At 46.8% G+C, this 144,179-nt stretch overlaps 2 protein-coding genes across 3 annotated transcripts; one reads left to right on the top strand and one right to left on the bottom strand.

The window, feature by feature from the left end:
- Nucleotides 1-31,159: 31,159 nt before the first annotated feature.
- Nucleotides 31,160-118,804, bottom strand: LOC144931532 (myoferlin-like). 2 transcript variants are annotated; one of them, XM_078855483.1, is made up of 53 exons: nucleotides 118,370-118,804; nucleotides 116,435-116,490; nucleotides 108,029-108,120; nucleotides 103,968-104,073; nucleotides 103,107-103,209; nucleotides 95,241-95,410; nucleotides 93,798-93,926; nucleotides 93,239-93,301; nucleotides 92,656-92,706; nucleotides 92,010-92,040; nucleotides 90,324-90,439; nucleotides 87,720-87,846; nucleotides 86,343-86,446; nucleotides 85,808-85,876; nucleotides 84,567-84,610; nucleotides 83,431-83,513; nucleotides 78,343-78,458; nucleotides 74,027-74,140; nucleotides 73,258-73,435; nucleotides 72,722-72,846; nucleotides 71,510-71,616; nucleotides 70,541-70,733; nucleotides 69,269-69,424; nucleotides 67,547-67,678; nucleotides 66,221-66,381; nucleotides 64,627-64,741; nucleotides 63,908-64,010; nucleotides 62,315-62,457; nucleotides 60,061-60,231; nucleotides 59,553-59,664; nucleotides 59,112-59,189; nucleotides 58,398-58,579; nucleotides 55,425-55,583; nucleotides 54,725-54,826; nucleotides 54,067-54,228; nucleotides 52,665-52,830; nucleotides 51,873-51,952; nucleotides 50,239-50,298; nucleotides 48,484-48,588; nucleotides 47,678-47,806; nucleotides 46,704-46,859; nucleotides 45,365-45,456; nucleotides 44,684-44,854; nucleotides 43,729-43,871; nucleotides 43,332-43,471; nucleotides 40,053-40,141; nucleotides 38,355-38,450; nucleotides 37,522-37,663; nucleotides 37,192-37,291; nucleotides 36,715-36,899; nucleotides 34,707-34,816; nucleotides 32,420-32,567; nucleotides 31,160-32,113 (listed from the first exon to the last, which is right to left on the bottom strand). In XM_078855483.1, the coding sequence occupies exons 1-53, from the start codon at nucleotides 118,461-118,463 to the stop codon at nucleotides 32,081-32,083; spliced, it is 6,192 nt and encodes a 2,063-aa protein (XP_078711609.1). In that variant the 5' UTR covers nucleotides 118,464-118,804; the 3' UTR covers nucleotides 31,160-32,080. The 2 variants fall into 2 exon arrangements, with proteins under 2 accessions (XP_078711609.1, XP_078711610.1); XM_078855484.1 differs by lacking the exon at nucleotides 50,239-50,298.
- A 12,406-nt stretch (nucleotides 118,805-131,210) lies between these two features.
- Nucleotides 131,211-140,830, top strand: CEP55 (centrosomal protein 55). Its single transcript, XM_078855084.1, has 8 exons — nucleotides 131,211-131,385; nucleotides 132,264-132,341; nucleotides 132,850-132,973; nucleotides 133,589-133,990; nucleotides 135,144-135,466; nucleotides 138,580-138,651; nucleotides 139,705-139,809; nucleotides 140,045-140,830. The coding sequence occupies exons 1-8, from the start codon at nucleotides 131,278-131,280 to the stop codon at nucleotides 140,297-140,299; spliced, it is 1,467 nt and encodes a 488-aa protein (XP_078711210.1). The 5' UTR covers nucleotides 131,211-131,277; the 3' UTR covers nucleotides 140,300-140,830.
- Nucleotides 140,831-144,179: the final 3,349 nt, after the last annotated feature.

The following is a 144,179-nucleotide window of genomic DNA, read 5'->3' as shown; positions in this document are numbered from 1 at the left end:
ACACACACACACTCAACACACACGCAACACACACACACACACTCAACAAACACACACGCGCAACACACACACACACACTCAACAAAAACACCCAACACACACACAACACATTCGTCTATAACAGCTGCCTTTCAAAGAACAAAAATATAGCAGGCGAACTTTCGGGCAAATGTCCCTGATGGAATAAGGGTCATTGTGCGAAACGTCGCCTGCTATATTTGATGCAGAAGAGCCATTGTCCGAAACGTTCATTCTATTATATTTTGTTCGTCCCATTTTTTTGTAAGTCAGTGCCTATTGATGAACGTGTGTGTGTGGCTTTATTTTCATTTGTACTGTTGTTGGTGGTGGTGGTGAATTCCAATTACACTGCTCAAGCGGAGGTATTACGGATTAGACGAACAGCACGACCACGACGACCACGACGACGATGATGATTATATCGATAACAATAAAGAGCACGGGGAATTCGGAGAACTTCCACTGTGGAAGGGCGAGGGAGGCAGGCAGGGAGGGAGGGAGAAGGGGGGGGCGGAATTAAAGGCTTACGGCGCCACGATTTCAGCCGTTGAGCAACCTCGAGCCAACGGCGTTTTCAAAAGCTGCGGCAGCCGCGTGCCATCGGCGTGTGCACTTTCACTGAACTCCACAGCACGCGGGGTCAAACTAAATGTTTGCAGGCAAACTATTCATATCAATGAGTTGAGGGGCGGCGGGCGGGCGGGCGGGTTGGGGTTAGCTGAGTGCGTGGGTACCGGGGCCACTGAAAGGGCAAGTAGTACACGCACAAGTGCCAGGAGGGAGGGGGGGGGACTTCCCCCCCCTCCCCCGCCACTGTCTGTATCAACATTTACCCCTCGCTTGCGCTTGTGTGTGTGTGCGTGGGGAGCGGTAGTGTAGCGGTTAGCGCGCTGCGCTATGAACCTGGCAACCCGGGTTCGATTCCCGCTCACGGCCAACACCAGTGACGATTATCTGAACCGGTCCCGGGCCTCCCCTAGGTCGACTCAGCCTCAAATGTGTACCTGGTGCGATGTGTAAACATTGTCAAGGCCGTGCTGGTCTTTATAGATGCTCGCTAACAGCACTTGACCCTACAGTCTGTTAAGGCTATTATTTGTTACGTGTGTGGGACAAAAAAAGGTGAAGAGCGCACGCAGGCCACGCGTTTGCTTCTGCTCACTCCCTCCGCTGTCCGAAGGAGCCCCCCCCCCCACCCCCCATCCACCAGAGGGCGAATTTGGTCTACTCTTTCACCCTCCGCCGGACTGCGTTGAAGAAGAGGTGCCCACACTTTTTACCCCACCGCACGCGGCCTATCGATCGACGAACTGCGGTCTCCATGATATTGCTGGGTGGACAGAGGCGGGAAGGCGGGAAGGCGGGAAGAGTTGGGGGGGGGGGTTAAGAAACTTGCCCGTCGGTTCAGCAGCCACACCGGGAAATTGAACCGGCGACCTCTGCTTTGCAAGTCCAGTGCGCATTTTAGTTTTTTTTCTTTTTATTCTTCTAAAACGTGCATCATTATTTTTTTGTTGCTGATAAACCAAATTTACCTCGGTGCAGCGATGCATCTGCACTCGCCGGATCTCCGAGGCTGAGCGGAGTTGAACCTGGTTAGTCGGTGGACTGGTCGCCAACTCGGTGCTGCAAAGTATGAGGACCCTCCAAAGAGATTGAGTTTTGAGACTCCGTGAGCCTCTCCTGAGCCGATACGAGGCACTGCTACGACCACGCCCGTGTGCGCTCAAATGCATTCTTGTTTGTTCATTGTTTTTTTTTTACCCTTTTATCTGGCAACAAAACTGACACCTTTTTTACGAGGAGTCATGTTTGCATAGACCACAATACCTGCAGTCATAATTCAAACAAAAAATATAACTCTGATAATGTATGCACTGTCCTTGAAGTTGATTGGTCCACACCCGAGACAGCTTTCATTAGAGCCTAGTCTCACATGGGTTGGACCAGATGACGCCAAAAGGCGCAAAGACAATGCACCATCAGAGTATGAGAGCTCGGGGTAAGCATTTACACCATTGGTACCTCATTTGCCAGTAAAAAAATATGATAATAGTTTTTTTACCCTTTTTTTCTGGCAACAAAACTGACGCCTTTTTTTTACAAGGAGTCATGTTCATTGTTTTATTGGATTTCAATAAGAGCCCGGCACAGAACACAAACGAAAGGGCGCAACGGTGGCGAGATGTTAACTACCTCGAATGGTATACAGGAGGGTCGCGGGTTCGATCCCGACCCTGATATCTGTATACTTGGAGTTCGCGTGTTTCTCTCCCCGTGGTCGCGTGGATTTTTCTCCGGGTCCTCCACCCGGTTTTTCCCCTCGACATTTCGAATCAACATCACGTGGCTGCTATAACTCTTTTACACGGTAAGCCACTGCGGTGAGCTATCATTTGTGGCCAAGTCGCTTACCTGTTATAATAAAAAAAAGTTTAGTTAAGATTTGTATAATAACCGTGACGCAGAACGGGGATACAGAAACTCTGCGAACGCTTTGCCCATGGATTTAATGTAGGGGAGTCTCAACTGCATTCTTACAAAACCGCAGCGGGGTTTTTCTTTGTGTGTGTACACCAATCTGTCAATTTTGCTTGACTAATGCGAACTCGGTGATATAAAAAAACATTTGGAGGGACTTACCCGTTTTACTGTCGTAAATATGTCATGGCATTCAGCACCCTTCGGCACCATAAAGAGTGGTCAATAACGCAGAGGCGCGGCCCAGATAACTTACGATGATAATTTACTCAATCGAAGTCCTGTTTACCACACTAGAATAAGAAAATAAATCTGGCATTGCAACATTGTAAGTAAGTACATTTGTAGACACGCAACTCGTATCACATGAGCACCCACAAAGCTCCCACGTACGCTGCAGATCTCGAGAGCTAAGTAGGTTTGAGCCTGGACAGCGCATATCAGGTGTTATAGGTTGCCGCCCGGCTTGTGCTGTGGGGAATAAGAGCGCAGAGCAGCACCACCAATGTTGTACTGTACTTCTACGCTGCCGCGTCAGTGCACCCTGCGCACTGATCGGCGTGGTGAAGTATGGTTAACTAAAACGCATGGCCGACAACGGCATGCAAGAGGCCTTCATCCAGCAGTGCATTGGCGAAGGAGGCTGGGCACGTGCATGACTCGGTGGCGAAGTGACCCCGTTGCTACACGACAGGTGTCATCATTTACACTGAGACCTCCTTTACCAGTGGCAAAATATAATAGTAGGTTTTGACCCTTTAAACTGGTATACAAGGTGTCAGTTTTGTACCAGTTTAAAGGGTAAAAACCTACTACTATATTTTGCCACTGGTAAAGGAGGTCTCATAGTGCAAATGCTTACCCCGAGCTCTCAATACTCTGATAGTGCGCTGTCTTTGAGTTGTACGCCTTTTGGCGTCATCTGGTCCAACACCAATGGAGACTAGGCTCTAAGAAAAGCTGTCTCGGGTGTAGACCAATCAACTTCAAGGACAGTGCATATCATTATCAGAGTTGTTTCTTTTTGTTTGCATTTTGACTGCTTGTGTTGTGGTTATTGCAAACATGATGCCTTGTGTAAAGGTGTCAGATTTTGTACCAGTTTAAAGGGTAAAAACCTACTACTAGGTCTCATCATGTGCAGTCGATATCTATGGGACGACCTTTTTTTTTTGCCAGTATCAAAATGATGAAAAAGCAACGGGAATATGCTCTGCCGTTAAGAGCTCAACCCGAGGTATTCATGCTTTTGTACTTACACTGCCTCTGTAGTTTTCGCCTTTTGGCGTTCTCTGCTCTGACACTGGTGAGGCAATGCCATAAAGAAGGCTGCCTCCGGTGTAGGCCAATCGGTTTCAAAGACAATGCAGACATCATCAGAGCGTGTTTGTTTGCATGTTTCGCCACGAGTGCGTGCGGTTAATGGGAACTTGACGCCTTCAAATTGGTCTCTATTTGGTGCGTCAACATATTAACACCTAGAAGGGAAATAATCAAATAAAAAAAATAAAAAAATAAAATTCTCACCTGAGGACGGCTGCTTGTGTTGTGGCCGAAACGTCATCAGAATTTTATTATGTTTTATTTTTTATTATTTTATTATTTCCCTTCTACGTGACTTTACCGAAAGATCCAATAATATTTCGAGTTAAAGCTTTCGTGACTGCAGGGATTCATCTTCTTGGTTCTTAGGGTAAAGTCACGTTGAAGGAAAATAATAAAAGATTAAAAATAAAACATAATAAAATAATTCTCACGACGTTTCGGCCACAACGCAAGCAGCCGTCTTCAGGTGGAGAAGAGGTCTGTCAAGTAGACAGAGTCTGAATGGCACGCTCCAGGCTTCGAGCGACTATTTATGCTGGGACGGAGGGGCGACGAGCGTCTTGACAAAATAATTTGCATATCAAGAGGAATTTAACATATTTATGGGAAATGCAGATATGCGATTAGTACTACTTGTGAAATGCGTAGGAGGTTTGGCGAGGGGTTTAAAGTCATTATGCCCATGCATTATGCAGGATTAGCAGTATCAAAGGGAGGGAGTAAGGTTAGAATTAATAAAGGGAAGGAATGTTAATAATATGGCGCCGCAGCAACTAATATGCTTATTGACTATACATTGTCATATTACACTATTTTTATTCTACCCACTCAACTGTATACCACCCTGCTATATATTCACTATAAAATTACGATACTATATATTACCTTATACATCGTATTAAACATTACACTTTAATACTATTTATTATTATATAATATGCTGTACACTATACCATTAACCATCGCGTGAAAGGTACTAAGAGGAAGCAACGAAATATGTCAATGGGAGAGTGGTGGTAGGAAGCTTGCAGCGGAGCAAAGAATCCATTCCCTGCGGAGTGCATATCAAGAGGAATTTAGCATATTTATGGGAAATGCAGGTATGCGATTAGTACTACTGTCTACTTGACAGACCTGTTCTCCACCTGAAGACGGCTGCTTGCGTTGTGGCCGAAACGTCGTGACAATTATTTTATTATATTTTATTTTTATTCTTTTATTATTTTCCTTCTACGTGACTTTACCGAAAGAACCAAGAAGATGAATCCAATAATATATTAACACCTCCCTGTTTCATTGCCCAAAAGGGTGAAGGCTATTCTTGTTTTTCTTCATCGCGTGCAGCCAATTCTGCTTCAAGTTGTGGCCGCATGGTTCGAAGATTGAGGCCTCGCACCCAGCACACGCGTGTGCATAGAGCGTGGGAAACACCCTGATAAACTTTAAGTGTACAATTAAATGAAAGTAGCATTTTTATTTCGTATAAACCAATTCCCACCTCATCCGTAGATGACCTCCATAGCTCGCGTATTTTTACGTTTTATTTTGAAAGCTTATCGACGTTTCTCATCGGCCGCTTTTAACAAAAACAAAACAAAAGTCAGAATTTTAAACAATGGCTCTTGGCGATGCTGAGTCCCCGTATCAAAGGGGTCATGGCAGTGGCTTCAAAAGGCCACGAAACTGTCTGCAATGTGGAATCTAGAGGGGGCTTGGCGAGGAGGAAGGGGGTGGGGGAGAGTCACCCACTCTCATCCAAAATTATCTCAAAGCCAGATTAGGTCACGGCAACAGCGTGTAGCAACGCATAACAAACACAGACCTCGGAGCCGCTCGCTGGCTTAAAGAGCCAGCCAGTGTCTTCGGCCAGAGGTGCGACCAGATTGGGGGGGTGGATAATCGGGGAGGAAAGGGGGCACTTGACCCCTCCCACCATCCCCCTCGCGCCCCCCCCCCCGCCGCCCCCCAAACCGAGCCGCCCACAAAATGTACAGATGCTTGTTGTCCACCGGAGTGAGTTGATGAGATTTTTCATCAACGTGGAAAGGTCACTCATGAATCACTGCCATTCAGTGTTGATGCGTCGATCACCGTCGCTGGGACCGACCGCTGCTTCCCTCTGCTTCATCAACCCGCAATGGCCACGCGGTGGAACATGGTCAATAATCAGCCTCCGTGGCCGATGGGGTTACGGAGAGGTGTTCTTAGGTTTTTTCGGTAAAGTCACGTAGGTAAAAAATTAAAATGAATAAAGTAAAATAAAAATCAAATAAAAATCACGACGTTTCGGAGGCAACACAAGCTTCCGTCTTCAGGTGGAACCGTCACAGCACAATAGCTGCCTCCGAAACGTCGTGATTTTTATTTTATTTTTTATTTTACTTTTATTAATTTAATTTTTTTACCTACGTGACTTTACCGAAAAAACCTAAGAATATGAATCCTTGCAGTCACGAAAGCTTCAAATCTAGAATTACTAAGAGGCGTTCAAGACGCAGGCCGGCACATTGTCTGTGTCACTAAAGTAGTGAGTCGTTACCTCGGCGCTTGCTTGCTTGCTACTCGAAGTTTCATGGTAAAATGTAAAATTGATTTTAAAGTTATCAGAGGACAACAATGCAAAGTGCGATCGCCTGTTCTAAGTTGGCCAATCGCTCCCCCCCCTCTCTCTATCTCTCCGTACTCTGCAGAAATGGCCAATTATCCAAGCCGTCAGCTTGTTATAGATCTCTCGGTTTTACGAAGGCAGTGGTATTGACAAATGTGATGAGATGTTTTGATGAGGTCATCACTAGCTGGTTTACCACTCATCTGGGTACGGTGCTGGTGCTCGTATTCCGTTTATGGTGGAAATTCCACATTCCTGTGGCAGGTGTGAGTCTAGCCAGTGGATGACCACTCTTGACCATTGTGGAATGACCCCTGGAGGTATGTGAATGGATCAGTCGACCTTTCAATCGTGTGCCAAGCACTTTATTACTGCACCAATAGACCTTATCCAGCAGTGAATATTCATAAAAGTTAAAACATTATCTATTCTTGTTATTTATTTAAACTTAATTTCGCCTAACCCAGCTCCTTGACACTAACGCTGATCGTCTGACCCAGGGGAAAACATTTCCGGGTCAACACTGCCCCAAGGCAAGACTTGGCAGAGACAATTACAATCATAAGAGCAGCATCATAGGAGCAGCATCTCAGGCCGAGATGCAAAATTTAAAATGATCACAATTTTTTTGTTCCGGGTTTATCCGAAAGTTTGGCACCACGAGAAATAACTTAGGTAATATTTTTTTCACTTCATAAAAGTGCCGCTGGGCATCGGCATGGAACAGTTTTGCGGGCACAATGACACTTTAAATTATTTAGGCAACGTAAAATTATCCGAAATAACATCCAAAATTTGTCTGTAAGAACCCCCAAATCAGATTTTTTTTTGTTATTCAGAACGCATCCCGAGTACGCAATTAACGTATACAATAGCGTCAGCGTTGACCAAAGCCGTGCTGAACCCGTATATCGAGTGGTTACCGACTGTGAAACGACGATTCATTTGGGGTAAAATATCGCGTCTGCTGTGCCAGCAGAGATCGCAGGCCCTCTGTGCTCTAACGGAGAAGACGCTATTTTTATTATTTTATTATTTCCCTTCAACGTGACTTTACCGAAAGAACCAAGAAGAAAAAATGCAGCAGCATCTAAATATATAACGAACCTAAATCTTGACTTAAAGCTTTCGTGACTGCAGGAATTCATATTCTATGGGTCTTTCGGTAAAGTCACGTAGATAGGTTCAAAGAAAATAACAAAAAACTACGACGATCGTCATCAGGACACAAGCGATCGTCATCATTCTTCCTGATGACGATCGCTTGTGTTGCGATCGAAACTTCGTAGTTTTTTGTTATTTTCTTTGAGCCTATCTACGTGACTTTACCGAAAGACCCAAAGAATAGGAGAAGACACTATTTGGCAGAACGTGCGCGTGTGTGTGGGGTGAGCGGTGGTGTAGCGGTTAGCGCTACGCTGCGCTACGAACCCGGCGACCCGAATTAGATTCCCGCTCACGGCCAACACCTGCAGTGACGATTATCTGAACCGGTCATGGGCCTCCCCTAGGTCGACTCAGCCTCAAATGAGTACCCGATGCGCGAAGTGTAAACATTGCCACTGGGGAGACGAAGGCGGCCGGGGGTGGTGCTGGCCACCTACCCCCTCGTGTGCCGGCCTTCATAGGTGCTCATTAACAGCCCCAACAGTCTGCTAAGGCTATAAGGGGATCTTTGTTTTGTACGCGTGCGTACGCATTGCCGGGCACAGACTCCGGAGGGAACAATACGTGCTCATATACAGGAAGTTCACAAAGTCAGCGCGCCCTCTAAGTACCGGGCAGCACTTCCGATGGTTTTCCTACAGCGGTTGATTTACTACGAAATGAATTCAAACAAGGAAGTGGATTCACGTTTTGGACCTTCGCTGGTGACCCACATTTTTTTCTCCCTCTCCATTCAATTCGCATGCCCGGTGGCCGTCATTCAATAGCACCGGGGCTTACTTTAAGGAAATTTGAACATTCCTGGCCCTTGGGGCTCGCTCATGTATTTGTGTAAACGCATGGCGTGGTGTGATTGTCGGTGCTAAATTTGAGTCTGAGATGCTCCTGCGGGAATAACTTAAAACACGCCACATCCATCTCGCCCTGTTTTGTCTGAAATTTGTTCCGAGTTTTTTTTTTTGGAATATCGGGGACAATAACACGTGATTATTTACGGATAGGCGGTGCCTTCTAATTTAGTGGTAGTGCCTTATGCCAATGAACTCTCCTTTCTCCCTCAGAAAATGTCGAGTGATACATTTGAGTCCCTGGGCTTACGTCCGTTCGAATTTAATTCCTGACCATTGCATAGATTTAACCGCTGGCCCAATTCGGCTTTAAGGATGACTACAACCGTTAAAATAGGTGACGCTCGCCCGCTCGCTCGTCTCTTGACCGATGCGCTCGTGGTTTATGTTGAGCAAGGAAGTTGCTTAAGAAATTGGTAATTTTTAGTTTAAAAAAAATAAAGCGGTAATTTTTTTGTCGATGCTAATGCCTTTAAACCCCCCCCCCCCCCCAAAAACACACAAACTTGTTTGTTATCTTTGAGTTGAGTTTCACTGACCGTTTCGGCCGCTTATCGTTTGCAATAATTATTCTGGCTTCCTTTGCAGCGTGATCTAAAATAAGAATAAAAAAAACAGTTTTGAAATGTCTATGTTGACCATTAAGACGGCTATTCCGGGGCCAATGCAAGTTTGTTCAAACAAATGAGTTCACGCCAAATTTTTCGCAGTCGGATGGAACATCTGGCCCCGGTTTGATATATCACGCACACTGCTCTCACTCGCAGCGTTTGCCAAGCAAATACGGGCAACCGGTGGCAGGGGATGGCAAAATCGTAAACAATGAACAAAGTGCCTCCCACGACTCGAGGCATCGTCACCATCATCATCATCACCATCATCTATCCACCGCTGGATGAGGGCCTCCCTAATCTGTCACCCATCCGTCACCGTCTCTCAGGGTCTCGCGATCTGGCACCTGCAGGGAAAACGATTTCATTACTCCATCTCCCAAGCGTGGCCCCCTCTTTGTCTCGCATACCCCCAGAACGAGTCGCCTACCAGGACATCACAAAGGAGGTTGTAATGACAGTGCAGCTTCAGAAATGAGCACTGAATTTAGTAAAATAAAGAAATTAAAAGTTTTTGGCTTCATAAAAAAAACTTTCTTGGCAGTGTATTTACTGTGGAGTTGACCTGCCAGCACACGCATGAATACCCTCATCAATCATACCGTCCTCAATGATACTCTCATCACACTGACACTCTCAGTACTGATTCTGTCATGACTCATACCCCCATCACACCGCACTGGTACTCTCATCGCACTCATACTCCCATCACACCGCACTGGTACTCTCATCGCACTCATACTCCCATCACACCGCACTGATACTCTCGTCGCACTCATACTCTCATCACACCAGGGGCACAAGCCCTGCGCTCCCTCGTTTACAGCCATTAACTTTTCCGTTTGATCTAATGAGGCCTGACCTAGCCAGTGGCGCACTCCTGCGGGAGCCTCAGAGAACCTCTTCCCAAACCCCCCGCCCCGACCCCCCTCATTTGCCCCCCCCCCCTCCTCCCTCTCTCTGGATCAAAGATTTGGCCTTGCCAAGCCCCCCGCCACAACCCCCCCCCCCTTAGCTGCCCCCTCAATCCTCTCCCGTTCCTTCTTCGAGCCCTGCATGACCGCGCCCCCCCGCCCCCCTCTCTTCCCCTGCTGTGCTACCAAGCCTGACCCATTAACAGCAATTACACGGGGCTGGTGGCAGGCGCTCTCCCCCCCCCCCTTCTCTCTCTCTCTGGCGTGCCGCTCTCCCCATACATTCCTGGCGTTAGGAGGGCAGGCCAAGTCTATTTAGCTTTGTGCAGTGTCCCTGCACTAATTTCACATTAACCTCTCGGCAAACCTGACCCGGTTTGGCAGCCGCCCTCCCCTCTCCGCAATGGGAGATGAAGGGAGCCTCTTGTTTAATTCGGCGCAAGCGGCTGGGGAACTGTCTTATTAAGGGTCAGCCTACTCACGTGCTACTAATTAAACAGAATTAAGGTCAATCTTCTTTTACAGCTTGCCTGACAAATATGATCATACTTCTATATTGTATGGCACATTCTGACAGGCCAAGCAGACTACTAATACCGCTTTCTTGGCCTCAACCAATTTTAGGAGGGGTTTTTTTTCTTCCATAACGTGAAAGATAATTACTTGAGAATAACAAAATAAAGCTTCATCCAATCAGTGCATGTGGGAACGTTAAGACTCGTGGTTCACGTATAGTCATGTACGGCTCCCTAAATTAACATTTAAAAAAAAAAACTAGAGAGGGAGAAATGTGAAATGCAATGAAAAGGAAATTGACAATTAAATAAAAAAAAGTTTTTTAAGAATCAAACGTTCATGTCTTGAGCATGTAAGTTAAGAATACGTTTCTGAACAGGCGTGTATTGAATGATGGTTGAATGGGTTTGCCATTGCGTGAGTTTAAGATCTAATGAAGCCACACAAGGAAATATATATTCAGAAACACTGCACGCTTAGCGCATGAAATACCTCTTGCATTCGAACAAAACGCTTATGGTTTATTGATTTATGTTTTGTATTGCCAGGTATTCTGTGCACCATAGCACCTATTTGATTTACTCGATAAAGACCTCGTGTAACAAATGTACCATTGGCAAACTATTTGCATAAAACGCTTGCATGACATTTGCTCATTCATATGAAACCTGTTTCAACATTTTACAAATTGGGGCTCATCAATTGGACTGGTTCTACCGGTTTGTAGGCTGCGGAACGAAACAACAACAATCGTGAACAGAATTTCTCAATTCGTCAAAGCTGCATTGTGGTATTAGTTCCTCCTCAAACCCTCTGGATCCGCCTCACACCCTCTCGATGATCCCAAACGAGCCAGGTCAAGGTAACAAAGTTATATGTTTTGTGTGGAGCGGGGTGGGTGGCGTGCAGTGCAGAGGTCAAGGCACTGGGCCACCATCGCTGTGCTCTTGAGTTCAGAATCAGAACATTGTATTTATACCGGAGGATTCCGATGAGCTATGAAGCTCTTTTTCACAGATGCCCAATTCAAATGTGCATAATCCGGGGCTTTTCAAATCCGTCAAGTCTCAGTCTCGTGACATTTGGCCCAGATTTCAAGATCAAATGAGTTTCCCCAGTCACGCACAAATCAAACATTCATAACATGAAACAAGCCAAACCTCATTGTTGACTATTTTGGCCCTCACCGTCTCTACGTTGCCAAACATTGCTCCAGCGTACATCATTGTGAGATATCATCGTATTGACACACAGATAGAGCGTGTAGTCAAACTGAAAGGACATAATGACAGACTAAGCTCAGAGCCAGTGGTTAGATGTACGGTCAATTTATAGCCCCTTTGACAATCCACTGCTTGATGAAGGGCTCTGCATGCCACGTCAGTCATCGGGGTTGTTTGACCATACTTCACCACGCTGGTCAGTGTGGATTGGTAAAAGGCAGGTACCCAAGAATGAATGAGAATAGCACTTGCCATTGATGTTAGCCATGGCCGAGATCGGATCTCCGGTAACCGGGTTCATAGCGCAGTGTGCTAACCGCCACCCCAAAGACAAAGATGATCCATTTATCTTTAACAGACTGTTGGGGCGAGTGCTGTTAGCGAGCACCTTTGAAGGGCGGCACGGCACACAAGGGGGTGACTGGCCAACACCACGCCCGACCGCCTTTGTCTCCCCAGTGGCGATCTTTACACACCAAGTACCACAGTCATTTGAGGTGTAATCGACCAAGGGGAGACCCAGGACCGGTTTAGGTAATCGCCACCGGTGTTGGCCGTGAGCGAGAATCGAACTCGGGTGGCCGGGTTCGTGGCCCAGCGCGCTGTGACCGCGAAACTACCGCAACCCCTCCCACATAAACACTCACGAGGTTTTGCCAACGGGTCGATACAGTTCGACCATTGTTGAGTGCTCAGTGTTTGGTCAAACAATCTGCCAGTGCTAATCCGCAGTTGGCAGCCCTGATCCAGTGGTGGGAATTCCTCCATAAGGTGTCTAATGTTGACTTCCCACGGAGTGGTACTCATTTTATTATAAATAATGCCTTTGTAAATTCACGACCGAACGAAGACCCTCCTCTTGCCGTGTCACTGACGTTAACCATAGCCGGGGAATACAACTCAAGTTGCTGGGTTCGTACAGCACGGTGTGTTAACAACTAACTGTGCCATCGCTCCAGCCCTCGCTCATTACCGAGTGACTATAATCACTCTAAAACACGAGAGGCCGGATTGACTAAAAAAACAACCTGGCCACGTGAACTTTTGCCCCGGCGATGTGCGAGTCGCCCGCTGCACACACCGTTGCTCGGACGTCGCAAAGGCAAAGCCAGATCCGTGGCTATTTCACGGGACCTTTTTGCCAGTATCAAAGTCAGAGGTCGCAACCAGGTACCCGATACCCGTACCCTACCCGATACCCGGCTACCCGTACCCGGCCGGGTACGGGTACGGGTAGCCATTTGCGACCCTGGTGCGGCCGGGTACGGGTACGGGTAGGCCGTGAGTCACTGGTGAGTAACCATTTATAACTCATTTCGGGTAGGATACGGGTACGGGTAGGGAACGGGTACCCATTTGCGACCCTGGTGCGGCCGGGTACGGGTACGGGTAAGGAATCAAAACCCGTTTGCGACCTCTGATCAAAGTACAAGAGTAGGTTTAAACCTATTCTTGTTGTTCATACAGATCAGTTGGCGTGGCGCAGTCGGTATGGGCCATCGGTGCAACGTCTGAAATGGGGCCTCTGGCCAATTCCACCGTTTTCTTTGGAGCCGGGCACCTGGGCCCACCGCCCCCGCCCCTCGCCCCCCGCCCCCCGCCCCCCACCCTCCGCTCTCCGGCGCAATTGCGCCGCCTGCATACCCTCTCGCGACGCCACTGTGCTGAGCTTGATTAAAATTGACTTCGTAATGAATATTTTGTCATGGTAAAAACAAACAAACAAACAAAAAACCAACCACGTACATAACACGATTAAACTGGACGTGATCATTAGCAGATTTCTAATATATAACAACTAAAAAAAGAAAAAAATGACGGGTAAAACGATGGGAGCCTATTACGGATGAGCGACACGCAGTGCTCTTTGAGAGAGCCGTTGTTAGGTGATGGTGCACGTGACCCACGAACGGGGTGAGCGAGGAAGCGGAGGCTGTGGCCGCATCGCCGATATCGCCTGGCCCAGCGGTAGCGCGTTTGCCGATTTTGTAGCAGTGGTTCGCGGTTCGAACGCCGGTAGGCAGCCCTGGTTAATACCGCGGGTGTATTAACCGTGAAATACTAGGCGCTGCCGTCCGATTGGCAGCCGATGTAAATTAAAACCCACCGGAGTCATTCGAAAAGAGAAAGCCTTGCGTGCCGGCGTCATGGTTCAACTTTGCAAAATTTGACATTTGCCTGCAAATCACTTAAATTGGGATTGCACTTAGCAACATCGCCCCCCCCATCCCCTGCCTACTGCGAAGCTACGGCAGCCCATGTGAGCGTGACACCTTCGCGATCAACCTTGCTCGATGAGCACGGCGCTCCGCTATCTCCAGCACGTCCTCGCCACACTCCTACCGGACCCCGAACCGATAGCCACCGCTCGCTCCACAACGCTCACCAACACAGCCACTGAGCACGGCTAAAGGCAATTAACAGCTTTTACTCCACTCACCAACACGCCGCCTGCTTACTCTGTACGTGAGAGAGAGAGCGAACGGGCGTCCGTTACATAACAGGCGACTCGATCCCAGGCCCCCTATTTTGTGCCACCAGGGCACACGCTAGGGTACAGACAGCCGTGGCTGGGACATTTTGGGGCAAGGTGCCATCTTTGCCACCCCCTCCTCCTCCTCACCCCTTTCACCCCCCCCCTACCCCACCAGCCCCATTCACTGGCGCGGCGCCGGCTCCGCCTGGCTAAAAAATAAATGTAATCCACAGCCACCCTGTACTGTTAGTGGACTACGCTGCCACGCGTGACGTTGTTCAGCGTGCAGCGCTCAACAATCAAATATACCTCCACGAGTCGTACACACTGGTCGATGCGAGTGCTATTTGCGAGTGCCTATTAACGACGATTTTACGATTTTAGTTTAACCAGGTACAGCCCATTTCGATTTAAAGCTTCTTTCGTGACTGCAGGGATTCATCTTCTTGGTTCTTTCGGTAAAGTCACGTAGAAGGGAAATAATAAAATAATACAAATTAAACATAATAAAATAAAATAATAAAACATAATAAAGATAATTAAATAATTATTATTTTTATGTTTCATTTTTATTATTTTATTATTTCCCTTCTACGTGACTTTACCGAAAGAACCAAGAAGACAGGTACAGCCCACTGAGCTACGTAGCTCTTTTTCAGAAGCGACCATGGCCACAAAGGATAGCTCAACGAAGTGGCTTATCACGTGGAAATTTATAGCAGCAACATACTGCAAAGGATGTTTTTCTAAATGCGGAGGGGAAAACCAGAGGACCCGGAGAAATGTCCATGGGATCACAGGGAGAGTGACATGCAAACTCCAAATATGCAGGCGCCGGGGTCGGAGTCGAACCCACGACCTCCTGCATGACGGGCGAGGGAGATAACGTCTCTCTGGCACGCGACCGAGGGGGTAGTGTGGCCAGAACTATGTGTCTTCTCCGGTGACGTTGTTGCACACGGTGACAGATGATTATTTAAGGGCCGAGTCATTCCAGGGGAGGCCCAGGACGGGTTCGAATACCATGCGCCCGCGAATGTCCATGACCGGGAATTGAACCGGGCGCTGTAATGTATTCAAGTGCATCTCTTTGATGCGTTTTCAGGTTGTGCCGCTTTGCTCTCTTTCACACGGCTCGCTCCACAGATACAACTCGAAACACGCGCAGGAGTAGAACGGTTATAAAGTTGGGTACGAGGCTATCGGAAACCATTCGTATTTTTGTTACCGACCATTTCGATATTTTCATGCGGGACAACGTAGACGTAACCAAACAGTAAAGCTGGCCTTGCCATGCTCTCACGATAATGGTGTGGGACTCGTTTCTCATTGGATGCCTTGAGTCAGCAGTGGAAATTCCACATCACATGGTAAGAAGCAGTTTTATTCATGCAAACAACCACTCCTGACTTCTCACCGAGTGCTGCAGCCTCAGCAGGCGGTGGTGCTAACTTTATCACCTCCGCAGGACGTTAATCTGCCAAGCCCACACCCTGACCGGGATTTGAACTTATGAACCCTCACAGCTTGGGAGACCACTGCTCTGCCAACTAAACTATGGAGTGTATCCTAGAGCTTGTAGACGTTGGATTGTTTAGATTATACGACTGGAGAGAAAAAGGCTTTTGAGTGAGCATGTGCATGTGACTCTGCTCGATCGTAAATTGTGAAAAATTTCAGAATAATGTCATCCACATGGGCTAGAAGATGGTAGCAGCCCTGGACCGTGAGGGATGGCGATGGTATGATGAGGCCTTCATCCAGCAATGGATAGACAACGGCTGATGACGATGACGACTGAGGTGGAGCGGCTGTGAATTTGTTAGCGCGTTGATCTACGAGCCCGACAACTTGAGTTCCATTCCTGCTCGTGGCTAACATCAGTGACGAGTGATTTCACCACCTCGTATTGACCGGCGTGGTGAAGTATAGTCACCCCCCCCCCGCCCCCCACCACGAACACAAGGCGTAGGGGAGGCATCGTGCCTCTTTTGACGAAGGGTCGTAAGTCGTAATAAATAATGATCCATCCACATGCCAGCTCGTGGAGTATTTCCATCGTGTATCTCAACACATTGGGGATGTCAGTGGGTGGTGAGGATGTCACCGGATGGTCTGATAAACCCCAGCAGGGCACCCAGATCATAAAACACTCTCGCAGTTACATCGCCTTGAAGCCAGACCCCACACAGCACTAAGAAAGTTCATGCGCTCCCATCAGTCAATAGATACACGCACGTAGATCTGTTCCCTTCTCAAGAAGTATTTCGCAATAAGCAAAGTTGGTCGCTTGGATAATTTGTTGAAAAACCTATTTTAGTCGGTCATGCCGTGATATTGCGCTGTATTTTTTTGTATTAAAGTTAAAGGTTTTTTTTTTCTCTTGCAATGTCAAGGATTCCGTTTGATGCCTTACGTCTATAATTGCCACTGGTGCGCAATTCCTTTTTGTTTGCTCTCGCATCGCTTAGTCACTCGGGCTGGTATCCCTTAAATAAAAAAAACGAGACTTGCCATCTCAATGGGCACTCCCACGCGGTTCATATATATGTATATATATATTTTTAAATTATGAATGGACGCATTCATAACCAGAAAACAACAACAAAAAGCGTATAAGCAACAGAAAGAGACGATGTCGGCAGAGACAGCCGTAACAGGGTTCCACAGATCCTCATCAGCCAGCCGGCCTGTGACCGAGAGCAGCGCCGTGAGGATGGTCGCGAGGGGGAGGTGGGGGTGGTGGTGGTGGTGGGGGTGGTGGTGGAGGTGGTGGTGGTGGTGGTGGGGGTGGTGGTGGGGGTGGTGGTGGTGAGGGTGGTGGTGGGGGTGGTGGTGGGGGTGGTGGTGGTGGGGGTGGTGGTGAGGGTGGTGGTGGTGGTGGGGGTGGTGGTGGGGGTGGTGGTGGTGGGGGTGGTGTTAGTGGGGGTGGTGGTGGTGGTGGGGGTGGTGGTGGTGGTGGGGGTGGTGGTGGTGGTGGGGGTGGTGGTGGGGGTGGTGGTGGGGGTGGTGGTGATGGTGGGGGTGATGGTGGTGGATGGGAGACGGAGCGAGTCAAACGCGAGGTGGTGCTGCCATGGGCGAGTCGCCGTGGTACTGCAACATTGCGGCCCTGCAAGTGCGAGAGACGGGAAGTATCGATGGGGATTTTGGGGCGCTGTGATGCTAAATTTCTGCCATTGTTTAAGATAAACTATTTTTAAAAATCCTTTTTTTTATTTTACCAGGTAAGGCCCATTGAGCTATATAGCTCTTTTTCAGAAGCGACCTGGCCACAAATGATATCCCTACGAAGTGGAAATGTATAGCAGCCGAATACTCGAAATGCGCGTTTCTAAATGTGGAGGTGAAATCCCGGAGGACCCGGAGAAAAATCCACGCGACCACGGGGAGAACACGCAAACTCCACATCAATGTATATTTTACGAACAGACATACTTCATGTCTGAATATCATATATTTTGTACACGTGGACGGTTTTATTAATTATAGGTAATCATTCAACTATTTGTTATGATCTCCGGGTGGCAACGTGCAACGATAGGGTGGCACAAGTTGATGTATGTGCCAGTGTTTAATTGTATAACTCTTAACAGCGTTTAACTGTTAAAGTGGTTAACATTTGCTTTTAACGACAACACTGAAATACCAAATTGCATTAGTCCAGCCACACCAAATTGAAATGGGCATTGTTACCAATCACTGCCGTGTCACTTGCCTTGATATTTACATTTTGAAAGTGTTTTATTGAATGAAAATATAAATGTATACCCTTGATTAGAAAACGCGAGCATATTTGATATCGTGGATTATTGTTTTAAAGTACAATAATTATATATTCACCCAACCACTCATTGTTTCCAGGTGCAGAGCCAAAACTTTGAAGTGACCTCCAACATGCCAGTGGTTCTTACAGATTCTGCAACACAACGACACATGCTGAGCTGGCATCACGAAGAACAAACTCAATGTCTGGGTGTGTATTGATCATCATCGTTACAATAATTACACTTACTGACGATGCTGTTGATAATGCTGTGGATGATGTTCATGATGATGATGATGCTGCTGCTGCTACTGCTGATGATGCTGATGATGATGCTGATGATGATAATGACGATGCTGTTGATAATGCTGCTGATGATGTTCACGATGCTGATGATACTGATGATGATGATGCTGACGATGCTGTTGATAATGGTGTGGATGATGTTCATGATGATGATGCTGCTGCTACTGCTGATGATGCTGATGATGCTGATGATGATGATGATGCTGATGATGATGATAATGACGATGCTGTTGATAATGCTGATGATGATGTCCATGCTGCTGATGATACTGATGATGATGATTGATGCTGACGATGATGCGAATAATGCTGATAGCGGCGATAATACAGATGATGAGGGTGATAACGATGATAATGATATATGTGAAATACTTCCCCGGAATGCCCATAGGATTTTAGGCTACAATGAGCTGTCATGATGATTAGTCATGATCCATGCGCTGCTGGATAAAGCTGCTGCTGCTACTGCTGTATCTCGTGGTCTTGCGATGCAACAGCGCGTCATCGAGCACCTAATGTGCTATTTTACTACTGTGCGCTGTTGTCTTGGTGTGGTCTGGGACTGCTTTGTTGTTGTTGTTTTTGCTGTCTTGCCTAAGCGCGCGTGCACACACGCACGCACGCGCGCGCGCTCAAGTTTCATTTATTAGGTATAGCCCTGTGAGCCATTCGGCTCTTGAATCGGGTGCAACCGCAACAAACAAAAAAACATGAACAAGAAAACATCTTAAAGTGACTATGTGCAAACAGAAAATCCAAGAAAAGACAGCAACATATTGCAGAAAAAGCACCGCACACCGCAGAAAACGTCCGCATGGACGCGATGGGCAAGTGAATCAAGCGACGTTATCATTGTAGCACTCGCTCGCAAACGTGGATGCGTTGCGTGCGAGCGTCGTGCGCTTTGCACGACGCCGAGTTCGATTCGCCCGGCAGCGGCTGCCGTCAGTGGCGAGCGGCGCGCGACCAATGGACCAGTGCGGTGAAGTATGGACCAACGACCCCCGACCAACCCCCACCCCTCCGCCCCGCCATGAACAACACCGCCTCGAGGTGAGGATTTCATGCAGCAGCGGATTGACAAAAAGGGGGACGCGAATTCACGAAAGTGATAGCGAGCGTGCAGAGTCGCCATCAATCGACGCATCGTTACACGCCGCGCCTGTCCCTCCCGTCCGTCACCGCTAAAACATCAACATAACGCAGCGGTTGACGCAGGGCACAGTTGGCATTGGCTCAAAGGACGCGTGCTCACAACGTCTTCTTGACATGCAACATTGACAAGAAGGCAACTAAACGATGAAAGGAGACGCCGAGTGGCACTGCGGTCGAACTCAACTCACGCCCCAAGTTTACGACCCAACAACATTAAGGCCCCTTGTTTAATTTAACTTTCCACCTCCCTCCTGACCCTCCACCCCCCCCTACCCCCAGGCCAGCAGCAGCAGCAGCTGTTTGAAGAGACGTTGTCTCGTTCACTCCGTCTTGGACTATTTGTCCGCTGCCATGTCGGCTCATTCGCGTTGTGTGCTCGGGAGTCGACGTTGGGTCTTTGTTTTCGTTTGTGCCCGAGCCGCGAGCCAACGTTATTTACACAAGCAGGTGTTCGAATACCTCATCATCATCAACCGTGGTCAATCCACTGCGGGGCGCCATCACTGACGATTTTCATCTCCCTCACCTGCACCGGCACACGGATCGAACTTACTGCTCCACACTTGGGATTACTCCCGCCCCACCGACCCTCACACACTCTCCCCTCGCCACCTCAACTGCGGGATGTTAACTACCTCGCCCGCTATGCAGGAGGTCGTGTGTTCCATTCCGACCCTGGCGCCTGTTGTATATTTGGAGCTTTGCTTGTCTCTCTCTCCCCGTGGTCGCGTGGATTTTTCTCCGTGTCCCTCCCGTTTCCCCCCTCCACATTTAGATACAACATCACGCGTTCAGGGTATTTGGCTACTTGCGATAAATGTCCGCATCATAAGAAGCCAATTCGTCGAGCTACCATTTGTGGCCAGGTCGCGTCTTTAAAAAAAGTGCCATATAACTCAGTGGGCCTTTCCTCGTAAAACTAAAAAAAAAGTTCACTTTAGTTTAGTTCTTAGCAACGAGCCCCATCCCAAACTTTTCTCGACAATCAAAACGAACGCCTTTAACCTGCGATCGCACATGCTCTCTAACCCACCCGCACGTTCCTCTCTCTGTCCCGCTATTATTCCAAGAGTAACACTTGTCCAGATTATCTTTTTCTCCAGTCTTTGTCTTCGGTCAGTCTAACACGTAGGAGGCTTTCGCGGCCAATGGTATCCATAATAGAGGTGTTTTTTGGGGTTAGATCGCGTAAATATAAATGTGTCGTTAAACCCGCCACAACCAGTTCACCAATCTGGCTGTCGCCTGATGGTGCTCATTGTAATTGCCGGCAGAACGTCGTACTCGAATTGTAAATGTTGTGGGTTTACTCTCCAACACACCGGTGTGCTGGACTAGTAACTAACTGGCATGTTTTGTTTACGTGGCAAACCTTACTAATGGGCTGTGTCGGGTGGTGGTGGGTTTAACGACACATTTTTTTTTACGTGCTCCAACCCAAACACCTCTATTATGGATTTTCTCCTCGGTGTATATATATATGTGCTGCATGTTGAACTTTTATCGCGCCATACGTTGCCAACCGTACTAATCAGAGGTGCGGGGGAATGACAACAAACTAAGCACAGAAAGCAGTTCTAAATAAATGAGTTTTCAGTTCAGATTTAAGAGTGCGTAGTTCAGGTGAGATCGTGATACGGGAAGGAAGAGCGTTCCAGATGGCCGCAGAAGCGCATCTGGAAGCACGCAATGTGGTTAACCGTCTTTGTTCGACGGTCAGCAATAAGCTGCGAGGATTACCGGAGTTCGCGTGATGATGGTTCACGAACCTTGACAAAAAGTACCGTGGTTCATCTGTGGCAATTTACTTTGCGTGTAATGAGCAGGATCTGTTTCTGGGCCACATGTCAAATTGGGTGCTCGGATTCGTTAGCAGTTGATAATAATAATGTTGTTGAGAATGTGTTTTGTGTGAGCCACAGCTGCTATACTGGTGCCCCACACATTATGGAGCCGCTGTATTCAATGACATTTTGATTTAATTTAAGCCGTAGCCATTCTGCCCAAAAAAAATTTAACCATCCACTTATAGACCAATTTATGCAAGTTTAAAGAGAAAAAAGTACTGTTAGGTTAATTAAATTTGAGGCAAAAGTGGAAAATTGTTGAATAAATACGATGAATAGGGGGTGGAGTGGTGGCGCAGTGGTGAACATGCTGTGCTATGAACGCGGGAGGCCTCGAGTTCAATTCCCAGCCACCGCTAACATGAGCGGCGGGTGATATCTGAACAGGTCCTGGGCCCTACCCCTTCAACATGTCATAAACAGCAGTGGTAAAGTATCGTCAAACAACTCCCATTGCTAACATGGCGTGTGTGGGGCGAGGTGGGGGGGGGCGGGAGCGTGGGGGGGGCTTTCATCCAGCGGTGCTTTGGCAAAGGGATAAACGAAAGCCAAGGAATGGAACGCAACTGAGAGGGGGGACCCCACCAGGGGAGATGGAGCGAGAAAATCCGTTCACGTGTAAGGGCCGACGTGGATCGTTACATCGCAAGATCGAGAGAGGTGGTGGCGGCGGCTTAGGGAGGCCTTCGTACAGCAGTGGATTGGCCATAGCCCATGATGATGATGATGATGAAATAACATTGTCGTTGGCTGTGAATCACAGCAAATCACATGATGGGGTAGGGGGGGGAGAGATTTTTTCCGTTTTATCATTTAAAAAAACCTGGATAATTAATCCTTAATCAGGAAGAAACTAATTAAGGTCGCCTTCCTGCGTCCTCGTTTAGACAAACGTCACATTCGAAGTAAATGTGGCGCCCATTCTTGAACCGTGAGAGTTTACTTTGACTTTTTTTCCGCAACGGAGCTCACGACGGACACGTACGCAGGGCCACTAGGCGGGAACGGCCTCACTCTCTGCCACGGCCTCGGCACCGAAAGAAAATAAAATGGACAAAAAATATCTGTTGTTATAGATCGGTTTTAGTTTGTGTCTGGACCGAGACACAAACTAAAATTAAAACCCAAAAGGAACTTAAAAAATAACCCCCCCCCCACACACACACACGTTTATGCCTCTCTCTCACCCCCCACCACCACTCCCACCTACTTGAACATTATCATAGCCTGCTTGCGCAGTCCAATTTTACAATGGGGGAGGGGTGGGGGGGAGGTTTTACCAGGTGCAGGAATTTGTCGTGTCAATAAACGCTAACTGCCCGGTTTTATTCCTGCCCCAAAACCACCTTCCTGTAGGGGAACTGCTTGGCACACCGCTGGCTTGCCCCATTGTGCCCCAAGTTCTCACACCGCCGCTTACAAAGAGCGCAAGGCTCCGAACCCGCTCTCCTTTCCCCTCCTCGCATCAAACGGCCGCCCTTCTGACCAGGGGCCTTTGCTCTTTATTGTTATTATTGTGGGGGGGGGGGGGGTGGTTGTTATTTTTTACTAAAAGGGCTTTAGTGCGCCCACCTTGCTGGCATTGTTTGGTGTATTGTCAATAAGGCTGTTTCGCATATAAACCGCGATTTCACACTCAACGGCCAAATGGTGGGTTTGAAGCTCTTTGAAGATGTAGGTGGGGATTGGGGGGAGAGGCGTGCGTGTGTGCGTGTGTGCAAAGCACCGGGCTATTCCAGCCACCTGACATCATTACACCGTAGTCATCAAAAGGAGAGACTGAACAACAGATTTGGTCAATGCACGTCTGGACTAAGCCGGACGCTGCGAGGCGTGAGCCTCATTCGAAAGCGCTTCATGAAGAGCCCCCCGCAATCTGTCGACTTGGAACATCGTTATACGAAAAATAAAACAAAATATGAAGGGACCCCACCCCGCCACCACCTCACCCGACTCTCCACACCGCTGTGCCACGTGCAATTTTGAAGGGCGATAGTTGTCGTCGTTGTGAACGCCACTGCGTCGTGAGGTTACAGAATCCGAGGGCGAAGTTGAACTTTTGTCCGTGCCAATGGCCAACAGGGCAAAATGTCGTCGTATATTGTAAAAAAAAACTTAATGATGTGGCGTACATATTAACCGCACACATTTTTTTCATGGAATGTTGTTACGCACATATCGCAACGTGCCCGAGAAAGACACAACGTGGTGCACAAATGTGAGTCCTTTTTATTAAGACCATTTTTTCAAATCGCATGACGAATGCCATACGTTGCTTGTGATTAAATGCACCTTTACCGAAACTTGATACCGCATCAGTTTAATGGCACGTGAAGGATGACTTCAAAAATCGTGACTCTACATTGGTAACACAACGAAAACATCATTACCAACGTAGACTCGAAGATATTGAACCGACTGGAACATTGCAAGGTATTTTAATTGTACTAAACTAATTATATTATTCACATGGGCCGTGCGATGGAAACAATGCCAAGATTAATAAATCGAGCAATTAGGCAACACCACTGGTTGTCAAAAACCCTACATATTGTGTAACTCAATTGACCAGGGCACCTGCACAAACTGGGATTCTTTCTCACTGCAACGGCTAGTAACGTTTAACAACCCAAGGCAAGACACTGTGAACCTGGTCACCCGAGTTCAATTCCCAGATCGTGGCTAAACATCAGCGGTGACTGTGATCTAAACTGGTCCCGGATCCCCTCCCTTCATCAACCCGCACTGACCAGCGTGGTGCAGTATGGTGAAACAAACCTCAAGACCAAAAGGTAGTGAGAGGCCTTCATCCAGCAGTGGATTGACAGCTTTAGCCATTAAGCCAATGCTTAATAATAATACAAAATGCAGCATCGCATAACAGGAAACAGTCGCACTGAACTATATATCGATTTATCGATTAAAATCGATGACCATACTCACAACAAATGGTACTAAATAATTCGAATGATAAACTATTATTTGAATGTTTGCCGTTTCTGAAAATTATATCCAAACGACGCTGTAATGTTAACGATACATAATCTAAATAAATAGTTGCAGTACAAACGAGGAAAAAAAATCTGTTCGAGTAAAATCAAGACCCCCCCTCCCCCCATCGCCCGAATCGTGACAATTCAGAGAAACACTGCGGGAAGGAAGGGTAGTGGTGGTCCTTCAAATCGATAGATGCCCCGAAAACAATAATATTCACAACGACGTGGACTCGTGGCCAATTATAGCAGCTGTCAAATCCTGGAGCTCGCGGGGCTCCCAAGTGACCACATGGCCAATTTCCAACTTTACCACGCTTATTAAATTGTCTGAAATTTGCTTGAGTATACATGGCAGATACGCTAACATTTAATCATAATAAAAATTCAGCCTGGGTGGCCCATCGCTAGTTTACACTCATCATTATCAATCATCACCACCAATCACCATTTTGACAGTATATTTATCCACTCCTGCATGATATTCCTCCGCCCTACAAAAGACAACGATCCCCCGTATCGCCTGTAACTGACTGTTGGGGCAAGTGCTGTTAGCGAGCACCTATGAAGGCCGGAACGGCACACGAGGGGTGGGTGGCCAGCACCACGCCCGGCTGCCTTTGTCTCCCCAGTGGCGATGTTTACACACCACACCAAGCACTCATTTGAGGCTGAGTCGTCCTCGGGGAGGCCCAGGACCGGTTCAGATAATCGTCACTGATTTTGGCCGTGGACGGGAATCGAACTCGGGTCGCCAAGTTCGTAGCGGAGCACGCTAACCGCTCCACCACCGCTCCCCTACAACGACCCCGACACACACGCACAGGTTTGCACGCGCACCCAGGGCCCCGTCACGGCGTATTTACTCCAGCAGCGCCCGGCCAAGTGGGTCGTCGCTCTCTATCGCTTCCGACAATTGGGAGCAACATCCTGAGCACGAGACGGGGTGCCCGCTCGGGCAGACCGTCGGCAAAAAGGAGAGGGGTGGGGGTGGGGGCGGGGGTGGGGGGTGGGGGCGGGGGTGGTGATGGGGGTGGGGGCGGGGGTGGGGGCGCCCTTCGGGACGATGGCGCGAGCGTGATGACCGGGGCACGGTGACCTGCACCTGACCCCTCCCGCCTCACCCCCTCCCCACACTCCCCCCCTCCACTCACCACAACCACCGCCACCGCCCTTCCCCTCTCGCAAATCTGTTGCAGGGTCAGACCCCGAGCGTGACCCCAGCACGTTCCTTTTCTCAGCGCCTTTTGTTGCGATTACGGAAACAACGTATTGTGCATGACGCCACGGCGGAGAGGAAAAGGCGGGGGCCGCATTTATTTGTTTTATTTTTTTGTATTTTAAAGGGAGGTGGGTGGGTAAGTACATAAATAATTATACAAGCGTTTTTATTTGTTTTCGCCTGCCTTCCCCCGTGCTGGTCCTCCAGTAACTGCAGGACAAACATTGGTTTTGGGGAAAGGAATTTCTCGGAGGTTTGGCAACCGCCAGTCTCCCGGTTGACATGCCAGTGACCTTCCTGCTCGCTTTGTCAAGGTAGTGCCTTGACCCTCTGTTTTATATTTGTTAGCGTGACAAAAAAAACTGGTGGTCGCAGAATTGTTCCCGTTTGTACTTTCTGCTCGTTATGAATTTATATATTAGTCTGCAACACAACAACAGCAGCAAAACTTTCCACATTTATTCAAGACAAAAATGAGTCAATCAATTAGTAAAATTGTAGCCAGTTGGTACACAAGGACAAACTTCAAAACTTATTAAAAAAAAATAACAATGCCTTGAGATCACAGTCGGCAAATGTTCTGAGCATTAGTCCTTGATAGCCGTGGAGTAGCAGGCAGCGTTATTATTTTTGTTAACAGTTTATGAATGTTTCCACTCAAGTTTCTTTATTCCGATGGTTACTCAGTTTAATGAGAAAAAAAACCATTCGGAAGGCTCGCAGAGCATTGCCCCACCACGTGAGCGAACGGTCTGCAGAAGAAGATGCCGCAGAACTACTTCTGAAATCTCAAGCGACCTTTAATCCGCACCTGGGCGGGGGGGGGTTGGCATTTTCCCACCCCCCTCTCCTCCAGAAAATATTAATCACATGGCAAAGCTCACATTGATTCAGAACAAAGAAAATCATTGGTGATCGGGCCTGAGATCACCAATGCGAGGAACACGGTTTTCATTGTCGAGGTGGTTGTCCAGAATTGAACCCAAGGATCTCAGCAGCAGTGCCAGCTCAGAGCTTTGATCTCTGAGTCATCCGGCTGGCCGCGAGTTATTGCCGAACGTACCGAATTACGGCGGGCTCCGTCGTGATGCACACAGCTCATTTGCCACGTGGCCACATTCTGATCCAATGGGTGGGTGAGCTTCGGTGCAATTAAGCGATGCGTTACCTGAACGTAAATGAATTGAGCGCAGTCATTATACAATTTCAATTTGATCATGACGCAGGGCATTATTCGCTATGTGGATGTACAACAGTTAACAAAGCTACTTTATGCAAACAACACGTTTACCTTTGTTTTACTTTTACCGTATGGGTTACCAAAAGCAACATGCCACATAGACACGAACAAAAACAGTCCCTTGTCGAAGCAGCACTGGATGAAGGTCTCCCCAATCGTGCTGGTCAGTGCGGGTTGGTGAAGGGCAGGGTGTGGGGGGAGGGGGTGGTTGGTGGTACCATGGCCAGGAATTGAACGATTGAATTGTACCATCTTCTTGGTTCTTTCGGTAAAGTCACGTAGAAGGGAAATAATAAAATAATAAAAATACAACATAATAAAATACAATTCTCACGACGTTCCGGCCACAACGCAAGCAGCCGTCCGCAGGTTCTTCACCTGAGGACGCTGTCTTTCCGACAGACCTGTTCTTCACCTGAGGAAGCTGTCTTTCCGTCAGACCTGTTCTTCACAGAATTGTGCGCAGTTGCGTATACAGGACACGACTTCCCTGAAGGCATCAACACCTTCAGCGAGCGCGATGCCGATCACACAACGCGGTTCGAATTCGACCCTCGATCGATGGCTGCGCCATCGCCACACACGCGTCGAATAAAAATCAAGGGACAAGTCCTTACTTACTAACAACTCCTCTATCATTTTTCATTGCTGGAGGGGTTGCCCCCCCCCCCACTAACCTTAAAATCCTGTCTCCGCCATTGAGTGGGCCTTACCTGGTAAAAAGAATATTACAGTTTTAGTTTGTATTGTCACGGTGAATGTACTAAACAAAAACAAACTTCCGAACTCAAAATGAGAAACCTCAAGCTGATCCCAAAACCGCCAACTGCCAACTGTCTGCGTGTCGGGCGGTCGACATCTCAAACAAAGAGCGGCAGAGCGTGGCAGACAGAACTCCGCGCGTGACTTACAAGGTCACCGTGTGGATACAGGAGGCATTATTGCCAAGGTGAATTTCAGTAAAAAAACACAAATAATGTTTTTTTATTACGTTTTCCTCGCGACACTGGCATATCCGAAGAGTCCATGAAACAACATGTCCATGAAGATCAATGGTAGGCCAGCTACTACTTTTATTTCATGCAATATAGAGATATATGTAACGGGAAAACACACACACACACACAACTGAAACAATGAAAGCTCGAAAGCCATCGCTGCGACACACAAACCCATCATCCGGTGGTTGCTAAACTGTTGGTACTCACTGGCACATGACCAATCTGCTCATCTCGTAGGTTGCCACCACAGATGGTGTCACTTTGATGATTTTAATTCCACGCTGTGGCCGATGACAATGAATCGTGAGATAGCCATTTAAAATAGGTGGGGTTAACCACGTAATCTCGTATTGGCCTTGTAAGTAAATCTGTCCGCGGGGAAAAACACGTTTTGCTCCGTGAGATGGGAATGATTTCTGCTCTGGAACCTGAACTACAACAGCACAGTGCGGGATTACTTTAGCATTTGTTTTTAGTTACTCGAGTCCATTTAATGATTTTTTTTTAACCCAATCATTCATTTTCATTGGACAGGTATTTCCATCAGAAAGGCGCGACAGACGTGGTAACACACGCGCCCACGTCGCTGCGAGAACACGCTACAAATGGGGCGCACACGCACACACCGCCGTCTCGGAGCCCCCCCCCCTACCCCCCGGGGCTTGTAAACAGAGGGGCCCCCCACCACCACCACCACGGCCCGGGCTTAACATCATAAGGCTCACAAAGTTCACCTTACGCCGGGCTCTGCGGTGATTAAGGGCGACCCCGCACGCTGCCGCATAATAATCCCAGGGATTTCCTCGGACACAGACACCCAACTATTGTTGCCGAGCGAACGCCTCCACAGTCCTCGCCTCGCCGCGGGCAACTTCGGTGCCTGTCGCGAGCGGCTGCTCAGACGCGGCGACCGAATGCTGTCCACCCGGGGGGTAGGAGGAGGAGCGAAGGCGGTCGACTGATTGGAGGTGGACACCGTGAAGGTTGACACACGGTAATGGATCACCAGTGCACGTGTACCCAAACGGGCAGTTTTGCTAAGCGCGTGGTGGCCTGGGCCACAGATCAATTGGTGGTGGGGTTAGGAAGACCACAGTTCGCTTACATAGACAAAGATCACCCGTATAGCCTTAATAGACTGTAGGGGCAAGTGCTGTTAGCGAGCACCTATGAAGGCCAGCACGGCACACGAAGCTGTGGGTGGCCAACACCGCGCCCGGTCGCCTTTGTCTCCCTAGCGGCGATGTTTACGCATCGCACCAGGGATTCATTTGAGGCAGAGTCGACATAGGAGAGGCCCGGCACCAGTTCAGATAATCGTCACCGGTGTTGGTCGTGAGCGGGAATCGAACCCGGGTTGCCAGGTGCGTAGCGCAGCGCTAACCACTACACGACCGCTCCCCACATAGGCAGACTGCGTCACTGTCAAAAAATAATTCCACGGCTTCCCACTAGACAGGGCAGTACGGGCACATGTCATTATAATTTATATTCTTTGGGTCTTTCGGTAAAGTCACGTAGATCGGTTCTAAGAAAATAACACAAAACAATAAAAATAACAAAAAAACAACAAAAATAACAAAAACAATAAACTGTTATTGTTTTGTTATTGTCTTTGAACCAATCTACGTGACTTTATTTTTGTTATTTTTATTGGTTTTTTTATTTTCTTTGAACGTGACTTTACCGAAAGACCCAAAGAATACGAATTTCTGCAGTCACGAAATATTTAAGTCGAGAATGATAATTTCCTTGAAAAGGGGTGAAAATTCAGGAGAGATTTCGAGTGGGCAACCCGTCAAGAGCAAGAGAAGCCTTGGATCGAGGAAGCAAAACGATCCGGGATCCGTGAATATTTCCAGACGGGAAAGGACCTCGCTGGAGACGCAGCGAGAGAATGCAACGAGGTGGAACCAAGGCAGGTGCTGATCGACGACTTGAAGAAGCGGTTGGGCCAAGCGATGCAATGAAGATGACGGCACAAGATCGAAGAGAACTCGAACCAAGAACGTGCCCCCCCCCCCACCTAAGTGAGAGAACACGAATACAATACGGAATCGTGACTTTTATGTTAGACTCCTTGGGGGTATTTACCGTGCACGGATTAATTACCCGGCAGTCAGAATTGAGACAACGCAATGCACAACGGGATTGCCCCGATTGTGAACTCAATCTATTCATTAACGCTGCGACGAAACGCTCATACGTGCATTGGAGTTAAAACAAAAACCGTTCGCGAAATCAGCAATAAGGGAGCGCCACCTAGCGACTAAGAGTGCCACTGCAATGAAATTCAGCACTCGAACCGTTGACAACAATGCTTTATTTCATCAAAAACACGCCCTGGTCATTTAAAAAATATTTTTCGTTAAATATTTTTTGTTTTGGTCATGCATCTTACCACCGAATGAGCGCAACAGCCACGTACTTGTAACACCAAGGTCCCCAAACCAGACGGCCACAGACTGAAGATGCATTTAGTGCGTTAATCTTCGTCGTCAGAACGTCTCTTATTTTTATATGAACACACACAGACGCACCTCGGCCTCGTTGTTAGGCTAAGGGCGCCGTTTTTTTTTTAAAGAGCGAGGCCGACCTTCTGTTGTTGCTGTTGGGTAACATTCGGTTCGCACTCGTGTATAAACACGCCTTTCGCGCGAGTTGCCTCACCCTTTCGACGATACCACAAACACAGTGTGCACCTTGACTAAATGGACACGTAAAAAAAACCACACACACACACAACGATTACATTTTCATCTGCAGAGAAGTGTAACGCATGTTTTTGGCCATCCTCCAATATTTCAGAGAAAAACTACTTGTAAACTGCCAGTAATCCACCTACATAATTCTGATAATACCATGTATATATGTCAGGGTTTTTTTGTTTCCTTTATAAATGCCACAAACATTTCAACAAGTACAGTTTTAAAAGTAGAGTTGTGCAGTTTATAGGGGGGATTTGTTTTTTGGGGAGCGGGGGGTATTTTATTTCAATTACAAATATTAAAATGTATCGGAGGCAATAAAACACATCACCCGTTGATTTTTGTTAGGAGCAAGAGAAGGGGGGGGGGCAGAGGGGGGGGGGGATATTTGAAGTGCCTACAATATTAATCCGCCCCAAAACGCTGAGCCGCATGCGTAACATCCGTCAACGGACCGGTGCTTTAAAAGTGCTCGGGTAACTTCCCAATACATTTGCCAATGAAGAGATGCGATGTCGTCCATCGTGTGAATGCACAACATAAGTTTGCGATGGTATACAACACAATTTCGATTTAAAGCTTTCTTGACTGCAGGGATTCATCTTCTTGGTTCTTTCGGTAAAGTCACGTAGAATGGAAATAATAAAATAATAAAAATAAAACATAATAAAATAATTCTCACTATTATTTTGAGAATTATTTTATTATGTTTTATTTTTATTATTTCCATTCTACGTGACTTTACCGAAAGAACCAAGAAGAGGAGGTATACAACACAGTTCAAGGTTATTTGACTGCGCACTTGAAATTGACGGCGTTATTTTTTTCCCAACGGCGGAGCAGGTATATGCTTTCGAATTAAAAGTTCATCTCATAATTTATCAAGCGATGAGCGAGCAACACAAACCAAGTCGCCCGTTAGAAGATGTACTTCTTTTAAAACCGGCTCTAAGCATTGCACCTTTTAAAGGGAAGTTTGTTCGGCTGTGATGGTAATTACATTCACGTACGTTTTGGTTTTTTTCCGTCACACAAACATGAACACACATCGATAGATGACTTTCATACATTGCCTTTGATGCGAACGTGTTTAAGTAAGAAACCTATGTTTGCAATCTTTAATGTTTACATTTTTTAATTCATTACTAAATGCTGTCTGTGTGTACTTCAGCATCGAAAACATCACACTATCCCACGTGAGACGACAAATAACCGCACTGTTTGTTTTTAACAAAGTGCAATGCTTCTAAGATGTAAAACTAAACACGAGGGTGAGGGGGGGGGTGACTTTTTTTTTACGATAATCACTTTTATGTTTCCAGCAACTTGCACTTGTGACGGTCACGTAACACCCATTCACAACTAATATCAGTGTCAGATTCAACTGCTTTCAGCACCACTACTGGGAGAATACACGACGGTATGTGGAAGTGCTTGTGTGTGTGTGTGCATTCTAACCCTAAGCGGGAGTATATCTCAAACTTTATAATTGCTTGTTTTAAAAAGAAAAATTACATTCAAGCCATTTTTCTGAAGGACCACATGAGTGCATCCAGCTATATATAGATATTTTTTTTTTACTCTGGAGTGGACATTCCTCCTGCTTGTAGAACGTTTCCAAATTCACGACAACAAGAAACTGTAGATCAGTTTATCCCAGCACGATTTTCTGCGCAGTGTAGTTCTGAAAAGACAATCAAACAAATAACGTTCAAATATCTGACGGCCATCATACAAATAATTTGCACAAAGCTCCTGAATGTAATAAAAGTCCCTTCTATTTTGTGAATATCGAGCGATTCATTTGCATCAACTTTTCACACATTATCGTTACAGGAAGTTTAAAACAAGCCGGCATCAGTCTGGTCGTATGAACGAGGCGACTTGCCAGAAGTTAGCTCTACTTGCGAGAGGTTTCCAATTTTCGGATTAAATACCAAAATTGGGGACTCGTCCCTACAGTCTGCACATAATTTAGAAAAAAACTTACCGGCAGGGAATAGAAGAGGATGGCGAGGAATAGGACGACTAAGAGAAGGATGAGGAGCCCAATGAAAATCCACTTGTAGCGCCTCCAGATGATGTACTTGAAGGTTTTGAGAGGCGACGTGAACCACAGAAACGACGTCTCCGGGCGGCTGCGTTTCATCACAAAGCAGAAAGACGCCAGCAATCAAAATAAGGCCAGTGACAATCACCACCATCATCACCACCACCACTGGATAATGACCTCCACAAATTGTCGCCATCTCTCTGTCATGGTCTTAACGATGCAATAGTCCAGCCTTGACCCTGCACCGCGAGCCGATTTTAAATCATCGCTTCAACTTCACGGCAGACGTCCTCCTCAGGCCCTCCCCTCCCCTTTGGCTGCCACTCTGTTGTTAGTCTCGACTGCCACTCTGTTGTTAGTCTCGACTGCCACTCTGTTGTTAGTCTCGACTGCCACTCTGTTGTTAGTCTCGACTGCCACTCTGTTGTTAGTCTCGACTGCCACTCTGTTGTTAGTCTCGACTGCCACTCTGTTGTTAGTCTCGACTGCCACTCTGTTGTTAGTCTCGACTGCCACTCTGTTGTTAGTCTCGACTGCCACTCTGTTGTTAGTCTCGACTGCCACTCTGTTGTTAGTCTCGACTGCCACTCTGTTGTTAGTCTCGACTGCCACTCTGTTGTTAGTCTCGACTGCCACTCTGTTGTTAGTCTCGACTGCCACTGTTGTTAGTCTCGACTGCCACTCTGTTGTTAGTCTCGACTGCCACTCTGTTGTTAGTCTCGACTGCCACTCTGTTGTTAGTCTCGACTGCCACTCTGTTGTTAGTCTCGACTGCCACTCTGTTGTTAGTCTCGACTGCCAGCCGCCATCCTCTCGTGATGTTCTCCTGCCACTTTGTTTTCTTACCGGTTACATTTTTTGCGTCTCTTCTGGTCTCATTTCAAACATGTGCCTCTCTCTATGCTTCTTTGCGCGCACTCTTTACCTATGACACACCATTGCATTTCTAGGGCAATCATCACCGACAACTGCCACGCTTTTATGAAATGTACTAGTAATGGAAGAATTCCACGACTCCAGGAAGTGGCCCCGAAGCTTGCCATAATGTTAGGGACCGTGGCCAATTACAGCCAACGTCAGTTTACCGTGGACAATTAGACCCAAACCGAAACATAACATATAAAAAAGAATGTTTAAAAATATTCAATTTTTTATGCTAGAATATAGTATTGTTATCTGTATGACATAAGTATACCAAGTTTGCAGTCGATACCACATTGGGAAATGGGTTAAAATTTAGTTACAAGATTTGAGGATACAACAACGACAACAACAACAGATAGAGTGAGTTAAATGAAAGCGTGTGAAAAAAGTCTCCGTTTCAAATCTTGGTATATCTGCTCGTTGCTTCCCCTAGGTGGGTAACTGGGATAGCAACTTCCAATCAGATCACAGAGGTCACATGGTCTGCCCAAGATTGTGTGCTCTGTAGACCAATCAATTTCATTGGCGAAATCGAACCTTATCCCCTCAATGCCATTGCTGTACCAAGCAACTATGGCAGCTCACATTGAATGCACTGGCAGGAAAAAACTTTCCAGTGGCAATTGCCCGAACATCGGCGATTCTTTAGGTGCCACAGCTGGTTGTGCGATTTGCCTAAATCACAGAGGACAATTTTAGATGCCTCATGTAGCTTAAAGGTCAGAGCATTGAGCTGGCCACTGATGAAATCCTGCATTGAATAAAGGAAGCTGCTGCCTGTGATGAAACGTGATTCTCAAAGTGCTGCGAGTCTCTGGTGTCAAGCCCAGTCACCAATTACTGCACCACATTATATTTGATTTTGCACTTAATTTGGGCGATTTCCAGCTCGGCGGATTAAACAGATCAGGTTAACGTTCTTGCGACAAACATTACTTCGTAGCATAGTGAGTGGGAAAGTGCTGCTGTATACTGTGTAAGTAGAACTTCTTTAGCACCGTGTGTAGCAAACCATGCTCATCGGAGGTGTGGTATGCGGACCACAGGTCAACTCAGAGGATCTCAGAGGTAGTTCTGTTATATCTGCTTTTGTGGGCCACTCGAACGCAAAGGGGGTTACAACTGCTCTGCAAGTGTTCCGGATGGATTCTCCCTCTCATGACGCGATACCGATAGCACAATTGGAATTAAACTTGTGGATGAAAACACACGAAAAACAAAGCCACGTCGATCATCTCAGCACGTTTGCTCACCACCCCCCGGCATTATAAATGGCCGAACACATTTCAAGGACCCTTACTTTGGTGGGTCCAGCTTTGGGTTCATGTTGGGTTCCTCACGGCCCAGGCCTGCGGGTCTCTCCTCCGCCTCCTTGTCAGCCAGAATCTCCAGCGTCATCTCCACCTTGCCCTGCAATCAACAACATGGACAAGAGGCCCCCCCCATTTAGTTTTTGCTCTTGGGGCGAGAGTTGTAAGCGTCGATGTAAACCAGTGTTCTTAACTCATATTCAGAGGGGGGCCCACTTTTGCCGATAAGACGTCAGTGTGAGGGCCGCCACACATTTGAAACCACTGGGGTTTGACAGCAGCACGGTGGTTTTGTTTTCACATTTGTGTACTGGTCGGGGGCAACACATCAGGGGCCGCGCTTAAGGTTGCCAGGGGCCGCCAGTGGCCCGCGGGCCTTGCAATGAAGAACACTGGTGTTGACGATTCTCAACATGCTCGCCAAAGAATGCACACAACAAATCATCATTTCAGACTCTTCACTTACATTAAATACATTTTTTCCAGCTCTGAAAAAAAAGCAATAGATCAGCTCGATTGCCATTAAATTAACACCAGTCAAAAGACATGCAGGAAAGGGCAGTTCCCCCCATGTGGATAGGTAGTGATCTCCATAGTAGTTTTGTGATATCACCTTCTGTGGACCACTCTCAAACTTTGGGCGATGCATTGCCCTGCCAGAGTTCTAAAAGGGACATTTATTCACGTCGCAACATGGCTCCGATAGCAACCAGAAGTGGAAAAAGACGACTAATCTCTTCATTAAAAAAAATATATAAAATGTATTTTCAGTCCTTTACCAATCAATCCACTGTTGGACAAAGGCCTCCCTCTCCCCCCACACCATGTCAGTCACGGAGGTTGTTTGACCATACTTCACCAAACCGGCGAATGGGGGGGGAAGGACGACCCAGGGCCGGTTCGGACATCACTCCCCCCACCGATGTTAGCCGTGGCCAGCAATCCAACTCTGGTTGCCAGGTTCATAGCGCAGTGCGCATTCCCACTAAAGCACCTGCAGGGGTTGAGGGAGCTGAGCTACCGCCCCCCGATTAAAGAATCAGCCGCCCCCACCCCTTCTTTTAATAATGTAAGCTTAAACTAGATTGGAAGCTTTCGTGACTGCAGGAATTACTCCATGGCTCTTTCGGTAAAGCCACGTAGAAAGAAAAATAAATAAATATTAATAATAGAATATACGACATGTCGATTGCAACACAAGCAACCGTCATCAGGTAAGAATGAATGAGAAAACAAACTTAGAAATATAATGCAATACAACACGGAGTCGGCTAACACAACAGTCAACACCCTACCTGGTTGATTACATTCTTACAAAGATTGTTAAATTTGAGAGAGAGACAAAACACAGACACGGAGCCACACAATCAGACACACAAGCAGAGATAGACAAACACACAAGCAGAGAGAGACACACACACATAGACACACAAGCAGAGAGACACACACATAGCCACACAGAGACACACAGAGGTGTGTCTATGTGTGTGTTAGCCAACTCTGTGTTGTCTTGCATTATATTTCTAAGTTTGCTTTCTCATTCATTCTTACCTAATGATTGTTGCTTGTGTTGCAATCGAAACGTCGTATTCTATTATTATTAAATGTATTTTCTTTCTACGTGACTTTACCGAAAGAACCACAGAGTAATGTATGCTTAATTTAATCTTTGGACGCCACTGAACAAAATGCAAAAACCGAGTACAATTCAGCGATGGGTGTCTCGGAGGCCTTTCCTCATCGCGCACACGGGGGGAGGGGGGGTGGGGGGGGAGCCAGAGCAGGGTGCAGAGAGACAACAGCCGATCGCATTGTTACTCGCTGAATTTAGCAATTCACACGTTTAAAGTAAGTTTATTTAACATTTAAACAAGGTTACCGCAACAGAGAAGCTGGCAACGTGCGCTAACCATTCGCTGCTGCGCCGCTGCACCGGCTGTACGTAAAAAAAAAGTTTTAAAAAGTAGAGAAACACATCAATAAAAAATCATCACTCACGGCGATGATCTTCTTGCCGTCCTGTTCGGCGATGCACGGCCACCAGCCCTTGACGTTCTTCTGCTCGAACAGCGACGTGGTCTTGTGCTTCTTCTTGCCGGTCGGGGTCTCCACCATCTCCAGCGAGCATTTCTCCGCCGACTTTGCCGGCACGGGCATGTGGGACAGGTTCAGGTCCAGGTAGCCTGGTCACGGGTATGGCGAGCCGGTTGTACGAGGGAGGAGATAAAACAAATAATGCCGTTGTATAGTAATTCCACAACCACATCATCATCATCATCCCAGACTCACATTCCATTAAACGTCTGCTTATAATCTCATATGAAGTGTACAGATCAGAAACATGGCTCTCATTGATAGGGTCCACTGCCCTCTGCAACCCAAAATGTAGCCTCGCAGCAGGTCGTGTAAAAAACGGGGGTCTTCTGGTGTTTCTCAACCTTCTGGGTATGGCGGGCAGGTAGGTGGTGCACGTACCCAGGTAGTCATCTGGAGAAAACTTGTCATTGTCCCAGATCTGGATGGTGAACTTTGGAGGAAGGCGCAGCTCGGTTTTGTCCAAACTCCAGAAGTGTTCCTGAAGGACACGGGCACAAAACCGCAGCAGCGGCAGCAGCAGTCAAGCGGCCGCGCCCTACAGACAGACATCGCCAAGACGCCTGACAGCAGATCTGCTGCTCTCTGTCAGCCGTTCTCAAACGAAACTCTCACATCTCATGAAATCATATCAACACCGCAATTGGAATTTTTTTTTTTTACAAAATCAAAGAATAAGCAAGGTTGGGGCAACAGCCATAGTGAACGCACCTTCCTGGAGACCACACAGATGTTCTCAGCTGGCACGTACTCGAAGGGGAAGATGTAGCGCCAGTTGAAGTTGCCTTCCCCACCCAAGGACCGGTAGTGCACGTCCGTCTTCTGCTTGACATCGTCACGCCCGTCGATCCACCTGTGGAGACAGCCATCATAATCAGCATCTATCCATCCACCATCATCATAATGCCCCATCATAATCCTCCATCATAATTCTCCATCCATCATCATCATCAATCCATCATCCTCCATCCATCACCCATCCATCATTATAATCATCCCTCATCCATCATCATCCTCCATCCATCATCATGGCTTTCATAGCTCAGAGATAATCCATTCTCTTTTTTGATATAAGCTCTGAATGTAGGAGTCGGCTACTATGGCAACAATGTTAACCACTAAGCTACTTATTTCACAAATCCACCAAAAAATTCCCATAACGTACACAATCTGCGCTTTTATCATGGCAATGTTTGCATCAACGTCCAAGTAATATATATCTCTGGATTTTACCCAAATCGTTTTTTTGCCCTTTGACCTTAGCCGTACTCAATGACCTTGACCTTGCATTGCTAAGATTAGGTGACCAACGAATAACCAGCATCATAAAACACGCATGCCTACATATATATACACTTTTAATTACATCTCTAGCTACCCCTCCTCCCTGTTGTGTAGGCCACAGGTCACTTGAAAGAATTTCAAAGGCAACTCTGCGATACCCAATTATGTGGACCATTCTCTAAACACAAAGTGGCAATCCCGATACATTCTTCATCTCGTGGCATAACAGGCGACAAGAACCACGCGTCCACTCGGCGTACCCCTTCACGTAGATGTCACTCATCTTCTCTCCGGTGATGCTCGTCTCATCAAGAATCACATCCTTGGTATTCCAGATGATGCACCGCAGCTGGTACCTTCGAATAGAAACAATTATTTAGAGAGAGGGTGGGGGGGGGGTGGCAAAAAAAGTGGTTTCCCCACTCTTTGAACGAGAGTTGTTTCTCGTATATCCTGCTCACAACACTGAGGCAGTGGTGGAATTTCCACGTTCCTATGGTAGGCAGAGAGTCTATTCAGGGACAAGCACTGTTGACTTAGTGGTACTCATTATACAGGCCCCTGGAAAGATCCTTAACTATAAAATTGAACTTGCAAACCTTTCTTTCACTATTCTTCTTTGGTTCTTTCGGTTAAGTCACGTCTAAAAAGAAAATAATAAATTAAAATTTGTCATTTATTATTTTATTATTTTATTTTATTTTTAGACGTGACTTAACCGAAAGAACCAAAGAATAATTCCTGCAGTCACGAAAGCTCCAAATTAAGATCTTTCTTTCACCTTTGAACCTTACCCCCTCTGCTTCATGGTCATGGCAAAGGACTCGGATTACACTGCAATAATGTTTGAAGTGTTATTTGATTATGAATAACACTGATAGTTATTCGTTATTCATTCCAAGTCCATGCATGGCCATTTACGTTCAAGCGTTATGTTTCAATTGCACGTTAAGCCACATTTCAATGTAGTCGCGTATTAAGCGTTTCATTAATTTCTGTATGCCGGAGAACCCCCCCCCCCCCCCCCAGCACCAGGACCAGGAGAGGCTATTCCCTGCCAAATATTCTGTTCCAGAGAGGCTAACCGGACGACGTCACTGCGGAGGAATTTTCACCGCTGTGCACAGCTCTCAAAATTCGTCTTCCGATTGCAGCGCGCGATGTTAGGCTCCATCCAATTTGCAAAAAAAAAGCACGTGGGGCGCGCGAAACTGGACATCTGTGAAAAAAAAGAGCTTCACAGCTCGTCGGATTCCTCGAGTATAAAGAAATACTCTGAAACATTGCCCATCTCGCCGAACAAAACGCGGCCCAACCCGGCAGCGCACAACCTCGGAGAGGTTCTTTGAGTTGTGGCCGTTGCGCCGAATCCAGAGAAATCGCCGTCGAGATGTAAACGTGCGTTATTGCCGAGGAAAGAAAAATACGTTCAAAGCAATCTCCATCACACGAAATAACCAAACCGACGAAGGAATCCGCCACTCGGCCAGAACCCACATCTCCAGTGCCGTACGCCCTCTTGTGGCAAGGTTCATAAATTACAGTGCTTCAACTTGAAGGTGGCAAAGGACGACCGAGGGAAAAAAGATGGACCGATGAAGTGGAGGAGGAGGCACTTTCACGGACAGGAATGATGGGTAAACATCGGCAACGTATGGGACAGGATGATAATGATGATCGCCAAGAGTGGAGGGCTGCTGCTGCTGCTGCTGCCGGAAGTTCTTGGACCCAGCCGTCTTCGTTAAAGGGTCCGACGGGAGGAAGGTTGCCCCCCCCCCCCCCCACTTGGACACTGGATGGCACGAACATCCCCCCCCCCCATGTCCGCTAACGCATCCAACGTCCATTTACGTTGCCCACCAATGTTTTTGGAGAGCACCGTGGCGGAGCCAGGCGGTGGACTTGACGACACGTGTGTGCGCGTGTGTGTGCGCGCGCAAACCGGAGCAGCCTCTCACTTCTTGGCTTTGCGTGGCGTGATGTCGAACGGAGGACCGGGAGGTCCCATGTTCTTGGGGAAGACGTCGACCCACATCATCAGCTTGCCCTGCAAAATGACAAAGATTGCCCCGTACAGCCGCGCCTTCGATTAGCACGGTTGGCTACGTACGGTGCGAAAGAAGATCCACCACACACACACACATAGCCTAATCAGACTTTTGGTGCAAGTGCTGCTAGGGAGCACCTACGAAGGCTGGAACTGTACACGAGGGGGTGGGCGACCAGCACCACGCCCGGCCACAATTGTATCACCAGTGCCGATCTTTACACACACCGCACCAGGTATTCATTTGAGGCCGAGTCGATCTAGAGGAGGCCGAGAATCGGTTCAGAAAATTGTTGCTGGTGCAGGCTGTGAGCGGGGATCCAACTCGGGTCGCCAGGCCCGTAGCGCATTAAGCACCACTTCTAACTACCGCTGCCCAGCTTACCCTGCAAACTCACACAGGCAATATACACAGTAAATTTATAAATAATTATATAAAAACCCGGCTAATTTCAGCGGCAAGTGATATCAGAATCGGTCCTGGGTCCCGCTTAGTCCTGGGAGCTGTTTGACCATACTTCCCCAAGCTGGTCTATGCGGGTTGATGGTGTGGGGAAGCCTTCATCCGGCAGTGGCTCGTATTGTTATTGTTGTAACGGTTTCACCCGCTCCTGCTGGACACCTGTGAAAAAGAGCTTCACAGGCTAATCCGGATTGCTCCAGTATAAATAAATATTCTGATTGTGGATTGCCAAAGGGCAGATAATCATTTATTTAATATTTTAACAGGATCTGTCCCTATAGTCTAAGTCTATAAAATATAAAGTGGGTATCTCTGTATATTTGTGCTGTGAATGGCGACTGAGCTAGAGGCACCAGTCGCCATTCACAGCACAGATTCACCAAACGAGCAAGGGTAAGAGAGTGAGATGAGAGGGCAGAAGTAGGAGAGTACATGGGGGGGGGGGGGGGGGAGTAGAGAAGATGAGAGGGGAGAGGTAGAGGAGTGCGTGGAGGGGAGTAGCGCGAGATAAGAGGAGAGGAGGCAGGGATGAGTCCATGAAGGATCTTGAAGACGGAAAGTGCAATCTCTCATTGATCCAGCATTGGATTGCGAGCCAGTGGAGGGATCGGGACACTGCAGTCATGTGATCTTTCGTGTGCGTGCGCGTACTTAGTCTGGCAGCAGCATGGTGCGTGTAAGTGTAACGCAGACCGCTTTTACAACTGCAACTTACTCCTACTGCCACTACTGCCACAACTGCTGCTGGCGCGAGCACTACTACTACTACTGCTAGTACTACTACAACTACAGCTGGAGCTAGCACTACTACTACTACCACTGCTACTGCTACTACTAGCACTCCTACTACTACTAGCACTCCTACTACTACTACTGCTAGCACTACTACTACTACTAGCACTGCTACTACTACTACTAGCACTGCTACTACTACTACTAGCACTGCTACTACTACTACTAGCACTGCTACTACTACTGCTAGCACTACTACTACTAGCACTGCTACTACTACTGCTAGCACTCCTACTACTAGCACTGCTACTACTACTAGCACTCCTACTACTAGCACTCCTACTACTAGCACTCCTACTACTAGCACTCCTACTACTAGCACTCCTACTACTAGCACTCCTACTACTAGCACTACTACTACTACTACCAGCACTACTACTACTACTAGCACTCCTACTACTAGCACTCCTACTACTACTACTAGCACTGCTACTACTACTACCAGCACTACTACTACTACTAGCACTCCTACTACTAGCACTGCTACTACTAGCACTCCTACTACTACTACTAGCACTGCTACTACTACTACCAGCACTACTACTACTACTACCAGCACTACTACTACTACTAGCACTCCTACTACTGCTAGCACTACTACTAGCACTCCTACTACTACTAGCACTCCTACTACTAGCACTGCTACTACTACTGCTAGCACTCCTACTACTACTAGCACTCCTACTACTACTAGCACTCCTACTACTACTAGCACTCCTACTACTACTAGCACTCCTACTACTACTAGCACTCCTACTACTACTAGCACTCCTACTACTACTAGCACTCCTACTACTACTAGCACTCCTACTACTACTAGCACTCCTACTACTACTAGCACTCCTACTACTACTAGCACTCCTACTACTACTAGCACTCCTACTACTACTAGCACTCCTACTACTAGCACTCCTACTACTAGCACTCCTACTACTACTACTAGCACTGCTACTACTACTGCTAGCACTACTACTACTACTACCAGCACTCCTACTACTACTAGCACTCCTACTACTGCTAGCACTACTACTACTACTAGCACTCCTACTACTAGCACTGCTACTACTACTGCTAGCACTCCTACTACTACTAGCACTCCTACTACTAGCACTGCTACTACTACTGCTAGCACTACTACTACTACTAGCACTCCTACTACTAGCACTGCTACTACTACTGCTAGCACTACTACTACTACTACCAGCACTACTACTACTACTAGCACTCCTACTACTACTAGCACTCCTACTACTACTAGCACTCCTACTACTAGCACTGCTACTACTACTGCTAGCACTGCTACTACTACTACCAGCACTACTACTACTACTAGCACTCCTACTACTACTAGCACTCCTACTACTACTAGCACTCCTACTACTAGCACTGCTACTACTACTGCTAGCACTCCTACTACTACTAGCACTCCTACTACTACTAGCACTCCTACTACTACTAGCACTCCTACTACTACTAGCACTCCTACTACTACTAGCACTCCTACTACTAGCACTCCTACTACTACTAGCACTCCTACTACTACTAGCACTCCTACTACTACTAGCACTCCTACTACTACTAGCACTCCTACTACTACTAGCACTCCTACTACTACTAGCACTCCTACTACTACTAGCACTCCTACTACTAGCACTCCTACTACTAGCACTCCTACTACTACTACTAGCACTGCTACTACTACTGCTAGCACTACTACTACTACTACCAGCACTCCTACTACTACTAGCACTCCTACTACTAGCACTCCTACTACTAGCACTGCTACTACTACTGCTAGCACTACTACTACTACTACCAGCACTACTACTACTACCAGCACTACTACTACTACTACCAGCACTACTACTACTACTACCAGCACTACTACTACTGCTGTTGCCACCGCTACAGGCACTGCTGCCGCTGTGCGCGCACCTGCTCGAGGCCTGGCTGGATCGAGTGCTCCAGCGTGCGCGTCTCCACGTGCTCAGGGATGAGGCCCATGCTGCGCAGGAGGTGCAGGGCCAGGCGCTCCTTCACGGGGCCCAGGTGAGGATTCGTCGGGGCCTTTGCCTCTGCAGAACATGAAGGGGGATTCCCCAATGAGCGCCCCCCCCCCCGTGGTTACATTGCAGAGGCACGCGTCAGCCACTTTCCTTTCCGGAAGAAGCGCCGAATTTTACGCCAATACGCGGCGCGAGGAGAATCATCGAGGAGGAACGCGGTTTGGGATCGATGGCGGTTGGCGCAAGACTGCTCGCCAAACTGTACAGAAACCAACAAGGGGGGTATATAATAACACACGCACGGCCGTCACGCGCAATTGTCTCACCAAAGTCGGACATCAAATAGTCGCGCCCTTTCAGGGTTAGGCGGTCCCCTTCGTAGATGGGCTGCGGCCAGCTCTTGGCCCTCGCCACGCCTTCCAGGATCATGCTGGGAGTCATCTGGTCTCTCCACTGGTTCGGGCCCGAGCTGAGAACACCGCAAAGCAAGACGAACAGCCGGCTCCCGGTTATAAAACAACGTCGGTTCTTACGGGACCACGTTCGGTAGCCACTCAAGCGATTTCAACACTTTGTGATAACATCCACGACAGTTTCACTCGAATTTATTTAGTTATGTTCACTCTGGGCAGGGCCCATCGAGTTAAAACCGCTGTCCATATCAAGGGTTGAACCGGGGGGGGGGGGGGGGATGAAGGAAATTAAGGTCGAGAAAATGGAACAACATTGACAATTGTAAATCTCACAGCCAAATTAATTTGAGAAGGAAAATCCACAACAGCAGCATCAGCACCTTAAAACAGGCATGGCCATGACGTGGGGAGGGGCTTTCATCCAGCAGTGGATTGACGAAGGCCGAAATTTTAATTCCGCTTACGATTATTATTTACGACATGCAGATTCTGTTTCTGCTCTTCCTGTACAGTGCAAACATATGGGCCGTGACGGTGGCCAATCGGATTGTACGCTCTCGCGAAAAGAGCAAGTAAACACGTAATAAAGAGAGGAAGCACTTGCGGTCATTGCAAGGAGGAGAATGTGGCCAGGACACATAGAAGGGATGGATAACGACCGAAGAAGCCAAACAAAATTATGAACCGAGACAAAAATAAAATGAGGATGAGCACGGCATAGGAAGATGCGGAGAGCTTCAACACACGGACTCCACGTGGGGAGAGGAGGAGGCAACTTAGCAAAGCGATTCGGGGGAGCGGCGATGCTGGACAGCTCTGACTAAGTACTCTGCGTGTCGCGTCATGTTTCTGCAGCGCAGCCGCTCACACGCAGTAGGACTGGGAGAGGCCGCAGCGAGCCCCGAAGCGCGACAGGTAGCGGTTCTCCAGGTCGATGAACGTCTCGCCGATCTTCTCGTCGCGGCCCACCATGTCGTAGTCGAACACGCTGATCTTAAGGTCCTTCTCCAGAGGCAGGGTGCAGGTCATCTCGAACATCCTGCGAGCACAGCGGAGGAGGAAGAGGAAGACGGTGCAGACGCCAGGCGGGAACGTTGATGGAGCGCCGAGCGGTTGAGGGACCGACGGCGTCGCGGCTACGATGGTCGACAGACCGAAGCGTCGTGGCTACGATGGTGGCCGGTGCCCGAAACCAACGATGGAGAGGCAGCCGAAAGGAGGGAACGCGCCCGAGGGGACGTCCTCCGCGGACATGGAACAACGAAATCGGATCGTGTGCAGGTGCCAAGTGGATTTATGGGACCGCAGGACCATGATAGTGCACGACGGCTTGGGGGAATGTCCTTCAGAATCAGAATATTTATACAGGAGGAATCCAATGAGCTATAAAACTCTTTATCACAGATGTCCAGTAGGGGGGGTGGGGTAAGAACGTTACATCCAGCAGTGGATCGATCCAGGCTTTTGACGAATGCTATGCAAACACGTGTGGTTGATGCAATAATCCAACGAGGTCTGCACCGCACGATAACAACGAGACGCCGCTTACCTTCCGAAGACGGGGTTGAGCGTGTTGGGCATGTACTTGTCGTGGTCATCGATGGTGGTTTTGCCCAGATTGATCTTGACGTAGGGGTCACACTGGGGGGACACGGAGACACGGAGACACGCGCACAGCCAGGTTAAGGCTGCGCGTGCAGCCAAATCGAGGGGCATGACACGGCGCTCGGCAAACGGGCGGCGCCCCTTAACCCCCAAGCGATTTTGGCTGCCCCCCCGCCTTGTGGGCAGCAGTAAAACAAAACAAACAAAAAAATCTTAAAACGCAATTTTACGTAAAGATTATTTATTAAAAATGGCAGGGAATGGGTCACCATGGGATGTCTTGGCGACAACAACATGCACAACAGTCGAACTGCGTTGATAAAAAAGGGAGGGGAAAAAAATAAACTAAATAGGCGCGCAGTTTATTCCATCACCTATTTCGTTAATTTAAGTACGAATTTGTTTGTCACGTGCCGTATACCTGCTGCGTCTGTGTTTGTGTACAAGTAGCTCTGCGTGCGAGGCGGCTCTTGAACTATTTTGGTCAAAGACAAAAAACAAAAAAAATGTCTCTTCTTTTCTTTGAAAGGTAGCCGACCCCCTGGGGCGGAGGTGAAGAAATCGATAGTCCTCCACGGAATTCGGCTTTGTTCAGAATAACGGCTTTTGTTGTCGAAAGTAGGCCGATTAAGTGAATGGAAAAAGCGAATTTGTATTTTTTTAACCGTGTGAACATCTGCGGAGAGATGCTCATTAAAAAAATCCATTGGAGGTGGAATGTAAAGTGTTCCGATGAAGCCGGCATGGGTTTATCATTAAAATGCGAGTCATGAGCGGAGAATCGGCGTATCTTGGTACGCATTCATCTTTGTCTGGAGCTCTCCTCCAAGACCGTTTCACCAATTGCATATTGAGGAACCATATAACAAAACATTCTTTGGTTCTTTCGGTAAAGTCACGTAGATAGGTTCAAAGAAAATAACAAACAATAGCAAAAAACTACGACGTTTCGATCGCAACACAAGCGGTCGTCATCCTGATGACGTCGTAGTTTTTTGTCATTTTCTTTGAATTGAATGTGGGGGAAAGTGCTGTTTGCGAGGACTTATGAAGGCTGGCACGGTACACGGGGGGGGGGGGGGGGGGGGGAGGGTGGCCAGCAACACGCGCGGCCCCCTTTGTTTCCCTGGTGTGAATGTTTACCGCACCGGGTACTCATTTAAGGCCGAGTCGCCGCGCAGACAGACACACGCACGCACACACACACGCGTGGGTTATCGAGATTTTCAAGGACACCACGCGGTTATGCCATGCAGCCGGGCAAGGAGGGGGTGTGTCATTACCAGGCCATTGGTGTCCTTGGGCTGGAGCGCCAAAGCCTGCACGATGTAGACCCTCACGATGCATTCCTGGAGCCCAATATCTGGCAGCAGCTGGTACTGTGCCGGCGGGCTGGGCAGCGCCGGGTCGTCCGGCAGTGGGTAGATCTTGAAGGAGCCCTGCCGAGAGAGAGCGATATCATTTGCTGCTAAATGTCGTCAACTTAAATCTCGACTGAAAACTTTTGTGACTGCAGGAATGAATATTCTTGGGGTCTTTCGGTAAAGTCACGTAGATAGGTGAAAATTAATAAATATAAAAGAGACTATGTCGTTAACTTGTTTCAAATTGATGCTGCTCTCTTGCCCACGACGGAGTCGCCCTGAATGCGCCCGATTTGCAGACCTCGGGAGCCAAGCAGGTAAAAAGAAAACACAGGAGCAAACCAGACGTGAGAATCGGGAGATGGATGGCGGGGACCAAGAGACTGGGCTGGGATCATTCCGGAAACGAAGAGAGACGTGGAAGGAGGCGAGGAGAGTGGCCGTGCCCATCTCAGGCAAGGTGGGGGGGGGGGGAAAACATGCGACTGGGATGGGTGGGCACTTGTCTCGACAACAAGAGAGAGAGGAAAGCCACGTGGGATTATCACGATGAAGGTGGAAGCGCCACAGGGCGGAGAGCGAGAGGCCTAGGAAGAATGTGTGGTGAGAATGTGTGGGATTGGAAGCGCTGTGGAGTAGACGTGGAGATGGACTAGAAGAAGGATGAGTTAAGAACGGGGACCAAGGAGGGAGACGCCTCACGTGAGTGGGAACAACGCCGGAAGGAAGTAGAGAGCTCAACGGGAAATGAGAGTGATGAGATCGGCTTGCTGTCGCTTGCTAACATCGACAAGGGTGACCGAGCTACACACAGCGCGCCAATGGTCACGTTCACGGCCAGAAGCGCGTCCGTACTGTGCTTGCGCAACAAGTTCAGGGTTTCTCCTCCTTGCCTTGAACTCTCCCACGACCGACGGGTCGTCCGAATCGTCATCCGCTTTGCCGCGGTACAACTTGAACGTTCGGCAGAAATCGTTCAAGTACTGGAACTCGGGAACTTCCTCCAGCATCGTGTCGTAAATCTGTAACGGAGGGTTTGTAAATGAGACTCGGGTGAAACTCACGTTGTCCGCTTCTGCCATTCTCACGAGTAAAAATGTATGAACGTCACCTGAATGAACGTGAGCCCATCATTATTTTCGGTGCTTGAAGGAGCCCCCCCCCCCACCGTCCATGCACAATAAAATCATTATGGGTTGCTGTGAAACATTGGTCATACAATAAATAGACCTTCATTTGTATCAACCTATTGACTTTTCAGACCAGCACATCCATCAGTAACAACGTAAACAAAGGGTCAAGAATATGGATCTCAGAAGTCAACTGTTTCCGTTGCCAGGGTCACTTCCTGACATGACGACCCTTGGCTGTGTGAATTCTTGGCGAGCTGTACGTCTTTTGGTGTCCTCTGGTCTAGCACCAATTGAGACGAGGCTCAAAAGAAAGCTGTCTCTGGTGTGGACCAATCAGTTTCAAGGACAATGCATATATTAGTGTTTTTTTTAGCATTTTGACCAGTAGTATTGTGGTTAATGCAGACATGAAAAAAGGGGAAAAACCCTATTATTATATTTTGGTACTGGCAAAGGAGGTCCCATGATGCAACACAACAATCTCATGACACAATTCGGACAAAATCGTCAGCAAAGCAACAAAAACAACACAACCGATGCCGGACCATGGAGAAGGGGTCCCTCACCTTCAGGGTGTCGTGGCCCTCCTCCAGGTACGAGCCGCACTTCTCCACCTCGCCCAGGGAGGCGTAGAACTTGCTCCACCAGTCGACGGTGTCCTTCTCGTCGATCTAAAAGCGAGCGACGCATCGACGGCACAGCAGCGGAGCAGCAGCGTGACGACGCGGTCACTCTGAGCGCGCCGGCGCGGCGCAAAGTGCAAAAGGAGGCGTGGAACGATTCGTAACTCCGTCTCCAAGCGATTTGATTCGTTGCCGTGATTCGGGGTGGAGATGGGGGGGTGGTTCACGATTTGATTTAAATTTTTATTTATTTCATTATGAAGTTTTAAATGGACTCGTTTGTATCGTTTCACATTTGGTCTCATTTGTAGTTTTTGTTGTTGCTTGCTTAAATATTAGGATATGACTGGCATACAATTTGCATAAATTAATTCTCCATCAATCGTTGCAGAAATGCTTCAGATGCTTGTGTTCCGGAGTGTAAGAATCTATTTTAAAATCAACGACGCGACGGATCACTGCGTGCGCAACACACGGACATTCCCCCTTCATTCAGAACCATGCAAAGGCTTTTCACGTTATTGTTTTGCCGCCAAGAACTTTCATAAAACACCACAGTTCAAACAGAATACCCTCTCTGAATTAGAACAAGACCGTTGAGTAAAAAAATAACAACAACCCAACAGTGGAGAGTACCCTCTCATGCAACACCAACTACAACACCGCCCCCCCCCCCCCCTCATGCTGGGGAGATGTACAGAGCCGAGAGACCGCACAGAGCGAGTGACGAGAAATCCCTGGGAGACAGCAACGACCGACCCCTCTCTCCGTGTGGCACAATCGAGCACTCCCCTCCGCCGCCACCGGCACCCCCTGGAAGTCATGCGCCTCCAACGGAGCGAGATCGATCATCGTCGGCGACGCCGGCGTTGTCGCGCGGCGCCCCCCCCCCCCCGATTGTTTCCAGGCTGCGCCGTGCGCTTTTGCGTTTTAAAACGGACGTTGTCACAAAGCACTGGAATTTTTGTTTTTTCTCTCTCGAATTCCGACGGATAATTTGAGATTTCGTACTAAGTCTGCCCCTCACCTCAATTGGTTGCTCAAACCGTGGGCAATGAACAACACACAAAAGTATACAAACTGCGGGGCGTCCTGGAAGAAAACCGTGATACAACCCACACATTAAATAAGTCCCATGCTAGCTTCATTGCAATTGTTTGCAATGCATGTTTGATAGTTTTATCGTATACAAACTTGACTTACAATGAATGCAAGTCACTTGCTCATCCACTTAGTCCTAGTCTGCTGTGAAACAAAAGCCCACTTTCTCAACAATTTACGTTTGTGGATTATAAAGTTTAGTTCCAGGACACCTCTCGACCCATGCAACTTGTTTCGTGACCTCCAAAATGAGACATATGCCATGGAACCCACTTGGCTCCTTGTATCAAACGACCCAATTAGTGTCAAGTATTTGCTGGCAATTAGGCAGGCCAAGAGTATTCCGAAATAATAATTGACAAAACCAACACACCAAAACCTCAGACAAAGAACACCCATTTAGACTACACAGACCATTAGGGCAAGTGCTGTTAGCGAGCACCAACACATCACACACACACACACGTGCGCGCACGCGCGCTACTGGTTAGTACAAAGCCAAGCGAAGCAAGAGCAAGCCAAATGCGCAACACAGCCCCCTTCAACCGAGAAGGAAGCAGTGACAAAGCTTTCCACGAAGTGACGAGTGATACATACAGGGCTGACTGGCGTTGCTCTGGAGAAAGGACTTGGAGCGGAACTCAAATTTCCAAAGAACTGCAAATCGAATGGGGTGCGCAACACATGGAGTCGTTTGACGGGTGCACACGGGAAAGGCGACGGCAACGCAGATTGGCGGCATGGCGCCGGTCTGTACGTTCAGGTCCCCCCTGCCTGTGTGCGATATCGCTTGACGTTGTTTTTTTCCCTCCCCCTCGTGCGACGTGCTGCTGCCTTTCCATCGCCACCTGGGACGTAAATTATAATTGCCGCAACAATAACATTATTTTATCGCGTTGCATTTTCTTTTTTATCCTCGGCTCCACTCCGATTAGCACGACGGTTGGCTACGTACGTACGGTGTGGGCAGTGGGAAAGAAGTCCGACATCCACACGTAAGATTATTTTCTAAACAGCTACTTGGGCATAGTAATGTTGTATCGTTGGGTTGAGTACATTTAAAACCAAAGAGACCCGACTTGAATTCTCTGCCACGGCTAACGTGAGCAGCGAGTGATCATCGAATTGGTCCCTGGGTGCCGACCCCTCACATCACCAACACCGCACTGACCGGCATGGTGAAGTATGGACAAACAGCTCCCCATGTCCGACAAACGTCGGGGCCGAGGCGGTAAATCTCAACAGTGGATTCACAAATTTGTGTTGCGTTGTATCCCTGCCGATGCATTCCTATTCGTCGGAACGCGCTGCTGGGTGCAGGAAATGTGCAGGGCGAGGACAGACATTTAAAACAGAAACAAATCCCCCAGCATGCACATCCGCTGGATGGACGAGTTACTGTTACGACACGAAAGCAAAACACGGACGCGTGCCAACTGTTCCACAATTTCTGCCGCAGCTGTTAATGAGATTTGCCACACCGCCATCGTTTTCAAACCCAATTTCAGCGCGATGCCATCAAATTGTCGGAAAAATAATGGTCGGGCCGTTTAATAATTGCAGCACCTTCATAATAATCCACACAGATATACAATATATTAAAAGCAAGGCTATGGCGATATGATTGCGCAAGCGTTAATAAAAACCGCCCTAAGCTGATTCAATATGTATCTTAAAATAACAACACCAAAGCATTGCAAGCCACGTGATCAATAACCAATGGATGGCGGCACGTCGGCTCAGCGGCAGAGTGAGCGGCTCGCAATCAGAGGGTTGCGAGTTCACATCCTTGTTTTGGCGTCTACTCGACTCATCATCTCTCTGGGGCCGCTAAAATAGCTACCACATTGTGGGTAAGTCAACAGTGGGTTTTTGTCCAAATTATACTCTCCTCCAACACATCAACGTGGAATTTTGACCACCGGCTCGGGGCTGTAAACAAGAGCTAAGAGCACCGCTAAAATTCTAAATCTCTGGCGGGAAATCACCGACATCACCTATTCTTTATTTTGCAGATCCTGGCCCTGGGTGTCTCAAAAACATGAAAAGTTACCAGCTGCCAAGTTCAAGGTTGTAATTGTAATCTTAACTACACAAGTAAGTTAGTCATGTACCTAAATGATACAAGGCACGGTAATTGATCAACTGTAACGACGTTTCTCCGGTAAGTTGAATGTACTTTGCGCTTATCTTCGTGGCACCAACGACATCCACAAGTGCAGCACACCCACCTGGGAGGTGAGCAAGGGTTTGCTGTCATCCGAAGCGATGTTGAGCATCACGTCGCTGGACGCGCGAGCCCGGCCGGCCCCTGCGTGCGAATGTGACAAGCCTCATCGTGACGCAATTCATTCCCCACAATGACGTTCTCCCTATCGGCCTCGTTATCAGTAATCTGCCAGACTAAGGAGTCTCCCCCACACCCCCCCCACATTACCATTTCTCATGGTACAACAATCCATCAGCTCTCCTTCACACAATCCATCAGCTCCGTCACACAATCCATCAGCTCCTTCACACAAGCCGATTTAAAAAAAAAAAATCACTCCATCTCTATTGGTGGATTCCCTCTTGAAGCGTGTTCCCATCCTCTGGCTGTCACTCTGTACATCAAGTTTAAAACACCTCCTATAATCCCCGTCCAGTGATAAATCCTGCCCAAAACCACTTTCATTAAAATTCAACGGTCGATATGATGTCTAACTTGTCGTTAATACCACCATTGGAACCTCATTTGCCAGTAAAAAATATGATAATTGGTTTTTTACCCTTCTATCTGGCAACAAAACTGACCCCTTTTTTACGAGGAGTCATGTTTGCATAGACCACAATACCTGCAGCCATAATGCAAACAAAAAACATAACTCTGATAATATATGGACTGTCCTTGAAGTTGATTGGTCCACACCCGAGACAGCTTTCCTTAGAGCCTAGTCTCGTTAATACTTTCGGAACCGCTGGGACCCCACCGGCGCCACCTGGGCATCCGCATGAGCCGCACCTGTCGAGCGACGCCGGCTTACCTCCCACGGTGGGCGGGAGCTGACCGTCCACCGCATCCGGGTCGCAGCGGAAGTCCTCCAGCTCCTTGACGGTGAGCTGCGCCACCACCGGCTTGCGGCCAAACTGCCGGTTGTCGATGACCTTGATAATGATGGGCGGGGTGTAGATTTCCTCCTTGGGGAGACGCTGCGACGGACGGAGAGGGAGGTGGAGGTGGAGTTATAGAATCATGCTGCTGGCAGGCGCAACAAGACAATGGCGCTCGTTTTCCTTACAATCAAAAAATTATAATTAACTGCGTGGGGCATAGGTTCGTAAGCGAAGATATATTTTAACAAAAACTCACTGCGGGTTGTTATTAGCACTGCCTGAGAGCGGGGGCTACTTTGTCAGCTTGGGAAAGTGCAGAGAGGGCTGGACATGGCCATAGCTAAAAAGTAGAAACAGAGGGTCGACGTTTGGGGCAGTGACTGTCCGTCACAGCAGATGGGGGGGACACGTGGGGAGAATGACTGACGTCATTGTTGGGGATCACACCACTTTTCACTGCGAGCTGCTGTGAATAACTGGAAAATTTGAAGGACGTTTGGCAAATGCACAGTATTGAATCGAACCATTTCTGCTGAGAATTTTTTTGTTTTGTTCATCAAAACTCTTGATTTTTCAACTTCCTTAACATTCTATATTTGAAGCTTTCGTGACTGCAAGGATTCATACTCTTAGGTTTTTTTTTTCTTTCGGTAAAGTCCTTAACATTTCCCAGTTATTCCCACGGCACCACAGCATACAGTTTGATCTCCAAAAATCACATCAGTCAACCGGGCTCCCTCACTCTCTCTGCACTAAAGAGGAGTAGCGTGGTTGCGTGAAGGAATGAAATGGGACCTCTCCCCTCTCCACCTTACCCTCCTCCCCCTCTACGTCGCACGACGCTCGAGTCCCTCTAAACCATGGGCGATTGCAGGCCCATTATAAAGCGATGGGCCCTCATGTGGTCCTGGGCAGTGTGAAATGAAGCAAGGGGGCCAAAGGTGATGATGAGGGTCCCTCCACGATCAAGATGTCATCATGGCCTAAACCAGAATGACATCTTGATTGAAAACTAAATTCTTTAGAACTGCATTTATGTGTTTAGTTTGTGGTCCTTCCCCCGCACCTCCGATTAGCATGGTTGACTACGTATGGTGCAAAAGAAGGTCTACATACAGACATACAAGCCGTTATTGCCACCACACCTCGCCAACCAACGCTTTCCACCGTTCTCCGCGCAAGACACACGTGACCCTCCATCATCTTCGCCAACCATCTCTCGCACCATCGATCTTAGGCGTTTTTCCCCTTGGTCGTCGGCCTCTCTGAGGCCACTCCGATGAGTGTCCCCAGAGAGAGGAGGAAAGCGAGAGCGCGAGTGTGCGACTTTACCACTTCCATGCTGAGGACGGGGCTGCTGAAGTTTGGGTTCTTCTTCACGTTCTTGATGACGGGCGACTGCACGTTGACTCCGCCGCACTCGATCACCAGACTGGGCGATGTCACGCCGAGCAGCTGGTAGCTTTTCAGGTTTCTCAGACCCCAGGCAAGGATCTGCACAATTACAACCATCATCATCATCATCATCACCGCAACCATAATCGTGCAGAAAAAAGTCGAAGTGGTCTATTACGCGAAGTGGTACTAATTGTATCGACCCCAGAGAGAGGATGGGCCGAGATAACTCCCCAAACAGGATTGAACTTGAAACCCACTCTCCCGCTGAGTCCACCTGGTCAGCTGCTACAAGGATAACAACGGAGAAAATGTGCCATTTCATTTCATGCCATTTATTCTCCATTGAGCCAAATGTCGACCATTTTCACACCGATACGCAGCATGAAACACATGTGTTGTGAACACCGCATGGGCTCTAGGTGTGGACATGTGGTCTCTGTGTGTATTGTGACCTGACGAATCAGGGTTGAGGGGGGGGGGTGGACGGGGGCGGTTGGCACTGGGACTAGCCGTGTTGACAAGGGAGGGACCGCAAAACCAAAACTGTTGAGAACCACCGCCGTTAGGCGCTCGTGTCGTTTGCGTGGCTCACCTCGATTTTTGTGCGCTGAAGCACGGGTTTGATTCCCTGGGGGACCATGAACACGGTGGCGTTCCGCTTCGGCGGAGGGAAGGGCAGGTCCGATCCGTCGGCCTGCAGTGGTGTCGCCGGGAGGACAACTGTCAGCAGGATGACGCTCGCAGTTTCACCGAGACGCGAGCGTCGTAGTCTCAGTTCACCGAGACGCGAGCTTCGTAGTCTCAGTTCACCGAGACGCGAGCTTCGTAGTCTCGCGCCCGTGTGCTGATGTGCAGCCTTCCTCTCGTCAATCCAGCGACGGGTGAGGAACTCGCCCACGCCGTGCGGGTCGTGGGGAGTTTATTTGACCATGCTTCACCATGCTGATAATTAAATAATTAACTCCCTTAAATAAATAAGCTATTAAACACAAACAAATTAATTGGTTATAATAAACATAAATATTTAAGTATCAAACGATAGTTTCTAAATGAGCTTACCCTAACGCATCACTCTATCTTATCCATTAATCTCATCACATGATCTCATCACTTTCTCTCGGTCTCGATGCAGTCGTGCAGAGTCTCAGACGCGATTCGCGGGCAGCCAACATCACGGAGAGCGCGTTCGCGAGGGATTACCTTAACCTGTTATTTTCCGAGTACACTGCACCACCAGCGGGGCCAGATCATTTACGCCGACCCAAAACGAATCGGCGAACGGAACGGCGTACCTTCTCTTTCTTGATGAGCTCGAAGGCGGCGAGAATCTCCCCGCGCTCCTTGCTGCCCTGCTGCAGGGAGTACCACGCCAACTTGGGGGTCAGGTCATCGGACGCCGACAGCTTGACCAGCGGCGAGCATTTGGCGCGCCCCATGAACTCGTCCTTCCCCTGCAGCACCACGCGGTAGAGAGTGTCAAAAAAGTATACGTGCGTACTTTTATTTCGACAGGTAAGGGCCCACTGAGCTATGCAGCTCTTTTCTGAGAGGCGACCTGGCCACAAATGATAGCTCAACGTAGTGGCTTATCACGTGGAAATTTATAGCGGCCAAATACTCTACATGCACGTCGAGTCGAAAATGTGGGAGGGAAAAATCGGAGGACCGAGAAAATCCCATGTGACCACGGTGGAGAGAGAACATGCATACTCCAAATACAGTATGAAAAAATAAGAATAAGTTTTACCCTTTCTGGCAATAAAACAAGCGTTAAGATGCTCAAACACCAAGTAAAAACCTTTTGCAAGGAATCATCGCTGCATTAACCACACATACCAGCGGTGAACATGCAAACAAAAACATGCTCTGATAATAATATATGGCATGGTACTCTTTGGTTTTTTCGGTAAAGTCACGTAGGTAAAAAATAAATGAAAAAACAACTAAATTAAATCACGACGTTTCGTCTTCAGGTACCTGAAGACGGAAGCTTGTGTTTTGCCTCCGAAACGTCGTGATTTAGCTTAGTTGTTTTTTCATTTATTTTTTACCCACGTGACTTTACCCACACAACCAAAGAGTATGAATCCTTGCAGTCACGAAAACTTCAAATCTAGAAATATGGCATGGTCTTTGAAACCGATTGGTCTCCACTGTTCACCTTTTGACGTTCTCTGATCTGACACTGGTGAGACTAGGCCCTAAAAAGAAGGCCGTCTCTGGTGTAGACCAATTAATCTTGATTTGAAGCTTTCATGGACTGCAGGTATCCATCCTCTTTGGTTCTTTCGGTAAAGTCATGGAGGTTGTAAAATAAAATGAAACAAAAAACAATATATCATGACGTTTCGATCGCAACACAAGCAGTCGTCCTCAGGCGGAAAAAATATAATCCAACAGTGGAACTGCTGAACCAACGGTGATATATTATTTTCTGTTTTATTTCATTTTTCTACCTACGTGACTTTACCGAAAGAACCAAAGAGTAGAGACGAATCAGTTTCAAAGACAATGCCATATATTATTATCAAAGCATTCTAGATTTGAAGCTTTCGTGACTGCAAGGAATCATCTTCTTAGGTTTTTTTCGGTAAAGTCACGTAGAAAGATACAGCTAATCTGGCTGTGACGGTCCCACCTGATGACGGAGACTTGTGTTGCCTCCGAAACGTCGTGATTTTTGTTTTTATTTTATTTTACTTTCTACGTGACTTTACCGAAAAAAAACCTAAGAAGAATTATCAAAGCATGTTTTTGTTTGCATGTTCACCACTAGTACTCGTGGTTAATGCAGACTTGATGCCTTTAATTGGTATCTATTTGGTGCGTGAACTTATTAACACCTCCTGCCTTATTGCCGGAAAGGGTAAAACCTATTCCTATTTTTTCATTCTTTGATACTGGGAAAAAAGCCCCATGTCCAAATATACAGGCGTCAGGTTCAAACCCATGACCTCCTGTATACCAAGCGAGGTAGTTAACATCTCGCCCCCGTGGCATTCGAGATTCACTCCAGCCGCCCCCCCCCACATGCCCTCCTCCCCCTGCTTGGGTTAGAAAAGGAACACGATACACCTTAACGAGTCCCTGTTTAGGCAGGAGACACCCAGGGGGTGCAATCCCTAGACAGGCTCGTCTTACTTGTTGTATGTTCACGAGCCCCCTCTGTTGTGACTGCTGACGATTTGGGTTCAATGAAGAAGAAAAAGCGTTCTGGCCGAACGATGCACTACCAACAGAGGTCGCAATCGGGTACCCGATACCCGTACCCTACCCGATACCCGGCTATCCGTACCCGGCCGGGTACGGGTACCCGTTTGCGACCCTGGTGCGGCCGGGTACGGGTACGGGTAGGCCGTGAGTCACTGGTGAGTAACCGTTTGTCACTCATTTCCCAACGTCTTGTCTCTTCTCACAATTCAAGTTCCTAGAATCAACCCACCCGCGCCTGCAACATGGCTTCATCCCAGAGGTCGCAATCGGGTACTCGTACCCGTACCCTACCCGATACCCGGCCGGGTATGGGTAGCCGGGTATCGGGTAGGGTACGGTACCCAATTGCAACCCTGGTGCGGCCGGGTACGGGTACGGGTAAGGAATCAAAACCCGTTTGCGACCTCTGACTACCGATAACTTTTCTACGAGAGGCAGCTGCCAGCATTCAAACTCTCAGGATCTTATCGATGCCAGCTCGCTGATCTGACCCTTTGGAGCTACCTGGCCACCTTGTCAAACTTGATTTGATTGCTACTGTGTGCGATCCCAATTGAGTAAATTGCAGGAGATTTTTCGCCATCGGGATCTCTTGGTGAATACCAGTCACAATGTTTAGGTATTGTTTTTTATTAGCTTTTGGAGGAAACCCATGCAGAACACGGCGGAGAATCAACAAACTCCATGCGGAGAGGCGAACGCGAGTCGGGAATCGTACCTAGGCCGTTCTCACTGCAAGGTACGACTGTTAAACCACCGAGCCCGCCCTAGGCGCATGAGAGCTTTAAAACGTCGTAGAGCGGCGGTGGTCTTCATTGCAAGGCCCACAGGGCCACTGGCGGCCCCAGGGGCCCTTCAGTCCGGCTCATGACGTGCGGCCCCCGACAATAGGCAACCATGTGAAAACACCCACCCCATCATCATGCTATCAAACCCCAATGGTTTAAAATGTGTGGCAACCCTCACATTGATGATGTCTTATCGGCAAAAATGCCCCCCCCTCTCAAATTTGGTGAAGAACGCTGGTGTAGAGCGTTGAAAGAGGCACTCACAAAAGTGTCAAAATCGAAGACCTCCACGACCACGCTGGGCGAGTAGAGCACAGTGGAGGATGGGTCGCCGTAGATTTCGATGTCGTGGAAGATGAGCGTCTGGTCCCAGATGGGGTTCAGCGTCGTCTTGATCGTCTCCGTCTTCTGCGACTGTGTCAGGAACGAGACGACGGCGTACGGATCTGGAAAAGAGCAGCGGCGAATCGATGACGTGCACGCACAGTCCCTCCCTCCCCCCGTTGACAATCCACTTGCCGGACGAAGGCCCCCCCCCCTCACACCGGGCGAGTCTGCGCGGTTTCGTTTGACCGTGCGGCGAGTCCTCGCGTAATGCTCATGCGATGAGGTTAGTTTTGTGCAACCCACTTCCCGCACCTCCGATTAGCACGGTTGGCTGCATACGGTGCGAAAGAAGTTCAACGCACAGTACATTCGTTGGGCTCCACTCAAACCATCACAACTCGCTACACGCGGCAACACGGTTTAATTCACACAAAGCTGAAAGCCAGATTCGAACACCTATGATCTCAGCGACAACCGGTTCAATATCGCAGACATCTGATCCAGCCCAGCCACCTCACGATGTACTCTTGGGGGAAAAAAATAACCCAAGAAGTTGATAATCTGCTTCTCCTAAAACCCACATTTCAAGCATTCACCAGTGTTGACAATGTAGCCACGTTTCACTTCAGAGCTCGCGGGAGCTTTAATTACCGGAGAAGCTCTCTTTGTCCAGTGCTACCAGGTCCCTGGCTTGGTAGATGTAGCAGCGAAGATGGAATTTGTGTGGTTCTGCAAAAACATGAGAAATTCAGTCGGGCAGTAAAATAACAACGATAACAGACCGTGCATCTTACAACAAAATACAAATGGAGGACTGCACCAACGAGGCGTGGAACGATTCACCGACTCCCGCCCCTTGTGACTCGACGGAATCGTCACGATTAGAGGTCACAATTCATCGGGGATCGATTCTCTTTGGCCGCTGCAAATATAGCGGCTGCATAGATTGCATCGCTGCCGCCGCCACCACCACCACGGCTAGGAATCATGTCCAGGCCACCCCCCCAATGATTGTGGTGGCCTTCGCAATGAACGCAGAGCGGCGCGCGTCCGCCTCCGTACCCCCCCCCCCCCTCGCGCCCAATCTCTCACTGTCGAAGATGCAGGAGATGGTGGGCGTGTTCACCCCCAGCACGCTCTTGGCGCTCTTCTCGTCTTTGTCGTCTTTCGACGAGTCGGGGTCATCTTCCTCGCCGCCGCCGCCCTGCCAGCGTGCACGGCGCAAAAAAACGGCGACCGAGCTCGTTACGGGCAAAAAGCAGAGCCATCCGAAAGTCTGCGACGGGATGGAGTTTGTGCTTCGTGACTCGCCATTGTCATTGTGTTGCCCGTGTCGATCGCGGATTTGTTCGTTTCGTGTGCCGTTTGTGTTTGCCATGTTGCTGTTGTGTTGTTGTTCGCCACGCGCTGTTGTGTGTCCTGCCACTCATTTCGCTCGCGTAATTGGCCGTTCCATGCCATTTAATTCCTGCCGCGCGTCGCCCCGCGTCGCCCGGTTCGTAAGCAACATGCCGATTTCGCGTCGCGCGCATTTTTTTCCGTGACCGCGCGCGCGCGCTCGCCCCCCGTTGCGTCTCGCCGGGGGCCGTCACCGACGCACCAGGGCGCCCTCCAGCGCGAAGACCGCCGCTTGGCCCAGCCTCTCCGCCGGCGCCATGCACCTCCGCCAACGGCGCCGCCGCTGAGTGTCCGTGCTCTTCTGCTCCAGGTGGAACTTCCAGCCGAAGAGCGACGCGTACTCCCAGCCCTCGGTCACCAGCTTCTCCATTTTCTGGTGGCAACAATCCCGGCACGCGCGGTGAAGGATATTTATTTATTTATTATTACGGGGCGGCTGGCACTGCTGCCGAGGTTTGCTCTTTGAGCCCCAGTAGCCTCCATGGTTAATACTGCAGTATAATTGCGGTGGCCTTACTGCAGTATTAACCACACGTGGATCATCCTTAATAATACTGCAGTATTACTGCCGTATTCCTGCAGGTACATTAATCCTGACTGCACGCCGTCTGCTTCACAAGTGGATGAAAAACAACAAAAAGTTTGACAGTAACCAACGGCACACTCCAAATTTTAAGTTCCGCATGTGTAAAATCACACGGTAACATCGCCCCATATTGACAGACTATAACCATACTCTTCCGTGATACACATTTTCTCTCGCGGATAGCTTCACGCTATAAGAATGGTCTCAATGTCAAATGTGCTAAATTAGTGTTACTCTCAATAAGTTCGTCTGTGCCAAGTGCATCGCTCCACGTAGCCACGCGTGTCGATCATCCTTACGGTCGACACAACAATTGCGGGCAAGCGCTGTGGGTGAGCATCTATTTAAGAGTTAACATTGATCTGTAAGGTCCAGATATTTGACCTCCCCAAAACTAACACGGAGCTAATTCTCTCCTTAACACACACACACGCACGCACACGCACGCGAACACACGTCAACGTGTGCACCTTCTAGTGCAGCCAAGCATCTCCGCCACTCAGTGCAGTAAGTCAAGGACGGTGTTTTGAAAGTCAAACGGGGCATGGGCTAAAGTTCTCTTCAAACCGGATCGGCCACGTATGTGGTCAAAAACACCCCTCCGTGTTTAGCCACGGAGGGCTTCTGCAAACATCAACTGAATTTACACACAAACACAAGATCCTTCCCCGTATAGCCACACAGACGGTTGAGGCCAGTGCAGTTTAGCCAGCGCCTATTTGGGTCAGTTTGGTGCCTACCAGCAGGTGGCGAAGGTAGTGCAACATCCCCCCCAACCACTTTCGTCTCCCCAATGATGTTGACACCACAAAAGGTCCTTGTTTTTTAGGCCAAGTCAACATAGCGGAGGGCCATAACCAGCTTGGATACCACTCACTTCAGCCATGGCCAGGAATTGAACTCGGGCCGTTGGGTTCATACCATGGCGAGATAACCATTGCTCAACCGTTCCCAACACAGCAGACACGCTCAATTGCTAAGCGGGAAGGCGCGTTTCCAAATGCCACGTCAACCGTACAGCGTCGAAGTAAGCAGGGGACCTCAGGCAATTTCAGTTGCCTCTCTAGAGCCTCCAAAGACAAAGATCCCCTGTATAAGCTTTACAGACTGTTGGGGCAAGTGCTGTTAGCGAGGCGCACCTACGATGGTCAACATGATAGACGAGGGAGTGCATGGACAGCACCACACCCTTGTATCCCCAGTGGCGATCTTTACACACCGCACCAGGTACTCATTGGAGGCCATGTCAATCAAGGGGAGGCCCAGGACTGGTTCCGATAATCGTCACTGGTGTTGGTGGTAGCAGTGAGCGGGTATCAAACTCCGGTAGCTGGGCTCGTAGAGCAGCGTGCCAACCACTAGCCACCGCTCCCCACCCCCACCACCACCACCACCACTTGGTTCAATGCACGGTGGTGGCTTTGCGACACATGGCCTGTAATCATACACCGTGGAGGGAGGCGAGGGTTGTCGGATCGTACAAATGTAGCGAAACTCCTTTCCCATGGGCGTCAAGAAGGAGCCCGAACACCGACTCGCCAGGAGAAGGAAGTACAGCAAGAAAGACGTGAACTCCACCCGTTACGTTTGCATGGGAAAGTGCGTTTCTCCCCCCCAGCACGTGTGGGTTTCCACCGGGTGCTCGGCGGATTACTCCCATGTGCAAAACACTTCATTAATTGGACAATAACGCCTCAACATAGAGAGGACCGGAGAGTTTGCGCAAATTGTTGGTGGCGCCGGCTCATCGTGCGGCTGCATTCCCCCCCCGCTCGTCCGTGGTTCCTCCTCGCACCCCGGTCGTCCTCCCTCGCGCTCTCTACGAGAGCGAGCGAATACCTAGTGGTGGAATGGCGCGGCAAGTTGATACCTCTCTGGCGATGTCCATCTGCTTGGGGTCGCGCCGACGTCTGCGCAACCAGCGCCGCCGCCGGTACACGTGGTACATCTTCTCCGCCGACACCCACTGCTTGGGCCGAGTCTCCGGAGGGAGGACGAGCCCGTACTCCCAGCCTGCAACAGAGTGCACGGTTCAGGCGACAACGAGCCCAACTCCCAGCCTGCAACAGAGCGCACGGTTCAGACGACAACGAGCCCAACTCCCAGCCTGCAACAGAGCGCACGGTTCAGACGACAACGAGCCCAACTCCCAGCCTGCAACAGAGCGCACGGTTCAGGCTAGGACGAGCCCGTACTCCCAGCCTGCAACAGAGCCCACGGTTCAGGCTACGGGACGAGCCCATACTCCCAGCCTGCAACAGAGCCCACGGTTCAGGCTACGGGACGAGCCCATACTCCCAGCCTGCAACAGAGCCCACGGTTCAGGCGAGGTGACGGGCCCGTACTCCCAGCCTGCAACAGAGCTCAAGGTTCAGGCTAGGGGACGAGCCCGTACTCCCAGCCTGCAACAGAGCTCATGGTTCAGGCTAGAGGACGAGCCCGTACTCCCAGCCTGCAACAGAGCTCACGGTTCAGGCTAGGGGACGAGCCCATACTCCCAGCCTGCAACAGAGCCCACGGTTCAGGCTACGGGACGAGCCCATACTCCCAGCCTGCAACAGAGCCCACGGTTCAGGCGAGGTGACGGGCCCGTACTCCCAGCCTGCAACAGAGCTCAAGGTTCAGGCTAGGGGACGAGCCCGTACTCCCAGCCTGCAACAGAGCTCATGGTTCAGGCTAGAGGACGAGCCCGTACTCCCAGCCTGCAACAGAGCTCACGGTTCAGGCTAGGGGACGAGCCCGTACTCCCAGCCTGCAACAGAGCTCATGGTTCAGGCTAGAGGACGAGCCCCTACTCCCAGCCTGCAACAGAGCTCATGGTTCAGGCTAGAGGACGAGCCCCTACTCCCAGCCTGCAACAGAGCTCATGGTTCAGGCTAGAGGACGAGCCCGTACTCCCAGCCTGCAACAGAGCTCATGGTTCAGGCTAGAGGACGAGCCCGTACTCCCAGCCTGCAACAGAGCTCACGGTTCAGGCGGGGACGAGCCCGTACTCCCAGCCTGCAACAGAGCTCACGGTTCAGGCGAAGACGAGCCCGTACTCCCAGCCTGCAACAGAGCGCACGGTTCAGGCTAGGGGACGAGCCCGTACTCTCAGCCTGCAACAGAGCTCATGGTTCAGCTAGGGGACGGGCCCGTACTCCCAGCCTGCAACAGAGCTCACGGTTCAGGCGCAGACGAGCCCCTACTGACTGGAATTTGAATTCACCACGTTCAATGAATTTACTCAAATGGTACTTTAATTAGTTGTTAAAATCCATAATGTGGATAACCACACTTGTCGGTTCCACTTACCAATTTAACATTCATTCATTATCCTCTGAAAATGGTGCTATAAAATTTACGCAATAATTGGCAAGACAGCGACACTCCGTCCACTGATAATACAGGAATATTGCCAGCCAATACTACAGTAAATGGTCCAATAAAAGTGAAGATGAACAAGAGCAGGATTTGTTCAAACCGTCTTCATCCACGGCTCGATTCTGATCCACATTCCAGTCCTCCATCAAGATCCACCCAGCTGGGACCTCCAGCTCAGTCTTCGGCAGGGTCTTTTCTCCGTTCTGCGCAACGAATCACAAGACCAAGACGGGAAAAACCAGACGATCACAGTGGAAGTTACGGCTATTCAGCCTCTTCCTTCCAAACAAATGGCGCCAATTTTAAGATGAACTTAATTTTTTTTTTTTACCATTTTTTTCCAACTTTCTGGAAAAAAACCCCACCGGTTTACAATTATCAAAATACACCATGTACAGGTACACATAGTTTTGTCAATCCACTGCTGGATGAGGGATTCCCCATGCCGTGCAGGTTGGGGGGGGGGGTTGTTTGACTTTACTTGACCACGTCGGTCACTGATGTTTGCCACGACCAGGAATCGAACTCAGGTTATCCTGGTTCATAGATCAATGCACAAACAAATACGCCACTGCAGTAGCGTACGCATGTTTGGCAAGCGTAGAAAACTGCTCATTGTCAATTTCAATCTGGTAACATAAGCTGCGTTCAAATATTCCAGGATTCTCAAAGTACCACGTTGTAAGGTGCAGTCCTTCTCTGAAGAGGGACTTCCGCCCAAAAAACACTGGCCCACGTGAAGTTTGTTTTTAAATTTTCAAGAAAATAAGAAAGAGTCACAAACACACGTAGTCAATTCTAGTACCAAAGGACACGTACCACATCTGTGTAGGGGTCAGAGGCAAGCTGCCAATCTCTTCCAGGAATCCGATTCTCGTTCTCAAAGACTTCATCAGCGAAAATGGAGTGTCCAGCATCCGCATCCATCAGCAAACTGTGCGGGACACACGCACACACACACACACGCGCACGCACGCACACGCACACGCACACAGAGTGGTACGTAAGCAATGCACGAGCAACACACACTACGCAGACCTGGGGTCAAATATCACTGCTACTACAAGCAACAATTGTCAGCTGAAATGACAAGTACAATTGTTTACAAATTAAATGACCACAATTGTAATTTATCCCAGGTCTGATTCTATGCTTTAGGTTTTAAAGACACTCCTGGAAATCTCGCAATTAAAAATGGTCGCGCTTTTCCCCGCAGAGCGGCAACAACTCTCTCGGTGTCAGAACGGCCCACAAAAGTGGATGTTACAGAGCTACTTCCAAGTAACCTTTTGTCAACACAAGTAGGGAGCAGCACTTTCCCACCCACCCTGCTAGAGAAGGCAATGTTTGTTGCACAGTGAAATATATATTTGTAATTCCCTAGGCTGTGAATTAACTAAATTTGTTGTAAAACAAAAAAATGTTGGTGTCATCGGTCACTGGGCTGAGATCATCAACTCACTAAAGTTCAGAAGACTGGTGCCCGTTTGCGATTCAATCTTCACATTATTATTATACTGTCAAATTTTAAACATGTACTATATTAGTTCAGAAAGCAAATCCTTTTACACGCGACTCTCATTCAGTAAGAGTGCAAGATATGCAAGAAAAATAAGTTTGTCAATGTTATGTGTGAGTGGACGTCAGCCCACACACGTAGCACCTCCGTCGCATACAAATGACGAATAATAATAATAAAGCAGGGAGGTGGGCATGGTGGCTCAGAGGTCAAAAAGATGAGCCGGCACGACTGGAGATCATGGGTTCGAATCCGAGCAGGTGACCGTGTAGTAAAACTGGCTTCTCGTTCCCGCTCGCAGTCCCTGTGTAAGTGTGACACAGCGAGCCCATTGATTTCCCCCTTTCCCTCCAACTCATGGGCTCTGTGTTCCGGCTTCCGCCAGCGGAATTTCTGTGCCTGCCGCCTTCCCTTGTTTATTGCTCGCGTTGTCCAGGGCTCTTGTTGAATTAATAAAACATAATAAAAAAAACTGGGTTCTTAACTGCAGCAAGTTAATGGTCTCAGCCTGTTCACCAATAAAATTCACCAAACACCCCACCCGCACCCCTCCCAACACATTCACATGTTGGTTCTCACTTAATTTTGATACAATCTAGCACCAAGAATTTGAAAAACATTGCTTTGACAGTCACGTGAAAAGCAGTGCCAAAAGAACTAAAAAGGCTACTTGAAGGGTTTTTCAGAAGTAATGGAAGCATCTCTCACACGGCTCTTCTCAAATACGCAGGGGGTTGCAATCGCAGCCCCTGCGAGGTTTCCAAATGATATTTCGTTGAATTGTGACACGGCACAGATGCAACGCATCGTGAAAGCGGCAGAGTGAGAGAGCGACGTGCAGGTACATAAACAGAAACCCATGCCACCGCCACTCGGGACAGGACGACACCTCACCTGCGCTCTGGATCAATGTACCAGTCGCCATCCCATTTCCAGCCGACAGGAGGCAGGAAGGTCTCTTTCTTCAGTTTGATTTTCCCGGTGACGTCCGTCCACTTGTGGCGCGTCAGGCCTTTCGTGCCCCAGTTGCCAAACAGCTTGCACTGGTTCTCGTACTGAACACATTCACACCCACACGGCGCTCATTCAGGTGGTTGGTTACGTTTTTGGGAAAAGTTCATCATCGTCTTCGTCATCATCGTCGGCCATGATCATTCCACTGCTGGATGAAAGCCTCCCCCAAAGCCGCAACAGTCTCTCAGCTGAACAACGTAACAATTTCACCTCGTACCTGAGCGTAAAAGACAAGCATAAAATAAGCAGTGGACAGCAGCGGGTATTGCAGAAATAACTATTTGTCGTTCTGTACTTTCCTCACCAACCCGCACCAACCAGCGTGGTGAAGTATGGTCAAGATATTCCTCATGGCCCACAAAGGCATGGGGTGATGGGGGGAGGCAATCGCACATCCAGCAGTTGCACGAAAAGCGGGCTCTTGTTCACAATTCAATATTCAATTACTTTAACATTTAAATGTATGTTCAACCCTTACAACTGCGAGTTTCACTTTGTCTTGCGGCCAATGAATAAATTAACCAACATGCCTTGGCCCCACACTTGCGATTTACAGTGCGGCACACAGGGCAAGGCAAGCAGGCGGTAGGTCGCGTAAATTTAGCTCTGCCCTGCAGTCATGGGGCGCAGGCACAAACGAAAACCGTCAGTGAAATTACATCAAGCGCCCATTCTTGTCACAGCGCGGACAAATAGCCGAGTGGTGGTTTGGCGTTGCACAACGTCGCACGAAGCAGGGCGAAGCCGTGAGACCGGAAAGTCAAGGGAGGAACACCAACTGAGCCCGTCCCACTTGGGAACTTAAAAAAATAAATATCGTACTCTCTTCGGTTCTTTCGGTAAAGTCACGTAGGTATAAAATAAAATAAATGTAATCACGACGTTTATATTGCAAGACAAGCAATCATCATCAGGTGGGAAAACCACAGGCAAGACATGTTTTTGCTGAAGTGGGAACTTCAAATCTAGATTAAAATAAATATCGTTTGACAAAATGGCTGCATACGTTTGCACAGAGTAAGCAAGATGCAGGCTGGAAATGACTGATTTCCTGTTCAGCTTTGAATCGTGAAAGGTGGCGTTTGGCAATATTTAAGGTGGGTGTGTTATGAGCAGACGGCTATTTGTGCTTTAGAGTGAATTCACGGGATCGTAACTCTCTCACCGCTAGAGATGTGAATTCAAGGGGGCCACGTTCTCTCTTACCGTCTCGGCGAACACTGTGAGTTTGCCCTCGGAGGATTCGTTCAGTTTCTTCTCGTCGGCTGCCATGCCAAGCCACATGCGGATGCGGAGCTGCACCGGTATCTTGTTGTTCGTCGTCTTGTCCTCCGGGTACTGCGCAGAGTTTTAAACGCACATTGCGCATTGCGAGCGGCAAATTGAGACCATGGCAGAAACGCGGGCGACAATAACAGGACTTCGTCCGGAAATGGATGAACAAGGTGGGTAAAAATTATTACCGCGTGCCTTACCATCACGTAACCCATTCGCTTGGGCCATGAGGAGGCGCACAATGTTACCCATCGCGCATTTGTATTCGACGATCGACACCGTCTGAATGGCTGCTTCTAAAAGTTGTCAAGCTGCTGCTGTAGTAATGGAATTTCATTTTCAATAGTTTTTATTTTTCGGTTTCCTCCCCATGCCCCCGGGGGTGGGGGGGGGTCCACCCCTCGGAAAAAAAAAAATTCAGGCGAAATAATAATGAACGGGCACACCCGCAGTTGGGTCGGAAGGATGTTTGGTGGGGGTAAAAGCATGGGTGCTCCCTCGCCATCTTCACAGACGTTTGCTCAGTGTGGAAGAGTAGGCCAACATCCCCTCCAGAGGGGCTCTTGAGAGCTCCCTCTAAGTGGAGGTCTGCGAGCGATGGCGTGGGCAAGCTATAGCAGGGCTGCACCTTTACCTTTTTACTGCCAACTGTTAGATGTACAACACTTTACCCATAAGGGCTTTTGGGTTGAGAGTGCGTAAACATAAATGTGTCGTGAACACACCCACCACCCGACACAGCCAATTAGTAAGGGTTATATTGGTGGGTTAACGCCGCATTTATATTCACGTAATCTAATACCAAAAAAACCTAAATTATTAATAATATTGGTCGTGAAAGCCTACGTGATAAACTAACATTTTGCCCTCGTGTGAATGTTGTTGAATACACACACACACGTGGCAACACCCACAGCTTGCCACCTGTCACCACTCGTCTAATCCAGCGCATGGTGGCAAGATGTTTACAAGACGTTTACCGCATTGTGTGCTTACCGCATTGCGCACTTTCAGGGTGTGCTTCCGCGGCCATCTGGAACGCCCTTCCCCCTTCCGATATCGGGAAGCCACTGAAGCTACGCTCACATTTAAATCTAGACTAATAACGAATTTCTTCAGAACTGATTTGTGTGTTTACTGCGCTGTCTTTCCCCGCACTTACGATTAGCACGTTTGGCTACATACGGTGCAAAAGAAGTTCAACATGCATACATCAGAGGTCGCAACCGGGTACCCGATACCTGTACCCTACCCGATACCCGGCTACCCGTACCCGGCCGGGTACGGGTACGGGTAGCCGTTTGCAACCCTGGTGCGGCCGGGTACGGGTACGGGTAGGCCATGAGTCACTGGTGAGTAACCGTTTGAGTCACTGGTGAGTAACCATTTGTCACTCATTTCGGGTAGGGTACGGGTAGGGAACGGGTACCCATACCCGGCCGGGTACGGGTACCCTGGTGCGGCCGGGTACGGGTACCCTGGTGCGGCCGGGTACGGGTACGGGTAAGGAATCAAAACCCGTTTGCGACCTCTGGCATACATCCATACATGTTCAATGGGTCGATATCCTCCGGGTGCACAGAACATATGCAAACTGCGCTGAACCGAACCGATGGGCCGCAGTGGGCGGGAAGAGTGGGCACACACACACACCTTGAGGAAGATGGTGCGGGTCCTGCCACAGTACTTCCCGCACGTCTTCATGCCCTTGCTGGAGTAGAGAACCTCGTGGGCGGGGATGCGAGCGTAGGCCACGCGCTTCTCCCCGCACACCATCCACACCACCACGTCCGGGAGGCTGTTCTGAGGCTGTGGGCCAAGCAGGGAGAAAGCGGTTACACAGCGCACGGTGAGAGAGAGAGAGATCATGCATGGAGTCTGCGATAAACCGAAGTTAAGACCACCCCCCCATCCTCCCTAACTTTTCCTTAGCATGCTCGTTCTTTCTTGACTTAAAGCTATCGTGACTGCAGGAGTTCATATTCTTTGGGTCTTTCGGTAAAGTCGCGTAGATAAATTAAAAGAAAATAACAAAAAAAACAACGACAAAAAACGACGTTTCCATCACAACACAAGCTATCGTCATCGTGCGGTTCCGTCGCACCGGAATGGATGACCGTGAATTTTTTTTGTTGTGCCCCGTTACCGGAACTTTTTGCCATGGTACGCAGGGACTCACGTTTTGCGGTAACAAAACAAATAAACACACAAAAGGTGCAATCCCTGCAAATTGCTTGCTCAAGTCACTGCTGGCGGGAGGAGACAGTATTAGCGTGAGCTCCATGGAGCTTCAAGTGGCACGGGGCGAAATTAAATGTCTTTACCGAAGCTGCGTCAAGTGCCATCGCTTGCAAGAAACATCGCCGCTCTGTGAACTTCTACCGGGAATATAAACACAGTGGGCCGTGTGACGATTTACTCCACTTGTAATTCAATGAAATAATTTGACAAAACAAAATGAGAGTTAAAATTTTGCTTTGCACTTAATTTGATCGTTAAATCAAATCCCAGTTTTAATGCAACGCGACAAAACATTTCCCTGCAGAAGGGCGCAGGGGGAAAGTGATCCTGGCTCCTGTGTGGATCAGGGAGGATCTCAGAGGCAGTTCTATGACATCAACTTCCACAGGGCCGCTCACCAACACACAGGGGGGGGGGGGGGGGGGGGTGGCTTGCACTGCTCTGCGAGTTCCGAATGGGCACCTCATCTCATGACGCGAGTCACGGCACATTTTCAATAATATTGTGGGGGCCGGGGTGGGGAGGAGGAAAGATAATTTAATAAAATTCCAAAAACCCATGGGTAAATCAATCCTCGCACATGTCACACAACACCAGCGAGCCACCACGGCTCGGATGCTCTCAAAGCACAGCAGGCTGCAATCCATGCGCAGAAACCGAACGGAGAGAGCGGCGGTCGCGTACCTCCTCGGCCACGGTGCGGAGGATGTCGAGCCAATCCTCGATCTCGGGAATCGTCTTGTCCACCTCGGTCGCCTCGTTGCGCAGGCGCCGGGCCCCCTCCACGATCTGGTTCAGGTGCAGCATGCGCAGCTTGCGCCTCTGCACGTCCAGGGGGGTCACGTTGGCGCAGCCGTCCAACGGCGGCATCGGGATGCTGTGGCGGTGGAGGTAGCGGTGGTGGTGGTGGCAAAGTGGGTTGGAGTGTAAACAACAATTAATGCCAATTCACCCGTTGTTCAAGGCAATGCACGAACATGACAGACACGACATGGTAGCAGTGGTAGTCATAGTGGTGGTCGTAGTGGTGGTGGTAGTGGCAAAGCAGATTGGAGCATAAAGAACAATTAACACGCCAAATCGCTCGTCGTTAAAGGCTTTTTCGGTAAAGTCATGTAGGTAAATTTTTCAAATTAATTTAAATTTTTTACCTACGTGACTTTACCGAAAAAACCTAAGAATATGAATCCTTGCAGTCACGAAAGCTTCAAATCTAGAATGAACAACACGACAGACAAGACCGATTGCGAGCAAATAAACACGCATGCCATTGTGCGACTAACAATAGTTGTAAGCTGAAAATAATAACCTGATTCCCATTAACGACAACAAGTGGGAAGCCAGTTGAGATTCGCTGTTAATTTAATTTGAGGGCTCATGGGCATCTCTGCACCTGGTCTCTGCGCACACCCATTCCGGACAGATCCCTCCATAAAATGGCACGCACCACGTGACTTTACCGAAAAAACCTAAGAGTATGAATCCTTGCAGTCACGAAAGCTTCAAATCTAGAACGCACCAATTCATTGTATGGTTTTCAAACGGGGCTGGCATCACACGCCGTGCTACCCGGGCACGAACAAACGTTCCGTCGTGAAGACAAGAGAGTGGTCTGAAATTAACGTTCGCAGAATCTCTTAAAATCGACCGTACCTGCAGTCTTCCAGCACCTGGTCGATGAGACTGAGCCACACCGACGCCAGCTGCTGTTGTGGCAGCTTGGCATCCAGAGCCATTTTCAGTTTGCCGTACATGAGATCCTGCAAATGCACGGCACATTCAAAGCAAAGCCGTTACAACGCTTTGCTTTTGAGACAGCCGCCCCCTGTACGCCGGGGCATCGCAGCTCATCTCAAACATATCAAACAGCACCCCCCCCCTCCCCACCACCCGTGGCAGCTGTCCCTCTCGGCAAAAGGTGACACAGCATGTATGTTGAACTTCTTTCTCACCGTACGTAGCCAACTGTGCTAATAGAAGGTGCGGGGTCGGGATGGAACCCACGACCTCCTGCATACCGGCCGAGGTAGTTAACATCTCGCAACTGTGGCGCCCGCTGGTTACTCCAGGATTGCATTATGTTGCGGATATTGGAGAGATTTTTTTTTTCTTCTCTACAGGAGTGCGATGATAACCCCCTGATCATCAGATCTCAGAAGGTAAGCAGGGCTGAACCTAGCTAGTGCTTGGCTAGGCAACCCCCATTAATAAAAGCCGGTGTATCTGGCTGCTGCACAAGTGTCTACAGAGGGCAGCAAACCCCGCTGTTGTTTGCTACATCTATACTCCCCTCCCTACCTTCACTCACGTTCCCCGACCAAATCATGACCGTCTGGTCAAATATCTCGCACGACACACACGATGCGGCGAGGGGGGCTCTCATCCAGCAGTGGATTGACAAAAGGCCGCTGCATACGCGAACACAGACGTTGGCGTCGATAAAAAAATAAAAATGGGGACGGTCATTGGTTTTTGACCCTTCTATCTGGCAACAAAACTGACACCTTTTTACAAGGAGTCATGTTTGCATAGACCACATTACGTAGTCCTAATGCAAACAAAAACCATAACCTGAGATGGTGCATTGTCTTTGAGTTGTGTGCCTTTTGGCGTCATCTGGTCCAACCCATGTGAGACTAGGCTCTAAGGAAAGCTGTCTCGGGTGTGGACCAATCAACTTCAAGGACAGTGCACATTATCAGAGTTATGGTTTTTGTTTGCATTATGACTGCAGGTATTATGGTCTATGCAAACATGACTCCTTGTAAAAAAAGGTGTCAGTTTTGTTGCCAGATAGAAGGGTAAAAAAACAATTATCATATTTTTACTGGCAAATGAGGTTCCAATGATGGGGACGGTCCTCACCAGGCGCTCGTAGGTGTAGAGGAGGATGTTGAGTGCCTGCAGTCGGTGGTTGATGTCCTCCCAGTAGGAGGTGAGCGTCACCACGGGCTTGGTGTTCGCCCACGGCAGGAAGTAGTACTGGCAGCCTGCAGGGGGGAGTGCCGTGATTAGAGGAGGCTACTCCAACAGCTACTCTGCGGGGTAGTGCACCGCGCGCTATAAACCCGCCAACACAATTTCGATTCCCCGGTCATGGCTACCGTCAGCGGCGAGTGATATCGGAACCAAGTTCCGGGGGTGCTCTTCAACAACCTTCGTGGACCAGCGTAGTGAAGTATGGTCAAACTACTCCCCATGAGCAGGGGTCGACAACCAAAATAAGAGCCATTTTTTTTACGAATTCGGTAAAAAAACATGTAAATCTATATTTCAAGAGCTGCAATGCATGCGAGTAACGAGACCGTCCTTAATAAGTAATGCCACAAAGCAGCCATTATAGAGAAGTAAGCGGCTCTTTCAGGGCTGGATGCAGGAAGGAAAGAAGGAAGACGACTTGCCGTCGAAGACGCTTCGGCTGTACTGCGTGGTGGAGGCGAGCGGCATGCACGTGCTGTCGAACTTGTTGCCGTAGTTGCCGATGCTGACCTCAAACTGCACCGCGTCGTCCACCGGCTGCATCATGCTGGCTGTGTAGAACGCCGCGTACAGGTTGAACTTGCGGCGCCGCATGTACTTCTGTACGACGAGCCGGCGAGGGGTGGGGGAAGGAAGGAGACAACAAGACAAAGGAGGACAACCAGGACGTGACTCGCACGATCCATTCGACAGCGAGACGGACACTGGGATCCGTTAGACGAGATATTAGAACGGCATACATCGGACGTGACCCACACACCATCTGTTAAGACGAGACAAGAAGCCACCAGCAACACATCACTCACACAATCAACAAGATAGACATTAGCACACTCACTCGTACGATCCATTCGGCGAGACAGCAGCACATCATGAACGCGCAGGGCTGCCCAGAGGTTCCTGGATGCACCGGACCTCAGTAATCAGGACAAAAAGCCACGTGGGGGCAGCTCCCTTATTCATTGGCGATTAAAAAAAACTGGCTATTGCACGAACTCGAGGGAAATGTAACCCTTTTGCTCTCCCCCCCCCTCAACTCTTCCCACCTCTGGTCAGCCCCTCATTCACGCAATCTTCAAGACAGCAATTCAAAGTGACGCCGGTGTATTGTTGCCCACGAGGGTGCGCGGTGCGCGAGCGCGGGGGGGGGGGATCAGAGACGTCGTAGAGCAACAGTGGTGAAGGCGGCACCTCAGCCCGGAGCAGGTCGTCGTTGGAGATGGGCTCCACCTTGAGGTCGACCTTGGCGTCCAGATGGGTGATGAGCTCGAGGAGAACGCGGCCTCGGTACGACATTCCCTCACCCTGGCCGAGAGAGAGCGTGCGGTGCCACGCAAGCCAACAAAAGCCATCAGCGACATCTCCGCGGGCAACGATTCTTATAATCTCGTCTTATTTTAAAATGTACACAGCGCCTTAACCAAGACGGCCGGACAAAGAATGTAATATTTGTGCAGCGGAAAAGTGCGATGAGGTGAGTTGACGAGCAGCTTGGCAGTACGTAAACAATGACAATACGATGAAAGCACAGCCTGTGGTTGATGATAACGAGCGAGCGTGGTTGATGATAACGAGCGAGCGTGGTTGATGATAACGAGCGAGCGTGGTTGATGATAACGAGCGAGCGTGGTTGATGGTAACGAGCGAGCGTGGTTGATGGTAACGAGCGAGCGTGGTTGATGATAACGAGCGAGCGTGGTTGATGGTAACGAGCGAGCGTGGTTGATGGTAACGAGCGAGCGTGGTTGATGGTAACGAGCGAGCGTGGTTGATGGTAACGAGCGAGCGTGGTTGATGGTAACGAGCGAGCGTGGTTGATGGTAACGAGCGAGCGTGGTTGATGGTAACGAGCGAGCGTGGTTGATGATAACGAGCGAGCGTGGTTGATGATAACGAGCGAGCGTGGTTGATGATAACGAGCGAGCGTGGTTGATGATAACGAGCGAGCGTGGTTGATGATAACGAGCGAGCGTGGTTGATGATAACGAGCGAGCGTGGTTGATGATAACGAGCGAGCGTTGTTGATGGTAACGAGCGAGCGTGGTTGATGGTAACGAGCGAGCGTGGTTGATGGTAACGAGCGAGCGTGGTTGATGGTAACGAGCGAGCGTGGTTGATGGTAACGAGCGAGCGTGGTTGATGGTAACGAGCGAGCGTGGTTGATGGTAACGAGCGAGCGTGGTTGATGGTAACGAGCGAGCGTGGTTGATGGTAACGAGCGAGCGTGGTTGATGATAACGAGCGAGCGTGGTTGATGGTAACGAGCGAGCGTGGTTGATGATAACGAGCGAGCGTGGTTGATGGTAACGAGCGAGCGTGGTTGATGGTAACGAGCGAGCGTGGTTGATGATAACGAGCGAGCGTAGTTGATGATAACGAGCGAGCGTGGTTGATGATAACGAGCGAGCGTGGTTGATGATAACGAGTGAGTTTGGTCAATGGGCAGCAGAGTTGGAAAGAGAGATGAAGTTAGTGATGGGGGAAAAGAGAGGGGGGGGGAAAGAGAGTTTGGGTAAGCGAGGGAAAATAAATTAGTGTTTTAAAAGGAAGAAGGAAAAATAGAGTGCGAGGCCGATAATTTGGCACAGTGGCAGCTTGTTCCTCTGTCAGGAGGCTAGCGGCGAAAAGACACCGAATCGTGATGGGGCACAAACGGCGGAGTTTTGTCAAGAGGCCGTCTCATTCAGCCTCTCTGGAGCGACACAAATCAGCATTGCAGGCTAGTTTTATATGGAAGTAGGAGTAAACAAACAGGAAATAGTTACAATGATCTTCTGCCACGATCTAAACACGACCGAACGACGGACTTTGTAGGGCGATGACATCCCTCACGTCCCTGCGATGCGTCAATTCATAGTCTAATAGCTGCGCAAGAGCCAGCTCCATCGCTCCATCTCCACGTTGGATGTGCTTCTCAGCCGCTGTCCCCCATTTGGTTGCCAATGCATCATTAGGCGTTCCATCGGACACCATAAATTATACTTTGTGTACAGAAATGGATGCAGTGGCTCAATTTTCATCCCCAGACACGGCTAAGATCAGTGGCGAGTGACACCTGAACCATCCCCGGAGCCGCAACCCCCCTACCGCACCTTCAAACAACCGACTCTGACATGAGAATAACCTCCTGAGCCACCCAGCTCCTGATATACACCTCTCTTCTCAACGCCATAATTACAAAGACTTTGTTTTACTGAAGACAGCTGTGTAGTCTCTAGCGAGCAGTGCTGCAGCGGCAACGTCAGCTACAGACGCCACGGCTCATCTAACCTAATACGATTACGCAACACGATTTTTAATTGTGTGCATATACAGCCCTTTTGAGATCCACTACACTTGGTCGTGGGGAATATATAACCACACTTCACCACGCCCATGGGTGTGGGTTGGTGACAAGCGGCCAGCGTGGACGCGAGAGCACAGAAGCACGGCAAGGATTTTGCTGCACCGCCAACCACTTAGCCACATCGCGATAAACCGTACGCGGGAAGACGTCAGCATTTATTTGATCGCCAAATGTCAGCGATTTCCTGCTCAAGTGAGCGCCGAGGCGGCGATCGCTCATCTCCCGTTTACAAGCCCCGAGCCAGTGGCGGAAATTCCACATTCCTGTGGCGGGCGCGCGAATATCCACGGGACAACCACTGCCGACTTCCCCAACACAGCCGTGCTCGTGGATCTTATAGAGGGGGGGGGGTGCGTGGGGCGGCGGGCAATCAGTCCAAGGCAGATGGGAAAAAGGGAAGGTGGTCAGAGCCTGGACTTGACATTTGGGACAAGGCATTGACAGCACGGATGGCTGACGATAAGGGGGGGGTGGGTGGGGGGGTGCGCACAAGCAATGGTTGCTAAGTTCAATTTGTTATCAACGAATCAAAGGAGTGCCATGCGTCCGGGAGGGGGGCAGCAGCTGAGGATACAAAAAAAGGCCCCAAGCCGCTTTCCTGCCCCACACCCCACACTCCACTTGCACAGGGACACCATGCTGCCTGATGAGATAACCACCAACCCAGGGCCCATTGGCCCAGGCAGCAACCCAGGATCCACACGTGGTTTAGTATGTGTGCAAAATTTGGCATTTGCACATTGCGTACGGGGGGCGGGGGCGGAGGCGAGTGCGGTTGGGTTTATTTATTAGCGTCGTCGGTGAAGAGTGCCTTATAAATACCGGCGCTCTTTTGAAATGAAACTCACATTTCAGAATCACACTAACACAAAAGGACAAAGATAGCCCCACACAAAGCCTACACAATCTGTTGGGGCAAGTGCTGTTAAGCAAGCACCTATTGATGACCGCACAGCGCACGAGGGTGTGGTGTGGCAAACACCACGCCTGGCTGATTTTGACTCCCCCCATTTCTGATGGTTACATGTTGTGCCAGGAAAGCGGCTTGGGGCTTTCAATTACGCGATCTAACCAAAAAACCTCTATTATGGATGATATTGGTCGCGAAAGCCTATGTGTTAAACTGATGTTGTACCAGTTACTAATTTAAGGCTGATTCACCCAGATGGTGGGAGGAAATCCATTGACAGTTCAAATATTCGCCATTCAAGTTAGCCATGAACAGGATTCTAACTAGGAACAGTTTCCTTTCTCCCTTCTTGCACCCTTCTCAACTGGAATCAACTTCCCCTGTACACTTAGCATTGTCTCTCTCCTCAACTTCCTTTCGTTCCTCTCTTAAAGCCTCACTTCTCCATTGCCCATTCCTTCCCTCTTCCTCTTCCCTCGCTCCACTCCTTCTGGCTCTTCGTGACTCCATGTGCCCTCTCTTAGTCACTCATTCCTCGGCCCTTGCATGCCCCCTTGCCATTCCAATTCACTCTTTTTGTTATCACTTGTAAAAACTATGTAAAGCGCCTTGAGCGATGGCACTCTATAAATGTATATAAAGATAAGAAAGCGCAGTGTGCCAACCACTGCACCCACCGCTCGCCATAGCTCGCACACGTGCATATTCATATTCAACGTATTATCCTGGAAACAAGACACAGTCACGTGTTTTGACTTTCTGCTGTCAATGGCATGGCGTGTGTGCGTGCGTGCCTTTCTTCAGCAGCGCGCACATGCCAAACACCACATCCAAGAACCCTCCCCCAGCTGGAAGAGGCAAGGCCAACAACAGCCAGAGGAAGATGTCCCCCCCCCTCTTTGAAAACTGAACAGGACGCGGTGCATCATCTGGTGCGAGAGAACGGCACCAAAAAAAATGCTCCCGAACTATTTTCTGAATAGGTCTCGATATCCGCATTTGAGGCCTAACTCCACACATTTCTCATCGCCGGCGGCTAGGGGAAGGGAAAACACCCAAGGGGCTCAAACACCAGGAAGATGGAGCGACGAAATTGGTTCATGTGCTCGGTGGACCATTACACCGTTAGGACCGCGAGATGTGGCGATGGGCTTGGTGGATGTACGCCTTCGTCCGGCAGCTGGATCTGTCGTGGCTGCAGCCGACAAGCGAGCGAGCGAGCGAGCGGCTGCGCATCGACGATGAAGTTACCTTGCCGAGGTTGAGGTCTTCGTATTTGTCGGCGAAGCTGCTGAACTCGCGGAGGCTGCCGTACAAGTTGACGTAGCACGGACCGAACGTGGGCAAGAACCCAGTGGTGTCGTCCACTGGGGGCAAAAAGAACGACGGCGACCGGGGCACAGCGGTCAAGCGTCGACGTGGGAGCGTTCGAACACCGCGCGCGGTTCACCAGCATCGCGGCAATTCGTCAAACCTCTGAATCATCGTCATCATCATCATCACCGTCGTCATCATTATCAGCAGTCACTGCAATCAATTTGAAATGTAAAAAACATCAGCAACAGCCCACCGCTTTTAAAACTGCTGTGGCACAACAAAACCTGTGTGAAATTTGGCCACGGTGCAATACGTTTGGTCACACGGGGAGGGGAGGGGGGAATGGTTTGTTGGGCCTGCCCGGGTTGGTACAGAGACGGAAGTTGCTGCTGCTACTGCACCCACTCAGATGGGACTCGGTGAGCATTCCTGTGGGAGGGCGTGTGTGCCTGTGCCGAGCCCAGCCCAGCATGTCCTTGATTGCGCACGCGTTTCGGAATGCCAAATTGAGTTGTGAAACGCAACCTCGTGCACTGTATGGTAACGATACAAGGCATATATGCGGATTGCCAAAGGCGAGTGCTTAATACACGAATGCATTACGTAGATTTATATTGTAACAGGTAAAGGCACATCCCCATTCACCGTATGTATATTCCTTTACCAAAGGAGCAAAGAAAAATACATATGGAATCAAATGCATATTTAACCACAAACGTGCCATTCACTTCAACTAAAGTCTCAACTTTGCAGACAAACTCCACGTAGCGAGACTTGCCACGCAGATCGCTTTTGCACGTCACCGTTGATCAACGTTGTAAAAGTAAAACAAATCAATTCTAACCCACAAATTCCCGCGCCCCTACCCCAGTCTTCTCCTTACTCCCCTTCCTCCTCCTCGTAATTACCTGAATGCGTACCAACAATGTGCACGCAAAATGAGAAGTGGGGGGGGGGGCCCAGCGCACAGGAAATGAGTGGCCCCTGTAAAAAAGTAAAAGGCCTTCAAGCTAAATCCAATCGTGCTCACCCTCCCACCCTCCTCACAGCGTCACGCCGGAGTGCTCCGCGGGATTGCCTCTTACGCAGCGAGAGAGAGAGAGAAAGCTCGCGTCTAGGCTGAAAGAGTCCGCACTTTAACAGGACTCACTTCGAGCTGCCTGTAGGAGGCAGTACGGCAAATAGCCTGCGCGAAATTATCTATCAGCTCATGTCAGTGCTGGAGATTCTGAACTTTGTGAGCTTGTTCCCTTCCACACGCAGCTCATTTCTTTGCTGAAGACGCTAAAAAAACAGTGGTGGGGGCGGCGATGCGGAATGTGACCTTTAACACAGGTTTCATTGTCAACCAAGAGCATTCAAACATTTCCACAAATATTTCAATCCGGTTAGTCCATTAATCCAGGGGCTTTACAGCATTTAGAAAAGTGAAGTCAAGGATGGTAATTGGAGCACGTTTCATCACTGTTTAAACCGATGGAAAGGATAAAATAATGACCGTGTTAGACATTTGAAAGCCCCTGTATTAAACGAACTACGTCTATAAAGATGCCTGTACAGTCAACTCTCAGCCATTGGTGATGTGTGGGGGCCCAGCCTGGATAAAACTAAAACAGGAATTAAAAACGAATTTAAATATTAATTTAACACTAGGCTATATAGAATGTTCAGTTTGTATTACATATTTCTTTAAGTAAATTGGATTAGTGACCTACCACTAGTGAGGAGCGGCTAATTCGTAAACTCTTCATGCAAGAGAAAACATGTTTTTTGTTAAAAATTTGCACCAGCGTGGTTAATCCACAACCCAAATAATCGAGAGTTGACCATACTGTCGGCTAAACACAGACGGTCAGTGTTGATTACGTGAACACACATGCACACACACGTTAATATCAAATGCACACACGGGATTAGGAAGGTGGTATGGATTTTTGCACTCATGAGCTTCCAGCAGCACTCATATGCTTACGAGCCCTGAGCCAGCAAGTGGAAATTCCACATTATTATGGTTGGGGGGGGGGCAGTTTATAAGAAACCACAGTTGACTTCCCAAAAAATAAAAAAAAATTGTTGTCAACCACTGCCGACTGAATGAACCATCCGCCGTTCAGGGTCACGACAATTCCACTAGAGCAGCTATTTTAGTGATAAGATGAGAACACGCATTGACCGGCAGTGCCTCTGGCGAATGGCAGAGAGTCAGATGAGTCCATTGCAAGCGACACAGAGGCGAACTGAAAATCTAGATTCTTACACTCAATATATGAAATTGTTTCATAGATGTATCTGCTGCATACATATTCAACCAATTTTAAAACAGGACGGATCGGTGTCCTCTTATTGAAATAAAAGTAGCAATGCACCGAGTTGTATTTAACAAATACTGATTACCGTGGTCGGTGTCATTTGGAAAACATCCACTGATAGTTACAACGCAACGCGATGGAAAACGAGTCTCGAGTTTGAAAGCGTGGCTCTAAGATGCTGTAGGAATCGGCGCTATTCTGCTTGCAAATATAATCATAAGACGATTAGTTAAAAGCATGCTATGCATTGTGACATCACACAGGGATACACACGTGTGTGTGTATGCAACAAAGTATAACTTCAGCGACACTTCTCCGGTTCAATTCCAAGCCCTCGATTCACCGAGGATCTGCTAAACGAGGGGATTAATTTGTGATCGATTGCACAGTTTAAATCGCTGTCATCGCAGCACGTTGGCCAATGATGATGATGATGTCAAGGTCTTCTGTAAGCATCTGCTGTATATTGAAAAAATTCAAACTGCAATGACCTACAAGGAAGTGGTCATTGAGTTTGTAGAAATGGGAACACGTTAGTAAAATTACTTAACGAATGTTTTAAAACCCATAATGAGTACATCATGGTATTCAATGAATAATTATAAAGTCAAATCAATGTTGAGGCCACATATCGATTGACAAAATGCACATTAGCGTTTAATTTTCAAACATTATATACATTATATACTGTGCACATGCTCTCCGTGTAGTATTGACACTTTGGAGATTTATTCTCTGCAGATAAATGCACTTGTGCAATTGCACATTGCTCAGAATGGGACAGATGAAGTGTCTGCATAGATGTCAGCTGGCTGGGGAACACGAACGCCTGAGCCTCGCGTATAACAAGCGTGATGCTGCTTTCGGCTACAGCGAGAACATTGCTGCCATCAGTCCACGATGAACTTCAGTAGGCACAATGACCCACAAAGGGGAGGAGAGAGTGGTGAAGGGTAGATTAGCTTTGTGTACAGATTATTTGCAAATCCAATGATCCATAAACATTCCGAAAAATTTCACGTTCGCAAATAACACCGACTTGAAGGGAAAATATGCGACAGGCAACACTGCAGTCAGTGGCTCTTTTTCATCGTTATATATTTGTCCCTTTAAGGCCAGTGTTATTGACAAATGCGTTGATTTTTTGTTTGTTATTTGTGGCTGTGCACCACTGCCACTTCAGCAGCATTACCAACATTATTTGTTACATCTTGAACGGCAATCCAGACACCTGTACACCCAGTTTCCCACCACTCGCACGCACTTCCCTCCCCAAAGTTGGTTCTATGCCTACTTGTTCGTCCTGTTATGATGGGAACATTGCAAAACCGACTGATGGCGAAATCGTGGTGGGCAGCAAGGAGGCAGTGGAGCAAATCTCACTGTTTTGCACGGGATGTGCACCCACGCCGAACGCTCCCCCAGTTTCGCCAACCGGTCGTATTAAGCGGTGTCAAGTGCGGTCAAGTAACCACCACGGCACGGGTGGCATGGGGAGGAGGCCCGAATCCGGCAGTGAATAGACCGAATGACTGCGAACGGACGCGATTAATGCAATGTCTTTGCAGTCATTGAAACATCCTCGCTCGTTACACGAAAGGCCAGCGTCGCCCAGCTTGCCTTGGTTGAGCAAATTAATAGTTTGCTTCATGCACAAACGATTAAGATAGGCAAAGCCACACAGCAAAGCTGTCGGTGATGTATCGAACGAGCAGCAGAGGATCACCCACCCTCCCCCAACCCCTTTATCATAAATGGTGAATTCCACTGTTACAATTCAGTCTCCTATAGCCACACACAAAGTGAGGAATGCACCATTTTAATAAGAGTTGGGAGGGGGGTGATTTCACCACCGTTGCTCCAAATACATCGCCAACAATTACCACTACAGCAGGAAGCCCCCTGGGAAATGGAAGCGTCATCTGGGTTGCACAAGAAATGTACACACAAATGGTGATAAAATAAATGTTACTGACCGTACATTCATTTTACTCTTACGCAAACGTTTCACAGCGAGCGCACGGGGTCGTGTAGAGGCATGCAATATTCCACGAGAGCGAAAAACCTGGACATCTTTACAGAAACTGAGGAAGAATTAATTTAACGCGTGCAGAAATACTCTCGTTTCTGAACGAGTCCAGCAAATTACCAGGTTTCCAATTCATTCATTTTTAGTCAAAAACAGCTGTAGTTTATCTGAAAGTTTAGAAACAATTGATGGGACAGATCAGACGTACGCATCATTCCAAACTAAAAAAAGTACCTGATAAATAGATGTTTAGCATGCTTCAATTTGTTTTCTTCTAAACAAAACGCATTGAGGATGAAGTGAATATGTTTAAAGTTGAACTAAGTTACGTGACGGAGGCCATCAAATTGCAGTTATAATTTGGATGCTATGCTAAGATGAATACGTTAATACGATTCTGATCATCACAGTGCATCATAAGCCAAGTGATCACGAGCTTACATATTGTGGAAATGTTAAGTTACTATCCTGCTGAACATTTTCTTAATAAACTTGCGCAAACATTGCTTAGTCCGATTAAGCAGCCATTTCTTCTCCTGATTATTGGAAACCGAGTGAACTTGTGCTCAAATGCCATGACCCAGTATACACCCGCAGCTGAAAATAACATGAATTAAAAACATGCATGCATTTCAATTCTCCAGTGAGCGAACGATAAGAGGAATTGGCGCTGTAAATCTGTACCTTCCAAAGTGCCGCCTGCGAAAGAGATCTTGGACATGGAGAGGAAAGCGGTTCCGATGGTGTCGTTGTGACTCAAACGATCCCTATAAAAAAAGACATTTTATATACGAAAAACAATCCCGGTAAATTACATCTAAAACCGGGATGGGACGAGGAACGTTTTCCTTACTGGAAGACCAAATATGGCTTTCGAGTACCTTTTACGGGCCCACACATTAACCGTGCACACTTGGCATCGTCCGATTATCACGCAAAATAGACCGCAAGGTGTGCGTGTCCACCGAGCGGAAGAAAGAGGCATGCAGTGACAGCGGTGAACGGGTGTGTTGAAAGTAGAAACAGCGTTGCGCAGTTCAAATTATCACCACTGCCTCGTACACAATGAGTGGGATCGATAAAGTATATAATTTGCGGGGCTGTTATCAGTGATGGGCCTCATGTGGTCACGGGGCTTAGATTCCCTGACCTCGTGTTAAATAAAATATTTAAAAATACTTTGTTTAAATATACGCTTTAATGAAATGTATTGTCCGAGCTGCCGCTCCACCTGCCCCCTTCCCCCATCGCCCCTCCCCTCCTTCCACATCCCCCGCCCCTGGGCGTGGCTCCCCGAGGCTTGCCGTGACGTAAGGGACCGTGGTGATTTACAGCCAACATGAGTTGAGCGTCGACAATTAGAGCCGTAAAAAAGACTGTTTCAAAAATGTTTTTTTATGTTTAATGATAGAATATAGTATTGTCATCAGTATGACATACCTATTCAAAGTTTGCAGTCGATACGACATTGGGAAGACGGTTGAAATAGAGTTACAAGATTTGAAGATACGACAACAGATGGAGTGAGTTAAATAAAAGCGTGTAAAAAAGACAAAATTATACAACATTGAGGACTTAAAGAGTATAAATTCTACAAAATCTCAAGATGCTGTACAAAAGAGTGGAAGGTGTAAATCAACCAGAAACTAAATGTGTGTATTATATTTTTAACACCCAACAATTATAAAGAGACAATGATAACATAAAAATAAACTACACCGCATCATTACCGGTGCAATATAAAAACAAAAAGTGAAGCGTTTAACCAGTTGTTGCAATTTACAAGGCAATTAATATGCATGTGAAAAGTTAGAACTTGCCAGTCAAGTAGAGTTAACTTCATTCTTTCACACATGGAAGGAAACTGCAGATAAAGAATCAATATTATACATTTTTACATTACTTGATTTTTTTGCGTGCAAACATCCAAGCCCAACAAGTCTAAACTCTAAACTAAAGATTTTCATTCATTTGTTACAAGTACGGTATTTGTAAATTAAATGACAGACAATAAAAACAAAACCTTCAAAAAGAAATAATATTTAAACTCTTTGCGTGCTGTAATGCTAGGATCATGGAAAATGAAAATATTACACGTTATTTTTTCATTATATCCCCTCATTTGTAGTGGATTCTCCAGATACACACATGTTTCCTCCCACACAAAGCCAGACACTCAATAAAGGAAGTGGTCAAACATCCCAAGGCAGGATCCTCTTGTAAAAGAGAGTCTGGGCACTCCACGTTTTCCTGGCTAAACAATTCCTGTATAATAATGTCAATCGTTTTTCTAGTTTTCTATTCCTGTGATGAATGTACCCTGCAGTTTGTGAAATTATCTTTGCTATAACATCGGAAACGTAGCAGAAGTTGTTTTGAATTGAACGGACTGCTGATGAGACACTGAAGGTTAAAACGACAAAGACCCGGAATGATTTGCCAGCTTAAATAAATGCTGCAGGAATACATTTGTTTGGAAGGCCATAGGCTGATGAAAACATTTTTATTTAGTTGGCTAAATTGACTTCCTATCCATTCATTATGTATTCAAAACGGACATTCTTGTCTGTCCATTATACATGTTATCCTTTTAAAACAGTACGCACAATTACCTTGTACCAAAATAATACTTTGATGCTCATTTTCTAAATTGCTGTTGTTTAATAAATACACAAATAGGTATTTCAAGACGACACTATTTTCCAAGGCTCCCCTTACTCAAAGCTGTGAGATTTTATCTTAAGCGAAGCGGGCTTCAGAATAAAACAGAACATCTTTTTGGTTCTTTCGGTAAAGTCACGTAGAAGGGAAATAATAAAATAATAAAAATAAAACATAATAAAATAATTTTCACGACGTTTCGGCCACAACGCAAGCAACTGTCCACAGCGTTGTGGCCGAAACGTCGTGAGAATTATTTTATTATGTTTTATTTTTATTATTTTATTACTTCCCTTCTACGTGACTCTACCGAAAGAACCGAGAAGATGAATCCCTGCAGTCACGAAAGCTTTAAATCGAAATAAAACAGAACATATTGTACATTAAAGTTCAATCTCACCCTGACGGGCAGATTCAAAGCCTCATTCCACTCTGGGTTTGCATTCTTCTGGATGATCCGCGTGCATTCCTGTTATTTTGGGAGACGGGCAGAATGAAAAATGCGGCATAGAGCCGGTGAACATCTCATCATCATATACACGACGGTAAAAAAAAAGTTTGGATTTACACAGCATCGCAAGACAACTGTCTCAAAACAGTGGGCAAATTGGTATTGCATAGTGCGGGCGGTCAGTCATAGCCGGAGGGGTGGAAAAGAACGGAATGTCTTGACGCCTAAACTAGAAGAGGGGAGCAAGGGAGTCGACAGCACAGATGGCTGGGAGGAAGGCAGTCCCAGACTGGGGGTGGCAGCAAGTGAGAATGAGACACTTCCCACTGCCACAATGTGCTCTTGATGGATTCTTGATGGATCTTGATGGATCTTGATGGATCTTGATGGATCTTGTGAAGCAAAAACATTCCCTCGATTATGACGCTCAAGGAAGGCATTTAGAAAAACTAGCGGCGGCGTTTCACGAGTAATCAACGGTTACCTTTTTCCCAGCGAATGTGACCTCCAGGAAGGGGTCGACCAAATTCTTCTTGTTGCCCTCCATGCCGAAGACCTCCTTGACTCCCTGCAGGATGGCGTCGTCCACTGCCAGGGTGACGGGCAAAGCGGAGGGGGAGGTTAGAGATGGAAAAACAAATCGGCCCCAAACTAAGCAGAACCGTTTGCTGTTATCAAACAATAGAGGCATTTCCCGTTATCATAGTAAACTGTCCGTTATCACAATAAACGGTAGCTGTAATGGAAGAACCAGGCTGATGGCCAGAGCAACCCATTATTTTTTAATGAACCAATGGTCAGGAGCAGAGAGAATTTTGTTGACCTCTTCTCCCCCAATTGTGCTACGTCACAAGACGAAGAATCCATCTGAATCTCACGCAGAGCGGCAAGCCTCCTCGTGTAACAGGGCGGACCACAGAAGGCGCCATCACACGCGGTCCCCTTTCCAGTGCCCTCTTTGCCCACACAGTAGCAAGCAGCACTCTCTCATACGCTCTGCCACCGAGGGTGATGTTTGTCACACGGCAGTCAAACGGACGTGTTCTTACTCTTTGGTTTTTTTCGGTAAAGTCACGTAGGTAAAAAAAAAAGTAAATTAAATCACGACGTTTCGGAGGCAACACAAGCTTCCATCTTCAGGTGGCACCGTCACAGCAAAATTACTGCATCAAGTGTTTTGCTGTGATGGTGCCACCTGAAGATAGAAGCTTGTGTTGCCTCCGAAACGTCGTCATTTAATTTACTTTTATTTTATCTTTTACCTACGCGACTTTACCGAAAAAACCAAAGAGTATGGACCCTTGCAGTCACGAAAACTTCAAATCTAGAATTAAAGGACGTGTTCTTGTATTATTGGCAGGGGATGGAAGTTAGCCCACGTTAAGTATAGAACCAATTACTTTTTTGGTGCAGTCATTGGTGAGGAGCCTGAGACCATCAACTCACTAAATTTGAAAATATTTTCTTAATTACAGTCTGCTGCCTGGATTCAAACCCAGGTTTCTCAGCGCACTTACTTCTGAGTCACCTGGCCACCTCCTTAAAATACCTGTTTAATAATTTAATACATAACATGGCTACGAAATTAAACCTTAAAATTTGATAAAATATTTGTTTCTTTTTTGCTGTGTAAGTCGCATAAGAATGGTGTTCATTGCAGATGTCGTCAAAACACAAGCACAAAATGCTAGTAATGCCTGCCTCCTATTGCATGTGATAATGCATTTGCATGGGGAAGCAGTGGCATGTATAGCTCGTACACGATGTCACTTCATTTGCATCTGGGATGGAAACATGCGAGTAAAACGTCTGCCCGCCCGCTTGCTCGTTCGCTCGCTCGCCCACTCGCCCACTCGCTCACTTTGTGGCACGTCCTCAGCTCGGTAGACGCGCAGAGAGAACACGGCCCCTCGCAGGTTCACCCCGGCCGGCCGGAGGAGATTATTTTCAATGTCTTCCTCATCCTCAGTCTTCACTTTCTTTTCCGCCTGGTAGTGGAAAATAATAATAATTAAAGCTGAAGGTGGGGGGAGAGTAAAGAAGTATTGAGAGATGCATGCTTAGATTTATGTTGAGAGACAGGAAGATAAGCAGATGGAATTCGTGAATACATGCCGGTAACTGACAATTCAAACTCAAGAAAAGTTAGTCGGCTTTGGGCAGGACAAATTTCTGGAAGGGATGATGACTGATGTTCAAGAATGATAGTGGCAGCCCTTGGTGTGCAGGAGCTTAGTGGATTTTTACGTAGCAGGATCACGGGAAATGGCGGCAGCTTTGGGAGGACTTCATCCAACAGTGGATTGAGAATGTCTGGAGACGATTATGAGAGGAAATGGATCAAGAAGCAGATTATTGAGGCTTTTCTCAACAGCCATTTGTTTATTTGTGGCTGCATTTATTTGATTGCAAAAAAAAATTTCCAGGGCTGTGATAACATACGTTCTTGGCCAAGCCTGAAATATACACCAAATACAATTAATACATTTCAGTGAAATACTCTTATTCTTGTCTACGTGGGGTGGCGGCTATCAAAGGATCCAATTATCCGCAAAAACAATCTGTGAAAATTACTCCTGTTGGTGAGAGAAATATTTTTAAGGCTTTTAAAGAAATAAATTATGACATCTTGGGTTTCCATGTGAAAAAATCATTGCAGTTTAAATTCTGACACAGAGAAGAAGGAACAATGCCCATGTGCACTTTGTGAAACAAAAAAAAAACTCAGAGATAAACAACCTCCCCAGAAACTAACACGCAGAGAAATTCTCCCTTTGTCACACGCGCCAATGCATGTGACGTTGAGTGCAGCCAACGGGTCTCCGCCACTCAGTGCAGCATAACAAACGTCAATAATGGTGTTTGAAAAATCAAACAGGGCATGGGCTAAAGTTTTCTTCAAACAGGATCAGCCACGCACTGGTCAAACCCTCCGTGTTAAGCCAAAGAGGGCTTCTCTAAATATTGTTGGAATTTACACACACACACAACACAAGATCCAGCCTTAAAAAGTCTGGCAAAGCACGGGCTGTTGGCAAGCACCTATGAAAGCCATCATGGCCCATGTGGGAGGGATGTTAGCCATTTCCACGCCTGGCCAACTGCCTCCCCAGTGCCGACTGTATACACACCACAACGGATATAAATTTGTTTGAGTTGACCTAGACGAGGTCCAACGAGTGCTCGCCACTAAATGGCTGCTGTGGCCGGGAATCAAACTCAAGTAACCAGGTTCACAGTGCAGTGAGCTAACCACCGTCCCACCCTTCTTCGTACAAACACACACACCACGACAAGTGTGTCAATGGAAACTTTGCATACGAGCACAAAACTCAACTGGCCAAATTTTGCACAAATTTCTTGTCGTAGACAAATTCTTAGGATTAAGAGAATCTTTCCATTGACATGGGGAAATTATATCTACAAGTCACATTTTAAAAGTGTCACAGACTATCTGAAATATCCTGTTGAAAATTCCAAATACTTTCGTGACCGTTTACTTGTGGATTTTTCATTTTGTTTGAATTGTTATACATTTAAATGAGAACCGTATAATTCTTCTTGGTTCTTTTGGTAAAGTCACGTAGAAGGGAACTAATAAAATAATAAAAATGAAACATAATAAAATAAAATAATTCTCACGACGTTTCGGCCACAACGCAAGCAGCCGTCCTCTGGTGAAGAACAGGTCTGTCTGAAAGACAGCGTCTGAATGAGCACCACCATGCTTGGCAGCGTATATTTATTTCCCTTCTACGTGACTTTACCGAAAGAACCAAGAAGATGAATCCCTGCAGTCACGAAAGCTTTAAATCGAAATTTAACCCGTATAATTGTTTTCTTATTTTAAGAATTGTACTAACCTTAATTTTTGCTACTCATGAATAATAATAATAATCTACAGCGGTCATAATCTGTCTACTAGGGAATGGTTCCTAGTGGTCTGCCCCCCATCTTCGTCGCACATTTGAATAGTCCCACTGTAAAATTATAACCAATTTCATTACAATTATGCAACACAGGTGAGGGAGCCTCGTGTCCTTGCACTGCTGTGCATTTAAAAAATGCGTCATCAGTATAATTGGCAGTTAAGTCACCTTGTTGGAGGTAGAGAAAAAAATGTATTTAAAAAATTCCCATTTTAAACCTTTATAAACAGATGGCGACCGCTTGTGTTGTGATCGAAACGTCGTAGTTTTTTGTTATTTTCTTTGAACCTATGTACGTGACTTTACCGAAAGACCCAACAAATATGAATTCCTGCAGTCACGAAAGCTTTAAGTCGTGAGAATAATAATACTAATTTCACAAATTACCCTCATAAATGCTCCTACATTGTACATTGGATGCATGCAGAGCTTATATAGTTTTTAAACACACTTTTTTTGGGGGGGGTGGGCAGGCTTCCACGACACCCACGGTGGCAATGGCAGCCCCCTGCGTGGCGCTGCACAGAAACACTTACCGGGGCCTCGTCCCCAGTGGCCAGCACAAAGAGGCTGACTTTGAGGTAGCCACGTGCCCCAGCCGCCAAGTCCTCGGGGTCGGACAGGAGCAGCCACTTACGCAGGAACGCGTGGTCTGAACACACAGAAAGGCCAAGGGTTCAGTCGAGAAAAGCCTTTAAAAAAAATTAAACAGTGATGGACAACCTAAACGAGTTAGTGGTGCCACATGAGCGACCCTCCTTCAGCTCAGTGGACCACAATCTTGAAATTGTGATTGTGTACGAATCACAACACCACACACCACCCCGGGCCGCAGGTTGCCCACCACTGCTTAAAAGCCACTGGTGGAGCAGCTTTATATTGGTCAGGATTTGATCAATACATTGGCATGCGTAAATAAGATCTTTGGAAAAATGACAATGTTGTCGGGTGGTGGAGGGTTAATGACACCGATTTTGGCATAAAACTACCACGTGGCCAAACCACAAAGATAAATGCGGATTATCATTATATTGGCTACCAACACCGACGTTTTGAGGGTTTAACCACATCCACCACGGCCTCAACAAGATAGCCTTTACAGTAACTGTATATTAACAGCAGAATGTCCCCATTAATGATATGAATTGTCGCAGATCAATGTGCAACACACCAACCACTGCCACCACCAATTACCAATGTGTGGGGGTGGGGGGGATATCATTGATCATAGTATCCACATTGTCAAAAACAACGCCAATACGAACTATAACCCTGTGCTGTATATGTCGTATCTGAGAGGTTTGGGTGTAGCCCCAGACTTGGCAAAGTTAGGCTTTCCTGCACAGACAAGTTTCAGCCAGACTCAGAGTGGGTGTGGACAACTCTCTCCTCTTCGTAGCTCCGGCTCTCACTGTACTCCACCAGAGCATGCGGTAAAGCAAGGTTCGACGGCATGACAAGTCATGTCCGACCCCGTTCCGAGACTCCTGCGCTTAACATTCCTTCAGAGACGGATTTTTAAATTAGAGTGAACAACAGCAGGGGAGGGTGTAGGGTAAAGTTGTACCACACCTGTAAACACTTACCACAGGCGCAAATAACCGGCGCAAAAATTACAAAGAAAATTACCACCATTTAACAATCCGTATGAACACAATCTGTTCCATGGAATCGTCCCAGTAGTTTCCTTTGCATTTCAGTTATGTTTTTGTTTAAATTCTTGTCAATTACTTTTTCTTGAAAATATGATGCTATATTTAACAACACAAGTTGACTAAAAATTCTACTTGATCATAAACAATCCAATCTGAATGCAGTCAAATGACACCGCTACATGAAAATTGGGTGCATTAGCCGAGGAAGAGACTTCAGTGAAACTAAGGGAAATCTGTCGACCACACGCTTCACACAATTCACTTCTTGTTGATTGGACGAATCCATGCCACTGGTATGTGTAAAATTAATGACATTGTAGATCTCTCATATTTGTCAAAAGTCCTTGTGTTTAATGGCATTATTGTACGGTAAAAAATACTTAGCAGGAACATTCTTCAGATTGTTTATAGGGCCTTGTTTGTAAGAGGCGAGTTCGTTTTAAGTACAAGGCCGGAACTAGTGAAAGGGTGATGCAATAAACAGAGGGGCCTAAAGCGCAACGTGTTCCGAGGCGTTTTGGGTTCACAAATATACATATATATATAAATATCTGTTCAAGTTCTTACTTTGTTCATCGTAGACTGTGCCAATGTCAATCTGCAAATACAACAATGAACATACTCTTAGTTTTTTCGGTAAAGTCACGTAGGTAATTTTTTTTAATTAAAATTAATAAAAATCACTTTTTTTTTTACCTACGTGACTTTACCGAAAAAACTAAGAGTATGAATCCTTGCAGTCACGAAAGCTTCAAATCTAGAACAACAATGAACCTTTGGACTTAGCATGAATAAAAAAATATATAAACACTATATACATTTTATTACACATGTCGAGAAATGTAAATGTTGTGAGAAGTGTGAACCTTTGAAATAAAAACAAGACGTAAAAAAAGGAAAATAACTAATAAAAGGGTGAGGCAAATAAAATGAGTACATTAATTCGCGTCCGGACATGTGGATTTTAGATTTCAAAACATCTAAAGGTTCCATTGAGTAAAAGCCATTGTATTTGCAATGTTTAACTGATGGACAAGCTACTCTCCGAGAAATGATACAAAGTCGATCGATCAAGGACGATGAAACTAAACCTATACCACACAGACAGACCAAGCTCGTGTTTATACAAGGAAGCAGTAAGATGAGCACCTATTCGCTTGGTCATGTTGGTTTAGCCATGCTGAGTGTGCGTGAGTGTTCTGTGACGCATTACCTTGAAGCCTCCAATTTCAGAGTCCGCCCTGATGGTTGTGGCATTGAATGCCTGGTGAGAGTAGTCACACACACACACAACCACAGCACAGTGTCCACTGTCAAGACCTCGACGTGTGTGGGTTTAATGCCAGGGTGGGGAACCTTGTTATTACCGATGGCCAGATACGGCTTGCATACCTTTGGGTAGCCACAAATTAACACACAACTGAGGTCACGTCAGCCACTGAAAGAGGCCCATGCAGTGTCAGAAGTGACCGAACGGCCCAGAATTATAAACACGGTTGCAGCCTGAGCGAAAATCGTATCTTTTAGTGCCCGATTAGTGCAGCCAAGATGCTTGCAGTCAGGGATAATTATCCCTTGTTGGCCATTTAGAAGAGGCAGGCCCCCACTGGCTGTGGGTCGTATGAAAAGGAACTGCAGGCCCTGTGGTATGAAGTTGTGAGCTGTACGTTCTCCACCCCCGGTTTAAAGCGTCGCCCTTAAATAATGCCAAACCGGCTGTATATATTGCCACTAGTGTGATTTTTCCGACAATCTGCGATGGGACCACAATAGACTCTCCTGTCCAGCAATCTTACCCGAATGTTAATAACTTCGTCAAACAGCTCTCTTGGGGATTCGTGAAAGTTTAAGAAAAAGGTCTGTTGGGAAAAGTGAAAAACACATCATTGATTACCACACGTCAAAAGCAATTTACAATTATCACTTGCACAAATGTCATACATCCACAATATTTAAGACATGTCAAGTGCCGAGCTTGGTTACTAATTAGATTGGGAGACTGCCTGGGAATAATAGCAGGTGTTGAAAGGCTTGAGTTGTGAGGTAGCCAAGACGTTGACGGTACAGCAATGGAGCGATTCAAACGGTGTGGGGGAGTTTTGAGCGTTATCCCTCGTATGTATAGATTTCCCCCCATATGAACCCAAGCAGTAATGAATGGAATTTACCAAAAAAACATAAGTGCATGGCCCTTTTTGAAAAAGCCTTGAGACTCGGTGAGGCATTCCTGGATAAAGGACATCAATACTATTATTATTATTTTCCCACATTTATTTTCGCACTGCGGTCTCCCAGTACGCTAAACAAAAACAAACAAAAATCACTATTTTAAAAAGAGTGTAGTGAAGAGGTCACCTCATCGAAGTAAGGGTTGTTCCCTTTCTTGATGCGCGTCCGTTTGTTCTGCCCGGCGACAGACACCCTCACCACGGGCTTGATGTTATTGCCGGCCAGCTGTCTCCCTTCGATGATGCGCACACGCACCTGTAACACCGCACAACCCTCGCTCTTTTAACGACAATCGCTACTCCAGAATCTGATTTAAAAAATAAAACAATAGGACCGTGAGAAATGGTGAGCCCAGCATGACGTTGGGGGCGGCGGGGAATATTTTGTCCAGCGGCTGAGTGATCGTGGCTGACAAAGAGGATTATCATGGCGACCCTCGACTCACAAAAGCATGCCAGATGTTCGGCGTGCTGCAAGTCGCTCACGCTGGCGTAACATATATCGTTTTGCATTTCCGTGTGAATTGGCAAAATACAGTCAAGCTCAAGTAAGGAATGGGGTCAGAGCTTTGGGCCAGTGGTGGAGATTCCCACATTTTCATAACAAGGACGTTTCGGCCACAACGCAAGCAGCCGTCCTCAGGTGAAGAACAGGTCTGTCGGGAAGACAGACACTGTCAAACGTCGTGAAAATTATTTTATTATGTTTTATTTTTATTATTTTATTATTTCCCTTCTACGTGACTTTACCGAAAGAACCAAGAAGATGAATCCCTGCAGTCACGAAAGCTTTAAATCGAAAAAGGACTCTTAATCTAGATTTGAAGCTTTCGTGACTGCAGGAATCCACTGTTTGGTTATTTCGGTAATGTCACTTTACCGAAAGAACCAAAGAGTAAGGACTCTATTACTATGACAATAATAGCTTTTTTACGGCCTCTTTATAATTATAATCAGCCATGTTCCTCTCTGTTTAACTTAAATGGGTGTTTGTAATATTAAATAAATTACAGCCCTCTAGAAATTCCCTGCTAGATGAAGGCATGCCCGTGCTGGGGGGTGGGGGCGATGGGGTGTTTTGTGGTTTGAACCCAGGAACCAGAGCGTGATCCCCCAGCCAGGACTCACGACAGTAGAGAGTCATCGGCATGTTTCAGTACGCTACAACCCCCATGACCGACGTGGTATTGGCAGGTCTACATCCAACAGTGGATTGCCAAAAGATTTGAGGATTATTTTCATGTTACGACTACCTACTGGCATCTGCTTTGTTATTATTAAAGTATTGTTTTCATCATAGCCTGCAGATAAAAAAAACTGAAATTGGGTGCAATCCATCACAGGTGTTTTATTTCAATTAAAAACTCTCAATGCATCATAAATCGATAAATTTGACAAAATAAAAAAAAATGTAAACCGATTTACAAATAGCATTAGTGTTTTGGAATGACTCAGAATGATTTTTTGCTTCCTCCAATTCATTTCCCAAACGATTTGGAAATCGGGTTAGTCACTTATAAAAAAAACACATGTAAACTGGGAAAACCCAGTCATTAATTGCTGGCATTGCCTGAAAGTCCTGCGCCTTGTTGGACAGCACTCGCTTCGACTTCTTCTTTCGGATGTTGCCCCTGGGCGGTTTCCCGGCCACGCCGCCATCCCCAATGTCACCGCCTCCCTGCACGATGCCGCTGTCCGCGTCCCCATCGTCCCCATCTTCCTCCTCTCCGTCTCCCGTGTCTATCCCGCATGCCAGACAACCAACAACCAGAGATTAATTTCCCACCGAATATTTTCGCGGTCGCTGGTTGTTTGAGTAGGCACATGCTTTTATCCACAGCAATTGCGGGATGTATACAGTATGTATGATGATCTTATTTCACACCGTACATAACCAACCGTGCTAACACTGGATTTGGGGTGCCAGGTATATTTTCGAAAGGTTGCCGACCTGGACAGAACCATGAAATTAAGCCTTGCATACATACATATAAGCCTCGCTTCCAAAACCTCAATTACATACGTAGCCCATTTGTCCAATCCATAACACTGCAAACACCAGGTATGATGCAGATAAGAAAAAAAAATGCACGTCGAATAAATGGTAGGAAATAATGTTTGACTGGACACAATTGGAAAAGCATAAACATTTGTGAACTTATGGAAATTATTGGCGGTCAAATCCTAAAATTCCTGCAAAAAACATCACAACAGGAAAATGCATCTGGGCTGGAAACAAAGATTAAATTAACACCACCCAAGGGTGCGCTGCTCACAAACAATTGGAAGGCACAACTTCCGTCATGCCTTGCATCCATGTTACGTGACACGACCTTGCATGGCTAAGACAAGGATGGGAGCAAAGTAGATGCGATGTGGTGGTCACATGATATGAATTTAAGGCATTATGGGAGTCGTGCATTCCTGCTGATTGTAAGCAACGCGCACCTTAGTGTGTTGTTAACCAATTTTCGGAGGCAGATCGGGATCAAAATTATGAAATTAGAAAAAATATAGAGAACAGGATAGAGTTATTTTGGAAAACTTAATTTGATAGCGAAAATAAACTTATAAATGTATCTTCACAAAAAAAAAGATGAACCTTCAGACTTCACACACACACACATCACCATTGTTTTGTGTGGAAGGGTTTGATAGAGAAAGTCCTCTAGGGCACAAGTCGTGAATGCGGTTGTAAGGACAATGTACACACACGCCCTTTAAAAACCAGTTTCATACTTCCATTTTACTACCAAGAGAAGCTAATGCCTTCTGTCGCCCAACATCTACATCTAGTACCGTCCATTTAAAATGGTTTCTAGACGAGTCGAGGCCAAGGACATTACTTTTAACAAAATGTTATTTATTCTAGATTTCCTCCTTAGTTTCCATATAAACGACAAACATTTTTCCAGTAAATGAATGAAAATTAATTTAAAAAATCACGACGTTTCGGAGGCAACACAAGCTTCCGTGTGTTGCCTCCGAAACGTCGTGATTTTATTGTTTTTATTTTTTATTAATTTTAATTTCATTTTTTACCTACGTGACTTTACCGAAAGAACTAAGAGTATGAATCCTTGCAGTCACGAAAGCTTCAAATCTAGAATCCAAATGCTTTGTTTCAATACAATGGACACAATGTAAACACTGGTGGTGCTGCATTGTAAGTGGTGCACAAGCACAGTCAACAACAACACAACTCATTTGTCACCAACACTGCCTTAAAAGAAAAACATCTATAACGGGCAGTGTTATTGACGCGAGAGAGTGCATTTTTGTCGTCGTTAACATCATTCGAGCGCCACCATCAACTTTCCCTTTTTCTAAGCCACATTTTGCAACGCGCCCAGCAAAAATAGCACATGACGAACCTTGCCACACTCCCCTAAGTGTAGCAACAACACTCTGACTTATCCATTAAAGAATACGCTCTACAAGTTTACTAGCTTTGTTTTCTCAAACTTGCAATTTCTCTCCGCCTCTCGCTCTCATTGACTTGCTTATTTATTTGCCCAAATCCCTCCCAATTTCTATATAAATACCTCGTCACAGAGGCGTTGTTTCTCTGTGTTTGTCTCTGTGTTTGTCACTGTCTCTCTCCGAGCTTGAATTCACACCTGATGACGGTTGCTTGTGTTGCAATATTCTATTATTTCTTTTCTTTTATGTCTACGTGACTTTACCGAAAGAACCAACGAGAAAGACGAGGAAATGTTCCATAGCCAGCCCTAACGCCCTCAAGGGTGGGCGATGCAGGAGTGTTTTACTTTCACTTAAAGCAGCATACCAACCAATGTGCTTAATGAATGGTTGTAACCAGTGAATATATACAGATGCATTAACTGCTATGACATGGATCGATTCTTGATACAATATACGCAACAGATATTTTTTTTAAAAATAAAAGCTGAAGATTCTAAAACGTCTTCTTGGTTCTTTCGGTAAAGTCACGTAGAAGGGAAGTAATAAAATAATAAAAATAAAAAATAATAAAATAATTCTCACGACGTTTCGGCCACAACGCAAGCAGCCGTCCTCAGGTGAAGAAACATTCTAAAACGTGGTTGATGGTAGCAAAAACTTTGGGAAATCGTGCCTTCTCATATCATTGGATGGCCTTAAAAAGTGTAATTATGTTCACTATCTTAGTGAATGGTTCATACTTGTGTTAAAGGCCAATTGCTCTAAGGTTGTTCAATATTTAATCACCTTTAAAAAAATCGAAGCCCGATTAATGCATCGAAGTTTTGCGCGCTAATCGTTAAAAGTTCGGATCGATTATTGAACCCGATTCCACTTATTTACCGATTAAGCATGTTTGGAATCGAATGTAACTTGCAGTAATTTGAACGATGTAGAAAGAAAGAAAAACAATGCGCGTGTTGTATGTTACATCGAGGTTACTGGGAGAATAAAATTAACAAAGAATATTGAACATTTTAAAAACCGGAAAAGCCGAATCGATAGGGAATCGATTCTAGAATCGGTGAATCGTGACGAGGACCGGCTGTGCAAGTTACATGCGTGTGAAATATCAGCGTCACCTGGGTAAGTTGGACACTTGGACGAGTATTACTTTACATTCTTTATTGACTTTAACACATAGCAGTCTGTGCCTAAACACAATCTGCGATCACGAGAATATTCAGACGTTCGTCGTTTTAAACGGCTGCGTGTGATGTTGTATTACGACGATTTTAATGTTTACAAATAAGAGTTGCGACAATGAAATCCGATTAAGTGTGTCTGCTATAACACTCAGCCGTCGGTATCATCACGGGCCATGATCTACCCACTGCTGGATGACGGCTATTCCATCTAGAATTAAGCTAAACTAAGTTGTATTATTGTACTAAGGTAAGGGCCCCGCTGCCGCTGGGCTAAGTAACTCTTTCTAGATTTGAAGCTTTCGTGACTGTAAGGGTTCATACTCTTAGTTTTTTTCGGTAAAGTCACGTAGGAAAAAAATAAAATAAATATTAAAAATAACATCGTGATTTATTATTTTTTTTCTATATTTTTATTATAGGTTTATTTACTTATTTCTATTTTTACCAACGTGACTTTACCGAAAAAACCTAAGTATAAGCAACTCGTTTTCAGAAGCGACCTGGCAATCACGAATATCACGGCTCAACGGAGTGATCGTTTTATAGCAGCAGCAGCAGCCAAATAAATACTCGAAAATGTGGTAGAAAACAAAAATCCACGCGACCACCGATGAAGAAAGAGACAGAGACAGCTGTGAGAGTGGGGATGGAACCCACGACCTCCTGTACACCTGGCGAGGTGGTTAACATCTTCAAGTTTTAACATCTTCCTTGCCACCCGTGGCCCTAATCCCACTTAACGCGCATGAACCCGTCAAGGACGCAGACCGACCACATGTCTCCACAATGCACGTGTCCTAAAGAGAAACCAAAATCACCGTGTACGTTCCGATTAACAGAAAGAGTGACACGCGTTTTTCTTCTATGAACAGCAAATGATAGAATTCTCACCATACACGTGTCGCATCTGCTCGGCTTAAGAAGATGCGCTTACTGCTCTTGAGCGACAAACCTTCACCCGCGTGATGTCGCCTTGAACAGTTGATGTAATTTTGTGGTTCCTGCATCAATGTTTTTTTATTGTTCTAAAATAACCAACAACAACTTAAGATGTTGTTCTCAGTGTTGAGTGTCAACGCACAGGCACGCAACTTGCAATCGGGACATCAAATATAAACGCATCTCACAAGAGTCGTGCGCTCGAGATTTAGGGCTTACAATAAACAAACATCGAGATTTAAAAGACGATACAGCCTTGTAAACATGCCAGAGTTGGGCCAATGTTTGCTGGCATGTTTGCTTGGAACCGTTTGAACCAACGTCACCCCAACCAACGTTCAGAGTTTTCAAGGGCTGAATGGATAACACTGGTCAACAACAACAAACACATTTTTTTCTGGCCTGGACTTTTGCAGCTGTTTTAGACTAATTTCAGGGTGCCGATTCCAAATCTGATCTCAGATTTGCTCTATCACATCTCATTTTTATGCTATCGGCATACCCCATTTTCATTTGATTTTACCCGAAATTAACTCTGTCACTTATGATTGCAAGTTGTTGCGAGTCAGTGACTGCTTTAGTTTTAAAATATGGTGCTGTATTTTTAGGATAGTGTGTTTATAATATCATTTTATGTAGATATCCACATTTATTTAATATTTTTCTTCTGCAGTTTTTATTGAAAATGCAATATTTGATATCTCAAAAACTGATGCCAGATTTGGAATCAGCACCCCAAAATTACCTTAAAACCGTTGGAATACCTTATGCCAGAAAAAATGTGTTGACCAGTGTAATGTACTGCATTCGTTTTCTGCACATGTTTTTACCCTGATCGAGCAATTTCCAAAGCAGTTTACTTCGCGAAGGGCTATCTCTATATAGCAGCCATCGCCAACACGGTTTTAACAACAGAGAATTGCGATTACAATACAGCACTTGTGCCAATGCACAGTCAAACGTGAAATGTTTATTCTAGATTTGAAGCTTTCGTGACTGCAAGGATTCCTACTCTTAGGTTTTTTTCGGTAAAGTCACGTAGGAAAAAATAAATAATAAAATAAAAATAATAAAAATAACAGAAGAAATAATAGAAATAAAATAATTTTCTATTATTTTATTTTTATTTCTTCTAATAATTTTCTATCATTTTATTTCTATTATTTCTTCTATTATTGTTATTATTTATCTTTTATTATTTCTTTTTTCCAACGTGACTTTACCGAAAAAACCGAAGAGTGTGAAATGTTTACACAAGTGCAATGTTCATTTGTTTACACTGCGGGGGTTAACCGATATGGAATTAAGACGAACGTTTCAATTTCGGCAATGCCTTCTTCCGTGTCGTCTCAGCTACGACACGGGAACGAAACGCAAAGTTGCGCCCACTTTTCTTTTGTTGCGATGTATTCGCACGATTGCTGGGTGGGTGGCAGTGTCCAGCCTCATATGGTAGCGGTGGCTGGAGGTGGCCTTAACTCCCCCACATCCTGCTGAAGGTTCGGCCCCCCCACCAGAGGTCGCGAACGCGTTTTGATTCCTCACCCGTACCCGGCCGCACCAGGGTCGCAAACGGGTACCCGTACCCGGCCGGGTACGGGTAGCCGGGTATCGGGTAGGGTACGGGTATCGGGTAGGGTACGGGTACGGGTATCGGGTACCCGTTTGCGACCTCTGCCCCCCACCCTCTTCCAACGCTTAAAGTTTGTTTAAAGTTTGTTTAACGATGAAAGAGAGAGAGTGTGTGTGCCGTGCCCCCGGCTGAGTCAGTTTGCATATGCTGCCCCTATAAACAATGTCACGCTACAGGCTTGGCCTCGCCCAACTGTTCAGATGGACATTTTTGACACTTTCAAGGCGTGGGAGTGAGAATAAAAAGACCTGAAATTCCACGCGCGCCGGACGGACTCGAGACTCGGCAATTCGTTTCGCGAGTCGAACCGTCGTCTTGCGACCAAGATCACCTTTTGCATGTGCTCGATCTCACCAAAACTAATGAAGCCAAGCAGGTTGGTGCCGGGATAGCGGCTTGGTTGGGTGACCATAATATTAAAAAAACAGGCGGTACGGTAACATCGTTACCCAGTGAGCATACAACGTTGAGCCGACGTTGTAACGTGGTCGGAACTGATGGACCAACTTTGGCCCAGCGTTCCATGCTTACTGGGAAGCTGGCAGCACCAACCCCGCACTTATAACCATGGTGGTGAAGTAGGGTAAAAAAACAGAACCTCCACCGTATAAAGGGGGCCCACATCCAGTCAGCTGATTAAATAAGCTATACATTCGATTTTTTTTTTAGATAATCATGTACCTTTAAAACGACACCCCGTATGTATTCGTGTATGAGGATTTTTAGGATTTGACTGAGGTTTTCTAATTTGTGGAACTCCGCAAATGATCCTTGACGAGACACGGGCGTGGTTCGGAATGTCTGCTTGGGAGAATGTCAACGTGTCTGAGCCTATAGCTACACGCCCATTCTCTCCAAACGCACAAATATATGCACATAAAATATATATATAAAATAAAGACCCGAAGATAACCATCTCTTTCATGGTTACGCATGAACCAACTTGTACGGTTATACAACGGATTAAAGCTCTGGGCGATTGTGTGTTAAACAAGTAACTGAGAAAATGTTATGCTTTCATTGGATATGTAGTGATATATGCATCAATGCAAATACATTCTTCACCTCACCATACATGCATACATTCGTTTGTCTGAATATCAACTACATACAATGAATGTAAGAACGTTATGTGCAGCGACACTGTTAAATACAGTTGAACGGGAGTGAACAAAACTGTACGAGACAGATAAGCACAATAAATAATATCAACAAGACGGTAAAAAATTTGACAAAAACGCCTTTCATGAATACATTTTTTTTTTAAATCAACTTATCAAATCATGGTTGGAGTCGGTTACATAATTCAACAATTATTCCTCACCGTCAGTTTTCAGATACGTAAAATGTGTGAACGCCTCCTTGTTCCTGCTTAGGATGGAGGTGTGTTTACGAGCCAACTACCATTGTGCCAAGGTATGCTAGCCACGATGTGGCTTCAGGAGAGAGTTTGTGTAGTTTTGCTAATCCTCTGTCGAAGGGGGGGGCGGGCAACTAGAGTGGTTTATGAAATGGACCGCGGTTTGGATTTCATGGCCACAATCACGCTGGCTTATCATCTTGAGGTGCGCATCGGCCTGTTGATGTTCTCATGCGGTTAATGGTTCCACCGGTATCTTTAAGGAATATGTCAAAGAGAATAGGGGCAATGTTTGGGTCTCGAATGAGGGGTTTAGTCTGTTAGTTCATAAAATACAATAATGCTAATGTTGGTCTTACATTCTGGTATTGATGATGCATTGACATGCAAAATCAACCACTGCAAAAAGCTATGAAACTGTTCAGCAGACACTTTCAGAGAAGTGCAATACTTTTTAACGCAAACACTTGCTTTATTTTAATCACCAGAGTTTCCGCACCGAATCCAATTAAATTGAATTACATTTCTAATTAAATTCACGTCAGGGCATTTCCAAGTCTCAGGAATGGAAAGATTCGTGGGAAGTCTTGTGACTACGCAAAAACACCAGAGTTAGAAAAATGTTGAATGGTCTGCAGCCACCTGTCGATTCAATGAATCATCAAAGATTACATTTTCAAACATTGGTTCTTATTTTAACGCTCCGGTGAATGCTTACAACATCTCTTGGCTGCATGGGTAAACCAACCAACGACATACACATATCGAGACGAGACCACGTGTGATTCAGTGCATGTTCGGTCACGAGTGTCGAAATCGATATACAAATGGATTACATTGAAGCGTCGTTCCACCCCTGAGATAACGCAAAGCCTCCTCTGTGCTCCATACCTGTGGCATCTTGTTTTTCCACGGGATCCCCAGGGCCCCGCTGGCTGGGCGGGGGACCAGTCCCTGGTGGAGGTACGTAGCCCACTTGCATGGAGAGCGTGGCCTAACAAGGGGTGTGGGCACACAGGGCAGGACAAATACAGCCCAGCATGCAGTGCAACACAAAGATAATGACAACTGCCCCCCCGCTATTTATCCTAATATACCACAAATACCCAATAAATCCTTACCGCCCCGCATACCCCCAATTAATCGATAGGGTCGACTGCTGGATGTCATTTTCTCCATGCACGTTCTATACTGTGGCCGTTCTGTAATCATGAATTAGGTGTGTGAGAGGAGAGGTGGGATATATGAACAGCTTTGGTGTGCAGCGTAGGGCGAGATGAAGTGAAAAAGCTGCTGTGGATGGAAGAGATGAAAAGACAAAATACGTTTGATATGTCCAGCTACAGGAGAACAGAAATCTGTTGAGACAATTATTATTTAGAATTAAGAGGTGTCCAATGAGAATGCAAGCAGCAATTACTGATAAATATGATGAAAAGGAAGGTGGTGTTGGTACAGAACGGCCCCCCATCCCTCTTCCCTTCCATTTCACAAGCATGGAAAATGTGAAGGGGAAAAGTGGACCAAGATGAAAAGGGATCAGTTGGTTGGACAGTGAACAGTTGAATTTCGATTTAAAGCTTTCGTGACTGCAGGGATTCATCTTCTTGGTAAACAGTTGGGCGAGGCTCTCCATGAGAGATGATGTAGATCTCTAAAAGGCAGAGAGCATCGGTCATGGACATCGGCCCTCAGCTACGGGGATAGCCCCAGAGAGCCGGGGTGGGTGTGTGTGTGCGTGCGTGCACTCACCCCCGTTGACTGCTGCTTTTCGCTCACAAGGGTCAAGACGTAACTGTTGGTGTTTCCCGGTTTCGTCAGCAGCTCGTGCAGCTGGATCTGTGCCGATCCCAGCAAACTGCACCAGCGGCACAAAAGTAAACACGTTATATAAACAGTTGCATTGTTTTCATTCACAGCGCCCAATTGATCTGCAATCACTCCGATCATGTACTGTTTTTTTTAAGGGCAAGAGGATAGCACAGAGAAGTCATTATATCACTTTGCATCTACCCTTGGGGAGGAAGCATGCCTAAAATACATTGTTGAGTGATGCGGCTGCTTTGGCAGTGGTGCACAAGCAAGAGTGAACAATAACTCGTTAATGTATTCATAATCCTGCCTTAAAGAAATAATATATAGGAAACATTTTGGGCAGACCCTTCTTCACAGCACATTAAAGGTTGCCAGAGGTGGTAAAGTTTTCGTGTTTCAAGGGAATTGCGCGGAACTGAGCAGTCAATGCAGCGGCTGAATTAATCCAAGTATCTGCACCATATCGCAGATAATTTAACCCAAAAGTGGCGACGAATTCATCCAAGTTTCCTTATTTGTCCATGGGTGACTGGATAAGGGGGAGTTGTTATCGTGGCTCAAAGCGAACAATAAGATCCACCAGTGGTGCCCCCACGTCAACTCGCACGGGGAATTTCTCCGCAATATTTATGATCTGGCTTATTAGGTCGCCTTGACTTGCAGTTGCATTTCATCAACTTCCTCAATCTATCCACTGCCGGATGAAGGCCCTACCCATGCTGTCATCATCAATCATTGTCACGTGATGCAACACATGACAATGATTGAGAACTCATTCTAGGATTCAAAATTAATTATAGATTTTATAACTGCTTTGTGTTTGTAATCCTTCCCCACCTCCGATAAGCACGGTTGGCTACGTACTGTGCGAAAGAAGTTCAACATTCAAAGAACAACCTAGCTGCCACACACGAGTCGATTTCATCACTCCATCTCCGGAGGATGGCCCCATTGGGCGTATGCCCTACTTTGGCTGCAAATGCCATTTACGTTTGTCCACTGGTCATCATCCCTTCTCTGACTGTCCTGCCAAAGCCCACTTAAATTTCTAAATGGTCAAGATGTCATCTCGAATTTGTGGACATTTTGTAATCCATGTTTTCCTCTTCCGGTCTCTCAATGCAATTACAAGCATGCTGCTTTGTAATTGTCAAATATTTCATCTGCATGTCGTAGCAGGTAATATGCATCAATTAAAAACTCTTCTTTTAGGCACAATGGAATGTTGCATTCACCAACCAACTTGGAACTGATCAAGTTGCCCTAATTAAGTGACACTCTCAACCATCTGACACAGACAAGATACTGTACTCAATGGCACATCCCTGTGCTTTTTGCACAGAAACAACTGGCAGCTTTTGCTTTTAATGGAAACCCAAAGTGTACCCTTGCAAGGGGCCGTACGGGACACCGCGTGCCATTTTAAGCCAAGGCTGTTTTGTAAACATAACAGTGTTTAACATACGAACACATAGCAGCGAGTCACTCATTCAGTTGTCGGTGTTTGATTACGTGTTAGCCAAACGCTGGGCAATATTTTGGTTCCCCTACTGTATGTAGGTCCTTGTCGGCCATTGTTGACTTAGACTTACCATACCACTACTACTATTTTCATTTTACCAGGTAAGGCCCACTGAACTATATAGCTCTTTTTCGGAAACGATAGCTCAACTTAGTGGCTTATCATGTGGAAATTATAGCAGCCAAATACTCTAAACGCATGTTTCTAAATGTAGAGGGAAAAACTGAAGGACCAGGAGATAAATCCACGCAACCACGGAGAGAACATGGAAACTCACGACCTCCTGTATACCCTGCGAGGAAGTTAACATTTTTCAAGGTGAAGGCAATGAAATTTGAATTTTTAAGTAATTGTGTTGATTTGGGGAGGGGGTGGGAGGGCGCTATTTGTGAATCTTATCTACAAAAACTGCGCTTGTCTGATCAGTCGTGCACAAAAACAGGTTGTCATAGGATGCGGGACTATGTGGTGAGCAGGAAAGGGGAATGCATCAAAATTCATTGTCCGACTGCACTTCATATGCCCGAACTACGTGGTGGCTGTGCTGCACGTGGCCTGTAACCCAGCACTGTAGGGGCAGTGAGGATTGGTGGATCGGGAAAATCATAAATGTTGCGAGACTCCCTTCCCGTGGACGTGAAGGTGCTATACCCTTGCCTGCATAATGCAATACAGCAAAGTGTGGACGAATGGCATCAGTCCCTTCTGTGTGGGATAGAGTGTTGCCCCCTCGCATGGGTGGGTTTTCGCCGGATGTACACTGGTTTTCTCCCACGTGTATAAACACTCACCGATTGGCTGAAAACAGCTTCATATAATTGCTGGTGCGGCTCATCGCCTGGCAGCCTTCCAGCTTTGGTACCTCAGCGATTGCGAGATGCAATTTTTATGAACAAAGCTATATAAAGTTAATTGATTTTTTGTTCTAGATTTGAAGCTTTCGTGACTGCAAGGATTCATACTCTTAGTTCTTTCGGTAAAGTCACTTGATGCAGCAAATCTGGCTGTGACGGTCCCACCTGATGACGGAGACTTGTGTTGCCTCCGAAACGTCGTGATTTTATTTTATTTTTATTAATTTTAATTTCATTTTTTACCTACGTGACTTTACCGAATGAACTAAGAGTATGATTTTGTGTTGTTTTAGAATGTCTATGCTCCCTGCCTTAAAACCCCACAATGACGAATCTGTTGAAGTCTGGTCAAGTAACCCTGCACGACTGGCATGACAAGAGGGCTGCTTTGAAAAATCAGCTGAGGCACTTTTAAGGGGCCGATGTTGCCAATGCATTTTCACTTCTCACAATTCCACAATTCACTGCGCGTTTCAAGCACGGTGAGATACTGCATTTATGTACAACTGTCAACAAAAGTTCGTTACCTGCAGGGTTATACATATATTAACCAGTTTAATGTTAAATATGAGTCTTCAACCAACTAATGAAAGCTTCGAGAACTTAAACGCCACTTGGCAGGCACTTCCGTAGCCCTGACCCTGAAATCCAATCTTTGTAGTTAATTTAATTCCTTCCAGATTGAGGCCTCTTTAAGTTGGTAATGCTGGTTTCAAACTGCAAGAGCCTCTCTTAAGTTGCATCAGGCACTTCTGACAAGACACCCTGGTTTTCGGAAGTCCTGCTGCGCAATACTTTATCGTTTGCAAGCACTCCTCTTGGAAAACGTATTCCACGAAAGTGGGTCATCATAATCTTTTTCTATTTCTATTGGGCAAGCCGTTGCCCGTGTCGGTTGTGTAAATGCCAAAACAGCACCAATGTTCAATAAGACTGCTCATACGCAAAGATTATTTGCCAAATGTGGCATTGTGCTCCGGCAACAAAAGACACGTCAACCAAAGTGCCGGTTAACGGGAAGTAAAAAAAAATCCTCAGTCGGTTGGCAGTAAATAACTGACCGTTAAAAGAGAGCCGGTGAAGCTTTAATTTGCTTTGCAGCGTTTGTACGTCCTCTTTTGTCTGGCTATTGTTACCCTTTACTTTCCAGGACGAGGGGAGTGCAACCTCTGGCCCACAGTGTGGCGTTGACCGGCATCGCGACCAACTCGGCGGGTGATTTGCCGCGAAATCAGCTACCTACAACGCCCAACCCTGTTCGTGACGCCACAATGGGTCATGTTCGCGAATTGGTAAGTTGCATTTTGCAAACGCGACGTCAAGTTCGCAGAGTTTCCACGCGACCCTCTCAGCCCGCGCAATATCTACGTGCATTCAGTAAAAAGGTATATACGAAGGACTACAAAGCTGATATCACATCATAGAAAATGTTTCGTTCAAAAGGAGTTGTCGCGTCGCAAGTGTACAGTCAATGGAAGCCAACGTTGATCGAGTTTGCATTGAAAGCAGAAGGAAAAACACGGTATTTGCTTTTCAGCAAATACTTGTTGTTATGCACACAACCACTCGCGTTTCCATTGAGGACAAGCGCCGCGCGCAAGGCAAGAAGAGGGAGACCGTACCGACTTTTCCCGATCTTCTCGTAGTCCTTCACCTCCACCACGAGCACCGAGGAAGCTTCCAGAGGAAACCCCTTCAAGTCGAACTCCAGAGCCTGGTGTCAGCCAAACACAGAGGGGTGTGCATCAGTCATAGAAAACGAACTACTTGTGCACAAAATAACAAATCATAATCAGGATCGTTTGCTCACGATTAATGCAATGTTTCAGGCAATGGACCTTCATGGCCCAATGCAATGGCACGCATTTATTTGTTTCATTTAAAGGCTCACTGTGATTATTTTCAGCCAGTGTTGTATATAGTACTCCATGTGTATTCTGCATTTTCAGTGGAAAACAAATTGAATGCAAATCGTTTTATGGACAAATATTTGTATGTAACAATACACATTGTTATTTGCACATACTCTTGTCACAGCAGTGAGCCAGGAAGTGCAACTCGTTGAGTAAAAAAAATACAAATGCTTTGACACATGACCCCACGTTTAAATCTAATTTAGAGTTTCAAGCGACGCACAGAATGAGTCAAGAGCACACGGCTTGCGTGCATTTTCTGTGCGTTGTTTGAAATTTATGATTTTACCGCGCGGCACTATTCTTTTACGATGGGGTTTCCTCGTCATTTTACAGATTTAATTAAAAATAATTGAAGGGCGACTCAAAAGGTCTGGCCAAAGGCTGACCTAACACACACAAAGTATCTCCTTATGCACTCACAAAGACAACGCGCAAACCTTTCAAGCGGGCAATTATACATACATTGCCATTGTTTTAAAACCCCTAAACATCATTGGGATATTAAGTTGAGTATAATGTATATTTTTAATTACAATAATTAAACTACATACTTCACAACCCTTTGTCAATCATCTGCTGAAAGAAGACCTCCACACGTCATGTCGGCCATTGTGGTAGTTTGACCATACTTCACCACACCGGTCGGTGTGGGTTGCGGTGACGGGAGTAGACCCAGACCCAGAACCGATGTTAGCGATGGGTTCGTAGCACAGCGCACAAACCTATGCACCACAGCTCCACCACATTATCTTTACATACAAATAATGTATTTCAAAGTTGAACTTATTCTCTGAAACAAACGTCCGCACATGCCTACACACTCGAGGAGTGACTGGGGGTATTGGGCAACAGGAAACGGGTTCCCATGGTGGCAGCTCCTAAAACCCCCCAGCGTATAGCCCACATGTGTTTCACTTGGCTCGCAGCCAGGGGTCCTGACACCGCAACGCACGAAGGAGCCGCTCTCCGCAGGAAGAAACGATCAGGGCATCACTTCCATCTGGACAACGGTTTATTAAATCAGTATCCAGCTGGCCAGACGCGGTGCGCGCCCGTCCTGTTTGTCGCCGGAGTTCACTCAAACCTAGGTGCGGAAATGTTGACGGCCGGCTGAAAAGAACATGGACACACTTTTTTTTTATTCATTCCCCTTATTTTCACAGGTTGCTTTGTTTTTCCCGAGGAAGTTTGACAGCAGTTGTAGTTGAGCATGTGATATAATGCTAAAAGTTCCTCACCCCTGTTTTAAACTACTTACTTTAAAAAATGTTTGATTCAATCGCCTGCGTGTGACCAAGTAAACAGCGTAACGCATGCCTCAATTCGTTCACGTAAAATTTTACGCGATTTGAATGCTTGTTTAGTTTTCTTTTTCCACGATACCGAGAGAGAGATTCTGGTCATATGCACTATTTGTTTGCACCCGAGGTCTCCCGAGGCAAGGTCCATATATTCTGTATGGTGTAAATCACCAAGAGCCACTCCAGGCAAAGAGAGAACTTTGCCTGGAGTGGCTCTTGGTGATTTACACCATCGGTCAATGCACTGCTGGATGGAGGCCTCCCCCGTGCCGTTGTCAGTCGTGGGGGTTTTGTTTGACCGTCACGCTGGTCAGTGCGGCCTGGTGGTGGCACGCCGACGTTAGCCATGGCCAGGAATCGAAACTCAGGTGGCCGAGTTAACAGTACAGCTGTTCACGTATCACCGAGCCTCCGCTACTCCCAATTCTTACATGGTCTTGAGAGGTCCATATATTTTGTACTTTAGTCACCTCAATAAAAATATCAGATTATTCCAATGGTTTTGCTGCTGCACAGTCTACAATTGCACAGTCTCATACTCTGATGGTGCATTGTCCTTGAGTTGTGCGCCTTTTGGCGTCATCTGGTCCAACACCATGTGAGACTAGGCTCTAAAGAAAGCTGTCTCGGGTGTGGACCAATCAATTTCAAGGACAGTGCATATATTAGCAGTTATGTTTTTTTGTTTGCATTTCGACTGCAGGTATTGTGGTCAATGCAAACATGACACCTTGTAAAAAAGGTGTCAGTTTTGTTGCCAGATAAAAGGGTAAAAAACCAATTATCGTATTTTGCTACTGGCAAATGAGGTTTCAGTGGTGTAAAAAAGTTATTTTTTTAAGTTTTGAGCGGTCATTTGTTGAAGAGGGATCCCAAAAGAGCGTCTCTTACCTGTAATGCAATTTTCAACTGCACCTTACTTTAAATAACATGTGCATATTCTGAATTTAGTGCCGGATCTAGAGAGGAAATTGCCTTGAGAGACCATATCCAGTAAATACAAATCATCGTGTTTTGTAGCGATGCATGCCGGGCCTATGGCTAAATCAACCGGAATGCGCCTAATATTGTGAAATGTAAATCAAGCAGGATTGAGCTTGGATAGTGCTCCGATGGACGAACACCATGCACAATGAAGTGTTGTTGGATGACCTCGTGTGGCCGATAAAGTGGGGGCTATCAAGACATTCGGTTTACCAGTGGTTTAGCCATCCAGCTTGCTTGGTCTAGACAGTTGGTAGATTGAAGATAGGCCACAATCAATGTGTATTTGGGGCAGTGAAAAGTCACACAGTCCGTGGTTGAGTGCTTGTAGCCACAGTCGCACTCAGGAGAGTCTGATATTCCACTCGCGCATGAGGTGTCCGCATCTAATTCACGTGTGGAAAGGTGTATTTAAGGGTGCGGCAGGGCTGGTAGGGAAGGGCAGTGGAGCAAAATGCATTAGTGACTCAATGTCTATGCTGCTCCGCGCCTTCGTCAACCAACACCGACCAGCGTGGGTGAAGTATGGTCAAAAAATTTAACCCCCGCGACCCGCACGGCGATGAGTTGACAAAGGAGGGCTGCAGAATATGGCTCTGGTGATGTCGGTCGTGGCAATACAGTGGCGTCTCGTGATCACCTCGCAAGCTGTACGCATTTTAAAATGCATGTTGTGCCCTGGGCACTATTCAATGTGTTCATACTGCCCAGACTGGTTCCGGTTGATGAATTAGTTAAACTTAAACACTCAATTGTGTAAGGGGCATGGGGGGGCGCACGCGACCTTTCGGGTATGAAACAAAGTTGCTCGTTTACTGAACACATTTCAAAGCAAAACGTGCAATCAACCTCGCTTAAAAGCAACAATCGGTGTTGCTATATTTGACACGCATCGTACCCTTTATGGACACATCACCCACATTCCGTGGAGGCGAGGCATCCCACGCGACTTGTATGCGGGACTTTGAATTTGACACACATCGGCCGAGGTGATCGATGTGCGGATTGTCGACATTTAGGTGTCGGTGAAAAACACACATCAACCGCGTGCATTAATGTCGCAGCCGAGTCAATCCATTGTTGCACTGTACTATGCTCCCACCCTTCGAAGCAGCTTGGCGAAACATGGTCCAATAACCTCCACAAGCCACGGTCAAATAACCTCCGCAGGCCACGTAGGCGTGGGGAGCTCCTCATCCAGCAGTAGACCAAAAAAAGGGGCCCTTTTAATTGTTCGATCATGCAATATAACGACGCAAACAATTTAGCAATTCCATCCCCCAAACCCACGATAGATGTACAAAACACGCATGTAGATTCGATCTTTTGATCAAATCTATGCAAATTCATTTAATGTGACGCTTGCAGCCACTGTGACTATGATCATTTTGATTTTAGAATCGCAAGTCGACAGTTGAATTGCCTGGAGGGATGAACGACTACACCCGCTAATGCCATGATATTAAATGAAAACTACAACCCTCTCTCTCTCCTCTTAGATAAGTCTTTCTCCCACCCCACACAAGGGCTGAACGATTTGGGGAAAATATCTAACTGCGGTTTTTCTGACAGATATTGCGATTTGATTTGCGATTTAAAAAATTAAAGTCAAGCTTCAGTTCAATATTCACTGTGTAAGATTTATAACATGTGATGGAGCATTACCACATGATACCATCAAAATATGGACTGCTCTATATATTCTAATGCAAGGATGAGAACTTGAATGATATGAATGGCTTCCAACATGTACTTATAAAAAAAAATACAACGATCAAACATAAAACAATTGTTAAGTTAAATAAAGTTATAATAATAAAAAATTAAGCAATTCCAAAAAATAGGACTTTTCAAATCGCAAAAAAATTGCAGCCTTTGCCATTTGCTAATCGCATTGTTTCAAATTTCGATTTGAAATAGATTAATCGTTCAGCCCTACCCCACATCGATTTTTTTTTGTTATTCGCCTTTGCCATTGTAAGAACACAATACAATGTGGATTTATATATTCGACCACACTGAGAGCCCGTAAAAAAAAATCGTTACATTTTATTGTATAGATAGCGTTAGTCGGTCATGGGCAGACTTTGATAAAAACGTATTGAACTTGAACAGGCAGCTGACAGCATGGTTATCCGGGTGAACAAAGTGTCCAGCCAGGCTATGGGGGGGCAGTAGAATCGAATGAACGACCTCCCACTGAGAAAAGAATGACGGAGGGCACGCGGGTGGGGAGCTTTCGACGTATATGGCGGCTGGAATATTCACACTAATGTCGTAAAACTGTCAGTTTGCTTCCTCTGTATGGATGATGTAGATGCAGGGCAACACCTACAATTTCACATTCTGGTGGTCCGGCCAGATAACCGCATCAGGAGCAGTGGAGTGTAACGCTGGGAGGTCTCCGTATCTGTGGATCGGGCACTGTGTCATGTTGTACAGTCTGTTCTGGATGACCACAGTCGCACACTGCAGAGCTTTTTTAAATTTCTGCCATTTAATTTTCCACATGTGCAGTAGGATGCGGCTTTCTGACCAGCCTATACTGCAAATCTATGGAAAAGAAGAGCTTCATAGCTCATCGGATTCCTCCAGTCTAAATAAAGACTCTTGACCGTGAGCCTTCAGCGTGTCTTCCGAAGCCTCACACGACTGCAAAGCGCAAGTCAACCCCGTACTGCGGAGGTGGCCTTGACAGCCACCTTCCAGTTGCCCTCAAGAGCACCCAGCGCCGTGGTGTTTATGGCCTCTGTCGGCAAGCGTCCTGGCAATGCTCACGCTCCTCCGCACGCTGCGAGAGACGCGCGCGCACGGAGAGTGCCCGCGCGCCGCTCCGAATGTGGCTCTTTAAGGCCCCCTTTGGAATTTCCGTTCATTCTCCCAAACTGCCAAATGCGGTACAGTGAGAGAGACTGTGGCCCAGGCGAAGTTTTTCCAACATTTTTTTATTTGTTGTGGGAGAGGAAGTCATCTGCATTGCCAGGCGACGGTGAATCACTTTGGCCAAGTAAAATGGGCCTGTGGATTCCACAAACATTCATCACTTGGTTGAAGGTTCCCAGGTTGAAGTAAAGCTATTCGTGTTGTTAAAATTGTACTTATTCTTGTCTGATGTACACATTTTATTCTCTTATTATTTTATTTTTTTTAGAACGGCTTTGTGTTTAGTTTGCAGTCCTTCCCCCGCACCTCCGATTTGCATGGTAGGCTATGTACGGTGCGGAAGAAGTTCAACATAATACGATTAAATCGTTTCGCTTTACAAGAGGATGACTCATTGGGCTAATACATCATCTGAAGCAGTCTACAGCACTGCAGTTGTACCCAATCCCAGATGAAATCGGAAGCTATGCAGGATTGGAGTCGACCTTGGTAGGCAGTGGAGCAGATTCCATTGCTGTGCTGTACTTCTGTGCTGCTCTGTACTCCCCCCATCTTCATCAAGCCACACTGATCAGCGGTGAAGTATGGTCAAAAGAACCACCGACGAACTGCACAGCATGGAGAGGCTGTCATCCATCAGTGGACTGCCAAAGGGACGTGCTGTGTGGAGCGGTCATGCAGTGCTTAGCGCACTGCGATATGAACCCGGCGATCCGAGTTCGATTTCCGGTCACGGCCACCAACACAAGTGACGATGATATGAACCGGTCCTGGACCTCTCCTAGGTCGACTCAGCCTCAAACGAGTACCTTGTGCAGTGTGTAAACATCACTCAGGAGATTAAGGTGTCCGGGCGTGCTGCTGGTCACCGATGCCCTCGTGTACCCGTTCCGGCCTTCATAGGTGCTCACTAACACCACTTGCCCCAGCAGTCTGTTAAAGGCTATACGGGGGATCTTTGTCCTTGATATGACCAAAGCAACTTATTTTTTTGTTGGAAACGCACTGGGTGTGGCCGGATGATTGGTTGACAGAAATGCCATTAAAAGTGAGACAACTGGTTTTAGAAAGTCCTGGGGTATATTCTTCAAGGTTGCTCATCTATAGCACATTATTTAGCATTCACGTTAATTTCATTTTTTTTAAACCCCATTGTCACGGACAAGCAATGCTGCAAGATATCCATAGTATTACAATACATTGCCACCCACAGGTGACCACCACAGCTGCCTACGATGCAGGTAAGCTAGCTAGCTCGAGACACACGCATGCATATTTTAAACCCTATTGTTAGGTTAGAAGTTTCGGTAAAACAGGCGTGGCGATGGGACCTTCCCTGAGGCATCAATGCTGTGCAGGTTGGACCACTTAAACGCTCGTATGAAGCAGAATAGAGAATGCTTCCCTATATAATAATAAAAAAACTACTTAAATACAACTTGACTGGCTTTGGTGGCCGTGTGCACATGAAGGGGTAATTACCGTGCACACAGGGGCTCATCTCTGTGCAGGTTAGATACAATGAGGACGATGACGACAATTTGTTTTAGGATGAGAATTTGCAAATCGCGTTTCAATGCTATCAACAATTGTAGCGTGATAATGAAAATCATCTTAATCAATATTCTGCCTCTCGCCTCTCTGTGCGTTGTGAAGGGCCATTGCCCGAAACGTTGCCTGCAATATATTTGTTCTTTTTAAGGCCACAGTGTTATTGGCGAATGTGTTAATTTCATTCAAGAGTCCTGTAAGCCTGTTTTTGTTATAATTGTAACTCTGCCACCTTGTCAATATGAGACGCTAGTTCGTGAGCAATTTTAAATAATTCTCAAGTATTTACCTGCTCTGCGGGCAAGGTCAACGCCTCTCAAAATACAAATTTGCATTTGGAAAAGTGGTGGACAGTTTGGACATTTTGTGCATTGTTCATACTCGAATTACGACGGAAATGGCAAGCATCCTTCAAACAATATCAACGACCGTGCGGTGCTTATGATATACACCAATGCAAATCCTCTCTGGTGCAGTGCGTACAAGCAACGTGACATCTGTAACATAAGCAACGTTTTATCTGTAATGAATATAATGCAGTACTCAAAATTCTGAAGCTGCAGTTGGCGTCAGTACTGCCATCCAAAAGGGGAAAAACCCCATCGCAGGTGTCGTTCGGGGCAATGGGCTTTGTTCATAGCAGATCAGCCAATGTCTGGAATGTCACCTTTATATGCGTACATTTTCCTTTTAGGGAAGTGTAATTGATGAACGTGTTTAGCATTTTCTCCCAAAGCCCAGCTTGAGAAACTGCCCTTTAGAGAAATTGTGCCGCACCTCCATTTCGCACGGTTGGCTACGTACGATGCGAAAGTAGTAAAACATACTTTAAGAAAGGCCAAATTTAAGTCTATCCAACTAACTTTATATTTTACCAGGTAAGGCCCACTAAGCTCCATAGCTCTTTTTCAGAAGCGACCTGGTTATCACAAATGATAGCTCAACGAAGTGGCTTATGTGGCCATGTATAGCAGCCCAATACTCTTAAACGCATATTTCGAAATGTGGAGGGAAAACCCGGAGGACCCTGATAAAAATCCACCGATCACAGAGAGAACATGCAAACTCCAAATATACAGGCATCAGGGTCCCGTTCGAACCCACGACCTTCTGTATACTAGGCGAGTTGGTTAATCTCACCACCGCGTCCCAGGTCTGCCAGGAAGTGGAGACAATTTTGGGACACACCAAATGCAAGGTTTTCCAGCATCAGCAGTTGGACGGGATAGTGGGGCGTGGTTACATTGCACTTGGCATATGCTGAAGTATCTTATCGTTTTGTAGCCATGAACGGAAAAGCCAATGACTAAGGTGTGTCCTTGCAAAGAGCATGTGACGAGATATTATTTTAACCTGATAAAAAAAAGTGACATTTACGGTGAAAAGCACTCACCTCGTTCCATTCTGGATTCAACTCGTTTTCTATGGTTTTCGTCTTTTTCTGTTCACCTGTTACGAACACATACACAAGGTGTATTGGTATGTATATTAACAATGTCTTTTATAGTGTCGCAAAAGCCTCGCCGAGCCATTGGGTCAATTCCACATTCATGAGTTTTCAGCGCGTGGTGGGAGGAGAAAACCAAAGAACCTGGCGAATCGCACCTTGCATACGAGGGTAGAAAAAACACAAAAAACTCCGCACAGATGGATTCCTCCCATTGGCAAACCATCATCTCCTGGCCACATTGCAGCCCAAGCATACAATCACCTGGTGGTATTCACCATAGGCCATCTCCCGGTCAAGTACTAACCACTCAAGGCAGTTTAATTAATGTGTTGAGTTTGTTTTTGTTATTTGTTCTTGTGCAACACTGTCCAACTCGGCATCACCAAATAATTCGCTTCGATTTGAGGCGCATTTGCGATATGGTCACACAGCTATGTACAATCTTGTACCGGGCAGGCATCCTATATACCTGTTTTGCAAAATGTGGATAAAAATCTATCATAATACAGAACTCCATTGATTGTCCAATAACAAAGGGTTAAGATGCAAAGATAGCAAAGTTCCCTAGTCGTATAGCTTTTATCAGACTGTTGGGACAAGTGTTGTTAGAGAGCACCTATGACGGCCGACACGGCACACGAGGTGGTGGTGGGTGACCAGCACCCTAAAAAAAAACAATCTTTTGCTAGGTAAGCTTTTTGCAGAACCGACCTGGCCACAACGGATAGTTCAACCAAGTGGCTTATCACGTGGAAATGTATCGCAGCCAAATACTCCAAACTCGTGTTGAGTCTACATGTGGAGGGAAACTCCGAAAGACTCGGAGAAAAATCCACGCGACCACGGGGAGAGACATGCAAACTCCAAATATACAGGCATTGTCAGGATCGGGATCGAACCCACGACCTCCTGTATACCAGGCGGCCGATGCACACCTGCCTGGTAAGTGAACTGCGAAGCCTGTGTGTAGTGTGTACAGTGAACGTACACATAGGTTGGGTTACAGCGGAGCGGTTAAGGTTCTACGAACAATAGCAGGCACACAAGTTATAGTTGCACGGGCGCTCTCACGGCAACAACTGAACTTTGTGTAACTGCACACGAGCTGCCATGCAAACAAAATAACCTCAATGTTCTTTAAATAATAACTGGAATGTATGGCAACTTGCGTGCAATCCATTTTTTTTCAGTGACGCAATATTCATATTTATAGTGGTGACGAATGATGGCATTCATCCAGCAGTGGAAAGGCACTCAACCAGCAGTGGAGACATCACGGCTACTGATGATTGATACATGGACATATTTACTAAAAAAAAACTACAATATTCAATTGATTGTTGCATCCCTCTTACCTCCCAACATTTTTCAACATCCTTTCGTGACATGTGTGTGCACCACGCAAATGTTTTAAGGATGTTTAACCAAACGAAATTTATTTTACATGTCACATGGAGTTGGTGGAACCAATAAACACATTTAGCGTTAGAAAAATCACATGCAAGTGTTTTTCATTTGTACAATGCACATTTATTTCAAACGCGTAAACTTTTTTAAAATTCAAATAATTTTAACTCATCACAAGAAAGAAAGACCAAGAAAAGAGTCCGTACACAACACAGCGAATTATACATTTCAATATACAACTGCTCTTAGCGATCACCCATGAAGGCCGGCACACCACGTCCGACCGCCTTTGTCTCCCCAGGGCTGATGTTAACACCGGACCAGCTACTCCTGTGCTGGTGCTGCATAGATTGTTCAATCGGAGAGATGGCAGTGGGATTGCCCATGACTTAACGATTATAATGGTGCATACATATACACACACGCAAGCGTTCTCTGCACATTGTCGAACAATATTCGTCGTCGTCCCACCTTTGTAAGTCAGCCTCGTGTAGGGGTCACTCTTCTTCCCGAATTTCTCCACATTGGGAAGATCTCTGGCCGACTGCACCACGCACCGCAACATCTTGCGCGGGTCACTGTCGCCAGGCTACGCTGTTCAATTTACCTCTATCCCCAAATTCAGTGACGCTAATAATTACTATGAAGATGCTATAGATTTTTTGCCAATTCTACGTACAGAAAAAAAAATGCAGTCTATATTTGTATATGAACGGACCTCAATTTATGAATGTAAATTAACTCGGTGTGCGTTTCAACTTCATTCACTCGTTGACTATGGACCATAAACTCGGTCTATGATGAGTAACATCCGGTAGAGAGAAAAAAAACCCCACACAACTAAGCTCAGAACCAAGTCGGAGCAGCCGAGAAGAGCCGAGTTCAAGAGCACATCGCCGAAGTCGGTTTTGTGTCTCCGCAAGCCCAGCGCGGGCAGAGCGCCTGTATTTTATACGGAGGGGGGAGGAGGGTGGATTTGGTCACAGACTGCACCACCACCACCCATCCACACGAGCCTGGGTCTGGTCTGACCGGTCCAGTCACTCGCACCCCCCTCCTCTGCACCGCCTCTACCACGCCCGTGCATCTCTCCCTCAATTGCTGGAAACAGCTGGGGGAGGGGGGGTGCCTGCGGGGCTGAGCAGGCTGAGTTCTGGGACCATCGTGTGGATGCATCTCAGCACTGCGTTCACAAATTGCCAACTCTTGTAACCGCTAAGAAAACGTTCCCCCGTTATAGCCTTAACAGACTGTTGGGGCAAGTGCTGTTAGCGAGCACCTATGACGACCAGCACGGTACGCATGGGGGTACCGACCGCCTTTGTCTCCCCAGTGGCGATGTTTACACACACCGCACCAGGTACTCATTTGAGGCTGAGTCGACCTTGGAGAGGCCCAGGACCGGTTAAGATAATCGTCACAGTGGTATTGGCCGTAGCACGGCGCAGCGCGCTAGGGGGCCGTCCATAAATGACGTTCTACTTCATTAAATAGACTCTTTAATAAATGTTTTCTCCTACAACATCAGAGTGCAGCGCCACATTACGCACTGCAATGACAGTAGTCTAAAGCGATTTGAAGCATGTTTTTATTTTGGGGGGGGTGGGCAGAGCTTTGTGACGTCATATTTGAGGGGGGGGATCTGACTTTGTGACGCCGTGTGACGACGGGGGGGGGTCAAATCGTCCAAAATCGCGTGACGTCATTTATGGACGGCCCCTAACCGCTACACTAGCACTCCCCACAATACACACACACACTCTACGTGATGACATGCACGGATGGAGCATGGTACGTAAATGATTAAGTAAACACTGCGCAGAACTACCTCGTGTCTCCGCAGAGGAATAACATGTTCAGTTCATCACGCTTATGGGACACTCCAGACCAATGTAATCCAGCAGCGCCTGTTTAAGAAAGCTAATTCTGGACCTAGTGGGTCTTCAGCAGAGGCAGCCCATGTTAAACAAACTCTTATGCTGTATTGCCAGACGGCATTGTCAAGAACACCCCGTGTTAAAGCATGAGACACTGTTCAACGCAAAAAAGGCACACACAAACGAATTTTATAGACCCCCAACGCATAATACAAAGCACATGGCCACAACAGCCGCCATTCGCCACTAAGTGGCTGTGACGTCACCACGGCGCTTGTGCCAGGCTAGGTGCACGTCGAGGCCACGTGAAGTGTCGAACGCCCGCCGGCAGGAGGTCACGGGGCAGACCCAGCAGGTGCCACGGGTCGTACAGTCCTTTTGACGATCCACTCCTGGATTAGGGGGCCCCCCATTTGCTCACGCCGCGCGGGTCGTGGGGGTTTTCTGACCATACTTCACCGCGCTGGTCAATACTGCGGGTTGGAGGCGAAGAAGCGCACGATAAATTTCGATTTAAAGCTTTCGTGACTGCAGGGATTCATCTTCTTGGTTTTTTCGGTAAAGTCACGTAGAAGGGAAGTAATAAAATAATAAAAATAAAACATAATAACATTGTTTAATTTTATTATGTTTTATTTTTATTATTTTATTACTTCCCTTCTACGTGACTTTACCGAAAAAACCAAAAAGCGCACGATAGTCGGAAGCAGAGCGCAGTACAGCAGAGTAACGCGTCATGCTGCACTGCCCTCTGCTGCCAACAACAAATGAAAGTGCAGAATTTTGCCATACGGAGGGAGGACCTGATGCCGACGTGGGTATGATCAGATCGATATTTGTTGCAAGTTGCATTCTGTCACGGTTTAATGTTAAACCGTGCACTGGCCACGAGCAGTCACCCCTTGTAGCAACGTGTCCTGCTACTTACTCTGGCTTTACTTTACATTTGCTTTACATATTGTGGGTGACTTGCCCGTTACACAAAAAAATTGACACAAACCCCATGCAATGTAATAATACCATTGTCTTTATGCGCTTTAATATAAATACACATTACGTTGCAAATCACGCGTTACGATTGAATATGTCCAGAGCTGGCTGCCTTATACGGTGCAGTATAATGTACTATGGGCGGTAACGGTGTTTGGGGAAGCCTTCATCCAGCAGTGTATTAATTAAACGGTTGACTGAGCATTATAATGTACAGCAAGGTGTGTTAACAAATATTATCAGCGAATGTAATGACTTTCCAATTTTACACGCATGCATATATGAATTGTACTATCACTATAGGTGAGACCCCGTTGAAACGGTTGCGTCTGTTTTATTATAAGGTAGATCTGGAATGCCGGCGGAGGGGAATAAGTTGCAAATGTACAAACGAAATTCCATAGCTAAAGGCGAAGAATACAATTGCGAACAATGAAAGGGGATTTTGACACGTAACTAAACAAAGAAACGTGAACACCATAATTCAGTACATCGCAAGTAGAAGTTTAATGATGTACAACTCCCGGATATTTGATTCAAGATTTGATGAGTTTGTGCCATCATTGTTGACGGGTTCGTTCGCAGAACGGCGACGCGACAACAAATCGCAGCACGTCGTCACCCAACTCGATTGACCGGTGTTCTATTCCGACTTCGTTTGTTGTTTTCGATAATCACCGTTCCGCGAACGGACAAGGTCACGAAACAGGCACAGAATTTTAGTTGCGAATGAGCAATCCGGATGAAAACAACTGGCAAGCATAAGCAGAGCACGCGCAGCTCGGGACGAGTTGTTGATCACGGACCTGGATAACGTCGATTCCATTGACGGGGGAAACGAGAACGGGTTGCTCGAGTGTGTTGATGGCCAAGTGAACTTGATAACAAAGCGTCACGTGCCGGTTGCGCCGAGAGAGCAGCTTTGTTTAAGTCAAAGCTGCAGCATTGTACATGCTGCTGCTGCAGCTTCTGACATGTGTACATGCTGCTGCTGCAGCATTGTACATGCTGCTGCTGCTTGTGACATGTGGACGAGGCACAGACACGAACGACGGTAATGGGATTTACATTGCGAGACGGAAATAGGAGCACGTGGTTTAGAAAGTACGCGAAAGTAAAAAAAAATACGTAACTGTTGATGAGTGTTGATTTAAAGCTTTCGTGACTGCAGGAATTCATACTCTTTGGGTCTTTCAAGTCACTTAAAGGAAAATAATATATCACGACGTTTCGATCGCAAGCAATGTGTTGCCATCGAAACGTCGTGATCGAAAAAGACGCAAAGAGTATGTTGATAAGTAGGCTCGGACTGAGACGACGGGCAGTGGTCGAGGTTAACTACCGAGTAGCAGCCAAAGGTTGGAAGACGCCGCGGAGATGCAGCAATGAGATCGCTTCGCGTGCAGGAGTTGGGATAGATTTACAACACACACACATACGCAGCCGTGCATTGCACGCACAGAAGCTTTCCGACTTATCCTGACAAGCAGTTATAAAGAACTCAACGTGTGGCCATTTTGTCGTTGAGACCACCCAACTCAAAGAAAGAGTCGAGGAATTGTGGCCATCCCGACGGGCTGTTAGGAACGTTGCATCGCGGAACCGTATCGACGTTGAACTTCTTTCGCGCCGTACGTTGCAAATCGGAGGTGGCGACGGCTTGGATGAGGACGCTTCCATTAAACAGTGGATCGATCACGGCCGCGCCTCCGGTTAGCACGGTTGGTTACGTACGGTGCAAAAGAAGTTCAACATGCGTACATGTGACCGCCGATGAAGATGAGCGCATGCCTCGTTACAAATCAATTTACCTCTGAAATTGACGCAGCAGAGAGGGTCGCTGCATCCCGAGTATTTGTCCACGTTCAGCAAATCCCGCGCGCTTCGTACGACCACCTTCAGCATTGTTGCACGAGTCGAGAGCAGCTTCCCCACTCCCCCGTGATTGTGTGCCGGTCGGTGCAAGGAGCTCGGGGCTCGGTGTAAAGAAGGGGGAAGGTGGGGCGTCTCATGCGTGAGTTCACTTACGGCACCCCCCACAGTCAAACAACCGGGCCAATGAATAAAATCTGCAGCCCTATTTATGCCACGTCAGAACTGCCAGTGATGGGTGGGTGGGGGTTGTGAATTTGCACGGTGGAAGCGGCACAGAAACATCGACACAATAAACTGTGGCACTTGCCCAAAGTATAATTTGCGCAAACCGTGGACCCGGGCCGCACAGTAAAAAAATAAAAATCTGTGTTCCCACCCTGAAAACAAATATAAATTTAGACGCGTAACGAATTGCATAAAATCGCACATTTCAAGGGCTGGTATGTATGAGGGCAAAGTTTCTCAGCCCCCACGCGCACAACATAAATGGTGGGTTTGTAGGTTCACACTGTAGCATCCAAACATCCGAGAATAATATAACAAAAATAATGAACCCAATCAATGTAGGAGAGTTTAACACGTAGGCTTTCGCGACCAAAATTATTCATAATAAAGATTTTGGGTTAGATCGCGTAAGTATAAATGTGTCGTAACCCTCCACCACCCGACACAGCTAATGTAGGATATGGGAAAAATGTAATGCGGCTTCAACAATGCCAACACAGAGCAGAGGAGCGGTGGAACAGTGGCTAATGCACTGCTCTACGAACTCGGAACGCTTATCTAGATTTCAAAACCTCGTTTATGTCCCACCGCTCTGGCCTCTCTGTGTGCCGTGACGAGTCATTGCCTGAAACGTTGCCTGTTAAATATATTTGTTTAAGGCTACAGTGTTATGGGTGGCAAGTGGTATCTAAACCGGTCTTCCCACCTGGCCCCCTCCCCACCCCACACCCATGACTCTCCTTCACCAACCCGCCTTGACCAGCGCGGTGAAACCCCGCTCAGAGCCCTCACGACCGACACGGCGTGGAGGGATGAGGCATTCATCCAGGGCCAGATTAAGGCATGGGATGGGGCTTTAGGGGCCTCCGTCAGGCTGGAGGGCCTCCAGAGGTTAAGTGAAAAGTTATTTCATTTGTGAATGCTGAATGTTATTTGTTGTCAGCCTTGTAAAAACACATTCTATTTTTCTTTAACTTTGTTTTCCCTTTGAAAAATTACTGGGGGCCTCACAGTACCTGTAGCCCAGGGGCCTACGAAATCTTAATCCGGCCCTGCATTCATCCAGCAGTGGAGCCTTTATCCAGCGCAAGGCTGCTGGCGGTGGTGGCGGTGCACGCGTGCAATCCAGCACTGTGGAGGCAGCGAGGGTTGGTGGGTCGCCGCACATTTTGCGAAACTCCCTTGCCGTGGGCGTCAAGGAGGTGCTCCAACCGTGACTCGTCAGGAGAGGGCAGTACGGCAAGTTGACTAATCGCCATCTGTTTCCATCTTTACGGGAACAGAGCGATGTCCCCGCACGGTTTCCTCCCATTTGTATAAACACTCCTTTATTGGCTTAACACATCTTAAAATTTAAAAAAACCCAGTGCAGGACCGTCCTGAAAAAGAGTCATACGACTCAGTGTTGCTCCGGAATAAGTATATTATTCTTTGGTTCTTTCGGTTAGGTCACGTAGAAAGAAAATAAATTAAATAATAGAATACGACGTTTCGATTGCAACACAAGCAGTCGTCATCAGGTAGAACTAAATTTGAGAGAGAGACAAAACACAGACACGAACGCTCAGACACACAAGCAGAGAGAGACAACACAGAGACACAGACAGAGACGCACAACATAGACATACAGAGACCCAATGCCTCTGTGTCGTGGCCTTAAATAGAGAGAGAGGGGGTGGGGCAGAGAGAGAGGTGGGTCTGCTGGAGCAGAGAAATTAGCATGTCAATGATAACGCTGTGTGGAAATTCACCCCGCGGCGGCAGGGGGAGAGAAAGAGCGAATGTACCGATGAGAACCTGGTCAATTTTAGCGAGAGAAATAGGCAGTTTGAGAAAAAAACTTAGGAAATCTTTCGAAATGTAATGCTATGCAACGCAGATAGTCGGCTAACACACAGTTAACGCATAGCCTGGTTGATTACGTTCTACAGAGATTGCTACATTAGAAGTTAAGTGTGAAAGCTTCAAATGAAGTAGATTATTATATTAATTATTAAATAACGCTACAAAGTTAGGGTGAAGAGCTATACGCGCAATCAAGAGCAATGTTCAAGGTTGCTGAGCAACTATACATTATTTATGGAGGAACACAAAGTGGAAATAACAGAGAATGTTTATTTTGGAGCGCTATTGAAGGCGGGCGGGATGCAACTACTGTAATTAAAGAGGCGAGCCGAGAGTATGATGGAGTTTATTTGGAACATTTACTTTGATAGCAGGTCGTTGCGGATATTAAAGACACAAGCCACAGTGAGATTGTGATCGTGCAACCAAAACTATGGACCATGCAGTATCGTCAACCATTGTCGCCTGCGCTCTTTGAACGGAGTAGCAAATTGTTCAAAACGCTCCCGTGAAGCCCTCCCATGGCGAGCAGACCTCGCCATTGGCATTTACGCCCTGAAAATATTTCCATAGACAATAATAGGAGGGATTTGATGATGAACCATCACATACCAATGAATGTGCCGAGAGACCACTGCTTTTAATCACAGCGCATTACATTCGCTAGTGACACGTGCGAAAATCATTTAGGAAATATGCACACTCGCAAAGAATATTGGCAATAAAAAATCAATCCGTGAAAACGGAACACAAGCACGACACAGCGATGGTGAATTGCACGAATTAAGAGACGGATCGGGTACGTCGTCGTGATAAGGGGCCGTCTCCTCCCCCCCTCGTCACACGGCGTCACAAAAAGTCAGACCCCCCTCAAATATGACATCACAAAGCTCTGCCCCCCGCCCCAAACCATATTTCCATTTTGAAAATAAAACATGCTTCAAATCGCTTTAAACGATTGTCATTGTAGTGCGTATTTAATGTGGCGCTGCATTCTGATGTAGGAGAAAACATGTATTAAAAATGAGGCGTTGGAAAGTTGAAAAAATATATTCAACGTCTAACTAAAACTGCAGATGTTCAGAATATTATATTGAAATTCTATAATTATAAAATATTAAAAGTAATTATAACTATTAAAAAATACTTGAAACTTTGTAGTAGAACGAATCAAAATGGAGAGTACAATTATAATATTAATATATTCATTCCACAGAATGAAAAGCCCTGGTAGAATCATTAAAATCAAAATGTTTACTAATAATCATTCAAAAAATTTACGAAATGTATGCTTCTCCATTCTCCCATGGAGAAGCAAAATACTCCTTCATGGAATAAATAAAAGGTGACCTTAGTAAATTTAAGAAATAAAATAGTTAATAATGAAAATTAATCAAAATTTGTGTTGTTTTAACAATAGTGTTTATTTTTATTTAAAGTTGCGCATTTTGATGTGACGTCACATTTCTTAAACCCCCCCTACCACCCTCGTCACACATCGTCACAAATGTTTGACCCCCCTCCCCCCTCTAGGTGCGTGACGTCATTTATGGAGGGCCCCTAACGTGATCGTCATGAGCGCGTTGTGGAGAACTCTATTGTGGGTGTGCAGAAACACAAAAGTGGGCTTGTGCAGAGATAACAGTGGATGGAGACTGGCAGCCAGAGAGGACGACCACCGTTTGATATCAGGTGAAGCCTTTCATCCAGCAGTAGATATATCACAGTTGATCATTCGTAACGAGTGGCTCTCCCTAAAGCTCCCCCCAGTGGAGGCCCTTCCGTATGCATTGATCAAGAACATTTAAGAGTCATAATTGATTTTGGATCAGATCGCGTAAAATATGTCGTAAACCCTCCTCCACCCGACACAGCCAATTCAACAATTTGGTACCAGAATGTTGTGGATTGCTCTCCGACAAACCAGTGTGGTGAAGCAGTCGTACATTGTACTTGATTCACTGTTTGCGTCGGGTGGAGGGTTAACGACACACATATTTACGCGATCTGACCAAAAAAAAACAGCGTATAAAAATAATGCGTATGTCTGTTCAGGCCTGCACCTTTAATAAAAACATTTTTAATAAAAAAAACATTTCACAATTTGACTATACGATGTTAACCTATCCAGGCACTACACGGCTCTGTAATTCCGCCACGTTTAATTTTTTTCCCGGGGTTCTTGTAAAACCTTGCTCAAATAAATAAATCTACAGAAGAATTTCAGCAACTATACACCACGTCCAGTACACCCTCTAGAGTGCTGTGCATTACTGACCGCTTGGCGTCTTTTGTGTGGTTTGTTTACCTTTCCTATACTTTGCAATGCTGTCGGGTTTTTGTATTGTTTATTGCTGTAACGTTCTGACCCGCCCCTACTGGACATCTGCGATCAAGAGCTTTATAGATCATCGGATTCCTCCAGAATAAATATTCTGATTTTGCTCAGCAACTGTGATTTAAATAAAAATAAACAATAAACAGGATACACATTGTATACAACTTGCAACAGTTTACATGCACATGAGTAAAAACTATGACATAAAAATACTACTTCAGACTTAAAACTTTCGTTACTGCAGGAATTCATATTCACGTAGATAGAAAATAAAATAAAACCATTTTATTTTATATTTACGTGACTTTACCGAAAACAGGACCCTGCGGGGTGGGCTGGTAGGAACGAATAACCAAATAATATAAACATAATGTATTATTACACTTGTTAAGCCAGGAAAGCCCCACTGAGTCAAAAGGTTTTTGTAGGGTCCTGCCAAGTGTTTGCAGTAGGGGTCGATGTTGATACACGGACGGACGGACGATATAATCTATTGGTGGTCTGGTCCACTTCGTTCCTACCAGTATAACCAAATAATCTAAAAAGGCAATTATTACAATGGCCACTTATCAGTGCTGTATACATCATATGGTTATTATTATTGTATAGAGCAGCGCAGCTATTCTAAACCACGTGTTTGTACGACGACCGGCAACCTCTGTGTGGCCTTTAACGGCGAACACGTCATCACGTATCGCCGTTGTACGTCATCGCGTAGTAATACGTCATCACAGATCGCCTACGTCATCGCGGCTGTTTGCACCCCCATCTCGGCGACGTCGAAGCGTAACGTCGGTGACGTCATTACGTTTGTGGCGTGAACTCCGCGGAGGTTCCCGCCCACCGCCCTTACGAGTTGACGTCACGGCGTTTTTAAGTTGCGGCGTCATGACCAACGCTCGGATGACGTCATCACGCTTGTTGCGGGAACTCCGCGGAGGTTCCCGCCCACCGCCGTTATGCGTGACGTCACGACATTTGGTTTGCGGCGTCATGACGAACGCTCGGATGACTTCATTACGCTTGTGGCGGGAACTCCGCGGAGGTTCCCGCCCACCGCCGTTGCGAGTCTACCTCACGGCGTTTTGTTTGCGGCGTCATGACGAACGCTTGGATGACGTCGTTACGCTTGTGGCGTGAACTCCGCGGAGGTTCCCGCCCACCGCCGTTACGAGTCGACGTCACGGCGTTTTTTAGTTGCGGCGTCATGACGAACGCTCGGATAACGTCATCACGCTTGTTGCGGGAACTCCGCGGAGGTTCCCGCCCACCGCCGTTATGCGTTGACTTCACGACGTTTTGTTTGTGGCGTCATGACGAACGCTCGGATGACGTCATTACGCTTGTTGCGGGAACTCCGCGGAGGTTCCCGCCCACCACCGCCGTTACGCGTTGACGTCACGACGTTTTGTTCTGAGGCGTCCTGACGAACGCTCGGATGACGTCATTACGCTTGTGGCGTGAACTCCGCGGAGGTTCCCGCCCACCGCCGTTACGCGTTGACGTCACGACGTTTTTGTTACGGCGGATGACGTCAGCGCGTCGCAGCTGCGTAACCGCCAGGATTTGAAAAAAGCCGGAACGACTTCGCCTCACGGCGTCACCGCGTAAGTCTCAACTCGACTACCACTTATTAATTTATAGTGTAATCCCTTGTTGTTGTTATTTATTATGACTATGAACGTTGTAATTATTGCAGTTATGTAAACACGATTTTAAATTGTCGAGAGCCACCGAGTTAAAGAGTACGGGATGTAACTACGGGGCGCAGATTTGCCGTGAATAAGGGCGGTCGCCCGAAACGTTGCCGATTATATTTATACGCGGTATATTTTAAGGCCACTTTGTCGTCGTTTGTTGCTGTTTGCTGACGATTGTGTTGCTTTGTATTCTTGTGTTGTGCATCACTGCCAACGCAGCAGCATCTGCCGAATGATGCGTGATCTTGTTTAACACGACCGCTTTCGCGACCACTTATCCACAATAACCCAAAACACCTCTATTATGGATAATGTGTCATCTGTTACGAGTCCCTGCCTTTAACATACCTGTCAATCCTTACGGTTTACCCCGTATTCTTGTACAGGGAGATTGAGTTAAAAAAATGCGTGTTTCTCACTTGTGATGGGGCTTTGTAGGATGAACGTTGAGATTTATAAGGGCACGGGGTGACCTCTGAATTGGTCTGTAATAAGGTAGGGCACTGATAAGGGGTTGACAGGTTTGTGTATAGTAGTGTCAACCCATACGGTTTACCCCGTATTCATGTACAGGGAGATTGAGGTTTCAGGTCCATTTGGCGTACAGCCGTTTCAATACGGGTAAAGATGTTTTTTTATATTCTTGGTTCTTTCGGTGAAGTCACGTAGAAGGGAAATAATAAAAATTAAAAAAAACAATACAAATTCTCACGACGTTTCGACTGCAACACAATAAATCATCATCAGGTGTGAAATCAACAGAAAGAAAAATGTTTAAAAAAATTCACATTTTATCACTGTGGATATCACACCTGATGATGTTTGCTTGTGTTGCAGTCGGAACGTCGTGAGAATTTTTATTATTGTTGAATATTTTAATTATTTTATCATTTCCCTTCTACGTGACTTTACCGAAAGAACCAAAAATTTGAATCCCTGCAGTCACGAAAGCTTTAAATCAAAATGTTTTTTTGGGTATGTTGTGTTTCTCCCTTGTGATGGGGCTTTGTAGGATGAATGTTGAGATTTATAAGGGCACGGGGTGATGACCAATTAGGTCTCTGAATTTGTCTGCAATAAGGTAGGGCACTGATAAGGGGTTGACAGGTATACTTTAACCAAACGCACCCGACCTCGCCAAGCTAAGCACTTGTTGAGCCCGGACAATGCTTGGATGGGCCACCACCAAGCACAGCTAGTCAGTTGGTTTATAGCCTGCGTGTTGGGGGGCAGCAGAGGGCAACATACAATATTGTACTGCACTTCTATGTCGACCGCGTCCATGGTGAACACACCTTGACCAACCAGCACTGACCAGCGTGGTGAAGTATGGCCCGACAATAACCCCTTTCGCGACCGACACGATATTTGGGGTGGCTCTCATCCTAGCAGTGGATTGACAAACGGGCCGTTACATGCACATTGAGTGATTTAAAGAATGTAAATATTGGACCGTGCTATATTATTGATTCAATAACTACTACTGTACAGTATAATTGTCACCACTCGCGTGACATCTGTACGTTTTTTTTCTCTTTACAGGGGACAAATGTTTGTCGATCTCACACAACGGTGGCATCTTCAATAAATTTAACTTAATATAAATTCAATTTGTGGCATTAAAAAACAACATACTGTGGAATACATATTGAATTCATTCTCCAGCTTGGTGACAGGACAGTAGTCATTTCAGGCGTAAACCGCCACTTTGGAGTGCAATGTCCTCCGGGAAGACAACAGAGAAAGGAGCCGGTGTGATCAAGAGAGTTGCCCCTCTAGCTCCTGGTGGGAATGGCAAGGGCATTCTCCCAGGGCAGGGCCGACCGGTGCCTGCCAATAGATCCCCCTCAAAGCCACATCCCTGCTGCTCCACCTCCTCCTCCTCCATGGACCTACTGCAGAAGGAGAACGCTGCCCTAAAGAAGACCATCGTGGATATGAATAAGGCCAAAGGGAAGATGATGGACCCAGAGAGAAATGCCTTGCTGCAGGTATTTCACGTTGGGGTGAACATCTGGAATTCTTTATAGAAACAATTTTGTCACCAATGCCATGGACCATGTGGTAGTTTAGAAGCATGAGACTCCCGACGACAACATATTTCTACTCCCAAGTGTGTGTGTAGCTCAAACACCTTTTCTTAAACAGCTGTCTAATTGAATAGTGCATCTGGAGTAATTGCGCAATGAACCTGGTGCCCTTAGATTTATTAATGGCCATGGATAAGTAATATTGATGTTTTTAAATGTTTGAATCAGTGGCTTACGGTGATACCTGAAAGAGTTGTCGCATTTCACCAAACCCCTCTCCCCCCCCGCTCCCATTACCGATCATTGTGAGTTGATTGTAGTCGTTCGTTGGCTGTGTGTTGTCCAGAAAATCCTCTCGCTGGAGACGCTGAAAGTGAAGCAGCAGCAGCAGCTGTCTGAAAAGGACGCGGAAACGACGCGGCTGCGCGGCGAGGTGGCAACGTTGCACGATGCCAAGTTGAAGGACCAGCGCGGAGAGGCAAACCACCAGGAAGCCGTCATGAGGTCCCAGCGCCAGCAGATGGAGGTGCTCGGGCAGCAGCTGGAGACGATGACGCGGCGTTGCCAGATGCTGGAGAGTACCTCCAGCGCCACGATCGGCATGGCGGTGCGTGCAGGCCGCATGGGCGAGTTGTTTGACTTCGGTTGATAGGAATGTAAAACCGTTTATTAGTTCAAATCTAGTATACGCCGCTCATGTTGTATGTGTGAGGGCTGAATATGTGGGTATTGTTAAAATTATATGTAAATAATCTTTTATCTCTAATGTAAAAAAAATCATACACCCAGGAGGTGGCGATGCAATTGGCTACGCACGGTCGCAAGATGGATTGTTGCATTGCAAGACTGTGTCAGCAGACTTGAGGATCATCCAGCAGGAGCTAGATCATGGCCCGATATGCTAATGTTACTTTTGGGTTTATGGAGCAAACAAAACTGTACAATCGTGAAGGTAAAATACAATTTTGAGTTTTGAATAAAATTATGACTCCCAAATTATGCCGATTCACCAAGTGACAATTGTATGCAATTTGGGTTGTGTAAAGCATCCAAATGTGACTGCATTTCAAGACATTGTACAACAAAGAGAAGCTTGAGCATTGAGACCATTTGGTAAAGTGAGTGAAGGGGCAAAGAGGGGAAAGGGGACGTTTTTATGGTAAGGCCAGAATGTAGAGAAATCAGAAGATCGAATCAATCATAGGTAGAAGGTTTTAAGCCTGGAACTAAAAAATGAAAAAAGAATCGGAGGTGCACACATCAAGAGGGATGACATTGCCGGCCAAAGGTGTAGCAGCAGGGAAGGAGTGACCTCTAATTGAGTAGAGGTTGATGGGAGGTTTCGACAGAAGCCAACATTTCTTGTCTAGAACATCACCGGAGTGGCATTACACTTTCAGACACAGCCATTATCTTTTTACGTGTATATATTGTGTTTTGCTTATGTTGAACGCGTAACGTAAATACTTGTGGTTATCCCAACAGGCAGCTACAATGGAAGGAGGGATCATAAAGCCGAATGCACCAGTCGACATGGAAGGAGTGGAGGAACGTCTGAATGACGTGCGTAAAACATCCTGTGCGATTTCAGTGGCAGGCACTGGGTGGCGCCAGATTAACACCGCAGCGGTCACAGAGCAGCAGAGGTCGCAAACGGGTTTTGATTCCTTACCCGTACCCGGCCGCACCAGGGTCGCAAACGGGTACCCTACCCGTACCCGGCCGGGTACGGGTAGGGTATGGGTATCGGGTACCTGATTGCGACCTCTGGGATGAAGCCATGTTGCAGGCGCGGGTGGGTTGATTCTAGGAACTTGAATTGTGAGAAGAGACAAGACGTTGGGAAATGAGTGACAAACGGTTACTCACCAGTGACTCACGGTCTACCCGTACCCATACCCGGCCGCACCAGGGTCGCAAACGGGTACCCGTACCCGTACGGCTAGCCGGGTATCGGGTAGGGTACGGGTATCGGGTACCCGGTTGCGACCTCTGCAGAGCAGTGAACGCTTGATCTTTCCTCTGCATCTTTGCTGTTGCCACTTTACGGGTGCTGTTTTCTGTGCTGCAGGCACTGGAAAAGAACCGTCAGTGGTTGGTGTACGACAACCAGAGGGAAGTCTACGTCAGCGGTCTTCACGTGCGACTTTCTCAGTTGGAACAGCAACTCGCCGAGACGCTCAATAATGCGCAAGGTAAAGGCAGAGTTGGCCATCATTCATACAATGCATTTATGGAACTTGGCATAATTTATGAAGTATAAGACATATAGTGATACGAAGTTGTAGGAATAAGTTATTTGAATCAAAGTTTACAGGTTTTTATTAGAAGTCCATTAAATGACTGCTGCCATGGCATGATGTTAACTACCTCACCTGGTATGCAGGAGGTTGTGGGTTTGATCCTGATCCTGACGCCTATATATTTGGAGTTTGCATGTTCTCCCCGTGGTCGTGTGGATTTTTCTCCGGGTCCTCCGGTTTTTCCCTCCACATTTACAAACATGTATTTAGAGTATTTGGCTGCTATAAATTTCTACATGATAAGCCACTGTGTTAAGCTATCATTTGTGGCCAGGTCGCGTCTGAAAAAGAGCCACATAGCTCAGTGGGCCTTACCTGGTAAAATAGATTTCAAGCTTTCGTGACTGCAGGAATCCACACTCTTTGGTTCTTTCGGTAAAGTCACGTAGGTTACCGAAAGAACCAAAGAGTATGGTAAAATATTAATATATTTTTTAGACTTATATTTGTCCATCACCGCGCTCACAAGTTGAGCCACCCCCGCTCGCCTCACGCGCACGCACGCAGGCACTGTGACGGAGGAGAAGCAGAGGCACTTTGAGCGGCTGTTGCTGCGGGCGCGCACCGACCTGGACGAGCAGCGAGCCGCTCGCGCGCGCGCCGAGTCGGAGCTGGAGCTTGCGCGGCGCCAGCAGGAGACGGAGCGCGAGGCCGCGACGGAGGCTCGCGCCGAGCTGGAACGGGAGCGCCAGCAGTGGGAGGCGGAGCGCAGCGCGCAGGACGGCGAGCGCGAGCAGTCGGCGCTCGTGAAGCAGAGGCTGGAGGGGGAGAAGGGCAGCGTGGGGCGGCTCCAGGCAGAGCTGTCGCTGGTGCGGCAGCGCTTCGAGGCGGAGCAGAGCGCGTGCGGGCGGCTCCGGGCGGAGCTGGGACAGTTGCACAAGCGGATAGAGAGCGAGGCCAAGCAAACAGGTGCAGAGGGGGGCTCTATGTTCAGGCAGTGCTGCCGTCAATGCGTCGCATCAACCTTGTTTGTATCTAACATGCAGTGCACGGACGACTTGATGGACTGACTTACAGAGTCCGATCCTCCCGACGTACAAATCTCACTTGATGTGTGATGTTTCAAGCTTATCCCGTTGTATGTCATTGCTTCATGTCAGCCTTTTTGTGTGACTATGTCTCCTGTTGGTTAGGCACATTTATAGTCCTACATGTCTGCACTTATAGTTGGTAAATCTTGTGCTTCTGGGGGTCAAATCTTTTTTTTTTATTCCATCGAGTCAAACTTGTGTAGCTTAAATATGAAGTGGGTTGTGTATGTCGATGCATCATATCAGTCTTATATGCAAGTACATCCTATTCACCCTTTGTGAATGTCATCAAGTCAGTTATGTGAACTGGCCTAGGTGGCTCTCAGGGTAGAGCGAGCGGCTTGCAATCTGAAGGTTGTGAGTCAAAACCTGGTTGGGTGGGGTTCGACGCCGTCCTATGATAAAATGACTACCACTTTTTGGGGGAAGGCCAACAGTGGTTGTCCTATAGATAGAATCTCTCCCGCCATGGGAAAGTGGAATTTCAACCGTGGCTCAGGGTTGTAAACAGGAGAAAAGCACCTCAAGACGCATTTGAGCATGAAATCACTTTGACTTTGGACTTGACGGTATATGAATTCATAATTTTCAAGTTTATTAATATCAATACATTTTTAAACCAGTTAGTGCTCATTTAGACAAACGTCTCTTTTCAAGGAGACCTGCCCTGCAATTATATATTGCGATATGCTTATACGCAATGTTTAATAAGGGACATATCTATTAGTTTTACTCCGTGGCGTCTGTTCACTTGATGAAAAATAAGAATCGGCTTTACCGTTTCTGGCAATAAAACAGATGTTAAGATGTGTAGTTATTGCAGACTCTATGCCTTGTAATAAGTTTCTATTTGGTGTTTGAACATCTTAACACCTCTTTTTATTATCAGAAAGGGTAGAGCCTATTCTTATTTTTTCATGATTTTTATACTGCCATAAAAAAAGTCCCATAGATGCGTCTACTCGCTTCACGGTTTGCCGAACGCCGTGCGATGATACCGTTGCCCATCGCCGCCCGTCGTAATCGCGCAGAGGTGGCGCTGGAGTGGGAGCGTCGGCGCTTGCTGGAGGCGACGGCGAGTCTGGACGCGGAGAAGAAACGCGCGGCGGAGCTGGCGGCCCGGCTCAAGTCGGAGCAGGAGGCGGCGAGGGGGCGCGAGGAAGAGCGGCGGCGGGCGGAGGCGGCGGCGCGGAAAGGGGACGGCGAACGCAAGCGCGCCGAGGGGGAGAGGCGCGCAGCCGAGGAGGAGAGGCGCAGGATGGCAGAGACGGCGCTCGGGCTGAAGAACGAGCTGGAGCGGTACCGCGCCCTCTACGAGGAGAAGTTTCAGAACGCGTCGGATTACTGCGCTCAGGTGAGACGATCGTTCCACACGACGGTGCACATATTGGCGACACGGGGAGGGCACGGTCTAGTAATTAACCGTTTTGCATTTCTCATTCCGATGACGTACGTGTATGTCAAAAACGCAAATAAAATTACTTTATCGGTATCGAGGCTCCGACAAGCCAATGCGTGAGGGTGTGGCACAGTTTGGCGCCAGGTATCGAAGAGTGCGGTCGTGTCGCTACAGTTCTGTGCGGTGAGTACAATGCCTTTAAAAACAATGGTGCTCTGCCTCTAAAGAAAAGTAATGCTCACCGCTTGCGCGTTCCGAGATTCTGCGGTGAACTGAACCCACCATGCAGCTCGGAACAGGAAAGGGTTAATGGGCATATTGATTCGTTGATAAAAATATGTTTTTATGCACGTGATGCATGCATCAAGTAATGAGTGTGAGAACTGATTATTTATGATCGATAGTAATCACGTCCACCGCGGAGATGGCGCGATGAATCAAGCTCATTTGCAGGTCAGGTGCTGGTTGGATTCATACTCTTAGGTTTTTTCGGTAAAGTCACGTAGGTAAAAATGTTTTATTAATAAAAGTAAAATAAAACAAATTAAAAAATTCACGACGTTTCGGAAGCAACACAAGCCTCCGAAAAAACCTAAGAGTATGAATCCTTGCAGTCACGAAAGCTTCAAAGCTGGTTGGATTGTTGCATCGCAGGACCAACCATGAGATGAGTGTGGCTTCGGGGGATCATAATTATTGTAAACCTCATAAATGTATATTGCTACGTGATCAGATGTTTACATTGCTTCATAAGCTCCAAGGGCAAGGGGTGTTATTTCAGCAACTACTTTGAAGTATTTATATGATAGATATTTTAGTTTTTTTGTGCGAAAGAAGTCCGACATATTAGGAAGCCACTGTAGTTGTGCACTTTTAAATCTTTCTTGAGAACTAATTTCTTTAGAACTGCTTTTTACGTTTAGTTTGTTGTCCTTCCCCCGACACCTCCGATTAGCACGATTGGCTACGTATGGTGCAAAACAAGTTCAATATACGTATGAGAGTGGTGGTGCAGTGGTTAGTGATTTGCACTGTGAACATAGCCAACTGTGTTCAATCCCCGGCCACTAACATGAGTGGCCAGTATGTAATACCTGAACCGGTGCTGGACCAACCCAAATCCTCCCCCCCCCCTTCATCTAACCTGCACTGACCAATGTGGTGAAGTAAAGTCAAACAATCACTATGAAGACACGGCATGGGGATGCCTCCATGCAGCGAATTGATGAACATAAATTCAGTGAAGGATGAGTTGTTAACATTTAAATTATCAGGTACGAACTTCATAAAACTTGAGGATTATATACAGTGGGACATATTTTGGAGATTATATATTTTACACAACATCTTTTGACTGACGGGTAGTTTGCCATTTAACCGCAAGCAAAGGGCTCACACAAACGGCTGTTGTTTCGTTTCCAGTTTCCAAATAGGAATGCCCTTCTCCCTAGTAAATATCTACAAGGACTGTTTTCAATAACATGTAGTTTGGTTTATTGCACAACCAGCTCCAGTCTCTTCATTCAGAGCAAAGCTATTTCGTGCTGTGATGGGTTAAACAGCACCCAACTCCAGTAAGAGAGGCATGTGGGTCAAATGTAAAATTCTGCAATCGTGAGACTTGCTGTGCTGTAGGGCTTTTTTCCACATGCATGTTTTTCTCCGTATAATAGTTTACTTCCAAGAAATAACGTGTATTTTATGCACACAAGATGCAACATTATCACGCACATCTTGCATACTGTTGCTAAAAAGCGTTTCCAAAGCACAAGCAGCAGCGAGTTTGTTTTTGACCGGTTGTGGATCAGTTGTTTGACAGGAACAGTCTCATGGGAGAAGGACACAGTTGCATAACTACTGAATGGGATATCTTCTATAACAATAAAAGAAGTGTTATTTTTGGAAAAGTTAAAAAGTTCTGTTTTTACTTTCCCATATATATAATGAGATAGTGCTGTCGGCAGCATGTCATGAGATTAAGAAGTTGTGCAGTGACAAGGCTTATTCCACTTTAGAACCTGGTTTCGTCATGAGTGACTGCCCAATTGTAAACCCGAGATCTTAGCAGTGCTGGGACCCCTAAGCTACCCGATCAGCTATTGAAAACGTGTTTTTTAAAAAGAACTTCATTTATATTTATTTCAAATAATTCACCATTCAAAGGGCAGCATACCTTCACTAATTTTTCTTCCATCATATGTTTTCAATCTTCACAAGAATGGCACAAGCAGTGTATTGATGGTGCAATGGACTCAGTTGCCCCAGAGTGTTATTCAAGAGTAATATTTCACAATGGTATGAAACCTTATGATATTAATACTAATGTTATTAACGCTCACGTTGGTACACTGATTATAAATTAAAAACTGTCAAATATCAAATCTTACTGACACAATGTAATGAGATGTGTTGCCTAATTAAATTTTATTTTTAAATCCTTTATATTAAGTTCACTTGCTTGCTTGCGCGCTTACGACCGTGCAAATCTTTCGGTCGTTTTTTAACCCACTTCCCATGATCCAATCGAGCTGACATTTTGCACACAGACTTGTTGTGCGTGACAATTTATTTTCGTGAAAAATTTTTTCCTAAATTTTCCACTTTTTAGGAAAAAAAATTTCATTTTTTATTTAAAATACCAATGTGATAAAAATGAAACTTTTACTCAAGAAAAACAGAAATGAATAATAAAATAAAACCGATGCCACGCATATAAAGGATTTATAGTGAAAAACTTTGTTTTTACGGGTAAATTTTTTTACATTGCAGAAAGCATTCGCCTGAAATTTTCAGCAAAGATTATGGATGTAATCCTCAGTTACATTTTTTTTGCGGTGGTCTTTGTATATCCATTGGGTCATGTACCACCACTTCACTCACTTCAATTAATTAATTTAAATTTGTGTATGCTGTATGTGCCTGAATGATAGGCACCATGTAGCTGCTATAAATGCTTCATTACTCTACAGGAGAGAGAGAAAACCTCTGTCAATTTCAACATTGACAACGAGTGAATATGTTCCGTGTGATATTGCCATGTGTGTTTAAACACATTTTTTTGTCTATAGGTGCAGTTACTTAAGAAAGTGTTAAACCAGAGAGACAAAGAAGATGCAAGGCTTGCCTTGCTGGAGGAAGAGGTATGTATGTTGGTTGAAACATTTTACAGGTACAGTTAATTTAATTTATTTTCTCATTTATCCACCTTTATGTGAACTTTCAAATTAACTTTTTTCAACTGTTCATTAGCGATTGAAGTACTTTTTTACTTGTGAAAATGAGAACAATCTTCTGTAATGTGGTTAACATGCTTTTGCACCTCTGCATTTTGTTGCCAAATTAACTTGCCAACCGAATGTGAGTTGTTTGCCAGTCGTGATGGCTCAACTGCACGTTAGCCTATCTTTTGTTTGCAGAGGTGTAAAGATGAGATTCCAAGCAAACATCAAGCAATAACATTGTTCTGGTGGAAACCACCCCCCACCCCAATGAAATGCAAACAGTAAGCGTGTAACGCAGTTGAAAAACAAGAGCCCGTTTCCATGAACAAAGTTGGTGAGACATGATCTCTGCTGAAACACTCACACATGTCTCAAATGACCATGATGCTGTTGGAAAATTATAAATCTGCAATACAGTATAGGCAAGTCGAAATGCATTGATTCGTCGATGAAAATCGATTCTTACGCTCATGATACTGTATTCGATGGATTATTTACGATGTATGCAAATACTAACGCTACATTTAGGCCGAAATCATAGCTAACGAAACAGAAATATTGAGATACAAAATTGAAAATAAGTCAATCACAATAAAAAAAAATTCTCAATTAAAATTGTGACCACATGAAGCATGACAAGTCATTGAATCGCTGGGTAGCGGCATGAGAGTGAATTGTTACACGCGTAGAGACTCAATGGGGCCTGCACTGGAGGGGTGGCGTAGTGGTTGTTCGCGCACTGCACTATGGATTCTATTTCCGGTCATGGCTATAATCACTAACAAGTGATATTCGAACAAGTCCTGGTTCCCCTCTTCGCCAATCCACACTGATCGGTGTAGTCAACTATTGTCAACCCCCACGAGTGACATGGCATAGGGTTTCCTTCATCCAGCAGTGGATTGGCGCGGAAATGCAACTTATTATTAAGCAAGGCCCAGGTGATGTGGCATGGCTTGTGCATTTCTGCAGGTGAGGAACAGCCAAGGAGACCGGATAAGACTTGAGGGGGGACTCAATAAGGTGCTGAAGGAGCTGCGACGTGCGAGGGACCGCAGCCGTCACCTCGAGGCCGAGGTCTGCATCATCACTTTGAGTAGTCACCTCGCCTTGCACACTGTGGGGAGTGTGGCTGCTACTGCGTTCAGTGCTCACTCACTCACACGTCCACCATGAGTTTGTTAATGCTGGGTTGTCATTCACTACGTTTACATTGTATCCCAGTGCACTGGAAATGTATACTTTTCAATCACATTTTTCACTTGAAGCAAGACAAGCACATCCCCTGAATGACCGGCACTTGACCTTGCAGATTGCCAGCCTGCCGAAGGGACTGCGGAACCTCTGTCAGGTCGAGCCGCCATGCCACCCTCATTTGGACGACGATGATATACCGCAGCTGCTGACGCGGGAGCCACGTCAGTCTCCAAGAGACCCGCGCGCCGTCCGTCACTCAAACAGCGACGTGCTGGAGGAAAGCCTCCTGGAGTGTCCCAACTGCAGCGCCGAGTACCCCGTATCCCGTCACCGGGATCTCCTCAATCATCTGGACATCTGCTGCCAGTAGTGGGAGGACTTGCCTCGGCAGGATACGAAAGGGCCTTGTTTGAAAGCCATGGGCGCCGACGCGTCCCACTCCAGGCGTGTGTTTCTAAAATGAATGTCTCGTGAGGTTACGAGCAGTAAAATTTAAGTGATTTATGTGTTGCCGGGAATGCTTTTCTTTTGCTTTGGTTTTTGTGATGCCTCATTTTTAAGTTCCTTCATTTTATTGCGAGCGTCATAATGTGTTGCCTGCTGAGCTGTACGCAATACCTTGACCAAGAGAAATAAATAGAAACGCCCTTGCATAATGAAACCAAAAAGGAAAGACCAGGGAGCAGAACGTTTGATTGGCAAATGGACATTGCACTTACACCACTGGAAAATGTTAAAGACGTTTTTAATTGAATAGTTTTCCATTAGTAATTGTTGAGTGAACAAACCCTTAATAGTCAAAATGAAAATTCTCAAATGTGACCGTTGAACAATGCCATTTGAGATGGTAACTAGTGGCATTAACTTTATTGTTTAGTAAATCTTTTTTAAGCTTAATGGTGTAGAAACCTGAGCCTTTGAAACCTCAATATACCAAGTGAGTTAGTAAATGGAAGGAGTCGGCCGGTGTTTTTCCACACTGCGTTATAAGCACGTCAACCAAAGTTCGATTCCTGTCCGCGGCTAACAGCGTAAAGTATGGCCAAACAAACCCCACAATCGACACTGTCGTGAAGAGACCTTCAGCAGCGGAACTGCCGAATGACTTGATCAAATATACATGCATTTTTTCTTCAGTTGAGAAAACAAAAGTGGTATTCTTACTATTTTGGAGGTAATTCTCCAACATGGTTGTGGGTCCTGATTAACCTCGCACCATCTGGACTCAACATTCACAATACAGCTCGGGAGGTATTCATCTCGAATTAATTAGGATAACATATCGTATACTGTACATAATAAATTGGATGCCTGACAGTTTGAAACCCTGTTGACATTTGATTGCAGTTTGTATGGTATCTATTTTCCTTTTGTTCAAATTCCCGCAAGATAGCACGACGACGTTTGATAATACTGCTTAGCTTTTTTTACTCAAATATTGCAACAACTTCCTCAACTTGCACTCATGACATGACCTGTTTTTATGATATAACCCATATTAAATGTATACACTTTTTTTTTTAAGAATGTTATTTTTATTAAAATGAAGGGAGTTTTGTCAATAATGTTTTATATACTGGCTCTGGAATTGTGAATTTTTTTTAGAATATACATGAATTTGAAAGCGCTTCAACCTGTGCATTTTGTTCTCTACATGAGTTACACAAGCTAATGCAAGTGTCGTGGGTCCAACTAAGTCGCAGACGTTCCTTTTAGAGGAAACACTTTTATTTGTAACACAAAGGGGTAACTGCCCCTTTGCCAGACTACAGCGAGTTACTGCTACGAAGGGTCGATCCCTCCACACGGGTCTCTGACCACGTGGTTGCCTCATAGGACGCAGAGCTTCAGCTTGAGATGTAGAGCTTCCCGCTTGTAGGTGTAGAGCTTCCAGCTTGTAGACGTGGAGCTTCCAGCTTGTAGACGTGGAGCTTCCAGCTTGTAGATGTTGAGCTTCCAGCTTGTAGACGTGGAGCTTCCAGCTTGTAGACGTGGAGCTTCCAGCTTGTAGGTGTTGAGCTTCCAGCGTGTAGACGTGGAGCTTCCAGCTTGTAGATGTTGAGCTTCCAGCTTGTAGATGTTGAGCTTCCAGCTTGTAGACGTGGATCTTCCAGCGTGTAGATGTTGAGCTTCCAGCTTGTAGGTGTTGAGCTTCCGGCTTGTAGATGTTGAGCTTCCAGCTTGTAGACGTGGAGCTTCCAGCGTGTAGATGTTGAGCTTCCAGCTTGTTGGTGTTGAGCTTCCAGCTTGTAGACGTGGAGCTTCCAGCTTGTAGGTGTTGAGCTTCCAGCTTGTAGGTGTTGAGCTTCCAGCGTGTAGACGTGGAGCTTCCAGCTTGTAGATGTTGAGCTTCCAGCTTGTAGGTGTTGAGCTTCCAGCTTGTAGACGTGGAGCTTCCAGCGTGTAGGTGTTGAGCTTCCAGCGTGTAGATGTTGAGCTTCCAGCTTGTAGATGTTGAGCTTCCAGCTTGTAGGTGTTGAGCTTCCAGCTTGTAGGTGTTGAGCTTCCAGCTTGTAGGTGTTGAGCTTCCAGCTTGTAGATGTAGAGCTTCCAGCTTGTAGGTGTTGAGCTTCCAGCGTGTAGATGTTGAGCTTCCAGCTTGTAGACGTGGAGCTTCCAGCTTGTAGGTGTTGAGCTTCCAGCTTGTAGATGTTGAGCTTCCCGCTTGTAGGTGTTGAGCTTCCAGCTTGTAGGTGTTGAGCTTCCAGCTTGTAGATGTTGAGCTTCCCGCTTGTAGATGTTGAGCTTCCAGCTTGTAGGTGTTGAGCTTCCAGCTTGTAGGTGTTGAGCTTCCAGCTTGTAGATGTTGAGCTTCCAGCTTGTAGATGTTGAGCTTCCCGCTTGTAGGTGTTGAGCTTCCCGCTTGTAGATGTTGAGCTTCCAGCTTGTAGGTGTTGAGCTTCCAGCTTGTAGGTGTTGAGCTTCCAGCTTGTAGATGTTGAGCTTCCAGCTTGTAGATGTTGAGCTTCCCGCTTGTAGATGTTGAGCTTCCAGCTTGTAGGTGTTGAGCTTCCAGCTTGTAGATGTTGAGCTTCCCGCTTGTAGGTGTTGAGCTTCCAGCTTGTAGGTGTTGAGCTTCCAGCTTGTAGGTGTTGAGCTTCCAGCTTGTAGATGTTGAGCTTCCAGCTTGTAGATGTTGAGCTTCCAGCTTGTAGGTGTTGAGCTTCCAGTTTGTAGATGTTGAGCTTCCCGCTTGTAGGTGTTGAGCTTCCAGCTTGTAGGTGTTGAGCTTCCAGCTTGTAGATGTTGAGCTTCCCGCTTGTAGGTGTTGAGCTTCCAGCTTGTAGATGTTGAGCTTCCAGCTTGTAGATGTTGAGCTTCCCGCTTGTAGATGTTGAGCTTCCAGCTTGTAGGTGTTGAGCTTCCAGCTTGTAGATGTTGAGCTTCCCGCTTGTAGGTGTTGAGCTTCCAGCTTGTAGGTGTTGAGCTTCCAGCTTGTAGATGTTGAGCTTCCAGCTTGTAGATGTTGAGCTTCCAGCTTGTAGATGTTGAGCTTCCAGCTTGTAGATGTTGAGCTTCCAGCTTGTAAATGTTGCGCTTCCAGCTTGTAGGTGTTGAGCTTCCAGCTTGTAGATGTTGAGCTTCCCGCTTGTAGGTGTTGAGCTTCCAGCTTGTAGGTGTTGAGCTTCCAGCTTGTAGATGTTGAGCTTCCAGCTTGTAGATGTTGAGCTTCCAGCTTGTAGATGTTGAGCTTCCAGCTTGTAGGTGTTGAGCTTCCAGCTTGTAGATGTTGAGCTTCCCGCTTGTAGGTGTTGAGCTTCCAGCTTGTAGGTGTTGAGCTTCCAGCTTGTAGGTGTTGAGCTTCCAGCTTGTAGGTGTTGAGCTTCCAGCTTGTAGATGTTGAGCTTCCAGTTTGTAGGTGTTGAGCTTCCAGCTTGTAGACGTTGAGCTTCCAGCTTGTAGATGTTGAGCTTCCAGTTTGTAGGTGTTGAGCTTCCAGCTTGTAGACGTTGAGCTTCCAGCTTGTAGATGTTAAGCTTCCAGTTTGTAGGTGTTGAGCTTCCAGCTTGTAGACGTTGAGCTTCCAGCTTGTAGGTGTTGAGCTTCCAGTTTGTAGATGTTGAGCTTCCAGTTTGTAGGTGTTGAGCTTCCAGTTTGTAGATGTTGAGCTTCCCGCTTGTAGGTGTTGAGCTTCCAGCTTGTAGATGTTGAGCTTCCAGCTTGTAGATGTTGAGCTTCCCGCTTGTAGATGTTGAGCTTCCAGCTTGTAGGTGTTGAGCTTCCAGCTTGTAGATGTTGAGCTTCCCGCT

Source organism: Lampetra fluviatilis, chromosome 4 (genome assembly GCF_964198595.1).
Source record: "Lampetra fluviatilis chromosome 4, kcLamFluv1.1, whole genome shotgun sequence".
NCBI classification, from domain to species: domain Eukaryota; kingdom Metazoa; phylum Chordata; class Hyperoartia; order Petromyzontiformes; family Petromyzontidae; genus Lampetra; species Lampetra fluviatilis.
The sequence above is the reverse complement of the archived record's forward strand: the minus strand, read 5'-3'. Positions and strand labels throughout refer to the sequence as shown.

Coding starts and splice junctions, on each gene's coding strand:
- LOC144931532 (XM_078855483.1), bottom strand. CDS start 118,463: ATGTTGCGGTGCGTGGTGCAGTCGGCCAGAGATCTTCCCAATGTGGAG. Junction 93,302..93,797: donor ACAACCCTTACTTCGATGAG/GTGACCTCTTCA, acceptor TTTTCCCAACAG/ACCTTTTTCTTAAACTTTCA. Junction 86,447..87,719: donor AGCTGAGGACGTGCCACAAA/GTGAGCGAGTGG, acceptor TCACCCTGGCAG/TGGACGACGCCATCCTGCAG.
- CEP55 (XM_078855084.1), top strand. CDS start 131,278: ATGAGGTCCCAGCGCCAGCAGATGGAGGTGCTCGGGCAGCAGCTGGAG. Junction 131,386..132,263: donor GCGCCACGATCGGCATGGCG/GTGCGTGCAGGC, acceptor TTATCCCAACAG/GCAGCTACAATGGAAGGAGG. Junction 132,342..132,849: donor TGGAGGAACGTCTGAATGAC/GTGCGTAAAACA, acceptor TCTGTGCTGCAG/GCACTGGAAAAGAACCGTCA.